The sequence below is a fragment of the Tetrao urogallus genome (assembly GCF_951394365.1).
Source record: "Tetrao urogallus genome assembly, chromosome: Z".
NCBI lineage: Eukaryota > Metazoa > Chordata > Aves > Galliformes > Phasianidae > Tetrao > Tetrao urogallus.
Genome location: NC_136816.1, coordinates 20244562 through 20388740, shown reverse-complemented (window position 1 = coordinate 20388740; position 144179 = coordinate 20244562). Strand labels below are relative to the sequence as shown.

At 41.3% G+C, this 144179-nt stretch overlaps 4 protein-coding genes across 4 annotated transcripts; all 4 read right to left on the bottom strand.

Moving 5' to 3' along the window:
* Positions 1 to 41270: 41270 nt before the first annotated feature.
* TMEM38B (transmembrane protein 38B) lies at positions 41271 to 53013 on the bottom strand (the record flags this gene model as incomplete). The annotated part of the gene is made up of 6 exons (XM_079548750.1): positions 41271 to 41480; positions 42502 to 42619; positions 43789 to 43876; positions 44917 to 45101; positions 48959 to 49115; positions 52908 to 53013. The coding sequence occupies 6 exons, from the start codon at positions 53011 to 53013 to the stop codon at positions 41271 to 41273; spliced, it is 864 nt and encodes a 287-aa protein (XP_079404876.1).
* A 15051-nt stretch (positions 53014 to 68064) lies between these two features.
* TAL2 (TAL bHLH transcription factor 2) lies at positions 68065 to 68418 on the bottom strand (the record flags this gene model as incomplete). The annotated part of the gene is made up of 1 exon (XM_079548109.1): positions 68065 to 68418. The coding sequence occupies one exon, from the start codon at positions 68416 to 68418 to the stop codon at positions 68065 to 68067; it is 354 nt and encodes a 117-aa protein (XP_079404235.1).
* Positions 68419 to 93695: 25277 nt separating this feature from the next.
* FKTN (fukutin) lies at positions 93696 to 110265 on the bottom strand (the record flags this gene model as incomplete). The annotated part of the gene is made up of 9 exons (XM_079548487.1): positions 93696 to 93909; positions 97328 to 97455; positions 99438 to 99571; positions 100659 to 100788; positions 101875 to 102007; positions 103302 to 103579; positions 105128 to 105331; positions 109631 to 109690; positions 110161 to 110265. 9 exons carry the CDS (start codon positions 110263 to 110265, stop codon positions 93696 to 93698), a joined length of 1386 nt encoding a protein of 461 aa, XP_079404613.1.
* A 4107-nt stretch (positions 110266 to 114372) lies between these two features.
* FSD1L (fibronectin type III and SPRY domain containing 1 like) lies at positions 114373 to 141787 on the bottom strand (the record flags this gene model as incomplete). The annotated part of the gene is made up of 14 exons (XM_079548833.1): positions 114373 to 114495; positions 116171 to 116259; positions 116607 to 116858; positions 117324 to 117418; positions 121415 to 121447; positions 122546 to 122672; positions 124232 to 124330; positions 124667 to 124876; positions 128228 to 128349; positions 130176 to 130198; positions 133218 to 133319; positions 136855 to 136986; positions 137909 to 138004; positions 141773 to 141787. 14 exons carry the CDS (start codon positions 141785 to 141787, stop codon positions 114373 to 114375), a joined length of 1518 nt encoding a protein of 505 aa, XP_079404959.1.
* Positions 141788 to 144179: the final 2392 nt, after the last annotated feature.

Below are 144179 nucleotides of genomic sequence, written 5' to 3'. Positions count from 1 at the left end.
GCAGCTTTGCAGTTACCATTTTACAGTCATACCTGCTAAAACTGAGGATTTTTCTTTCTCTGGTATGAGGACTAACAGTGCCAGCTCTCCATATAGACATTTTCTATAGGTTCCTGTACATTTACTGTAAGCTTCCTAGGAAACCTGGATGCTCTAGTCACTTTACAGTACCTCCATCCTGTACAGAAAAGTCAACAAAGGCTACCCTACACAGGAGCAACTCAGTATGCACAAATTCTATACATGGCGCACCCACTTGGCAGGATCCTACAGCAGTTTGAAATACCTTCAGACTAACAACACTGGCAGCTCCTCCAACAGCCGTGCACACAGATGTCCCTCAGCTCCAACTCTGCGCTATGACCCATAGCTTCCTGCTCTCCAGGTACAGGTTGCATTTGGCACGTCTCACTTCTTGCCCTGGCCAGGTTCAGAGTTAAATCATAGAATCACAGATTCATATAATTATTTTCGAGTTAGAAGGCCATCTAGCCCAACTCCCCTGCAATAAATAGGAATACCTACAGCTCCAGCAGGTGCTCAGAGCCCCACCCAGCCTGATGTTGGGTGTTTCTACATCTGGATGCAATACTTCAAGTGAGGCCTCACAAGCGCAGAGCAGACAGGCAGGATCACCTCCCTCACCCTTCTGACCACACTTCTTTTGATGCAGTCCAGGATACAGTTGGCTTTCCGGGCTGTGAGGGTAAACTGCTGGCTCATGTCCAGCTGCCATCCACCAGTACCCCCAGGTCCTTTTCAGCATGGCTGTGCTCCATCATTATATATATATAATGGGTGTTGCCACAACACAGGTGCAAGAACTTGCACTTGGATTTGCTGAACCTCATCCTCTGAATGTCTGCCTTCTGCAGAGCATCCCTCCTCTCTGGCAGCGTGCTGCCTGTAGCAAACTCGCTCCATGAGTCCCACTCTACCCTAAGCACTTGACATTCCTCAGAATAGCTAACCTTTTGCATTTGGAAGAATTACAGCATCTGAAACTTTCATTCTATCTGCCTAAGACATTCAAGGTACAAATATAAAACAAAACAAAACAAAACATTAAAACTAAGATCACCCACCCAACATTTAATAATTAACTGAAATCAGATAAAACCTTATCTGATATACAAGTTTAGATACAAAAAATACATTGATAGTATTTACAAACGTATACAAAATAATACAGTACTTATCTATAGCCTTTGTCCTGAAATGGAAGGAAAACAAAGGATTCTCAAGAGCAGAGAGGCAATTTCCCTTGGCAGGGTGAAGTGTGACTCAATGACCATTTACATTTTTCACAGTAGAAAAATACAAATGAATCCTCAGCCAGCTGCTCTCCTCCCATAAAGCACTTGTTTCTGGGATGTCATCTGCAAGTCTTTCTGATTAGAGCAAAGATTTCTACCAATTACAGCGGGCTTTGAAACCAGCTTAAGCCTCTCCTGAAGCACACTTTGGGAAAACCATCTCATGCACCTGAGCCAAGCTTTTGCCTCCTTTGTTTCTCTGTTTTGAAACAGCAGTTATCTTACATCCCTAGATGCATTACTGGGAACTCATTTTAGACTGATCTTATTTTAGAAGTGCTGAGCACTTTCAGGACTAGGGAGCACCTGGGGACAATTCAGCCAGCATCTGGCCTTGAAAACTATGGTTCCTCTTAGTGGATTCAACTGGTTCTGCATGTGCTGGGATCACACTATGAGCCCCCCAAACCCCTGGATGCTGCTAAGCAGGGCTGAGCTACAGTAGCTGTTGTCCACCAAAAAATGCTGTGCAGAGCAGCACTGCTCTTACAGTGACAAAGGGAGGCAATTTGATTTTCATTTGCCCCACTTCCACACAATGGGAATCCAGCCTGTTCAAGTGCACCATTCATGATTTTATGGTAACAGCCAACAGGAGAATCAAGACGAAAAGCTGCCCTGGACTTTGGCCTCAGAAAATAAAAGGCAAGTGTGGCAGGAATGTGAGCATATGTACAATTCCTTTCTGATTAGCAAAGTGATGTGTTTGCAGCATTTTCACAGATACACATCCTCACTCTTCAGACCTGTTCTAGCTGATCCATATAATGTATGCAGAAGACTCAGTTCTACCAAACAGAAACAGAAAGGAAGATTTGCTTTGGGAAAATATATTTTTTTTCCTTGAATATTAATCATTTCAGCTTTGATAGTGAAGTGATATGAGTAAAAAAAAGCCACAAATTGCTCCAGGGCTCTACACAGATGACTACTGTAGCAAAGACATTTGCTGGAGATAACACTGCTTAAGCTCAAAATCATTATACAGTACACAGTTAACTGAAATCAACCTGCTTGCTCCCCAAGTTTTAAACAGAATTAATGTGACAACCCAATTGAAGCTGGATCTCAGCAACTCAGAAAATAAAAGTGACAAATTAAAGCAAGTTCCATATGTGTTTTAATCTTAAATGGCAAAAAGAAAACTATTATGCCAGATGATAGGAGAGCAATATGGTCCCAGTACACTGTTCATCTCCTTTACAGCTTTAACTAACGTTTGGTATGTTTTGCAGCAAGAAAAGCATGAGCACTGCTTTAAAATATACTGCTTTAAACTTTAAAAAACTGCTTTAAAAATATGGGATACAATCAGTATATGCCACATGAATACATTGGTCATCTTTACAGATTACCATAACATGATAAAAATCTTCACATTTTAAACTGAATAAAAAATCTTCAATTAAAAATGAAATTAAAAAAAGTATTCTTATACTACAGTAATATTATGAAGCTTCACGAGGTCACAGCTCTTAAAGGGCTGGTCTACAGGGTAAGTAGACAAAGGAAATACCATCATTGCTTTTCAACAGATACAGACTGAGGCAGACTGAGCCGTAAGCATAACGCCCAAGGGCATCCAGAACATCTGTGGGAGAACCGGGAACCAGCAGCATGCATCACTCTTCTTCCACTGACTTCAGTGCACACTTACACCTCAGGCAGGTAGATGATGACTGCTTCAACAGGAAGAGATGAAAGACCACTGAAGTGCAACCAACAGAATGTGCATTAGCCATCGGTGCATGCCTTCTGTGCACCATGTGAGAAAGCATTACTGGATAATTGAGGATATGATGGTCAAAATGTGCACTAACAACTGATTATTGCACCTAGCTGGAAGAAATGACTGCTAATGGAACAAGAGCAAGATTTCTTAAGGAAACAGTGGATTGAAAAAAAAGAACCTTTGCTACAACTGATGCTAAACATTCTTCCACCATTAAAAAAGAAAAAAGGAAAAAAAAAAGCCACAAAAAACAAACAAACAATAAAACAGCTCCAAGTAGCATAAAGAAAGGCTTTTTTATTTAGACCAATTGTTAATATTTTCTCCTTCTACTCTTTCTTGTTCCATACCATCATCAGTTTTGCAGGTCATTTTCTCCTTCTCCTTTTTTTTCCCCCACCTTACCATGTTTCTTTCTTTTGCTAATTCAAGGTAACAGAAGCAGCAAGTGGTTTTCCTATTCATCAGTGAAGAGATCTGAGCTATGCACCTCTGGGAACTGATGCATTCTTACAAGATCATGAGGAAGGCTCAGTCACCATGTTGGATTGGACAGTTTGCACTCTGACAGCCACAAACTAATCAAACAGCACTGCTTGAAGCTTCAAAACACGAGAATTTTCCAAGTCATATCCATCCTGTAATTCCTAGGGAGGTTTTCAAAAAGGAGAGAAGTAATACTAAAAATGAAAAATGCTTTGAAAACTTTTAATAATCAGCATTTGTGTACTACAAGGAATAAATGCTAACAATATATAAGGTAGAGCACAAAGAAGGATCACACAAAGGCATAATGAGACTGATAAGAAAAATCACAAAAAGAGAGAGCAGTATCTTCTAACACATATATGAAACCTTTCACTTTGAAAAAAATTACAGCCTACAGGTAAAACTCCACTAGCTTGTGCTAGTATGAAATTAATTTTGACCTAGTTTTTTATTTGACATTATAATACATAATATGAAATTAAAAAGTCAAAACATATTTTTTTATCCTACCTTTTGAAGCACTGATACATTTCATTCTGACAACACAAGGATATTTTGATATTTGTCAGAAGTTTTTGGCTTGCTCTTCTTCTACCAACCTGGAATGAAACTGGATGAACCTACCATGACTTCAGGATAGATGAAAAATGCAACAGTATTAGGATAAGTTCTCCAGAAGTGATACAACACAGGCAGCTGATGAGGCAGTATGGGAAAGCAGAGGCAGGAACATGGCCAGTATACAAAGTTTGGATTTCTAAGCTCTGCTACGTATCACTTGGACAAGCCATTTGGACCTCAACATATATATCACACTGACTATGTTTATATGTACTGCCCAGAATCAGATTATTTTATCTGAAATATCAAAGAGAATCATAGGTAATTAAGATCCTTCCCCAGCTAAAGGAAGTCTTTTTAGGATAGCCCATAACCAATATCCACAACTCTAACAGCTGGCAGCAACACAGTCATGAAGCTCCATACTTGACATGTATATGCAACAGACAGATGCCATCCTTAATCTGCGAAACACAAGGTTAAACTACATAGGTAGGCTTAGCCTAAGGAGGAGCATCTTTTGACAACTGAATGGATAGGAAAGTATATGTAGCAGTAAGAACAGCACACAAAAAAAAGAGCGGAAACACAAATTACAGGGAGGAAAAAACTATAATTCCATCAATAAATGGTAGGTGGGCTGCAGGATTAATTATGTAGGTCCATTTTTTCACCAGTGACAGCAATTTCTCTAAGATTTTGCTATGGTAACTCTCTTTTGTGGGGGTAAGTAAATAACACAGTGAAAAATGCATTCCGGGGGCAAGAAAAAAAATTATTTAAAAGAACATTTTTCCATTAACACTCTACCAGACAAACAGAACTTGATAACAGTATCTTTAGAATCCAGCTCTTCACTTGGTAGCATTACAAATACAAAACAGTATATGCACACAGCACAACCAAATATATTCCTGGCCTGGTCCACATCACCATTACATCAGCCCTCCTCAGTCTCAAATGCATATTCGTATGACCTCAAGTAGGCCAACAGTTCCTTTCAGACAGGCTTTCCCTAGAGAGACAACTCATTTTACCTCCCAAATTGCTTCCAGTCCCTGAGAGTCTGGTGAGCCTTCCCTGTTCCAAGTCGAAATTCCTTTCCATCCCAGACAAATTCCTTTGCATCTCCCTAAAGTGGAGGTGACAGACAGTCCTTCTAGCAAAGGGCACGAATTCACCGCATCCCAGGTTTACAACCAGACATCTCTCTTCTCTGCTCTATTCTCTGCATCCCAGCTACACAGCGGGACCCATCTCTGGGCTTTGGCAGACTGAGATGCATGACTTCCACTTGCAGCAATTAACGATTAATGAAAAAACAGCAGCCACAACAACTCCATACCAAGATCTGAGACCATCTGTTACTTCCTTGTTAAGTGTACACATTCTAGAGTGACCAATCTACTTAATATGAACAGTGTGGTACATATCTCTTAAAGAAATTTTTACTGCATGGGCTCTGGATGGATTTCTGATGTGGGGAAAAGATGCAAGGAGAGCCAGAATAAACAGTGGCTTGATTATTTTAAGATGTATCTCTGACTTAAGTCATGTCAGTAAATCTCACCCAACATACAAGAAGGTAGAGTTACACTGGGGAAGGCTTTTGGCATGTCATGGGAAGGATGCTAGAAAAAAATTTGCATTTTTCAATTTAACTGTTTTTTAATGACCTATGCATTCACTCCACTTTTCAGTTTCCCTGAATGGTGTTGAGCTACAACATGCAGCACAGCAGTAGAGAAAGGAAGGATTTGTTTACAACACGTTTGGAAAAAAAAAGGCACTGGCATTGTTGTGTGTCAATACTCACCCGAATGTGCCCATTTGATATTTTACTGACAGAACTGAAAGTATGTTTGAATTTCAAACTTGTCGAGATGGCTGGGATGCAGGGATTATTTTCCCCTGAGGGCAGATAAACAAGACGGATGGGCTAAACTCCGAATCGCCTAATGATCAAAATGCAAGGTAAGCTGTCATAGAGAAGGCTCTTCTCATCCTTGCTGACAGCATGAATTCTGCTGAAATATTTCTAGTCCTTCTGATTAATGGGCCTGGTGACTAATTAGTTCATGAATCTTGCTCACAAACAGAGCTTTGAAGGCTGCCCAGTTCACTTAGAGAGGAAGACCCCACTGAAGTCAGACGGAGATGTGTTCTCCAACAAAACCAATCCGTGGATGATCCTGCTCCTGGCAGTGGGTGTGCAGATGCATCCTGGCCCTTCTGGTGGAGTTGCAGCTCCTACTCTCCCCCTCTGACTGCTGTCAGGCCACTAGTTTTGTGTTACTTCTGTGACTGCTGCAATGAGAAAACACATTTTCTCGTGTACAGGAATCAGCCAGGATTGTAACATCTTCTTTCACAGAAGGTGAGGTCACTGCATTTTGGAAGAGACAAGACATGGTGCTAGGAGCACCCTGAGCTGCATGGTGCTGCTCTGTATTTGTATTGCTCTTTCTAGAGGGAATTAGATCAACTAGTAGTCACCAACCAAAAGAGCAATGAGAACAACCAGGACCACCCCAGCCACCTCTCTTTTCCTTCAGAGAAGGAAGTACAGAAGTCAAGCCCAGACAAGTTTCTGCAAGACAGACCAGCCAAGACACACATTTACTTGTATCAGAAGTAAGGAGAGTTCTTTGGCTAATACTTCGGAAAATAGTTTGTTGAAAGAGAACTATTTTAATATCCAATTAGTTCCAGTTTCTGCTTTCTTTCTTTCCTTGAAGAGCACTAGAATCAGTCCACTTCATTACTACATCAGGAAGACTTTATGTGACCTTACGTGAGGTTTTAGTGACAACTGTTCTATACAAAGCTCCCTACCTATAAAGCTACCAAACGTGAGGTCAGAGCCTATGCCTACAGTAAAAGACACATAGACTTTGATTTTATAGTCCTTCTGAAGTACCAGTGGTGTGCTGGCATGTAAACCACAATATCTGGGGATTTTCTTTGCTTTTGTCCAGCTCCAAACCTGAACTGCAACACTGAGCAGAACTTCCTCTATCTACCCTGACTGGAAACATGCAGCGCCTTGTTTGCTGGTTTGATGATGAGCATTATTTCTCCTGCAAACAAAGAGAAGACAGCATAAAATCCTATGCAATTAATTGGCTTTCTCTGATTAACACTGAGTACACTGAAAATACTTATACAAAAAGGAAAGGCCAAACCCGTGTGGTTCAGGATCAGCATGTTTAATCCATCTGTAATTGAGGCCAAGCACCAATCTCCCTTCTTTAACAAGGAGGAAGACACCATTCTGTTTTGTTACTAGGTCACAGACCTCCCTTCTGTCTCGCCCTTGGTTAATATAAGAGCAGTTACAGTCTTAACCTGGGTGAGATTTGGATCCAAGAGTGATGCTTCTCCATCAGGTTCTCCATCTGAGGACCATGCAATGATAACTTCTGCCAAGAAAGACAGATGCATGTAGTGAGGACAGAGACTTGTCCTGAACCTGAACCTCATAGTCACACAAGCATCTGTAAGTCTGCTAAGCTATTGGAAGACTTTTCTTTATCACCTTACTTCAAGCTGAGTATTATCTATGCCAAGATTAGCACTACTGAGATCAGAAGTCCGTTCACCATTCCAAGTCTAAGCACAAATAATTCTCTCTCTGGCATACAACATGTTCTCTCTTCTTTTCTGATCAAAGAACAGAAGCACAGACCTACTCTCATCTGCAAAGACTGCTAGTAAGTACACAACTGGAAAATTCAGCCCCCACAACAGCCTATATGACTGAAGATAAAGATATGAAGCTATGAATAAACAGTCAGTCTTGAATGTTCTAGAATTCAAAAATCAGCTTTGCAAATCATAATAGTTGTTCAGTCTCTGCTACAACACCCCTACCAGGTGTTGTCTTCACTGTTTATTTTGTGGTGGTAGCCCAATTCAGCTGAGCAGCTGTTAGGTTTTTATATTTATCTCAGTTAACTTACAATCTGCGGTCAGCTAGTCCTCCTGGTTCCTACCTATGACAAGCAGATACTGTTGGAACCTTTCTGGTAGCCCAGAGAGAGCCCATCCACATAAACAACAAGGTATGTCAGTGGACTTATGATAAAGGCAGTTGTAGCAAAAAGACTGAAGTCCTTCTGTTAGCTAGCCACCAACATTCCAGCACTTACAAAATGTCAAAGCAAAACTTATACCAAAGATGCTTTCCAGCATTTGGATTTGTTTAGGCAACTCTGTAAGCATGCTAAAGAGGGGTTCTGGTGTGAAAGAACTCTTCTGAGCTGAGAGAATTAGAGGTTGGTAGGGACATGCATTATTCAGCTCAGTTCTGTTCTGATGACTTGTTCAGCTTGGTGGCTGTATTGCAAAGGTAAACAGGTTTCTAGCCATAATCTTGTTGTCTCTGAGCAGCAATCCATCTGTCTTTCATTTACAGTATCGTCTAGTGGTGTGTCTTCTTACCCAGGTGACACCCCCTTCAGATACTATTTTAATACCACTGAAGACAGACGAAACCCCAGATTTGCCTAAGCAAATTTAAAAGAGCTATTTAAAGATAAAGATGCAGCAAAGCTGAAGTTAATACAGTAAAGATTTCTCAGGAGGGCTCTTAAACGGAGAAATTACTGAGAAAGAAAATAATTCACCAGAAAGCTCTACCAAATAAATTGAAGTATTGCAGTTTCTAGATAGGACACTATGGTAAGGGATATATGCATATAAAGATCTCTCGGTATTGTAGATTTCAGTCCTGAGAGGCTTCCGTCTACTGAAGATAGATTTAAGTTTGACTCTAGTCTTTGATAAAAATATCTAATGCTCAATTTAGAAACTTCTCAGGAGCCTAAAGCTTGCCCTCTTTTTCAGACAGAGAAGTCCATACCTCAAGGGATAAAGATGCTGAGAAACAGGCAGCAGGTCAAAGGCTGGAAACTCGAAAGCCTGCAAATTTAAATGCTATGCAGGGATTTTGCATACTGCAGACTCTATTAAGAAAATGGGGTTTATTTGCCCTTTCTTTAAAGAGATAATTATCCATGCCATTGAGACAGAGTTCCTTGCAGAAAGAAATGGCTATTGTAGAGGTGAACCAGTTTTTCAAGTCTAACACACAGATCTCCTCCTGAGGCTACATGGATTGTCTTGTTAACTAACCAAGAGCCTCCTTGACAAAGAGGATCTATACCTATAAAAACAAGGTGGTGCTCACTAGCCACTTCAGAGTGAGAAGACAGATGCAAAAACTGACTTCGGGAATGTGAGGAGAGTCCCGACCCTGGAGAAGCACGCATGTGCAAGGATACTGACGGAGAGGAAAGACCCTGGACTGATTAAAAAGATCTGATCAAAGCCTAAAGAACACTCAGAGCCATGACAAAAGTGAAGCAAGGTTAAGCATACACAGATGTTTTGCTGTTCAGTTTCAACCTCTACGAGACTTCTTGGACTATGTGAAGTAGAGAGTAAGTGTGTCTAAAAGGCTTTATGATGCCTTCTTGTTACATACTTGGCAAAGTAAACAATAAATCAAAAATGCATGCAAAGTCAGAGCATTGGGAGGGGACTCGCTTAAAAGGCAAGTGTGTCTCTAGATGCCAACACTGGTCCAAATGCAGCTGGGGTCTGACCCTGTACGTGAGCACAGAGAGGATCAAATTGCCCATATGAAGAAGTAGAAAAAGAGTGTCTACAGCCTGGTGAAAATGAGGGAAACTTGATAACACAATGTATATAGCTGGTGTAACTTAAAGAAAGCACAGTCATTTTGTGCCTAGCAGACGGGAGTCCAGGAGGGCAACGAGGCAACAGTCTGACTTGAAAAGGACACCGTTATCTTCAGCAACTGCTGGATCCTGTCAACCCAGCACATCCAGCATAATATCTCAATAGAAAGAGGGGCACAGCATGCAGTGGAGCCACGATCTTCTGTCAAGTAGTTTCCCACTGACACAGCACTCCTACACTGCCCTATCTCGCAGAATCATAAAATTGTTTCAGTTGAAAGGGATCTTTAACAGCCAGCTAATCCAACTCCCCTGCAACAAACAGGATCATCAACAGCTAGATCAGGTTGCTGGTCACTGGTGAAACTTCTCTCAGAGCACAGCCAAGGTTATAATCAGACTCCAGAAACTGTATCTTTGGTCACAGCCCCAGTACCTAGCAGATTGCTTGATTCTCCAGATCTTTTACTCTCAGGTGATACATCCACATGCCCAGGGACTCTCCCCACCTGCAAGGCAGAAACACCTGCAGAGCAAGCATGTAGATAGCAAAATCCTGCCTCAGCCCTCAGCATTCCTTTGCCCAGAACCATCTTCTGACCGACCCACTGCTGGGACACATCGTGGAAGGATCAGTATGAAACCACATTCAAAAATAAGGCTAAATAACTGCACACAATGAGTACTAATCACATCACTCATGATACTTCTGGAAGATAGTGATGCGATAAAGGATGGCATGGAAAAAAAAACAAAAAACAAAAAACAAAAAACAAAAACAAAAAATTAAAAACAAAAACAAAAAAAACCCACAAAAAACAGAGCAAGACAAAACACTCCTAATTTCCTGTCCCTCATCTTTCTTGTTGTTGTTGAGTGCAAGCTCTAATGTACATAGGATATCCAACAGTTTCCATCTGTACTGCACATAGTGCAAGAAAGTGAAATTTCATTCAGAGCCACTAGTCCTTCAAGCAAGACAAGCAGTCCATACCAAATGATAAATACATGAAACAGCGATTATTTTTTCCACCAAAATCTCAAGGGAAGGAGACGCTTTTAAATGGCCTTACACATTCAGTCCTTCACATTAAGAACTCATCTACTGCTAACTTCTTTCACTTTAAAAACATCAAAATAAAACTGAAAAGGCGGGTTATGTTATGGTGCAGAGCTTGTGAGATAATAGTAATACAAAACTGGCCAAGACAATGAAAAAGACTATGTGAACTTGCGTCAAACCACCACAGAATCACTCAATTTTTGGAAGACAGGCACTCGGTATTCTTTCAAAAAGTAGGTCCCTTTAAAAGACATCAAGTATTTTTAGACCAAGATCTCTTCACATCAGTAGTCTCTGCAGTATTTCAGACCTCTTGTTTTTTGTTCTTCTATTGTACCAGAAGTAAGGAGAAGACCTGAAGCATCTTCTATTAATATATAACCTCAGGATTATTTTTACTTATACACAGCTATTTTTGGAAAGCTTCATGCAATACTTAGGAAAGATCATTACTTGTAAGCATTTTATCTGCAGTTTTGTTCTAAGTACACACCAAGGACAGAGAGATCTTAATATTTACTAACTAAAGAACTGACTTGCTATGAAAGGGACAAAGAGCTCCAGAAGATATGGCTGAGGATACAATCTCTGCTGAAATGTGGGTCAGGTAACATGCAGAGGTGTATTTTATCTTTTGGACAAATCAGTAGTGTAGAACTGGTGCACAGTAGAAATGTTTTATGGGAGCAGTAGACCAGAATCTCCCACGCGGGATATTCCACTACTTGGAGTCATTATGGGAAGCTACACACTCTAACAGCCATTTATGAATCAAACCTGAGTCAGGAAGCAGGAAGCAACACACTCTGACCATTCCTATGCAGGAGGGCAGACTAAATAACATTCAAGAGACTGCAAAAGGGGCACTTGGCGAAGCAAGTCTTTCTGTACATACAAAAAAAAAAAAAAAAGAGAAAATGAAAAATATTTGCAACAAAATTCTTTCTTCTAACTGCCTTAATACAAAACACATTTGTCTCTTAGGAGAGACAAGACACTACCGCAGCTTTTGGCCAAACCAAATACAGCCAGAGAAGCCACTGAGTTGGTCCACCCATCCAGCAGGAAGGAATAAAACTTATGCTGAGTATCTTTTGACCAGACACAAGTAAGTGAAGTTTAAAACCGTACCAATCTGGCAGCTAGACTTGAGACAGGAAAATCTCACATCTTCAGTCCTGGTTGTAGCCCAAACCAAAGTGCGGCTGGTGACGTAGCTGTACCACGTAGTTGGCAAAGCAGACTGGAGGCCTCCATCTCATTGCTTTTGCCTTGCTAGAGAAGAGGTTCCAGCACCAAGCCACAGCTGAACTGGCTGCTGGAAGGAGGCAGGATGGGATGAGGAGAAGGAACTGGCCGTATCTCTGTGTCTTCAGCAAACAGTTTACGTCTCCAGTACTGGCCAGCTAAAGCCTCTTAACAGGAGAAACATAATTGAAGGTTTTCTCGTTGTTTTATTGTTGGTGGTGCCATTTTGTGGTCTTGTTTTTCTTTTCATTAGGGTGTGGGGGTTTTTTTTCAGCTCAGAAAGAATTCTGGTTCCAAATTGCCATGATAAACACTTCACTGTCTTTTAATGTAGTTTGAAACAGGTTTTTGCAATTCAGCTGTGATCATATCCCCAGCCAAGTGCCTATTACAGAAAAAAATGCATGGGAGATTACTGTACAAGGAGAAAGAAAGTAAAAAAAAATCATCATGTATGTGTATAAAATACAGGACATATCATCCTCTTTTTACATATTTACATGCCACTAAGCATCAATGAGAAAAAAATAAAAATTAAATATTGAAAAGCAAATATCCTAAACCGCAGACAACCAAGGTTTTCCTCATGTCTAATTCTTAAATAAAGCATTTCAGAACACGACTGAGGTATATTATCTTCTCTCACAAAGACTGTGTATTAAATTCCTGACTGGCAAAGGAATTTTTATGGAAGGTTAATGCTTCCTGTAACATTTATCCTGGATACTGTGGCTTCTCAAATAATTTTGTGGGCTTTATTTCCTGCACTGTTATAAAGCTTTATCTTCACTGTAATAGCTTTACAAATACCATACCTTCTCCCAGTACAAAGGCAGCAGTTTTTTCTCAATCTCACCACACTGGTTAATTAAACACACAAAAAAAAGAAACCAAGTTAAAGTTATGTGTAGGGTGGACATACAATCCAGAACAAAAAGAAGCACCAAGTTGGTTGCCATACCCAGTGCTACATTAACTAGTCAAAGCCCTGCTTCTTGTTATGCCAGTTAAATCTAGAGCAATCGCATTTCAACCTGGAACCTGCTACCCTTTCACATTATACAGAACAGGCATTTGCTCACCTGCTCTAACACTGTCATAAAAAAAAATTCTGGTGGCTGGGACTCACTAGCCTCTGCTGAGTCACCAGACATATTCTTTAAGAAGTTCATTGCCAGAGAACAGGTGTAAATGGCAAAATAACATCAACTGCAATAACTGGGGATTCAGTTGTTGTATAAAATGAGTGCAGCTGGCATGTTGAAGTGTCAGACAGAGCTGTAGCAGAACAGCAACTAAGACTAGAGTGTAAAGCTTAGCAAGAAATGACACACACCTTCGTCTTCTACTTTCCTACTAGATGCTTTTTGGATGCATGCTGCCATTTTAGCAGGCAGAATTTGGGCCGGCTGATTTCTGCAACATCTGATGAGACACAGATCCTCACAAAGTCCTGCTCCACAACACAGCCACCCCAGTGCTGCACAACTTGCCCAACACCATGGAGTAATGCAGTGGGAAGAGCACGCATGCCATATGCAAGTAAGAAATGAACCCAGCCATACAGGCAGTTTCATCACGGATAGCAGAGCTTTGCAGGAACAAGTCTGGCATACCTTCTGTTAAAAAAAAAACTAAAAAAAAATTTTTAAAATCCTGAAATTCAAGTAAAATAGCAGATACGCATGCAAAAGTGTGTCTTAAAGCTGTCCTTGACTCTTTCCACGTACATTCAGCTTTAGCATCAGTATAAGCTGCAGCATCCCCTCCTCTGAAGTAGCCATCAGCCCCCCTAGGCCATCTTCATTCCTGTTAACAAGCGGAACCACAGCTCAAATCCATGGGGATTGATGCCATCCCTGGAGTTGTTCAAAAACAATGTAGATGTGGCACTGAGGGACATGGTTAGTGGGCATGGTGAAGATGTGCTGGTGGTTGGACTTGATGATCTTAATTCTCTTTCAGCCATAATGTTTCTATGATTCTAAGTCTAAATGTTTCCAGCAGGAAACATTTCCAGAAGGACGAGAGCTGTGTTATGGTATGGACTGTGGATGAGTCAGAGCAGTTCTGATTTAAGAGATGTGGGGAATCAGTCACACCTCACAAACTCAACAAACGCAAGCATGAATTTACGGATGGTATGGTTTAAACATGCTGGCTTATATGTCAGCACAAACACACCTTTTTAAAAACACAGTTTAGGCAAATATTTGTACATAAATAAAGGAAGTGGCCAACAAGGACACCATGCAATTGAAGTAGAAGCAGCAGGCAGCCTGCCCTAGCAGCTAGAGGCCCTTCTGTTCAACTCCCATCAGGGCCTCATCCAGGCCCTGCATCACATCTGGGGTGCCATAAGACAGAGACACTCAGTGAAGGCCCTTGGGATGGTATGGCTGGAGCACTCTTTCTATGAGGAGGGTCTGTGGGACTGGAATGGTTCAGCATGAGGCAGAGAGGGCTTGGGGCATCTAACAGTACACTCCACTCAACCATTCTGAAGCAAACAAAAGCTTCTGAAGATTAAACTAGCAGATAGTGCAGACCCAAACTACTCCCATCCTCCTTTTTTTCAGTTTAGATAACTGTGTTCTCATCTTGATACAAAGATACTCCTAGGGTCTGGAGAACTTCAAAAGATAGGCTGAAATTAAGTGAGCAGAGTACATGAAGGTGTATCAGTCCTTACTTCTAAGTCATGACTGAATACCGACACAGACCCATGAGATGTGCTGGACTCTCATGCATAGATCACTCTGAAAGTAATGCCTCCTGTTTATTTCCATGGAAACCACAACAGATAGAAACAGGACACTGACAGAATAAATTCTCAGCTAAAAAACACTGTTTCTCAACATAGTCACCACCATTTTCTAGCTATTTTGCTAGCAGCAAACAGGAGCCTGCATGCCACCCTCAACAATCTGCACCAACAGAGGTGACCCACTGTCACTGTCTCCACTGCTGAAATACACTACCCACTGCCTCATTGTGCTCACATCCACTGTTTGGTCTCCATACACATACACCAAGCATGGATGAATGTCAGTAGGTGCCATTTCCTCCACATGGAATTCAGTGGCACAATTATGTCAGACGCCATTCTGTCAGATTGCCCTTCTGCTGTTATCTGCAGTGCGATACTGGCAGGAAGGTTCAGCCTCTATTGTAAACCACCAACATCTGATGTTGAAGGCCAACATCATAAAACAGAAGGCATTACTTTCAGAGCAATCTATACATATAGCTGGAATGATAGGATATGCAGCAGTTACTATTATCTTCTCAGAAACATATATCAAATGCAATTTGAAATATATCGTTGAAGTCCTATATCAGAATAGAGCATCAGATGATTAGGGAAAAAATTAATCAGTTAAAATTTCTTTACAATTACTTCCTATTATAAGTAAAGGTAATAATAATAATAATAATAATAATAATAATAATAAATCACATCCAACAAAATACTGAGCCAAACAGCTCCTCAGTTATGCTGACACTGCAATAGAAGTCTTCACTCTGAGTTGAGTTAGCCCCACTCTATCACCTTTCATGAAAGTGGAATAATTCAATCTTCCATGCAATGATTTGATGACAAACCTCACAGTCGCTTCTCTTCTTTATTTTCCCAGCTGTTTGAGGCTTGTGAATAGCATCACTACAGTGCAGTTTAGAAGGTGACTCACTGGACCCTTGGCCAAGAAAAGAAACACTACTTCGTGTAAGTTGCTTTCCCAAAATTCACCACATTTCAAGCAGGTTTCCCTCATAGTTTCTGTTTTTTTGGTTTTTTTGTTTTGTATTTTTGTTTTGTTTTGTTTTGTTTTAATTAGACTTTTATTGGAAGGGGCTAAGGAAAAAAAATAAGTCTTCATAGAATCACAGAATCACAGAATTGTAGGGGTTGGAAGGGACCTCCAGAGATCATCGAGTCCAACCCCCCTGCCAAAGCAGGTTCCCTACACCAGGTCGCACAGGTAGGCATCCAGGCAGGTCTTGAACATCTCCAGAGAAGGAGACTCCACCACCTCCCTGGGCAGCCTGTTCCAGTGCTCCGTCACCCTCACTGTAAAGAAGTTCTTGCACACATTTGTGCGGAACTTCCTATGCTGCAGTTTCCAGCCGTTTCCCCTTGTCCTGTCTCCACTCACCACTGAAAACAGTCCGGCCTCGCCATTCTGCCCCCCACACCTTAGATATTTATAGACCTGGATCAGGTCCCCTCTCAGTCTTCTCTTCCCAAGGCTGAACAGACCCAGTTCACTCAGCCTTTCCTCATAGGAGAGATGCTCCAGGCCCTTCACCATCTTCGTGGCCCTCCGCTGGACTCTTTCCAAGAGATCCTTATCTTTTTTGTACTGGGGAGCCCAGAACTGGACGCAGTACTCCAGATGAGGCCTCACCAGGGCAGAGTAGAGGGGGAGGATCACCTCCCTCGACCTGCTGGACACGCTCTTTTTAATGCACCCCAGTAAGCCATTGGCCTTTTTGGCTACAAGGGCACACTGCTGGCTCATGGCCAACCTGTCATCCACCAGGACACCCAGGTCCCTCTCCGCCAAGCTCCCCTCCAGCAGCTCATCCCCCAACTTGTACCAGTGCATGCAATTATTCCTCCCCAGATGCAAGACTCTACACTTGCTTTTGTTAAACCTCATCCGGTTTTTTTCTGCCCAGCTCTCCAGCCTATCCAGGTCTTGCTGAATGGCAGCACAGCCTTCAGGCGTGTCAGCCAATCCTCCCAACTTCGTATCATCAGCAGTCTTCTCTATCCCACTGTAAAAATCTTCACTAGCTGAAGATGTGGACATTTGATTTAATCCTGAGTTTCTCTTAAATCAAGACGTCATCTTAGGAAGAACCTGGCTTTGACCCAGTTTCCACAAACAGTACAGCAACTTGGGCTGATCTAGATTAAATGTGAAGAGGGTCATTGCTTTAAACGTAAAATGACACAGTGCAGCCATGAGTAATGCCATGTGTAGCACCACAGAAGCAGTACAGATGAGCTAACAGTAGGACAAACAGGTGCTTGGTAATGGGTGTTGCAATCTGTCTCCTGCAGCAGTATCGAAGACCTGAGGTAAAGGAGGAGGGGGCACCTACCAGGGTTGCTACAAAGTCAGCTTTACTGCTACTGCCTTTATGACAACAATATAAAGTAACTCCCACAACACAGTGAAGATAAGCTCTTTAAAGAAAATATAAAAGCATTAGCTTGGCAATTCATCCGAACCTCATCATGCATCGTAGACATTTTTGAAGTTTAACAAAGAAAAGCACATCATTAAAGAATACTGCTCTACCACCATTCTTATGCAAATCCTTTCAGATAGTTGGGTGGAAAATTCCATCGAACACGCACTGAGAAATAAATGTTGCAGGGTGGAAATTTCAGCTATACCAAGTGCATCTATCACTTGTATAATCCAAGCTACCGTATGTGCCCTGACTACAGAATTAGTATTGATCCATTCACCATGTAAACATCAAGTACTTTCTATTATTACTTGAAATAGCATGCTATCACAATTTCTATTTCCTCCCTCTATCTTAAATAGAAGTATTGCACATTAGCTCTTCCCTTCATGTACTTTTTTGCACAGCTATCTAACTACAGAGTTCAAGGCTGTGCTGGGTTTCCTGCAGACATCTGCAGTATTACCATCAAAGTACTTTATTTTCAAGTCATCTCTGATGGAAGGCAATACAACTCTCATTTACACTGAAACCTGTTACTGTGGTTTCTCTTGGTAAAACACTGAGTCCTTTGTTTTAAGATCTCTGTTGTGACTACCATTATGAAGGACTACTGCAAACAGCTTCCCCAAATGTTACTCATACACCTCTCATGAGAACCACTAAGATATAAGTGGACTGCAAAATTCTAGATAGATATGTCATCTGAGCACACAGTAGCAAAAAAAAATAATCATGATTTCCATCTCATCTGTCTCAGCAAAGAAGCTGATGTTGCTAAGCATAGCCTTGCTGGAAGATGCTTGGAAGCATAATGCGCATCACTTGTTAGAATGCTTCTTTGTCTCCAAGCATGGTCAAAAATTTGAAATTGAAAGATAAAAGGCTTGCCTACATTAAAACTTTAAAATTTTAGACAAGAGGCAGTCCTAAAATCTGGAGACTTCACAAAGACAGCAATGCTGTTTGTTGGCTGCTCTTGCAGAACACCCATCCTATGCGCACCGCATGCTGCGTGCTGGGTCAGCAGTGTTTCACTTATTATCCTGTACATGAAGCATCTTCCAGCTATGCAGACAGAGAAAAAACGTGATTCAAAGGTTGTTTATGGATTGCAACTAAGACTCCTTCCCAAAAAAACGGATGAACTTTGGTGCCCACATCTTGCCGCTTCTTGGTGGAAGCTGAGTACTCTGTGCTCTTACTGGCTTGAAAATCCCCATCTGCAGCTTCTGAAAACATTCACACCTCCCTTCCTCTGATATGTATTGGTGTCCACAGGTATAAATAATGCATCCTACTGAAACTTCAGTCACAGCTCAAGCTGTTGTAAAAATAGAAGTGCTGTGACACTCGATCCAGGCAAAGCCTACAAGGACTACAGTCCTTCCAGGTAGCTGCAAAGAAAGCACGGTCTGTAGGCCAACAAGGAGGCATTACAGCTGAAAACATTTCATTGATAATGCCCCACTGCCTCCTTTCTGGAGCCATTGATTCGAGTCCCAGTCTGAACTCAAACACTGTGCGTCAGATGGCTGAGATCATGTCTCCATGGCAGCCAGACCCCAAGACATTTACAGCTTTAAATGTCAAAGGAGACTTTGTGGACTGCATCTGGGAGTTCTGCGGCCTCCAGGAGGAACAGCCACACACTGCTCAAAGCAAACCCCAACGCCTTTATTTTTCTCTCCAAAATGTGTGGTGATAAGCACGTTATGCAATATTTCCAAAAACGTCTGCTGAGGAAGGTGTTGCAGGAAGGGGAAAGTGGTATGTAAAAAAATCAGTGGTCTCCTCCGCTTGGTGGATTCAATAAATGGTATGATCTGCTGATGGTCAAAGGCACTCATAGAATCATAGAATCATTTGAATTGGAAGAGATAACAAAAGGTCACCTAGTCCAACTCTCCTGCAATGAACAGAGATGCCTACACTAGATCAGATTGCTCAGAGCCCCATCCAGCCTGACCTTGAGTGTCTCCACGGATGGGACATCCACCACCTATCTGGGCAACCTGTGCCAGCGCCTCACTAGCCTTACTGTAAAAAACTTCTCCCTTATGTCCACTCTAATCTCCCTTCTTTTAGTTTGAAACCATCTCCCCTTGTTCCCCAGACCATGTATTGGGCACTTTCTCTGACCACACAGACTTGTGTGAGGTGTGGCTTTGCATAACTTCTGCTTGGGCAATACTCTACCTCACTGCAGATAAAAGAAATGGCTCTCCTCGTTGCTCAGAACTGCTTTTTAGACAAGCACTGAGAGCAGAAATACTCATGTTTCTCTGCTCCCCATGACAGCAGCACAACTCCACAAAGTATCCATGAGAGATGAGTTTCCAACCTGTACCACACAGCCATGCAGTGGGCAATCAAAAAATGCACATTCTTTCATCTCCCTGTTTGCAGTAAGACCAGAAGGTCTAATAAGCACATCACTCACAAAGGCCATAATTCCTGAGAAGACACTGAGGATGCCAGGACTCTTTATTCTCAAAAGCACAACACCTCCAAGATTTCCCTCTGACAGGTCAACACAATAAGGCCTCTAGCCTCAAAGGTCACAGAAGAGCTTCTCACCACATTTCAGATGCAGGCTACCTGATGCCGCAGCACACCGACATGTCAGCTGCAATCAAAATTCCAGCAGCTCCAAGCCCAGAAACATCTGGACAATCTCAAGCCATGTAAAAGTGATGGAAGAAAGCAAAGGGCAAACAGGACAAACGAGGAGTACTCAAGCTGCCGGTACTCATGCACCTCCCATTACGAGCTCATTTCCCTCAGCAGGAGGGACTCACATGGAAAATAAAGGAATCAGACTGCACATGACCCTGGCTCAGGCATCCTTCTTCTCAAACCTAGCAGAATGGCAGTGATTTATGCCAGTTTATACTGGCATATGCTGGGTGTTGGTGTGCTGGGGGTTCATTCCACCAAAACAAGAAGTCAATAATAAAGTCTTCTTTCTGGGTAAAGTATGTAAACTTTAGAGTGAGACATGCTTCATACTGTTTATAAAGCATAATGTAGATCTGTGGTCCCAAGAAACAGTTGGTAGCCGTCTTCTCAGTACGATTCTTTTGATATGACCCAAGCAAGAAGAACATTCTCAGAAAAGCAAGTAAGCCAGATTCCTAGGGTGACCAGAGGCAAACCCAAAAGTCAGAAGACTGTTTCCAGCTTGTCAGACATAGAAACGTTCAGACATTGACAGAAGCAAAATCCAACATTCAGCTTCCCAACTGTATCCCAGGACCAACAGGAGGTCCTCCAGCAGTTTCACCAGACCCTGTCTGAGTTCTCTGCCTGATAGGAATATTACATATAAGCACAACGCCAGTGTCATCTGCTCTGTCGACCAGACATAGCTGCAGACTGCTGCAGCCATCTGTGACCAAAGTCAGAGATTGCTGAAAAGAAAACTGACGATCTAATAGTAGCAATGTGAGAAGACAAGGAGCTCGAATGCTCTAAAAATGTGAGGGTAAAATTTGGAGGCACATTGAAATGCACTGGCAGCTGGGCATGTAATTCCCTTTAGGCTTCCTGAAAATCCCAGTCTTTCGGGAAAAAAATCTATAAGCGCACCATTGAAGGAGGCAGAAATGAAGAGGCCACTGGTAGAAAAAAAAGAAAGAGAAAATGTGTATGGGAGATGCAGGGAGATCACAGCCCACATATATGAAAGCAGTTGTGCTTCACTGCCATTAGAAAAAGCTGACAGCAAGGATATATTGTAGTATGTTAGCCTACCATGACCAGTTTGGGTCTCTTACTTAACCTGGTGCCTCCCAAGCTACTCTAATAATCACCCTGAGATGTTCCTAAGTATCACTGCTCTGCCTTCTGCCCAATTCACTCTTTGCCAGACCATCAGCTTTCTTTAATTTCCCAGATACAGTTCAGATGCTGTGAATCTCAGTAACAGAGACCTCTAGACCATCCCTTGTAATTTAGGTTTGTCTGTTTGCTTTCTTAAAGATGTGTTACAAATCACGCCAAAGTGTTCTTTTTTAATTAAGCAGTGTAAAAAAGGAAACCATGTTATCAGAAATGCTTTAGTAAGTCTTACTGTTAATCTCACACAAATGCTAACTATAAGGTCATAAAACCATTCTCCTCCCACTTAGGCTAAAATAATCAAGTCTTACACATAACCAGACACCCAAGAAGCAATTAATGCTTCTTCACTTACTTGTAGCCCATCTTCACCAACAACTGCTGCTTGAACCTAGCATGCTCTGTAAAAAGGCTGGCAGAGGAACACCTGTACTGCACCACTTCTCCTAACATTACAGTTAGGATCTCTGAAGAATAGAGAGCAAAGGCTCAGTGCTCTCTGCTGCACTTAGGAATGTTGACTATAATGCCAGTTTTATTATTTAAAAAAAAAAAGGGGGAGGGGGGGAGGGGGGGGAGAGAGAGAAAGAAATAACAGCAGAAGCAGAGATGGAGGCCAAGTCCCTTCACCAGCTCAGCAACTTTTCGAAATCACATCCATAGCCTTTAGCCATCAGTGCAGCCCGCCACTCCTCATCAGTGCAGTCTTCACTCCTCAAAAGTGGCAGAGCATAGAATTGTAGAATCAGAGAATGGCTTAATTTGGAAGGGAACCCTAAAGCCCATCCAGTTTCAGACCTCAGCTGCCTCCCACCAGCTCAGCTGCCCAGAGCCCCATCCAACACGGCCTTGAAGGCTTCCAGGGATGGGCACCACATCTTCTCTGGGCAGCTGTGCCAGGGTCTTACCTCCCTATGAGTAAAGAATTTCCACCTATCTCTAACCCGAAATTCTTTATTCAAAATGATGCATCTTGCACACATAAGGTGAGCTGTTCTGACACCTTTAACACCATGGAAACTTGGGTTCTGGGGTGTCCCATTGCCTCTCCTCTATCTGCTGTTAAGAAGAGGGAGAATTCGAACAGCAACTTCTATTAGCACATCCACCCACTCACAAGGCTGGCACCTATCCTGGCTGTCAGGATAGAAGGGCCTTTTGTGTTCCCTGCATCGGTCTCTGAAGTGAAATGCAGGCCATTATCCTACTGAATGTAGGGCCCTGACCTGTGACACAGCAGCTTCCATCTCCTGATGCAGTACTCATTTCCAAAGGGTGTTCTCCGCTTGAACACTTCAAAACAACCACAAGCGTTCGTTCAGGGTGAGGCACTTGGATGCGCCTCTATAAAGACCTGGGTCCATCACCAGCATTGCAAAGAGGAGAGATCACAACAACCTCGTGCGTTTGCAGGTTTCCAGCTGGCTTCCTCTTGGGTGCTCCTCACTCAGTGTGCAGCTTCCTTCACCTCACTGAAGATAGGAGGCCTGACCCTAGATGACAGCCTCAAGTCATGCCTGGAGTAGGTACAGGTTGAATATGAGGAAAAAATTCTCAGAAAGAGTGGTGATGCAGTGGCACAGCCTGCCCAGGGAGGTGGTGGAGTCACCATCCCTGGAGGAGCTCAAGAACTGTGTGGATTTGGCACTGAGGGATGTAGTTGGTGGACATGGTGGACATTGGTGGACATTTGAAGATCTTGGAGGTCTTTTCCAACCTTAATGATTGCATGATATTCTATGATAATTTGGGCAGTCAGACAACTCAAAGTTTTGCTGACAAACCCAACACAGTTCTAATCCTACTCTACCCATTGCTAGGGTGCAGAGCACAGGGTGCTGGTAGAAAACAGCTAATTCTCTCCTTAGACCTGTACTTCTCCTTTGTTCCATTGTGCTGGAACCCCCATCTGTTTTCATTTCTCCTTCTGCTGATTTCATCTTAGAGTCTCTGCATCTGAGCTCTGCAGATGTGAATTCCAGCTGCACAGGCATCCCAAAATGCAGTTCAACTTCACCCACTATCCATCCTTTCCTGATCACTACTACAGCATCAACTCAAGTCATCTTGCTGTGGGGGTAGTTTCTGTCATGCAGATATATCATGGATGTGTGCCTACACAGTGGCTTTCCTCAGGAAAAAGACCACAGGATTATTCAGGAATGAACAGTCTGTGCTTGCTCTAAAAAATAGGAGTGGTGTCAAGTTGCACCAGGAGAGTTTGGGGTTGGACATAAGGAAAAATTTTTTCTCCAAAAGAGTGGCAATGCAGTGGCACAGGCTGGCCAGGGAAAGTCTGGGAAGTCACCGTCCCTGGAGTGTTCCATAACTGTGTGGATTTGGCACTGAGGGATAGGCATGGTGGGGATGGGCTGGTGGTTGCATGTGGTGACCCTAGAGGTCTTTTCCAACAGTAATGGTTCTGTGATTCTATGGTGGTATTTGGTTCTCAACAACCTGAAATAAGAAACAAAGGCATACCAGTTGAGAAGCATTCTTTTTTATGTGTAAAAGAAACAGGGTTTTTTTTTTGCGCGTTTTACTTTTTTTTTCCCTTTCTGTCTGTGCTACTGTTTAAATGAATCCTCTGTAGACAGTTAGTTGGATCTTATGAAACAAGAAGGCTACACTTGGCACCTGCTGCATTACAGACTGTGCCTGTGAAATTGAATTTACAAGGACAAGACCAGGGAGAACAGCAAACACTGAGGAGCTGCAGAAATTATGTATTTGCCTATGTTATATTAATAATTTGTCATAAAAAACAAGCAAAGACTGCCATGCAGTTAGCAGAGAACACCCTCTTCAGTAGTCTTCAGTGCTGGACCTGTGCTCTTTGCAAAACCAGCATTTTGGGAGAAGGGCTTTCTCTATCGCGTGTTGCCAACATGTAAGGAACAAAACCTGGTTAACTGCAAGAACCACCATCCAGCTCATGTGCCTTAGACAGCTCCTGTGAGAAAAGGTTATGTTGTAACTGACAGGTGGCACATCAATGCAGCTTCAATCCACAAGACTGGAATCCATCCATGGCGCTAATTTGTACGTACGGAAACATTACAGCCCTATGCAAAGAGTGAGGACAACTGGCTGTCTGCTGCTGGGCTCCTGGATGAGGGAAATAATCCCATTACTGACTGAACATTTGTTGGAAAGGAAGAACTCTGTGCAGCTTTGCAGAAAGCTCCTCCAGGACTCCAGGACTCCAGGGGAGTCAACTCTTTACAAGGGTGGATAATAGCAGAACAAAGGGAAATGATTTTAAGTTGAAGGAGGAAAGATGTAGGTTGGATATCAGTTCCTTGCTATGAGAGTGGTGAGGTGCTGGAACAGGCTGCCCAGAGAGGCTGTGGATGCCCCAACCATGGAAGTGCGCAAGGCCAGATTGGATGGGGCCTGTTCTAGTATTAAATGGGGAGGTTGGTGGCCTTGCATGCAGCAGAGGGTTGGAGATTCATGATCCTTGAGGTACCTTCCAACCCGAGCCATGCTATGATTCTATGATTTTATGACACACATAGCATCCATGCACATGCTAAGGTGTACGGAAAAATCCCTGGAGATGTTTAATAACCATGGCACTAAGGGACAATGGTTAGTGGGCATGGTGGGGATGAGCTGAGGGATGGATTTGGTGAAGCCAGAGGTCTTTTCCAACCTTAACAGTTCTGTGACTCTGTGAAAAAAGAACTGTGTGGTGCAAATGGTGCTTTTCCAAGAAGAAAGCTTAATTATCCACACTGAGTGAGTGGGCAATTGCACCAGGGGTTGGTGACAGAGAAATTTTCAGAAAATGCTGTATTATAACACAGCATAACACTGTGAAGAAGCACCAGTGACAACATAAGAAACGAGCGAGATGTACAGAAAATAATTATTAAAGAAGTATAAATAATTAAAAAAAATAAAAATAAAAAAAAAAATCAAAAGACTTGGAAACGATGACTTAGAAGCAAACAAAACCCAGACGAGTGGTCACAACGAGCCCGGCCACGCGGTCCATCGCATCCCCGCCGCCGCACCACGTGCCGCGGAGTTGGGCTCGCAGCGGCGCGGGCACCCGCCGAGGGACGGGACTCCCCGACCCACAGGCACACGGCCGCCGCCACGGGGCTCCCGCCCTCCGGACCGCGACCTGGTATGAGGCGGCGGCCGGGAGCCGCGCTTCCTGGCGCGACGGCAGCGGCACCCCCGTGCCAGGCGCCGCCCTCTCAATGCCCGCGTACTGCTGGGCCGTTCCGGGCCGGGCCGGGCGGCACCGGGAGGCCGCCGAGCGCCGGGGGCCGTCCGGGCGGTGGCAGCGGCGGGCGCGCGCCACCTGCCGGCGGGCGCGCGGCTGCGGCGCGGCCACGTGGCGCCGCCCGGCCGGGGGCGCGCCAGCGCGAGCGCGCTTTCCCGCGCCCGCCTTCCTGCGCCCCCATCCCCCGCTCCGTTCCCGCCCCCCGCCCCCCGCCCGCAGCCCTCCTCCCGGATCCCCGCGCTGCCGCCCCCCGGCCCGGCCCAGCGGGGAGGGGGCTGGGGCCGCTCCCGAGGCGTGGCCTCGCAGGGAGGCCGCGGGGGATGGAAAGTGCCCCCTTTTGCCCTTCCCGCCGCCCTCCACCGCCCCCAACGAAATCCCAATCTCAGAAGTTTTCCTGTCTTCCGTCCCAAAGTTCAAAACCGAGCGGTGGCCGCAGCACGCGGCGGGCTTCCACGCGCGCCGGACCTCATATTTCCCCGCCCCACCTCCGCCTCTCTTTGTCTCAGACACCACCGATTCACACAATATCCGTCCTCCTCAGGCTGTAGCCGCCCGGGCGCCCAACTCAGTGCATTTGTCCCGAAGAGTTCATCTGCACCCCACCCGGTGATGGTCGCGTTTGCTGCCAAGAGCGGCCTCGAACACGGGGTTCTGCAGCATCCGCAGCCCGGTCAGCGTGCCCAGGGCACCCCGGGCACCGCTCGGCCCCGCGCCTCTCCGCCTCGCTGCTGCCGGGCCTTCCAGATGGCATTTTTTAGGGGGAGGAGGGAGCACTCTATCAAAGCAAGTTCTGCAGAGGTCAGCCAAAGTAGACAAGGGATCAGCGTGGGGGACCTCAGCCAAGTAGGCTGTTTCCCACCAACACCATTCTTGCAGGATACTTAAACAAAGATAATTTTTAAGCTTTAATCCAGCACAACTGGAGAACCAGGGAATTAGCAGTGTCTGCGTTCAAGTGTCTGACTTGTTGGAAGTCTACAGGCAGTCAGTAGCCGTGTTCAAGCAGAGCCCTGGCATCAGGAACTACTGGGAAATACTTTCTCATTATATCCATCTTTTGAGATCCTTAATGCATGATTTCTTGTTTAAGTTCTGTTCTGTGTCACTACACAGCACAGGGTGCTGCTTACCCACCCACTGCAACTGCTGCAAAACTGACCTGGCCATTGGATTGCCTGCAGTCACTTCTGGCCTCATCATCAATCTGCTGCTGGATTGAGTCCTTCCACTGATTATATAATAGATTCATACAGCATTACGGTTGGGAAAGACCTCTAAAATCACCATGTCCAGCTTACAGCCCATCCCACTGTGCCCACTGTCCATGTCCCACCGTGCCACATCCACACGGTTCTTGAACACCTCCAGGGACGGTGACTGCACCACCTTCCTGAGCAGCCTGTGCCACTACAGCATCGCTCCTGAACAGAAACTCTTCCTGAGATCCAACCTGAATGCTGTTTCAGGCACTGGAAAACATTGAAAATAACCCAGTACATGCGTGGAATACAGTAATGATTCCAGTAATTAGGATTTGCCTTAGCTTAGTACAAAGGTGGAAGGTTAAAACTAAAATATATTGTGCATGTAGCCCATCTGGAATTCTAGCACGTGGTAATTTCCAAGAATTGAGAAGAATTGAGTGTCATATCCACAGGTATATTAAGGTGACTGTCTCCTATTTATCAATCAGTCAGTGGGAGTTTCAGGATCAAAAGAGACTTGCAGTCAAGTTCCTGTTCATATCCCCAAGGCATTGCTTGAAAAGGAGATTCAGCATGCACAAAAAAAAAAGAAAAAACAACCACTTGTCTTCTGCTCTAATAACTAAAGAACGTATGCCAGAGCCATCATCTGCAGAATGAAATATTGATGGAGAAGTCAAAGTTTCAGGCTTTCCAGAGAGATCTTCTGAGAAGAGACTGCACCGATGGCACCAATGGTGCTTGAGGTGTTAGCAGTGGGGCTGAAGAGAGAGGGTGGGTAGGAGGCATCGCTGCATTACCAACAAGTGCGGCAGTCCTTCGGTTCCTGAGACCCAGGGTGCTAGGGCCATGCTGGGATAACCAGAATGCCTTGGTTGGTGGGTAGAAAATAGGTTACAAATGCAACAGTGCTGTATATACTCTTTAAAAAATCACAGCAAAAAAAAATCTTAGCAAAAAAAAACCAGCATTTTCCTCAGGGGTCTTTGTTAGGTGAATAAGTTTAGGACTCGGACAGCACCATCACTCACTACACCAAGGACATGTGTGAAGGAGGAAGGACATCTGACTTGCACTGCTTGGGAAGTGCTGTCAGTGTTGTGTACAGCTCAGCCAAGTTTGTGGCAGACCTTGCAGCCTAACCAAGTGCCAGAATACATGACCTAATGGGTTTTGCAGTGTATATGGGCTCATATTTTATTTGGTGATGAATACTTGCCATAAAATGTTTGTGGAAACAAAGAGAATAAAGCAAGAGTGGTATTCATGCTGTTTGCCAAGAGTAATACCGCAATATTTGTTTATGTAGTTAGCCAAAAATACCAAGTATCACAATAAACAGGCATTAGGCCAAATTTATCTGTCACTGACACCGTCTGCTCAGCTGATACTTACTGAAAGCAGCATTTGGTCTTCTATTTTGAGTACTTAAAACAGTGTTGCAGGACAACACTTTGATTTTTACATCAAATAGCTGTTGTGCGCATACAGGTGATACATTACGCATACACACCCCACTCTTCCGGGATACCATTCCAGAGAGTGACACAGAACTAGAGCTGCCTCTAATTAAAGCGAACAAGGAAGCATAACCAGTACCTAAAGTGAGAGCATTCACCAACACATGGAAATCAAAGTGACATAACAGCAGTAGGAAGTCACTTTCATTGTTCTCCATCTTCTCTGGGATCAGCTAGCCCTGTCAGCCACATTATAAATGAGCCGTGTGATACAGACATATTTTAAGCTTGTTTACCATGATTTGCTCTTTCTTCTTTTTATTTATTTATATTTTTTTTCCTGGCAGACGGGAGGGATGACTTTGAGACAAAATGCTGAGCAACTTTGGAGCCACACAGAAATGTATTGACTAGACGTTGCCTACAGTGAGGTCTCGGGTAAAGTACTGCCACACTTTTGGGACAAGTAGTTTCACACCCTATTCAAAAATTACTAGGAGCAGGAGGAACGAGTAGTGTTAATGACTGTAAATAAAGCCAATGCATTTCAAATCAGATCCTGGTGGAATATGAGACAGTGAAGGTAAAATACCATTTGCAGAGAAAACCCGAATAGCAAGCAATGGAATAATCACGTCTGGCACATACACGTAGAGAGTGAAGTGATCCAAAGGGTCTTAGTTAAGCAGCAGTGATGTAAGGCCCACTGCTGCTGGAGTCAGTGGAAGCACTGCTCCTGACTATACTGAGATAATGTTCATGCAGCTCCAAGTTTGAAGGACAAGTGCCGGATATCTCCATGCTAATTACCTTGGAAAAACATTCTTGACTTCGAGGACTTTGAACCAACTTTGCCAGCCTGCTCCAGCTGGGGATCCAGCCATTTTACTTACAGCATGCAGTCATCAGTGGGCGAAATAATCATGGGAAAATGAGGGAGACAGTGGAACACAGCTTAGTTGTATTTATGTGAAATGAGTGTTTCTTGCTGATGCTGAGTAATATTTTCTCACGCTCTAAGTTCTGGCATCAACAGTGCTAATCAACGGGAGAAAGAGCACTCAATCTGGCCACAAACAAAGGCTGCTGAGTTTCATTATATCTGAAAAGGAATTTCAAGGGAGACTTCTGGAGTCCAGATGAACTCTTGAAGAGATGGGAATCCCTCTGCTTCTCCTGAAGATTTATTCCTGAAAGTAATCACTTTCCCTTTTCAGACGTGTACTTTACACACGGCACCCGCCTCCCTCTCCAGGCTTTGCTGTCAGCTTGTCCTTTTCACCAAGAACAACTCAGGTTTCCCTAGAAAATATTTGAGCTTGAAGCCTTAAAATCCATTCCTCTCCCAGTTTCTTGTCACATATTTTCCAATAGTCATAAGCTATAAATAATGACAGATGGAAAGAGAAAAATAAAGACACTCATTCCTTTGAAAACTTCAGGGCCAGAAGAACTTTCTGGCAGGAAGTAATGGAAGAATGATAACTATTTTGCTTCTAAAAACCTTTGAGTTGTTCCTCCTAAGTAGGGCCAGCTGATGTATAAGGCAGTCAGCTATTTTAATACTGACATGGAGTTGGCCAAGGAGTTGCTGAAATGCTAATTCCTTCTGACATTAGCCCTGTAAGTCAACTCTAGGCAGTTACCTCTGGAGCTTCTCAAAAGACAGACCTCAACCATGGCAAATTTTATGTGCATACAGCAAGACACAAAGAAGGTGACTGTAACTAGTATTTTGCCAACTCCAGGGATGCACAAGGGCTGCTGGAGACAAGTTTTCACAAGCTCATTTCTATATACTCACAGTCTGGAGGAGACTTGTTTTGAAAACATGCTGTAGGGATGGTTCTATGGAGCTGGCATTGTCCTCAAGAGCCATCTCCATCTCTGTCCTTCTGATAGTGCAGATTTCTGGTCTTCACCAAATTTCAGTCAAATTTTCTTCATCATCAAATTTCAAAACAGAACTTTTCCAAGCATGTATGGTTGGAGATAGGTTGACCATATTTTAAATATCAAAACAGCCATGTGAGAGAAATTAGTAGTTACAAGCAACTTAGATTATGTGTAGTTTGCACACAGTTTAAATCACATGCAACTCTCTATTCTGATGCTGACCTCCTCCTTAGAAGTAGCAGTTAAACACACATGCACATAAACCTCTAAGCCTACATTACCACTGATTGCTTTCTTTCACCTTACCTATTTTGTACTGATGTAACATGCAACTTAGGTGTGGAAGATAAAATGTAAGGTTTTTGTTCTGTCAGCCAGGACCACGGTACTGTTTAGTCATCATATCTTCCTAGCTTGGGAGAAGACAAAATTTGACAGCTTTAGAAATAGGTCATTTGCCAGAATGAGTTAGCACTGTATCTGTAAAGACAGTAAGTGTTGATGTAGTTGATTGTTTCTTCTTTGGAAAGGAAATAAGAAACAGTCCCTACTTTTACCAAAAGAAACAATAAATTCTATTGCTTACCTATGCTATAAGTCTTTCAGAGAGTAGCTTATAATTGCATAAGCGTGAGCCTGAACATGCTGTAGGCTGCATGCACCCAGCTCCGTCCAAATTAGAGCAGCAATTGTGTGTGCAAAATGTGCACTTACACAATTAAGGAGTTGGTTGAGCTGGAATGGGTGTCTATCTCTGTACCTACAAGTCTTCTGTTAACCTGAATTGCTTGACATGTGTGATGTGACTGCCATCTCTGTCATTACTGTCCAGGCTGGCTGTGTCTCATATCCTGTACTCATCAAAATGCTACAATGCCTTCCACCAGCAGATGTCTCTCAGGTTGTGCAGAAGTGCAGTCTGAAAGCATGTGTGGTAAGACAGAAAAGAAATGGAACAGCTACAAGCCGTGATACAATTCCAGGATGTGACATACTTAAATTTTAATGAATGTGCTTCAGCAGCCTGACTGCTCTATAGGAAAACTGTTAGGGCAAAGCCTCATTCCATGCATCTCACTCTCTACACTAAATGTTGAATACCTCTCACTGTTTAGCATAAGCGTTCCTTTGCTCCCTGAATAGCTGCCATCACTTCTTTGCGAGATGCTCCAGGATTGCTTTCGGCCATAAAAGATTAAAATTTAAACTGTTTTCAGGGCTGACAGGGATACCTCAGTGTTGCGCAGAGTGTACTGCTTTGTCAGTATGACTACCCACGTGCCAAAGAAGGTTGAAAATCCCAGCACTAATGCACTTTCGGATGCAATCTGGGAAGAGCTGAGATGGTGGCAGGAAATACAGAAACGGGGCAGAAAAGACAAGAGTCCGGAAACAATCCAGATTCTTTTTTTTTAATATGATATTTTCAAATAGAAAATTAAAAAATATAATCAAGGCTGCATGTGCAGAGAGAATGGTGATGCAAGAGGTTGCAAGGCAAAATGCTTCGCTCACACAACAGACCATACCAACTTTGAGGTATGGAAGCACTGACTTAAGCTACTGGAATTGTCGAGACCAGAATGGAGATTACCTCATAAAATGAAGAGGGTGGCTTAATGGTGTACTCCTCCACTTCAAGCTCAGCTTGTCTCCTATGCATGGCTCACACCGTTCAGAGGGCGCTGGTGCCACCTCTCCTTCTCAACAACATCAATAGACAACAGCCGTAAATTGAGTTTGTAGTGATGGACTGCTTGGCCATAAGGCTGAGCACTGTTAGGCAGGTGTTCGCCCTGCAAGTGAGCTGTCACTCCACAGATAACACTTTCCACTTTCTTGTCCTTGCTGTCACAATTAGGGATGAAGAGATACCTGCTAGTGCAACATCATGCCCTACTGGCAGGGTAATCAAGGTATTTGCTCTCCCTTATCCGTGTGTTAGCCGTGAAACGCAAAAACTATATGCTCCTGTACTCCTGTGATCTTCAGGTTCACATCTGCCTTAGCTGACATTAGGATGACTCCTCCCTTCTTAAATCAAGCATGTGGTGCATTTACAGGCTCATTACTTTCACATTCTTTCCGTACCTTTCTCCCTTACTTTGCAGGATGTCAGTGTTTCTTACATTGTATTCTATGTTGCTTGAGCCCCTGAGACAGGGTCTCACAGGCAAAGTCATTTCATTATTTTTAAAAATAATTGCCATATTGTTACCTTGTAATGTGAATGTCAAAGGGAAGTAAGAAAAGGTGGGAAAACAGATTAATTTAGCAGGCAATTAAAAATCTACCAGTCAGAGTATGGACAAAGGATTGCTATTGCTTAACAAGCTACAGTTCATCAGTTGAAACGTGTTTAACTAAGCAAGCCACAAATATAAAACAGAACAGGTTAATTTAATCTACTTTTTGGACAAAGGCTCTCTCAGATGATAATAGTGAGCAGAGAGAGGGAGCATAAAATGACAGCAGTGTGTTGTTGGAGTTTGCATGGCTTAATTACTAGCAGAGAAAATTTAGAGAATGCTCATTCCACAGGAAAAGGAAGACTTCAAAGGACATTCAGGCATCCAGCTTCTGTCCATGTCACTGGGAATTGTGGATGTCATTTCCCACTATGCTCTTGCTCTCTCCAAATCCCGATGAGAAACAAGATGTTCACAACAAAATAGGGCCAGGAACTGCTATGGCAGAGCCTATTCTCCAGCTGGATCCTCAGCACACCCATATGGGCTTGTAAATACATGTTGGAAAAGCCCTAAATGGAGCACTTACAAGTCAGAATGAAACCACTCGAAGAAGATTTCATGGCTGAGGAAATAAAGGCTTTAAAATGTGCCCAAACATGCACATAGAGAAAAGGCTGTAATGGCTCCAGAGAACTGTCCTTCTTTTCCTTGCCCAGATCACTTCTAAAAGCAGAGGCACATGCAAACCCAGAACACCTCTCACCTGACAGGGAGCCAAGGACACTGAGTGCCTCACTGCATATACTCAGCCAAGAATCTCTGAGCTGCCTTGCAAAATTGCACTCCCAAGGGGAATAAAACAAATGCTTTCAGCATCTTTCCAAGTATCCTCTCCTGTGTTCAGGCTTAATCTATAAATGAGCATGATGTATCTAGAGTCTTCAATTCATTGCCAGTGCCTAATCACATGGAGCTGGAAACAGAATTCGCTTTTTTTTTTTTTAAATTTTACTAATTGAGCAATATATTAAATGTTTCGGGACTTCTTTTTTTTTTTTCCTCCCCTCCCCCCCCCCCATGGAAGTGCCATCAGAGTTGGTGATCATCAAACCAAAGAAGATTTTGACTTAAACTTTTCCATGGTTTAACTCCTTTGGCAAAGAGGTTTGGTTATAATAGCAAAACTCTTCATGTCAAGCTCTCCAGACAATTCAACCACAGCATTCAGGCAGTTTCACAGGTTACATTACACTGAGGTCACCTGATCCATCCAATTCGTGCTGCATTTATTGGCTGTATGAAAGAGCATGCTTTTGTGTGAAAAAGAGCATACAAAACAGCAAAGCTTCTGCATACTCATCACAGCAGTATGACACAAAACAATCCAAGTAAAGGAGAGGCTTGTCATACTGTTGTAGTTCAGATTCACTAAACAATGTACCAAAGAGTAATACTCTGGATGCAAGAGAGCCATGTAGGGTGACTTCCACTTCTTTGTATCAAGGCCAGCCTTTGTGTTTAGCTAATGCTAAACATGATGGAGTGGCTTCCAGCCTTGACTCCACTGGGAGATGTCTCCCAGGTTTTATGGTCACACAAGTCGTTGTCCTGACACCCCTTGAGAAGGGCACCATGAATCACAGAATCACAGAATGGCCAGGGTTGGAAGGGACCCCAAGGATCATGAATCTCCAACCTCCTGCCACATGCAGGGCCACCAACCTCCACATTTAATACTAGACCAGGCTGCCCAGGGCCCCATCCAACCTGGCCTTGAACAGCTCTAGGGACGGGGCATCCACAACTCTCTGGGCAGCCTGTTCCAGCACCATGGTCTGAAGAAAAAGAGGACACACTTTCCTTCACTGAAGATGCAGCTCCTGGTTGTCAAGACTGTTGCTGAGACAGAAGCTTAGAACTGCATCCACATCTCTTCCAACACTAGTCTCATTTTGCTTTGTTCTTCAAGAGTGTTTGCATTTCCAAATCACCAAGCAGAAGGCAGGTAAGGAAAAGGTCTTTCCACTTGCTTAAGTTGCTGTGTTCTTATGAGAAGTAAAATGGCAAGAGTTTGTGTAAGTCAAGAAAATGAATACCTCTATCTGTTAATAAGACAATGCAATAGGCTAAAACAAGTACTCCTAATAACAGCTTAACATTTGAGAGAAAAATGGACAGGACTAATGTAAATAAAGCTCAACAATTCATTTTCCTTTACCTCATTTTTTGAGGCATTCCAACATGATAGTAACACATATTTTCATGTTGCTTACATCAGAAAATTAAATAAATGACTTTTATTACTGAACTATGGAAACACAAAATTCATTTGCAATCTGTCAAGGCAAGTAATCTTGCCACATGACCTAAACCTGAACAGATGAGGATCTTAGTCCCGGTATGTCAAAATACAGTATTATAGAAATTTTTCAGAAGTTTGATGATTGGTTCAGAAATATTTTTGAGCTGAAAAGAAGACAGATGTGTATTATGCACAAAGCAGATATTTACTGAAAGTCTCGGTTGGTCTGAAAGTGTGCTTTCTTGAAGAAAGGACAGCTTAAAATTTTCTGCTGATACCTAAGGAAATTGATAAACTGCAATTGAGGCAATTTACGAAAAATAAATAAACAAACAGAATCTTTGTTAAAGTCCAAAACTTAAACTTTGGAAAAATCAGTTTTCAAAAAACAAAATCCATTTTTTTTAGCAGAAAAATATTCATTGGTTTTCTATACTACCCAGAGTTAACAATAATTTCCACCAGTAAAGCTTTCTTGCAAAAGGAGATTTCCTTTCAGTCAAATCCATTTTCAGCTGGAAAAAAGCCTCAACAGAATAACCATGCCCAACAATAAAATTAATAATTCATGCATCTAGAATATGCTTTCATCTTAGCTCCTGAAAGCATTCTACAGATAACAGGCTGACTGCACAGAGGTGAAAGAATGACTTCTATTTTATAAGAGAGGAAGCACTAACAAGGCAAGGGCCCACTTTTCAGAAGCAAACTCAAGCATTGCTGCTGCAATGCAGGGTCAGCCCAAAGGTCTCTCTAACCTGTAGCCTTTTGTTGGCATGGTAGAGGAGACGCCATGGTCATGGAAGGTGGGTTGTCTAGGGTGAAGTTAATTCTTCATGCTCCAGATGTGCAGCTCTCTCTAAATTCTCAAATGGAAGAACCTCAGCTGTGTAATTTTTGCTAGCAGGAGTCTGTCTGCATCCATCCCTGGCTAGCTGGGGCTGCCAAGTGTGGATGCCAAGAGAAATAGCTGAGAATAGGTCAAGCATGCACTGTGTAATGCACCCATAATATTCTCCCTGACAGTACACGATGAGGCTTACCTGAATCAGAACCAATATTTAATTGATTCCCATTTCTGGCATGCACAACTACCTCTAGTTATGCAATCCACAGCTTAATTATGCATTGCACAAGAAAGCTATAGTCTTTTCCATTCGTTTGCTCCAAATGCATCGCCTGCAGTTCTGCTTACAGTTGCCTTGTTGCTGCACAAGGAGAAAACCCTTCCCTGTGCACCTGCTCACATAGGATTTTGCAGACCTTTGTGGTAGCCCATATTCTCTCTTCTCCAACACTCTTGATTTACTGAGTCAGGACTTTGTGCAGGTGACATTCAATAATTTTCTTGCTCTTTCAGCTGTCTGTCTTAATAACAGATCTGGTAGCTTCAGTGGTCTGATGCCTATGGAGAAGGTCCATATTGCCCACCGTAGGATTGCCTGACATGACTACTTTACTGCACGACAAGAAGCAAGGATGTATTTTACTAAGAGTATTTTGTTCAGTGCACTATTTCTCTGATGTTAATGAACTGCTCAAACATAATTCCACTCTCCTCCACATCATTTCAGACTGGTTCTTAACACTACAGGGCTAAAAAAATAATAAATCAGTACTGTTTAAACATATCAGAAGCACATCTCATTAGTAACTTGAAATGCCTGATCGTGTTCTTGTAGTTCATGCTGCGAACATATCCCCAGGGGATATCCCCAGCTTGACCTCCTTAATCATTGTTTTTCCTTACAGCATTGATGCTCTGGTTTCACAGATATCCATATACACCAGCCACAGGCTCAGAAATGTAGTCTCCGCTCTTGGGTCAGCAACTGTAAGGTTGTACTAGCACAAAGAACCATACTGTCAGTTCATGATAGCAGCCTGAGTTTTCTCTTCTTGCTGTGGTAACAGCATGCTGCATAGCATCTCTGGGAGTTATTCCGTGGTTTGGACTCCTGGTGTACTTTCAGCTTGTTTCAGTTTGCTCTGAAGCTGATTTCTGTTGTACTCTGGTCAGCTTGCATTTGAGGACAAAAACATATATACAGCAATATGTAATTTTGGAAACTTCTTTCTCCTGTCCATGGAAAACAACTTCTCTCTATACCAATAATGAGTTTCTTCTCTGTGTTTCTTAAGTGTGGGCTTTTAGCACTTAAGAAATTTTGTTGCTATTCGGTAAACACTTTAGCATTTGGCATCTGTGGGAGATACTTTTTTTTTTTTTTCTTAAAGATCCTGTATGTTTCAGTTTCTTCTGAACTTCTGAACTGATTATGATTCCTGCCAAATATACCCACGTTCAGTCTGAAATAAGCAAAAGCCTTAGGTAAAGATTAGGGAATGAAAAAGTGACTGATACATTTATTTCAGTGGAATTATTCTTTTGGCAAGACAATTCTAATCCAAAGCCAGCTACAAGAAATCTGAATTATGCTTGGAGAAGGCTCCATATGAATCTAATTGATCCTGAACTTTTTAATCCAGAACGTGAAGTATAAAAATAAAGCATATGTGTGTTAGCTAAAGGGGAAGGTACCCTAATTATAGGAATGAAATCTTAGGGAACATGAAGTCTAAATTATCAGACTGAAGTCTAAATTCACCATTGGTGAGGCCTGCAATGAGCTAAACATACCATGTGGAGTAACCCCCTTTTCAGCTGCTATACTGAATTATAGAGACCTAAAAATACATGGGGTAATTGGATTGAAGCAAAAGAACATGTCTCAACTAATGCAACAGCAGCTGCTTAGAAAAATAGGAAGCTTACTATGCTTCATATTTGTCTTTCACTTAATCTGGAAAAGCTCTAAGCCCATCTCCCGCTGCTTTAAGCATTTATAAACTAGAATGCAAACATCAAGGGAAAATCACCTTATTTGCTGGACAACTCACTGTGGGAGAGTCAGAACCAAGCACTGGTGCAAGATAGGTGACTCATAGGACAACAAATTTTCATACTAAAAAGGATAGAAATCCATACTGCGAGAGGGAGTTGCCATGAGAGTGTACTCTCTTGAATACAACACTAACGTTTTCACCTTGGATTTTTCTGATATTCTGCTATGACAACACAAGAACCATATAACCTCATGTCTTCAAGTTGTTCAGAACAATCTCCCTGTAAGTATCTTAAAGTCATACACAAATCTTACTGAAAGCATATCCCAGGACCATTTAATAATATAATTGTTAGAAAACAGAATGTTTACCAAGGAGATTTAGATCAAAAAATCTCTCAGTGATTTTATTCCACGTTTAGCCAGAAAATAAACCAAACCCAAGACTATCAAATCTAACCTCTGTATTCAACTCTTTGATGTAGTCACCTTTCACAGAAGGGAAACAATTGACAAACTGAAGGTGACACTGATTAAGTGGCTCTACCAATTTATATATAACCTGTAATGGTAAACAGTGTCAGAAAGCATGTCAAACTTTCACCCAGCGACAACAAAGTTGTCCTTTAAAGTCCACTCCTAGGTACTAGAGGCCACTGGCACTATCAGCTTACAGAGTCAGTAAGGCTCTCTCAATCACTTTGACAGCACGCTCCAACTCAAAGAAGTATTTATTTTATTAGCAAATGAATCTATTCATTCTCTGCAGTTAACATTGGATGTAAGCATGCACTAGTTTATCAGACTTGGCCCCAGCAGTTTTTTCTTTGGTATGGCATTTTGATCATTATATTCTCCTTGTTGACTGAAGGTAAAATCCCTTGCAGATCACTGTTCATCAGGCTGTTATTGCCTGAGAATTATTCTACGTAAGCATTCACTAATTTAACTGTTCTTTGATGGATGATTTCACACATTTCACAATGCGATGTTGAGTGCTTAATGGGGCAGTTTTATCTTAACAAATGTAAAGTACTATTTAGATGACATTTTCAATTGTCATTTTAAAGTCAAATGCTGTTTCTCAGTTGCTGTTTTTTATAAGACTTTGCTTAGTCCTTATAAACGAAGATTCCCCTGAAAAATGAAAAGCATTCATTGAGTAAAGCTTTCATTCACTGTCTAGCTTGTTGGAAGACATCCAGCACAGCCCTTAAGATAAGTGAATTTATATTCCTACAGAAGATAGAAGTTTGTAATTCTTCAGCAACTGTATCTTGCCTAATAGTATACTGAAGAATCAAGATGGAAATGAAGTAACTGTTTCAGCTCATCAATTACACTTCTTGTACTTCTTGTTATAGAAACTGGGCATATTTAGGAGAAATGAAGACCAAGAACAGCCACTGAATTAGCAGGCACAGGCCTTACCAGTGCAGAGTAAGCTGGTGGAAGAACTCTTTCAAGCCTGCCTTTATATAAGAATAAAGCAACTATTTCTAATTTTACCATACTAGTGCTAGAATTAGATACAGGCTACTAGTTCACATATGCAGTTCTTAAAAGCCTGACATTCTTTACCCAAAACAAAATGTTTGAAAGGATTTCTTACCAGTCTCACAATGGGACACTTAGCAGAGATACAGAAGCACCAGCAAGAAAGTCAGAAAATAGTTAAGTGTTTATTTAAGGCATCCCGGATACACAGTATTAAAACCTCCCATGGAATTCAGCTTAAACTATGTGCAACTACTTATCTTTTTATATTAAAAAAAACAACAAAAACACAACAATTATTGGACTAGAAAATAGCTTAATAATCCCCCATAGTGCCTGCATGTAACTCAGTGCGGAGTTCTTTTGAACACCCATTCTACAGAAAAGCCTCTGAGATCTTTAAACATGAAGGTTTGTTTTCAAGGCGCTTATCACAGAATTTCCTTCAGCATAACATAGGTTCCTTCTCCTAATAATACACAATACATTATGTTTCATATCTGCCTTGAAATATTCAGTAAAACAGAAGAAAACCTATTTTTGTAGTATTGTAGTTAAGTATAGAGAGAGTACAAAGTACAAAGCCACATATTTTTGTTCGAATTGCAAACTTGCTAAGAGAATTAGTCTAAGTGTATTTTCACATTTGTTTGGGATAAGAGTAGCTAGTTATCAGGCAGCACTTCACAGCTGTGTAATTTCTTATCACAATTCAATTAGATTAAAGAATCCATCCAGAAGTCTTAATAACTGTAGACAACAACTTTTACTGATATTATTAAATAAATAGTTGATTATTAAGCAGAAAGTTGGCTGCTCCAAGCTTACTTGTATATCCATGAGTCCTAACACCAAAAACCTAAGACACCCTGCAAGCATGACTCCAAGTGTTTTCAACTGGGTAGATTTTCACTGTAAAACAGTAAGAACATCATTACTACTTTGTCCACAGAGCAGGATTCTTTTTTATTCTGTGTTGAATACCTGACTTTGTTTTTGAGGTAGCATACATTTGCTATACAGTTGAATTCCAGGCTAAGGAGGTCAGTGTCTTTGGTCACTACCATGGAGATGTAGCTTGACAGGCATAAGAAATTTCATGGATTCTTTTTTAAGTATAGCACTGGCGATGGCTTTTTCTAAATTTAGATGTGTACCTGGAACTAGAACTTTGCCTTTTCAAATCACATCTTCCTCCACATTCTCCTTGGCATTCCTGCACAAAGATTAACCACTGTCCTTTTATTCAAAAGTTCTCTTCAAATCAGCACTCTCCAAAGACAAAGAGTCTCATTCTGTAAAAGTTGTTTAATGTGTACTAAAAATGGCACATCAAATTGAAGACTTCTGTGAAAACATCAGAATCGTACAAAATGCAAGATCTGTGAGACCTTGGTTCTGAAGTAAAAAACTGCTCCATACTGTCTGCAAAAAGATGCAATGAGCAGGATGCAGCAAATAGCAACAAACATTAATATAGACTTTCAGTGCTTTTGGCAGTAACTCAATAGCACCAGAGGTAACTGCTAGAAAATAGTATTTGTGTGTATTAACAGCATGTATAACAGGGCATAACTTGTGATAAACAAGGCATACGTACTGTCCAGTGTTCTTTCTTTTTTAAAAAAAAAGTTTGAATGTTTGACTTTGAAAAGATAAACTTATGCCTAGATAAAAGTGCAGGCAAAGAGATGTCTCATCCCAAATTGAAAGATGCTAGAAACAACATAAAAAAAAAAAAAAAAAAAAAAAAAAAAATCACACGTTGCACAAAAGATAGCTAAATATTCAAAAATTTACAAAAAACATCAAAATAAGCTCATAATACTGAAATGCTTCTAATTCCTAACTGTAAAGATTTTTAAAAGTGCCAGATAATTTTTATTTTGAAAAATACAAACAATGCAAAAAATATTGACTTAAGTAAATGATGGAAATCTAAACCAGAGTAGTGGGAATTAAAACAGAATTCCATTATTTTTGTTATTAAAGGCATTATGTGGTACTTTTTCATAGTTTTACAGTGCGACGTGATTAAGCCTTAATCAGGCTTTCCTACTTGGGACACTGTGCTGTGAACACTTGGCAGCGCAAGTCTGGGTATCCAAACGAAACGTGGGAATCAAGAAGTAAAAAGAGAGGTGAATCATGTGATATAACAGAAAAAAAAAGTAACTGTCACATTTTGAAAGTTATTTTAGCATCTAAGAATTTAAAGCTATTAATAAATACAAAAATTATCGAACTTAAAAGCATTATAAGAATGTGAACTTTTAGACTTAGAAATCCAACGTGTGCACCTAGACATCTGAATACATTCCAAAAGCATACCATACAGATTCTGAAGGCAAACAACAACATATCATACAGCCTTAATCTCATCTCACGTACATTAAAAAAAAAAATAAAATTCAATCAGCCTCATCTAAAATATAAACATTTTCACAGGTTGTCATGTATTGTAAGCTACTTATTCTGTTTTCTTTGCCTGTTTCTTCTTAACACCATCACGGGGCTGCTCTGAGGACGACTGGTCACAGACTGAAGAGCCATTGGAAGATGAAGCACCTTCACCCTTCACTTTGGGTGGTGGTTTTTGCAAGCCAAAGAACATATGGCTCAATGCAGACTCAATGGGAGCAAATGGAGAAGCTGTAGATCTTGTCAACATCATTGTTACCTATGAGAACAGTCAAGTTGCACTGTAAGTTTTAATGACTTCACAGTAGTTGAAAAAAAGTTCCGTGATAAACCAATGTATGGCACTTCCAACTTGCAAACTGAGCACTAAGAGTTCATGCCATTAAGAACAGAAACATGCCCACTATAGCTTGAAATCATCAGCAAATATTTCCCTTTCTGACCTACACTTTTTGTAGCTATCTAAAGCTATGTAAAGCTACATAGATTTACTAAAATCATCCTAAGAATAAACCTTTATTGGTGTCATACAACACGGCCTTCATTTGTTTAGGTGAAGAGTTGTGAGCATTAGTTTGAAGTCTTGTCTCCCTAAAGGAACTTCCTCAGAAATGAACTTGTCTACTACTTCACAAAAGTGAGACTGACAACAACAAACATTTTGCTCTCTAGTCTATTCAACAGCAGCTCGGAAGCTCTTAAAATTGCTAGACTTCTGCTAACACACAGGCTACACATTTCTTACTAGCTAATAATCCTGAAGACAAGCATCATCCTAGAAATGAACAATACTAAATGAGTCAAGGACCGAAATTAAGTGATGCTGTGTAAGAAAATATTATTATTTACCTTTAATGTATTAACTGCATTGTTTTTACAGCATTGTAATAATATGTGACATGCATATACAGACTAAAACCTATTTAGTTTCTTTTGCAAACCCATAGATGACTGCACATATAAGGCAAGCATTCAGCAGCTAGCAAAAGGCAGAGGAGTGTTTCTTTCCACAAACACCAACTTTGTTTGAGTTTGTGTTAATAAAAGGCTACCATGCCAACTCTTGGAAGCCAAAATTCATGATTCCACCTCACTCCATATGCTGAACAGTATGAGAATAGGTCTTCTGTTCATATAAGCAAGACTAAACAGCTTCAAGACTTCTGCAGAAGCCATCCACCCCTCCTAGAAGCAAGCTTTATAACTTGCAGCATAATGTTCAAGGACTGAAAAAAGGTATTTTTTAAAATCAGTTATTTGCAACACCTTCAGATTCTTACCTTGGAAACTACAAGAAAGATGGTGTATAGAAACATAAGGTTGTGTTTTGCGATTGGCAAGTACTGGCTGTGCTGCAGAGTGAAGAGAACTGCTCCTATCAAAGTTACCTTCACAGGACTGAAAATTAAACAAACAATGTTAATTTCTCTTTCCTACACTACTCTGACAAATTTCATGGCCTGGAAAACAAATATTCTCAGCATGCACAACAATTATTTCTAAATAAAAGAGACAAATACTTGCAGTGACAAAGTAAAAAACCACAATGTTATTAAACTATGACTTTCATTTCATACAATATTATTATGCTTGCTGCATTATAGACAAGCATCAAGTGCAACATTGATTTATACAGCCAATATATTCCTATTTCACAAATACTCCTCAAATTAAAATACATCCTAATGCTTCTATTTAGATTCTACATACTAAGTTGCTCCTTTTCCTCTTCTCAACATGTACTTTACTGAACAGATAAATTACAAATCTTTATTACTCAGATTTGACTTAAAAACATATTCCTCCCCTATATTAGAGGAGTTAGTTATTCCAAGCAGTTGTCACAGGTGTCAAAGAGTGACCTTATTCAAGTCTCATTCCACTGTGACACTCCACCAGTTCTACAGTTGTGATCAGCTGACAGTTGGCTTGATATAGGCCTTTGTTACCAAGTTTTGTCAACATAGCTGTGTTGACTTGCAACACAGAAAGATTTACATCTTTAATCTACCTTCCTCATGATGGTACTTGAGCTGACATGTATGCAGTCAGAAAACATGAGAACTTTCGGTCAAATGAAGTCATCCTACATTTTTGCTATAATGAATAACCAGTTTGCACCTTCTCAAATAATCAGAATCTTCAGTGGAAAAAGTGCTAGCAGAGAAAGTAAGAATGTTCAAAGGAAGCCATATTGCTGATGTTCAGAATGTGCACTAAAACCACAGACTTTACTCATGTATTTGTGGTACTTTTCATTTTGGACTGAAGGCCGTGCTCCTCCGTAATGTTTTCCAACAATTTCCAACCACTGTTTAGCCATCATATTGACTTCTTCCTATTTGGTATTCTTGCACTGCAAACCCCAAATGACCAAAAGATAGCTAAAATTACATAAGATCAACAACCAATCTTTCACAGGATAAATACCAACCATCTATTATAAACATTTCTGTTTGGGTTTCATTTTCTTTTTTTTCTTGTATTTTTAAATGTGAAGTGAGTGTCAATACAGGAAGTTATTAAAACAGCAGTTAACACATTGCATTTGTTTTTAAAAAACTTACTAGGACATCTTCAGTAGTTCATTGGTTTCAGGTTTCCACACTCCTCTCACCAACTGCTCGAAGTTGGAGATTAGACCACTACCAGCTCCTGAAATTCCAAAGATTAACAGTAAGCCTTCACTGGCATGCTACCGCTGCTGCACAGCCTACTGTTGCTCCAGCAAAACTTCTTAAACCAGGCGCCAAATATGGCACCCAAAGCTCAGACTTAAAGAGGTTAATCCAATCTTTCATATGTGCATGACTTGAGTGACCAAAAGGAAACTTCAGGGCTTCAGTTAGGAAGAACGCCAGGTTCACCTTTACACAGCAATAGGAAATGACACGCTGATCACTGCAAACAAGTGCCTAACCTGATAAAGTAAATCGTTACAGAAGCTTATGCTATTCCATTCTTGTTAGCAACTAAGTACAGAGAACGTGAGTACAAAATAGGAGAATCTTCCACAACAGAAGATGGATGTGTGTTTTATATTACAGAGAGGCAAAACATAACCAGGTATTAGAAATTCTGGCCAGTAAAACTGATCTGTATCATCAACTGAAAAAGTCATACAACTGACAGATCTTCATATGAACACATGTTGTTTCCCAAAGCCCAGCAGCATTAAGCAAATAGATTCAAGATCTGCAGCACTACAACCTGAAGCGGTTCTTACTTTGTCACTATAAATATAGCTGTTAGGAAGGTAGATTCCAGACAGCATGCAGGCTAGAAAGGTAATTCCTGTGTTTAAAATAAGCTCACGTTAGCAATAAAAAAGCTAAGAAGACAACCTGTCTTCTTCAGCCACGTGTAAGGAAAACATTTCGGAGGACACATGCTTTTGGAAAGGTTAGTGACAGCAGGAGATCTACTTCCTCATTGCCACCAACTGCCCATCCTAGAAGTCCTCACAAGACCTTCTGAAAGGATAAGATGAACTTGCCTCAAAGTCATTCAGTGTCACCCTTATCCAGGCAGAAAAGCTGCCGCACAGACTTCTCCCTTGGGGGATAACAGGCTGTATTAGGACTATCATATTCATCACAGCAAGGAACAGTGCTAGAGTTATGCTGAAGGGCTAGGCATTTAAATACCACTCCAAAATATCATAACTCATCAGAAGAAGATGTTATGCATGTTACCTCTGGCCCAGCCCACAGCTATCATGACAAGCCAGGCATCTTCAAAATGACTGTCTGCATGCGCAACGCCAGTCACTATTTTCCAAGTCCTAGTCACTTCTTTCATTCCTGCAACCAGAAGCCGAAGAGGCAGAAACGCAAAGCACTGGTAGAATTTGTCTTGTGGGCAATAAAACACAAGATACCTGAAAATCATATTGAGAAAATCTGTTACCAGTGTTCAAATATTTCTGCTAACAAATTCACTAGATACACTACTGACAGCTCAGTTTCTTATACTGCAGATATTAGAATGAATCTGAAATGCTTTTGAGCCTGTTTGAGCTCTTCTACCGAATCATGAAACATTACTATCATTGTTGCCTCACTATCCCAGCTGAGAATCCCTTAAAGTAATCAAAAGGAGCTTTAAATTTTCACAGAATATTCCAAGTTGGAAGGAACCCACATGAATCATCAAGTCCAGCTCCTGAAACTTCTTTCAGCAATGGTTCCGTAGTTTACATACCATATCTAGATTATTCAAATTATTAAATTGCTGTCTGACTTTGTTTTAGTTTTTTTACCCCCAGAAGTAAGACAAAGTGATAAATTAAGTGCTGACAGTATGCTTCCCTCTGAAAGTTGTATGGAATTACACAATTGCAGCAAGAATGCCTCCACTAGTTAGTATCACGCCAGACAAAATGCACAGCTATTTTCAAACCCATTTCACATCTTAGTAACCACTGATTCTAGTTTTCCCAGCTTTCCAGTCACAACTACATTTTCTTTCTTCAGAGTGTTAACAAAACAACTGAAGGTATACCTTAAATTTAATGTTTTTTTTTTTTTTTTAAATCAGGTTGTTTTCAAAATAAAATAAAGATACTTAACAATGAAATCCTAAGTTGACAGTAAATTGTGTTTAGATTATGTGATGTTTTACTTTATCTCCTCAATCATAACCAAATTTTAATTCTTAAGCAGTCAAGGTCTCCTCTAAATAAAAGTTAAAAAATAAAAACAACAAAAAACGTAAGCATCTATATTAGAATAGAAATAAAGCAGCAATAATGAAGTGAAAGCAGAGACAACCTGTAAAAGACAGAAGATTACATCTTCATTTTTCTGAAAGAAATACCTGCCTCTTGGTTTAGGCTTCTGAGCTCAATCTAGTCTACCAAGAAGTACAAAAGCTGTATTTTTTCCCAGTTTTCTCAGGCAGCAAGGTAGAGATGTGCCTCTCTTTCCCTAGTTCACTCCATCAAAACAACTATCACACACCAGAGCCAGGAAGAGTCAGTCATGTTTCTTGGTTTGAGATTAGAAAGTATGAGAACACTTAGGTGTTTTTCCAGAAATAATGCCTATCCTTAACAGCAGAATGCCATGACGCTCTATAGGAAAGCACAATTTATGCATTTCTTTTTGCTGCAGTGTACTAAGTATCTAGAGTTTTCAGTATCACATACTGCATACAATAGCCTTTTTCTCAAATATATGGAAGCTATTGGAATTTACAGTAACAGCTAACTATTGCTCCTACTCTATTAGTTCTAGCACTGTTTTCAATTGCTTAAATTTCTTCCTTTATCTTCTATGGCAAATTCAATTGCCTCTGCAGCAACCAAACTTCAGCTGGTATGTCATAGATGTATATAGAGCATGCATTTTGGCGGCTACTGCAAATAGCCATTTAAGCCATGTAATCAATACACAACACTAACCAGAATTAATTTACAATTGCAAAACGAGTGTTTATGACATCAAAGCATAGATAACTGGATTGAATTCAAATTGCACTACTACTCCACCACATTTCTGCCTCTAACTTCTGTTAGTAAAGTTTGCTAACAGTAGATGTCGCTGTCCTACAGTCTATTTAGGAGTATTTCTTGAGCCTAGCACAACCTCTTTCATTTTCCAGTTTTATGTGTGATCTGGGGAATTTTGCTTCATGTGTCTTGAGATCAAGAATTCAAGTTATTACACTAATGAAGAGAGAACTCAAAACTAGAAGCTTAAGAAGTTTCATAACATTCACAGGTTCTCATTAAAACCTCATTTTATTTCAGCATGTCACATTTGTCCACATTAAACGAAAGTTACGTTCTCTTTACCTGCCCTGTCCGAGTTTCAGCTGTGACAGAATTTTTTTCTAGAGAGTATGGTATGATGCTATGTTTTGGTTCTAGGAGAAAAATAATGTTAATAACACAGTGATGTTTAGAGATGCTACTAAGCAGTGTTGTACAGAGCCAAAGCCATTGACAGTGAAGGCCCCAAGGACACGGGAGGGAACTGAATCAGGATAGCTGACTTAAACTGACCAAAGGGATATTCTATACCATATGACATCAAGTTGTAGGAGTTTTGAAGGCCATGGGAGTTCATCTCACTCTCTTCCCCTGTTCAGGATCTAGCTGGATAGCAGTAAGGGGGTGGTAAGCAAATGCTTGCGCATCACCTGTTACCTATATTCATATATACATACATACTTTTTATTGTTGTTGTTATAATTATTACTCTTTTCCTTTTCTCTATCTTAGTAAACAGTTTTACCTCAACCCACAAGTTCTACTTTGTTTTTCTCTAGCCTTTCCCCCATCCCACTGGTAAGAAAGGGATTGAGTACGTGGTGCTGAGCCACCTGCCAGGTTAAACCACAACAGCTCATTTGGCACCCAACATGGGGCTTCTCACAGGGACTGGAGTGACTACAGGGCTGGCTGTGAGGATCACAACACCTGCAGGGCCTGTCAGAAGGGCTATAGTAACTGCAGAGTCTGTCACAAGGGAGTCAGAGCAACTGCAGGACCTGTTACAGGAGCTGGAGCGGCCACAGGGTCCGTTGTAACAGTGGGAGCAGCCACAGAGCTTGCTGGAGGAACTGGGACAACGCAGCTCCTTGGGACCTTTGCTGTGAAGATTCTTGGCTCTGTACAACACTGCTTAGCAGCAACTACAACCATCAGTGTATTATCAACATTGCTTTTCTCCTAGAACCGAGCCACAGCACCATACCAGACACTGAAGAAAACCATTTTGTCCCACCTGGGAATAAGACACCTCCTAACTCAAGTATTATTTGTTAAAAGTGTCTAATATAAACCAGAAGCTGATTCTGTAAATATTTTATCAATACACATTTAATTGTAGGCTATTCATCTCACTGATTTGCTTAAATTTGTCTGCATCTTCCACTACAAACCAGAAGACTAACACAGATACACTCATGTAGATGTAAATACTTATTTTCATTTCTGTGGTTTGCAATTGTAAAACTTAAGAGGCAACAAGGAAGGATTTCAAGCAGCTAATACTCCTGTAAAATAGGAATCCACTGCTGCTCACAAATTTTGTTAAATTTGAGGATTCCTTTCAAGATCAGAGCAACAAACTGATCTTTCAAACAACTGACTTCCGCTGCAGGGTACCTTCACATGAAAATAACTCCATTACTATTTACAAACTCCAAAATAGGCCAAATTACTGCCATGTTCACATACCTGACTTCCCATTCAGCTCCCTATTGGCTTTCACTATAACCCCATCCTTTTAGGAAAGCAATATGGGAAAGGGCAAAAGACAGAAAAAAAAAGTCAGAAAGAAGACACTGGAAGAGAAAAAAGAATATCCATGTCTTAGCTCCCCAGCTGAAAAAAGTTCAAGAACTTTATTTCAATCATGTTCTGGTCTTCAGAAGTTACCACTGAAAATACCAGATGGCATTTATGACCTCTCCGTATCCAGGAAAGCAATAACTGAAGTCTATTTTACTCTGGATAATCTGTTTGACAAGGAACACCATAAAAATATAAGGAAAATGTAGTGACTTAGTTATAAAGCAATTTGTAAGAGTTGCTCTTTTTGAACATTTCATTTCTACAGAAAGGGTTCAAACCAGCTGTTTTGCTGCAGTGACTTCTCTGGTGAAGAGAGAGCATCTAAATTAATGATATTTCTAAGTTAAGCTTGATGATATAATCTTACTATTTACAGTCCAAGTACAGCTTCCTCAGAATAAATACACTCACGTGACTCAATTGTGGCTGCTTACCAGACTGAAGATGCCAGTAGAATATTTGTGGTCTTTGCCAAAAATGCTACTGGAGGTTCTCCAAGCATCAAGGAAGACAAAACAGATCCACCAAAGCAGCAAAGCATAGCACTAAACCAGCAAGCAACTGGACTGCGGATTGACACTTCCACAGCTCCTAAAGCAAAGAGAAAAGATATGTAAACAGAAGCAAACACTTGAAAATCGTGTTACATTTTAAAAGACAGTATTTTTTAAGACACACAGTCTTGCACGGTTCCTTTGGATCACGAAAAACTACACAAATCTGCAAGCCTTCACAGGAGAAGTCTTTGCTAAATGCAAACTTTCTACAACATGAAGTGTACACTATCTATAAAAGTGAAAAAATGATGCAGTATTCTCTCAGCATTTTTTGTGGGCTGGTTCAGCCTAACTACTTTGCTACCAGTAACAGCTTTCAAAGTGTGGTCTGAGAGGGTTTGTTGTTTAAAATTTGTTGTAAAATTGCTTTTGAATTTTTATTAAGAATACGTAATTGCTTTGCTGACTGAACAGGACTGGTATTAATACAGCTACTTTCTGAAGATTGTTCTACAACTTCTATTTCTGCTATGAATTCAAGTTTTTTTCCTCTTAAAACCCTCCTAACAACGTTCACTGGGTAAAATAAAAGCACAACCCAAAGTAATTAAGCAACTATTGTTTTACCTGCAGTCCTGAACAGGCAAAAATGTTCGCCCAAAGACGTAGAATAAATTTAAGCTTCACTTGTTATTAAAAGCTTCACTGTTTCATCTTTAAAATCTTCAAAATTAATTGCTTTCTAAATTGCAATTCAACCATACCAGAAGAGTTTTCAATAGCAGATTATGCTGGAGTAAAGAAAAAAGGACTCTTTAACCATTTCTAAGGGGAAAAACACTTTATCAAAGCCAAAAATATCTTGAAATCATTGTTTTTATTTCCTTCCACTTCAGGAGCTCGCCACTTTCAAATCTCCCCCTTTATAAAGAGGTAGGGCTCAGTTTGCCTGAACTAACTGTATTATTCGTAGTCCAAATGCTAAAGGTCACAAAAGCAAAGATGAAAACTAGTGTCTGCCCCCAAAGTGAAATGTAGCATTTGGCTAATGATGCTGCAGGATTATTTTACAAGAATTCTATGGGAAAAGAAGGTTCTTATCAAAAATGGGATGTGTAAATGTATCAGAGAGAATCAGAGAGCACTCTCACTACAACTCACTTTAGACAAGACAATCAACAATACTGCTCCAGTTTTAAGTGTTAGTGCAGTATTACAGCACAAGGAGATCATGTATAGAAGAAGCATCCCAAATTTTACAGACTAACAAGAAAAACTTGGATGATGGCAGCAGCCACCATAAATCACAAATCACTCGGGATCATGCACCACAAGGGCACAACGCTGTTAGTAAATATATGTCAGCAGTTGTGCTATGCACTACTTTAACTCCTGGCCTGATGTAATACTAAATGTAATCTGCACAGTGATCTGTTTTTGGAGCAAGACTGGTAATCACGTTATCACAGGAGGTTCCACACACAAGAATTGCTATCCCCCAGACCAGGTGCAGAAGAAATCTTATATTTCATCCATCATCAGGTGGGCCTGCACCAACCTCTCCTTCATTAGCACAATGCTTCTCACCTGGCATTAGCAGAGAAGTAATCATCTTAACATCTTACTTGTGACCTCCTGGAAAATACTGAACTGCGCTCCTCCCTCCCCTAGGCACAGCACAGCTGAGAGCTAGTGAAAAGAAAGCCTCCTTCACCTCACCAGGTGTTTGGCAAGATTACTGACTGAAGGAAAGGAAACCATTGCAGGTGCTGTGTCTTCCTGAAAAAATAGGATTTTACTGATGATCAGTAGGAGAATTTTCTTAGTTAATATATCACTATACAAGTAAAAAGCAAAAAAAGTTTATCCCAATTTAAAGCCTATATTAGCACCTAAATTACAAATGGGATGTAATTTTCAGAAAATAAATGGAGTTTTAAGTAGGTCACGTATTTTTTAAACAAGGAGTCATTTATTTTTGTCCTCTAGTGCACCATGAAAAACTTATGAGGCATCACACAACCATGCAGGATATTATCTGCCAAAAGGCCACCAGTCCTGCAAATGGTGTATTTTAGAAAGCAGAGATAAGGTTTCAAAATACAAAGATTATCATTGAATGCAGTTTTAAATATTATTTCTAGATGATATTAATAAAAAGCTTTGCCAGCTTATTCTGTAAGTAGGTTAAGATCTGCTTTAGGCTTCCTAACATGTTCTAAACAGGCAAACAAAAATATATACCACAATACATCTAAAGATCAAACTACAAGCACTTCTAGAAAAGTTTTCCCAGCATTCCAGTTGAACTGTACATACTGTGAATTAGGCTAAAGCCAGACTTAAGCCAAATTTTTCTAAGATTTAGAAAAAGGGTGCCAAAAGCATTAGTTCTCCTCACATAACTTGGATCCCATATCAGAAGACTTTCAAGACCAAAACTAGCCCGTTCCTTCCAAACGCTGCATTTCCACAATCCTCAATTTCTGTTTTCTTCTGTTCCCCTTTCCTTCTACCTCCTCCAAGAAAATATGACCCCAAACTTACCATCTGGACTTACAAGCAGTTAGTTAAGCAACCCCAAATGTACTGAGCAAGAAATTTAACTTTATTGATGCACAAAGCAACATACTGGTTATCTCTGCTATAGTTCATCAGTACTCACAAGAGAGGAAGAAAATCTAGCTAGAAAGACTGGGAAAATTCCCAGTTAGTACGTGCACATCCATCATAAAAATACACCTAATCTGGTGTTTAGCAGTTAGTAATTTAATGAAATGCCAACTGAGATAAACAAACTTAGCTGTGACATGACTACATGCTTCCTGTGCCAACAGACACTTAATCGCTACCCAATTATCCATGTGTGGAAGAGAATAATTGAATTTCTGAGAACACACAGAACAGTGCTGCAGTGGCACAGGCTGCCCAGGGAGGTGATGGAGTCACCATCCCTGGACGTGTTCAAGAACCGTGTGGACACGGCACTGAGGGATATAGTTGATGGGCATGGTGGGAAGCGGTGGTGGTTGGATGTGAACATCTTGGAGGTCTTTTCTAATCTTAATCATTCTGTGGCATAATATTCAAACTGTCTGCAAGCAAGCGATAAACCAGCATGCAGTCACTGTAATTACTGTTATTAATTCTGAGTATTCGGGTATATTCAAAAGCTCTGAACTTTACAGCTACAAGGTTCAAAATTAAATTTAAAAAAAGCACAAACTATCACTTTTGCTGTCCTGAGGTTATGTCCCACTGAAGCTACACTACACTCAGCACAGCACTGCAGAGCAACTCCTACTGCTCAACTCCTCTCATGGGTGTTCATTCCAAAAGAAAGTCTAAAGGCAATGCATTTTAACCACCTTTAGATAGACAGCTCCTTAGATAGAAAGTTGCAGAAATGTACTGAAGTGTTGCGTGTCAGCACCCAGAAACAACTTCAGCCGACAAGCCGTGGTGAAGATGTCAGCACTTTAGGTTGGCCTTCACTGCCTGTTAAGTGCACTTATGCAGCAGGAAGTAAACTTTCACCTAGACACGCTTCATAAGTGACCTAAGAATCAGCTCTCAGTAAGCAAACAGAGCGCTGCAGCTCCCAGTCAGCTCCACAATCCACAACGCCGGATCCGTTTCCTGCACGGTTATCAGCCCGAAGTCACTCCACAGGTGGCTACGCTAACACAAGGCGGTCTCTATGCTTAGGACAAGGAGAAGGGGGATCTGGGGATAACAGTGACAGTGAAGGTGATGTGCTGGAAAAGAGCAAGCGGGGGCTGAAGCGTCGTCCCGACGTGCGCCACACAGACCGCCGTGGGACGCCTCTCCCATGCGGGGGCACAGCGCGACCCGCCCCGCTCCCCGCTAACCCCGCGCCGCTCACCCCGCTGCTCCTTCAGCGCCATGACGGAGGCCATGTAGTGCGCCAGGTCGAAGAAGGGGAACATGGGCAGGCGGGAGAAGAGCAGCGGCACCTGCTCCAGCTCCATGGCGGCGGGCGCTTGAGAGAAGCGTGGCCCTCGCCGGGAGCCGTCGGAGGGCGGAGCGGCGGTGCGCTGGGCCGGGTCTGATCCCAGCTAGGGGGCGGGGGGGAAACGTCCGTCTGTGAGCTCGCTGCTTTCCGATTGAACTTTATTTGCTCTCGGTTTCTTTCTTTCTGTGCTTGAGCGCAGGCATGAAAACCAGTTATTTTCTAGAGCAGCATATTGCTTTCCACAGCTGACAGGAGGTGATACATTAGTAGCTGCATCCTCTGGCGGAAAGCGGGTCGGTATGGTTTTGTCTCCCGCTGAGTGCTGACGTGTTCCTATGCAGCAGCAGAGGGTTTCCTGGCAGGGTGTTCTGCCCACAAGCTGTGGAAGTTGCCATACCATTTCTGCTCCTTGCAGTACTGCTTCATGCCACGGAGCGGCACCGGCCTCGTTACCAGCAGGTGGGATCAACGAGAGCCAAATGTTCGGCAACGACCGCAACAAAAATTGGGTGATGTGAAAGAAAATGTGGGCCAGCGACACGTGCGTGGTGGCAATGTTTACACCGCAGACATGCGTGCTGCTGTGCCTGCCCTTCACGTAAACAAACTCAGCTGTTCTGAAATGGTAGCACACCTACTCATCTTTTCAGCAGCAGCGCCTGAATTACTCAGGTCCTCACGTACCCTCTGCTGGGGGTTCTGCTGTCAGTATAACAAGATGGCATTAGTTTATAAGCTAGTTACACTTTGTGTATTAGTAAAACATTGGCTTAGTGTTTTTTTTATTTTAAACTAGGAGATCTCCCCTCATTTCTTGTGGGTGAGGTGATAAAAGGAATATTGTGTTTATAAGAAATTTTAAAATGGGCTGATGAGTATTCTACTGTGTTTATAGAATCATAGAATGGCTTGAGTTGGAAGGGACCCCAAGATGATCAATTTCCAACCCTCCTGCCACTGGAAGGGCTGCCAACCTCCAGATCTGGTACTAGACCAGGCTGCCCAGGGCCCCATCCAATCTGGCCTTGAACACCTCCATGGATGGAACATCCACAACCTCTCTGAGCAGCCTGTTCCAGCACCTCACCACTCTCTCTGTGAAGAACTATACCCTTGCATCCAATGTAAGGCTTCCTTCCTTGAGCTTAAAACCACTCACCCTTGTCGTATCAGTGTCTACCCTTGTAAAAAGTTGGTTCCCCTCCTTTTTATAATCCCCTTTTAAACACTGGAAGGCCACAGTGAGGTCTCCTCAAAGCCTTCTCTTCTCCAGGCTAAACAGGCTCAGCACCCTCTTTGCAGGGCAGGTGCTCCAGCCCTCTAATCATCTTAACAGTGCTCCTTTGCACCCTCTCCAACAGCTCCACGTCCTCTCTTGTACTGGAGGCCCCAGACCTGCACGCAATACTCCAGATGAGCTTCACAAGGGCAGAGTAGAGAGAGACAATCACCTCCCTGTCCCTGCTGGCCACCCCTCTTGTGATGGAGTCCAGGATACCATTGGGATTCCATGGTGCATGAGGTGTAAATCTCAACATAATAATAATAATAATAATAATAATAATAATAAAAAACAGCAACAACAAAGAAAAAAAAAAGCAGTAGCTCTGCATCCACATATGCCGAAGTTTTGTTTTTGTTTTTTTTTTTTGCAGAAGTACGTTGGCTTTTTTTTCCAGTACAATAATGATAAATTAATACAAATGTTTTCTGAATTTTCTTCAGAAAACATTCTAGCTATTTATGAAGTTGCCACATTTCTACTTACAAAACAGCTGTGAAAGTCTGAGGTGTCACATGCTTGTCTGCTGTTCTTGACAGCTGCCTTACTTCATGTTATAACTGATACTGGACAGACAGTTGTTATTAGTCCATTCCAATCAAAGCTAAAACCATTATGTAACACTGGGCAGTAGCAGAGTGAAGTGGCGAAGAAAACTGGTTTCAAAGTGAATTCAAATCCACATCTTTAGTCTTTGTAGAGCATGAGATTAGTTAGTTGTTATTCTGTACATCTTACAAAAGCCGTGGAGAATCTGAACTAGAGTATTCATACCCAATTAATAATGTTGTATTCATTTCCTTTGGCAATTAAGGTGGTATAATTTTTGAAGAGAAGGTCTGTGTTCCTAGCTTGGAAGCACGATCTGGTTTCCTGCTTCTGAAGTTAATGCTGTATATGGAATATGCTTATTTAGTGTTGTATTTCTTAATGTCTGGGATTCTACAGACACTGGCTTGGAACTGAAAGATGGTACCTTAGGAAAAGAGGAGAACTTATTTAAACATTAGATTGAAAACTTGCACCCCACTTTCCAAAACCAGGCAAATAGAAATGTTCATATTCTGTGGACTGCTATATTTAGTTTATTCACCTTTCTTAGATTTTTCAAACTCAAATCTATTAAGCAAAATCAATCCAGGTTAAAATCTGGATCTTTGCTACATACAAAAATGGACACTCCCACTGTCTGCCATCACTCTGCTTTGCTCATGATCTGTGGTCGTTTGCCCACAATGCTATCTATCTTTCATAGAGTCATAGAATCATAGAATGGCCTGGGTTGAAAAGAATCACAATGATCATCCAGTTTCAACCTCCCTGCTATGTGCAGGGTCGCCAACCGCCAGAGCAGGCTGCCCAGAGCCACATCCAGCCTGGCCTTGAGTGCCTCCAGGGATGGGGCATCCACAGCCTCCTTGGGCAACCTGTTCCAGTGTGTCACCACCCTCTGGGTGAAAAACTTCCTCCTAATATCTAACATAAACCTCCCCTGTCTCAGTTTAAAACCATTCCCCTTGTCCCATCACTATCCACCTTCATAAACAGCTGTTCCCCTAAGAGGATCTTTGTCCTCTTCCTGTTCAGTTCCCCATTTGCTCCATAGTTCTCTGCCTCACTTGTATTTCCCTCACTTTCCCAACAGTCACTTATCCCCCTCAGGCTTCTTACTTTGATTTTCTAGTACATTTTTGTCTCCTTCCTCTCTCTGGTGCACCCTATTTCTTTCATTATGATTCTTCACAGCTGTATCCCAGCTTTCCTTATTTTCTTGTTTGATCCATGCATTAGTTTAGTACAGGTCTCAGTCTCCCATTTCGCTCAGAACTTCATCTGTTCATCTGTGAGGTCTTTTTTACTTCTGTCTTCTGCAAGTTTTTAATGAATGCATGAATGCTCAGGCCATACCTTCTCTGTAGAGCCTCAACCTTCATAATAAGCTGTGCAATCACTCTCCTTCTTTTCCATACTCTTTCTCCACAGGTCACTTTCTCATGTCTCTCTTACGTTTTTGTTTGTTCAATGTTTGCTAAAGTGCTTTGATAAAAATACCTGCAAGGAGAAAGCTCAGGAAGTTAACACAGGCATTTATTCCCTAACATAACATCACTTTATTTTCCTGGAGTGCTGGTTGATGCAAATCTGTACTGCAAAGTGGAGGCACAAAAGTGTTTCTTATCTGAGTAACAGAGTTACTCAGTGCATGAGTGCTCAGGTTTTTCATCCCTGATTAGGTTTCAGCACTGGACTAAGTATCTGCATAGTCCATCGTGTGCTTTAATGAGCTGTGCTTATAGAACAGAGTTGATTTCTAGAGTGAGCTTGAACTCATACTCCAACTCCAGATGTATCACTGGATGTTTTCTTCACGGGACTTAAACAGGTTGCAACACTGCTCACAAAACTACAGGGTGGCTACGATTGGAAGGGAGCTCAGGAGAACATCTGGACCAATCTCTGCTCAACGGCCACGTAGAGTAGGTTAAGGGAAAGCTCTTGTGCTTTCAGAAAGGTGTCCTTAAAGATCTGTCAGTGCAATTCCTATATCCCTAAGAACAGCTTCCCAGGTGATCCCATCCAATAATTCCTTAAATAGTTTAAAGTTTGCTGTCCAGAAGTGCAGGTCCTGCCTCTGCTCTTTGCCAGGCCATGAACTCATTTCTGAAGGCCATGAACTCAACCTGCGTGTGGTCACGGCAGCCCAATCTTAGCTTCTTTAGTGCTCTCCTCCACACTGGTGAGCACCAGGTCCAGTAACACTTCACCTCTTGTTGCTCTGTCTGATGCCTGGACCAGGAAGTTATCCTGGAGTCTCTTGGCTTGCTTGCAACCATGTTGCTTTTCCAGCAGATATCCAGGGGTTGAAATCCCTCATCAGGATGAAAGCCTGTGAGCATTCTTGTAGCTAAAACAAGAAGGCCTCATCAACAGGCTCCCCTTGGTCAGGCATCCTGTGGTAGGCCCAATCACCAGATGTTCTTTCTTGGTCTGATCCCTATTTTTAACCCAAAGTTCTCAACTTAATCTTAGCTGCTTTTCAGAGGGAGCTCTTTGCTGTCTACCTACCTCTTGACATAGAGGGCACTCACCCCTCCTACCCAGCCTATCCTTTATAAAAAAGCTTGTTGCTTTCAGTCATCATTGTGTGATTCATTTTACCATGTTTCTGTGACAGAAATTAGGTCATAGTTATCTGTCATGGTTTTGTGATTTTTGGTTTTCGGTATTCCACATCATAACATCACGTGGGGCACTGGGAGTTTAACTGTCAATGCTCAAGTCCTGGGTACCTGCCCAGAAGAGAAGAAGAACTACATTCCCCAGGGGACCTTGCGCTCAGGGAGAGGAGATAGAAGTCCTGGCAAGGTCACCTGATGCGCTCTTTTTCGTCTGCTCTTCATGGTTGGCTCTCGTCCTGTCTCCCTGCTGCTCAGGTGGACTGTGCATCTCACCTCAGCGTTGTGGTGAGGCCTATCCACCTTTCGGACATTCTCTCTCTCATTATATTTGATTTATTAGCTTCAGTTCTGATTATATTGTATTATAGTGTGCTATCTTGCATTCCGATAGTGTATTTAGTAAATTAGTTTGTTTCTCCTCAGATCGTTGCCGCTGTTTTTAATTATTTTGGGGTCCCCTGTTCCCTTTTTCTGGAGGCTCGGATTTTGTGAAATCCCTCCGCCCCACTGGTCACGGAACTGGGCCGAACCAGCCCGTAAACCGTTGACATAATGTAACTGCACCATGGCTTCTTCTATTTCATACTGCTTATTTCCCATACTATGTACTTCCCAGGCACTTCTGCTGGGCTTCTTGGGGGGAGGTTTTCCCCTTTGCTTCCTAAAGCGACGGGGTTCCCTGCCTCTTCTCTGTCACTCAGAGAATTTACTTCCCCCATCAAATCTAGTTTAAAGCCCTGCTATATACATTGTATTTTTTGTGTTGGATGCATCAGCAGGGCAAAAACCCAGACCTTTAAAGTTGATTGGATATCAGAGGGTTTTAGATGTTCAGTACTTTCCAAAATCTGGCCTTGAAGAAGCAGAGGATCTGGGATTACTTTGTCTCAGATATCATGCTGTTTGTTTAATGGAATGTATTTATGTACAATGTAGCATAGGTTATAAAAACACTGGTTTGGCTTATGTCTTATAAGCTTCAGTATTTCCCAGGAAAACGAAAAACAAATGAGATTTCCATGTGAAATCCAATCAACATGTAGTAATTTCAGAAAGCGTATTTTTTCTATTTACACTTACTATGTTAATTTTGCCTTTCTGATTTTTTTTTTTTTTTTTTTTTGCTCCTTTGCTTAGTAATTCCACTCAATATTTTGTTTACTGCTAGATTTGCTAAATACTGATTTACATGTTGTAATGCATGACATGCTCAGCAAACAAGATCTCAAGATACAGAGGAGCACTGCTGGCAAGATAATAGATGTCTCCTGCCCTATCAAATATCTTAGATGTAATGCTTTCCCTGAAACATTGTACAAATACAGCTGAGCCCAAAATTGAACTGAGATGACAGCTTTAAGACAGTCATTTTTACTCCTCCATTTGTTTTCATAAAATGCTGCCCTAACACATTCCGTTTAGGGCTGTAGGACTGAACAGTCTGCTTTGCAGGAGAAATGAGAGCCATGCTACTTAAGGTGGAGTGCAGAACAAATATCTTCCTTAAATTTCCCGTTTTCTCTCCCAGCAACAAATAATTTATCTTTAGCAGAGGAAAGAATTGTCTCTCAGAAACCACCATTCTGAATTTCTGCCTGAAGTAGGTGCAGAAAAAAAGTAAACAACAACAGAGTACACTTTAATATTTTCAAGACGTTTCTGTTCAGTGTGTGAAAATGAGTATTGGGAAGCAATGATGTAGAAGGACCTAGAATCCTCATTGTTGACTGCTGACAGGATGGTAGGCAATGGGCATGAATTGAAAACTTAAAACACACCTGAGCACAAGAAAAGACTTTCTTACTGTGGGAGTGAATAAGCATGGAAACAGATTTCCTATAGACGTTACAGACCCAGTCTGTGGAGATTCAGAGTCCGACTGGCACAAGCTCTTGTGGGTAACCTGCTCTTGGTGGCATGGCTTGAGCAGGAGTGCTGAACCAGACAATCTCAGGAGGCCCCCGGCAATCTAAACAATTCTGTGATTTTATGATTGCCTAAACTCCACAATAAGGTTGCTTTTATCTTGGAAACAGATTTTCTCTATTCTTGAAGAACAGTTTCCTCAGCGATTTTAATTATAGCAAAGATAATGCTGGTAAAACAAGGCTAAAGCAAAGAGATGTGGCCAGCTTCTGCAGAGGTGACTCCTATTTGCAGTTGTGTGTGCATGCCTGAAAACGCATTGCCCATTATTCAATAATTTTTGAGTGCAGCCTTAGTCTAGTTGAACAGATGAGGTTGTATCAGAAGCTGTCTAGTGCCATAGCTACCACCTGACTAACAATCCATGGACCATACTTCAACTACTAGATTCTGGGAAGGATTAGTTAAGGAGAAAGAAAGGCAACGTTCAACAGGAAACAGACTTCCCATTGTGTGCCTTCATTGTATATTCTCCGTGCTCCCTTTTCTGCTCAGTAACGCAGGCCAGTTTGGAACACTCTAAGTTGTCAAGAGCAGCAAGGGGTTACCCAGAGTGTGCTTTGTCTGACAATACAGACAGCTTTTTTTGTTAACTGGCTTGAACCCGTTAGACAATGCTGTGTTTCCCCCTCCCACACCCTCAATCCTGTCCTCACCACCCTCATCCCCAGCCTGGCTCACCCTCCACAGATCCCTTACAGTGTTTGGGTTCATGAAGTACAAATTAGCATAATCAGATTAGCTTCATGGGGTAGTAGAGCTGAAAAGGAGGAAAAAGAAAAAGTGGTTCACAAAGAGAAGCCCTAAGGAGGGCAGAAGGGGGTGATATTGCTGTTGTGCTGTGGTGCTGAAAACTTGCACCTGCATAGCTAGCAGATCCTCTTCTCACTAAGGACTCTTAGATGGTATTAAAGCATAGGAATTAATTGGGGGGAGGAGAAGGAGAGGAGAGAGGAGGGGAGGGGAGGGGAGAATTCTGTAAATTGATTATCTGTTTTGGGAATGAAGGTTTGCTGACAGTAGAAAATATTGATTCCATTCATCATGGAGAGGAGATCAGTTTGGTAATCTGGACTATCAAGATAAGAGCTTTAGAATCTCTGCAAGAGACTGATAAGAGACATTGTAGGAAAAAAGCCTACTGAGTGGGGGTGGTGGAGTGTGGTGGGGATTTTTATTGCTTTGGTTTTTGTTGTTGTTTTTCTTGTAGTGAGCTTGCATTGCTAAAATTGGTAACTGACCTGCTTGATTGCCTTAGTGCCTGCCCTGTTTAGCACCTTCCTGCTCTTGCCGTGAAAAGAACCTTCCTACAGAACTGAAGACACAAATCCATAGTCACAGGTTTTAAAAGCAGCTAGAGACTATGCATTTTTATATACACAGAAAGCAATATGAAATCACTGACTTAGTAAAAGTCTTCACATGCCTTCCAGAGCTGCTTCTGCACAGCCAGCTCTTCCATGTGGATTCACATTCATCTTTCTGAGGTATCTTAAAAGCACACATGGTCAGAAATTACAAGGTAAACCATAAAAGCTCCCTACCAGAAAGCACCCCAAAAAGCACTCATGACAACCCTGAAATGTTTTAAGTTGAGCCCTCAAGATCAGGAGTTTTATTGTGAACCTCAGCCTTAGACTTCAGTACTTCAGAGGCAGGATAAAAGCAAACATAAATATCAGAGGAAGTCAAGCTTTCAGGCAGTATTTATGACAAGCGCATGGCTGATGCAAACCTGTAGATTTCAAGAAGAAATACTATTTGTGCTTCCATTTACCTTAACAGCACATGGTTGAGAACTGTTCAAAGTGTTTAAACGATGTAGTGAGAAGAAGTAAAGAAATGTAGTTTGTTTGTTTGGTTTTTTTTATCATTTTACCATCATTTTCACTTATTTACCTTTAGAAGTAGGCAATCAATATATCAAACATATAACAAAAACATAAAACGTATTAAGATATTAAAAATATATTTAATACTTTTATGTATTGTTTCAGCTGCCTGTGCTGCTGGAAAACACTCTGGAAATGTTTGAAATTAATAGGAGTCTCTGCATAGAGCTTTCTGAATTACCTGACAATTTGATTTATTTATTAAGTGTAGCAGAAATGAGATCATAGAGTTCTGTTTTGATGACATATATATAAGTAACACAGAGGAAGTCTATGCACCCACGAGACAAGTGTGCCAGACATATAAGATTCATCATACGTGCCTTCTCTCACTTTCAAAGGTATTTCCTTTTCATTTTTGTTATTTTTCTTTTCCCTTCATCTGAAAGAAGAATTAAAGACAAAATTTGCACATGACCGGAAGTGAGCTTTAGCAAACGTCCAATAGATGATGAGAGGAATATGTATACAAATGTTTTCTAATCTGCTCACCAGATCAAAGTAGATTGGTAAAATTTGTCTGCTAACACTGCCTGTAATGAGTGTTTCTCCTCATGCCCATATCCAGGTGTTGGGGAACACCCGTTTGCATTGTGTCAATGCAGAAACGTGTCCTTTGAGACTGGAATATCCTCTGCCAAATGCTTTGGCTGGGCATGTTCACCACACAACAGCTGGCAGCTCTTCTGTGTGTGAAAACACAGAGAAAAGAGGAGCCAGAAAGGGCAGCTCCCTTCAGCACCAAGTTATTTCTGCTGCCTTTGCAGCAAAGGGAACATTTCCCACCCAAAGCAGTGCCAGTGCTGAATGCTTTTGGCAAACACAGCCTGCCAGGCTCACTTGCTCTGGTGCGCCAGCAGCCATCCTCACATTTGGCAGTGGGCTTTTCCCATTCAGAGTGACAGAGATCACATCAGAAACTGTTACTCAGCTCTTAATAGGGCCAAATACTTTCTTCTGAAACATTTGTTACCCTACAGGCAGCAAAATACAGTCAGTTGGCCTGAATTTCTGAGCCTAGTTTACTAGGTCTAATAACCTCCTTCCAGTCTGAGTACTTTTAGCCATTGTAGATTCCTCTTTGAAGTCCTCACATCTTTCCAGTATGTGTAAACCCTTTTAAAGCTTGAATTTAACAATATACCCTTGAATCTGGGATTTCTGTAGATCATATTTTAGCTGGTTATATACCTACCTATCAGAACACAGTAATCCTCTTTGATTTGATGAAGATTTAATATTGATTGTTCCTAGCCTCTCTCAGATCCTGGACATCTAACGTTTGCCAAAACCAAGAAATGAATACTATAATCCAACTCCACCGTTAACAATGATCTGCATCCTGGGTTCACCTCTGTGCAGCATTGACAGGTTTCTTAAGCATCATACAGAGGTATTTCATGGCTAACCTTGAGCAGTGTGAAGGCTCTTCCCCAGGTCTGAGCTATTCAGTGTTGTTCAGAACTAGCCAGGTGTAATGGAACAGAAAAGTGGGGTCTTGGGAAACTTCTTCCCTCTACCTGTGAATACCTCCCTGCTTTGCTTGCCAACACAAAAGTTGGAAGACACATCTGAGGCCCAACGTAGTCCATACTGAGACCCACAACAAGGACTTCTACCCTTCATCCTGAGCCACCCCTATGCTCTTTTGTGACACTGACACTCAGCAGAAGAATTGCAGACACAGAATTTTAGAGTCATTAAGGTCGGAAAAAACTCTAAAATCATCTAGATCAACCACCCATCTACCACTAATATTGTCTGCTAAACCATGTCCCCAAATACTACATCTATACTTTGCTTAAAGACCTCCAGGGATGGTGACTCCATCACCTCCCTGGGCAGCCTGTTCCAGTTCTTCCTAATAACCTGAATCTTCCCAGCTTGAGACCATTCCCTCTCATCCTATCACTGTTATCTGGGAAACGAAGATAACCCCCACCTTGCCACAACTCTCTTTCAGGTGAGTGTAGAGATCAATAACGTCTTTCCTGTGCCTCCTCTTTACTCTGAACAATCCCAGTTCTCTCAGCTGCTCTTCGTAAGATTTGTGTTCCAGGCCTTTCACCCAAAAGATGGCTGCTCTTTGTCTGTGTTTTTGCCAGAGGGATCTCTTTCCAGAAGATGCTAAAGCTGGAACTTAGCAGAGGACCCTCATTTGTGCACTATTGGTTTTGCAATATGTGGCAGCAAAACAAACCATGGAGGGATGGGATATGCACTTGTTCACACACATAGGAAGGGGGCTGGTGGAGAATACAATGGGATGAGTCTGTTTCTCACAGAGAAGACCTGGACTGACCCAGAGTGTGTTGAAAACTCTAGGGTTAGCTTATCAACAGCACAATGATGATAAATCCAAGCAGATGCATTTCTTGATCAGATACAGAGTAACCTGTCTACTTTCTGTTACCTCTCCACTTGTTTGACCTTCTTCGCTTATCCACCTTCCCCCTTTCAATTCTCATAGCAGCTGCTGCACTAAAAACACAATTATATCCCTGAAAACTGATGGATTTCTATTCTGACACTTTGTCTTTGGCCTTTAGATTTAAGATTGGCTCTCAAGTGACCTCTGCCCCACAGGTCAGTAGTTAAGTCGCCTATTCTCTCCACCTCTTTTCATCACCCAGCCTTCAAAGGACAAAAGTCAGATCTGCCTTGCTCACACTAGCTATGGTCACTGCATATCATTCTCTAGCAGCAGATAAATTCATGGGAGACAGTTAGATATGAGAAGATAAGTTATGAAATGTTTCCTTAATTGTGCGTCTCTGGAACACCTTGGTGCTGCAGCTTCTACTTCAAGCTCAGAACAAGATGCTGAGATGTATCTTAGTGTCCTAAATAACACCTTTTTGCCATTTACGTTGGCTGACTCAGGAATCGTGTGGGTCTGCCTTAAGTCCACTGTAGCCTCATCCTCCCTGATTTAGGCTCACTATAACTAATAAGGCTGCTGAGTGCATGTCTTACCGCAAAATTGTCCCAATCTGAACAACAACACATCTAGGTTTAAAAAAAAAAAAAAGAAAAAAGAAAAAAAAGCACCATCCAGATCTGTGTATGCATTGCACAACATGCAGTGCTAGATGCAGTATGTTTCATGTCAGCTAGGATTTGAATCCACTGAATCCCAGGACAAAACCCTGACTTTATGCCTGGCCTCCCTCTGACCACAGGCTGGCCTCACTAGAATTCACACAACACTAGAGCCTTCTTGCAAGACATGGTCTCAGCACTTTTCTTCCTTTACTCAACACCAGTCTCTAAGGAGACTTCAGTTACGATCCATAGGCACGAAGCAGATGCTGAGAATGTGGAAGACCAAATGATGAACACAAGTCTGGACAACAGGCTTGTTCTTAGGGGTGCTGTGGTTAACTTAAACTTAAACTTTTCTGGCAACAGTTCCCCTAGGTTCTACAATAGCAGAAGAGTGCCACTTCTCTACTGGCAGCCCTGGCAGCCACCCTCTGTAAAAGGTAATCCTCATTCAGTCTGAAATGTGGAGATATATTCTTCTGTTGATCTTCATGGAAATTCTGAGTAAAGGAATGATTCATCAGGATTTCTGCTTCACAAAGGAATGTGAGGACGCCTCACTCCACTCAAGCTAGCGTGTACCATGAGTTGGAGAGAAACATAACTTATTTTTTAACCTTGCATCATACCATTTGCTATCTGGAGACACCAAAAATTCTTCTATAAGATGACCACCTTAATTAGTTTTCCATGCAGTATTAAGAGCCATGTTATCCCCCTTACACCTCTCCCTTCTCCCCCTGCCCCCCCCAAAAAAGGAAGAAAGTGCCACTCAATCCACTTTAGCACTACTAGATACCTGTAGGAGATACAGTAGGGATCTTACTATTAGGGACTATTACTATAAACCTTAGTATGTGACTATTATGTCATTTATACTAAGGTTTTGCCACTGCCAAGATATGTGAGAGATGTTTTCAGCCAGCTACAACTGATGTGGTAGATCTCCATGCCACAGGAGCCATTATCTTCCCAGAAAATTTTGAGTGTGCCAACCAGTGTGGCATTACCTGCAGCAAGCAGAAGATCCTCTCTGAGTTGACATAGCCTTGCATGGTATAAATACATATCTTCAAGTTCACATTTGCTGATTTCATTATTTTTATATAGAATCTCCTGGGAAATCTTTCTCAGGCATGTTTTGCACAAGCATGCCTCTCTTGCACATCATAAAGTACCACTGAATGTTTTGAGTTGGAAAATCACCAGAAAGTATTAGTGACAAAAACCAAAAAATTCCTAACGTTGTTTGTCATCTGATATTACTTCCAAGTTGTTTCTAAGATCAAGAATCTTGCATAAGATCTAAATAGAAGAATGAATATTTACTGGAAATTACATTGCAGTGAATCTGATATCCTCTGCCAAGTGGTATGCAACTGTAAAACAAAATTTTAGAGAAATTTATGGACAAAGAGAGATTCATTTCTTAAATAATTTATTTGGAATATATTAGATGTTAAATAACATAATGTAGCGCAAAACGTGATCAGGCACACCATATTTGTTCCTGATTGTACAGATAAGAAATCCCCAAAACACAAAGGAAAAAAAAAACAACCTGACAAAAAACTCTTTGGCCAATAGATTTAGTCAAATACACATGGGATGTGAAAGTAGGGGGCTCCTAAATGGAGAAGGAGAAGAAAGAAAACGCTGATGAGAACCAAAACAATACTGAGAAAGGAACTTGAAGGGATAGGGAATATTACAAGCACGTTACATTGCAGAACTGACAGGTTTCCTTTTGCCTTCCCCAGGCAATAATTCTGCTGATGAGATGCTTTGACTTGTCTTGGTGACACATGTTTCTTAGGACAGCAAGTGGCTGATAGAATAAAGAACACCATCACACTTCACCAATCAGTGCTCTGATTTATTTGGACTAATTCATTGAAAAGCTAGAAGAACGTCTTGTCTCATTACCTTGGATGCAGAGGTGGGGAGAAGGCAGTGCTAGTTGCACAGACCATGCAAAAGACTCCTATGTGTTTCCACTCAGCTGCTCTCCTGTACCATCTTTAGCCCTCAGAACTCAGTAATGCAGGAACAAGCAAGTGGAGATTCACAGTGTTCAGAAACAAAATGGTCATTAACCACTTAAACTTTTTTTTCTTTTGGTCAAAGGTTTCCACTGATATTCCTGCACCCCACAGCATCAACCCTGTACGGAGTGAGCAGTGTTGTTCTGTCAGTGCATTAAGCAGCACAGTATGCACTTCACAAGAACCAGACCTGGCTTTGTTTGTTTGTTTGTTTGTTTGTTTGTTTTTGTGCAGCCCTGAAAGATGCCAAGGAGGAAGGAGAAAAGTATGCCTGCTGTTTGGTGAAGCTTTAAATGCAGCTGAGCTGTGGGTGGCAAATACCCTCAGGTAGAAGGGCTGTATTTGTTACCTAAACAAGCCCTGTCTCCACTTCCTGAAGGCAGCTCCCTGTGTCACAAATAAGAAGAAACAGCCCAGGGAGATGCTTTGGCATGTGGATGATCTGTTTCTTTACCTGCCATAGAGTTTTTTCTAAACACTGACACGTACCTTGTTTTATTTGAAAATAGAAAGGACTTTTGTCAAAGGAAACGTGTTAACATTGAAGAAGGTCTACTTGAGCCCAACGTAATTTTTTCTCTTGCTCTCAGCAGCTTTGTACCTTTCATGAGCAGGACAAATCTTTTCTGATACAGGTTATAATTCAGGGAATTGATCTGTGTAACAACCCACAGTGATCACCCTCACAAAACTCTGCTCATCCTGCTTATTGCCTGAATACAGCACGGTGGTTGCCAAGACACCTGGCATGCAGCCTGTGCCAAACAGGCACTAGAGCACGTTGCTCATTACATCCCACCTGTGCACGAGAAGGGCAGTGATCGCTTGTGTTCCATAAAGGTTTTCTGAGAGTGTCATTCAGGCCTTTTTCCTGAGATCTCTTGCTCAGAACGAGGGCTTCCCCTATTTTTACAGCTGTTGAAGAACAAAGGCATTTAGCCAGCAATCTGCTTGATGGGTTTTGATAGCAGCTGGAGTGTAGTCAGCCAGCTTCCTTCATATACACATGCTGTGTACTGCTAGGTATAGGCTTCACAGATTTCTCTGAAATTCATCTTTGACTCTACCTTTATTTTAAAACAACACTTTTGTTTCAAGCTAATTTTAAATTTTGTTAAATAGCATTTTGCTGTAATATTAGGGATTCCTCCAGTCTGATAAAGATGTAGCCAGGTTCAAGGGTCAGGATTTGTATTTTCAAAGAAGTTCAAGTTGGAAATAAGATTTGCAGTGAATGCAGGTGGTTACTAGAACCAGCAGTGGAGGACTGGAGAAAATACGACATCCCTCAAAACCTTTCACTGCCATTGCCAGGCGTCTTTTTGGACACGTTTTGTGGCACATTCATCATTTCTTAAGCTCAGAGTGCTTCTTCAAAATGCCATGGGAGAATAATCTCTTCCCCTGACAGAACCACTGGGTGGATTTCTGTGGCCCCAACTGATAGAGGAGGTCAGGGCAGTGGCTTTTCTGGCTTAGAATTGTCTGTTACAGCAGTGAGTCTTTCCTAGTTCCCAGAGCGTGACCTCTTTCAATTGCTCTTTCAATTGCTAACTGACCAAGGAATTCCTTTGCCATTAAATGGAAACTTAAATAAAGCAGTAATAAATACAAATATATCATCGTTGTACATAGAGAGGCAACCCACAAAGATAGTGACTATCAGACTAACACCAAGACTGCATCTCTCGTTCTCTGCTAAGGAGATGAAGTCTCTGACCAGCATTCTGCAATGTTGCTGCTCATGCTAGGAGAAGAGGCACCACAGCTTTCAATGAGAGTTAGCTCCTCCATACTCTGCAAGCATGGGGCTTGCTGGAAGAATCCCAGGATGCTGCCTCGTGCTGCCACTGCTGTCTGCTGCAGGCCTGGCTCTCCCAGCACCTTGACAAGGAAGTTGATGTATCTCATAGCTAGCCGTAGTGTCTCATTCTTGCTCAGTTTTTTGTCTGGTGGATGGGTGGGAATAAGTTTCCTCAGCTTGGCAAAGGCGCTGTTGACATTTTGCTGCCTCCATCGCTCCCTGGTGTTGGTGAAGATCTTCCTGGTCATTTTCAAGGTGCTGTAAAGTAAAGGAGATGGATATTGAGTGCTAGATATCCCTGACTTTCCTGCAGGCCGATGCTCTGGACATGCTGTTACCTCTGTGGCAGCTGTGAACACTTGGTCATGATGCTAGGAATTCTTAATTGTTGCCCTCTGTGGCTGATATCCTTGCCCTGCACACACAGATTCACCCCACTCTTAAAAATTATGTCTCAGTATAAATCCACAATCATAGGCATAGCAGCTGCAGACACCAGAGTCCAATAAAAATTTCACAAAAGAGTAAATGAATGTAATTTCCTTGTACAGCCCCGCAACGCAGGGCTGTGTGGGGCACCTGAGCACTTCTTGCAGGGTAAGAAGGGAGGGGTGGTGGGCAGGACCATGACAAAACACCCATGTTTATCAAGGCCCATTTCACACCTTCTTAGGGGCTGTTCCCACCTGTCCCAAGTTTCAGAGTATAGCAGGAGATAAGCCATACAGAGGTGGACCTCCAGCAGGGGCCTTAGAAGGCAACAGCTGATGATAATGAACACATGGTTACTTTAGGATTACTTTAGGTTATTTTAGAAGATTTCTTCCAGGGAAGCAATGGTCTGGTTCCCTGCCCACATTGATGGCTCACTGCTGGTGACAGGGATTCCCCAGTTCAGTACATTTAGGCTTCTATTTTAGCCTCTGAGATCTGCTAAGACTAAGCCACAAATGCCACGAGTGCTCCTGGGCAGGGTTCACAGGCTGTGAAGGGACAGTGTGATGCCTACAAAATGTGCAGGCATTCCAAAAGTCCATGCAGATGTTACTGGCCATGCTGCTTCACAGTGCTGAGCAACAAAGGGGACCCAGTGCCCAGAACAGACCTGGAAACAGAACACTGCTGTGCTAGGTGCAATGGGTGGTTTTAAATGCCATTTATTAGAAACATTGTCAAAAACTTTTGGAATTCACCTAATCCTGCTCATTGATGTTTTCAGCCCATGGGAGACTGGTTGTCAGGCCACCCTGCTGTTCTTGCTCATTTCCATTTCCCAGGAAAGCCCTCAAGTTCTGTTCAGAAATATCTGATGGCTGTAGTTCCCTCTCAAAAGCCTTCCCTTCTGCCTCACAGCCCTGTGGGAGATATTCACTCTTCCATTTCTGAAGTTTTTTTTATGCCAATGGCATGCAGACAGCTGGAGCAGAGAAAACTATCGACAGCCAAGGGAGTAAAGGACAAATGCTTCCATCTTCTCTCTCATGAATGTGAAACCCTCAGCTCTTTATATTCATCGGCAAACTCACTCCCAGGGCAGTCCCAGAGGCTGCAAAGCAGGGGAGGCAGCGCTCCTCACGCTCAGAACGGAAAACACTGGAGATCCCTGCTACGAAGCCGTAGCCATGTGAAGAAGCCTCATGCTGTGCGAGGTGCTCACCTTCATCGAAGCATGTGGCAAAATTCTGGGTGAGTAAAGCAATCCCACTGTGACACAGAGATCAAGTGGGTCTTCCTTGGCAGGGAGGCAAGACACGCACAGCAGACGGGAAGTCCCCTCTCAGCACCTTCACTTCACAGTCTAACACTCCTTGCAAATCATCAGACAAACACAGCTGTAGGGCCGTAAATCATGTTGGAGCGACATTCAGACTCCTCCATCAGAGACACACTCATGTAGACTATATATGGCTGTGCTCCCAGGCTGGTCTCATCTGTAGCCTCTACACTGCTACCTCACTGCTATTTTAGTAGAAGCTTGGAACTACCGTCAGCCCAGTTGTCTACACCGCCTTAAGGGGACAAGAAAGTTGTCTGATCAGAATGTGCTTGTTTCATGAGCAGCTCCTGTTAAAAACTAGCTCTAGTATTTTAGGTGGCTGAAGGTTCTTCCTGTTTTTGTAAACTTGCATTGAGACCCATTTCTCAATCCAAATGGAGATTGTCTTTTTAAACAGAGTATTTTATTAAAAAAAAAAAAAAATTGCCTTCCTACTCTGAATGTTACTTTAAGTTTGTGCATTGTGGACAATCCTTCTTTGTCCCCTGCACTCACCTGGAAGAGCTAGCATGCACCTTTCAGGCAAAAATGCTGCCAAGTCAGGAAAATAGATTTCAAGCATTGTCCTCCAGTGCTTCTGTCAGCTGCAGCACGTTCATTCCCCAAGGCAAAATTTTTGCCATTACGATTTTATTCTTCCGAGCAGCTGCTTGGATTCATATGAAATTCAGAGCACCACCCACTTCTCTCCACCCTTTTCTGTTTTAGTTTGATTCAGTTTGTTTGTTTGCTTGTTTTAGAATAAATTTATCTGTGTGCAAAACAGTTGTTTTTTTATAAACTAGGGAAGATAATTTGGGCCTCCTTGTTTCTTCTAGTGGTCTGGGTGGACTGTGTTCCATTCCCATCCATGTACTATCATGTATCAGAGCAGGTACCCTGCTCTGTTTGTTTGCATCTCAGTCGTGAATGCCGGTGGAAGCTCGACTCCTTCCTCCTGCTGCATAGCACCCGGCACAGCACTCCGTGAGAACAGGTCAGTGCTGCAAACTGGAGCGTGGTCACCTCGTCATTTTAGCAGAGTTATGGTGGAGAAATAACCCCCAGCCTGCTCCTTCGCACCACGCTGCCTTTGTCTCTCTCCTCTTTCGCTTGGAAAGGACAATGCAATCTGTGGTCACAAGCCTCGTCAGCAAATAGATGCCTTTGTGAGACCAGTGCCTGCTTTACACTTCAAAAGTGTGTGCTTGTATTTCTGACATTTGTTCAAGATCAGCAAACAGCAGCTTCCCCCGCCCCCGCTACCTCCTCCTGCTCTAGTGCCTGTACAGGGAGGTCCCTGCAGCTGTAAATCACCTCCACAGCCTCTCCACCTTACATCTCAGTCCTCCCGCTCCTCACTGTCTTGGTGCTTCACATAATCTCATTGTTTCTCTGGGAGGTTCTGCTGGAAAGGTGAGAGAAGAATGTGCCTGGTCCACGACTGCCCAATGTTAACGTTTCAACACAGCTTAATTCCTCGCATCATCCCCAACACACCCTTCCAATTTTCTCTAACTATGGCACCTTCCAGTCAAGGAGCAGCGAGTTCACTGACAAAGCATCTGATTTCCATTCCTTTTGTCTCATTCCTTCCCTCCTCCTCCCTCCTTCTCTCCAGCCCTCCCCACCAGGCTTGGCTTTCAATATGGAATTGCGTGCAGCTTCAGATCTTCGCTAATGCTGCACGTCTGAGCAATATATTCTTTAGCTTTCCTGGTGCAATGCGTAAAATATGTATTGGCTGGTGGCTGCGTGCAATTTGTATTGCACCAGCCCATTTTAAATCTCTGCAGAAATCACCACTTTGTTTCCACATACTGCAGACAAATTGCTTTATCCTGCACACCTGGATTATTCAGTGCTTTCTGGTCATCTCTGCCAGCTACAGGCTAACAGCCCACATTTATGTGATGAAGGAGGAAAATGGGAAGGCAATCCTGCCTAGATCCAGGAGGATTAATTCTGCTCAGAAGAATGTAAATCTGGAGGGTTACACCATTTTTACTGGTGGAGTAACACTGCAGTTCAAAACGTTGCCATTGAGGACAGGATTTAACTGGGATCAGGGAGGCAAATCCAGAAACAGTAGTTAAGTGCATCTTCATGAGCTGAGATCCACATCTGCAGCATGTAAAGAGAATTGTGCAGAGCCATAACCACAGCCCAGCAGTGAATCTGCCCTGACAGCCAGCGAGAGAAAAACAAAACACTGCCACCCACCGAACAGATAACTGAAGCTCTTTCCACCTCCTGCCTACCTTTTTGAAAAGCACAAAAATAGGGGGAAAAAAAATCTGGCTGTGGCTAGTGCAGCCGCAAGTGTCACCAGACAAAAGAGTAAACAATAGCAGAGATGAAGATCTCTCCCTCGGTGGCAGCACCGTGCAAGAGCTGCTCAGGCAATTCCAGCAGCAGCTGCTCCAGCCTGGGGACAGAGCACCATCTCTGCAAGGACTTCCCTGGCAAACGGCCCCGAGCCAGCATTTAATGTCCAAGGGCTGGCAGGGGACTCCCCAGCAGCCCAGCACTCTATCATAATTAGCAGGTTGCTATTAAATAAAGATCTTGGAGGAGAAAGTTCCTCCCTCAGTTTATACCTTTGACCTCGCTGAAGTTAAATCCATGTTGAAACTAGCCACTGGAGACCTACTCCTGCAAATCTTAATCAGACAGCAGATGCCTGCTGCCAGCAAGAATTGGAGTGCTGCTAGTAAAACCTTAGTGCCATGCTGTTACTCCATAGGGGAAGAAGCCCCGTGCCTGCTAAAACTGGTTATTTAACACATCGATTTTGTGAAGTCCCTTCAGCTCTGAGGTAAATGACTGTAGAGCAGCGGGTGGTGCCTGGATCTGGCACCAGGCAGGTGCTGGCAGCCTGATCTGCCACAGGGAGCAGAGATCGCCGATAGAGCTGCCCACAGCCATGCTTTGTTCACTTTGCATCAATGCAACATGGAGAAGAGGAGAAAGAGGAAGCTCATTGTTTTCCTCTTCAGCTTCATGCCAGCCGTGGAGCGCAGGACTCAGTGCCATGCAAAGATTGAGCATGGATGTCACAGGACATTAAGCTGCCTATCAATAACACGTGTGACTTTTTTTTCTCCTCTCTGTAGGAGAAATAATCTTGAACTCTCTGCAGCTGAACCACACTCTGTTCGCACAGGTCTGAAGGACTTCCCTTGGGCCAAGAGGGGAAGGGAGAGAGGGGGGTGATGACATACCCCAGCTCAGTGGACTGCTGGAGGAGCAGCACGCCTCTAGGAACTTGTTCCCCTCAGCTATCCTGAGTACTCCCATATCCTTCTCACGTGCTACATCCCCCCCCCCATACCCCATCAGAACACTGGTGGACAAGTCATAGGTAGAGCACAGCACAGCTCAGTGAGACAAAGCCGTGCCGGCCATTAGGAGCTGTGCTGCTGTCCTCATTCCTGATAATTCTTTGCCCCTGCATGTCCCTCCTACCCATCATTAGTCTGTTTCAGCTAGTGATGGGTTGTTAGAGTAGTATGGTTTGGTTGCGGTTGGAGTTGATAATCTTTAAGGTCTTTTCCAACCTGAGCAATTCTATGATTCTATGTTTTTGGAGAGGAAGTTGTCTATGTGTTTGTATGACTCAGCTGGGGAAAAGCCCAGCTCACAGTGGTCCAACTATACCAGGCATTGGTAGTGCTGGGCCAGTGCGGTGAAGCTGAGTGCTTGCTCCCAGCTCTCACAGAGTGATTCCATACATCTGTAAGGGAACTTCATTTTGTTTTAAGCCAGGTGTAGGAAGAGAAGCTACTTCAGCATTAAACAAGGGCTCCTTTCACTGCCTCGTGCCTCTATCAGGAGTGTTTTCTGGCAATCATGCAGTACAAAGTGCAGCAGAGGAGCAAAAGCACCATAATGAATAGTCAGTACTGACAGGGTGGTTTACCTTTTGTATGATCTGTAAACATGGGACAAAATGCACACAGTGAAATCGCTTACTCCTCTGCTAGAAATGTGCACCTTCTAGGTGAGCAACCAGGCTAACAGTGGCAAGGCTGGCTGTGGAGAAACCTGCCTTCTGAGACTGCAATCACATGTAGTTTGGGCAAGTACCCTTCAATGCAGAGGCTGCCTTAAGCTTGTGACCATTACAGTGCTCTGTTGAAGATAACTCCAGTGATGTGCATTTTTGAAAAGGTCTGACAAGAGGACAGTGTAGCTGGGAGTAAGCTCACTGCTCTCCATCAGTCACCAGTGAAATTTCAGTGAAATCAGCCTTCCCTGCTGGCCTTTGAGCTTGGGCACCTTCCTGTTGTGTTGCCTAAGACTGCCTTGGGAAAGGTAGATTGGGAAAGCAGAGGGCTGTCACCCAACAGACATTTGGCAGGGAGCAAAATACGAGGTTGAGACCATGCCATAAATGTTGTGCACATACATACATACAGGATTATTTTTCCTGTAGATTCTCACTTGTCAAGCTTTTTATGTTCCTTTGCAGTAAAACTGAACTACACCACAGCCCTATGCAAAGCAAAAATGCCACTCATGTGCTGTAGCAGTTTTGTTAAATCGATGTCTACTGTGTTGACTTGGACACAATAGCTTGCTATGCACAACAAAATAGAAAGGGACATTTGACCAGGAACTCTAGCTACCCTTTATTTTTATTATTATTGTTTTTTGAGGCTAAACTCGCACAAATGTTACTGTCTATTCAAGAAGATCTGGGAGACATTTTGTAATAAATCTTCTCTGTCTTCCTCATCCCATCGCTAGTATGGCTGCCTTGAGACAAAGCCTCAATTACAGCTCCACTGGGTTTCATTTAAAAACAGTGTCTGTTGAGTTAATTTCCCAAATGTTACGTGTGGACGCTATTGTGGTGCCACAGTATTAACACAGAAGGAAAAAAACAGATAAGTCTTCTTCCAGGAGCTCTTCAGGGACTCCGTTCTTTGCCAGACTTGTGTGCAGAGCCCTGCTGTACACAGACATCATCTACTAGCTCCTTACATAGGGTAATCCTCACTGGAGGTCTGCCACATGAAGATGGGGGATGATAAGATACCACCTGTCTCTCAGCTCGGCAAAGACAAGTCTGCAGCAGCTGGCTCTGTCAGAGGGAGCTGTGAGGAGCAGAGGGAGAAAGACAATGCCATAAGGGACATTTGCCTCAGGAGAATGTGGATGTGATGGTATTTTAGGACACAAACGAGATGAAGTTTGGCTTTTGCGTTCTATCCAAGTGTGCTCTGAGGTTGGTAGCAAATCTGTCTCTGGCTTCAGTAGGAGCAAAAGTTTGAAAAGTTATTTGCAATGTATCACCTTCCTACCAAAAATGACTTAAAACAGGCTACCATGGCATCATACCAGGAACTAATTGAGTCAGCAGAAGTGTGGAGAAACATACCCACCACAGCAAAGCTTCACTTCCAGAGGTGTGACACAAACCAACACAAAACAAGGACTGTGGTTTCCCACAGGTGTCACACTGCTAACCTGCATGGGACAGTGCCTTACAGAAAGGTCAGTATTCAGGTCTGCAGGCCACAGCCCTCTCTTCTGGGCACCTTTGTTTCAGTCCCAGATCATGCTCCAAGATTGCTAGCACTGGGAGCTGCTCATTTCTTCAATTGTCTGCTCATGCTATGACCACTGTAATAATCAGAATCATAGAATCACTTAGGTTGGAAAAGATGATTGAGTCCAACCACAGCCTAACCATAGTACCCTAATTGTAACAACCTTCTGCTAAATCATGTCCCTGAGCACCACATCCAAATGGTTTTTAAACACATCCAGGGATGGTGACTCAACCACCTCCCTGGGGAGCCTATTCCAGTGCTTAACAACTCTTTCTGTAAAGAAGTGTTTCCTGATACCCAACCTAAACTTATATATTCAAACAGGCAGTAAGAGCAAGCTGTGTTTATTTTGGCCCTGTTTTGCTTTTTCTATTGTGGTGTTTTGTGTGTGTGTGTGTCTGAAATGATAGGCACAGAGTGGAGATGGGTTCTACAAACCATGTATCATCCTTTACTGTTTCATGGAAAGCAAGAAAAATAGGGACGACTACCTTAGAAAAAATGCTCTTATTATTTATTGACAATCTCAGGCAAATATAGCTCTATTAGCCCTGGAAATATTAACCCATTCTGCATTGGGCAGCTTCAATTTTTTATTTTTATTTTTTATGTTTTTAAGTCTGAGAGTTGTTTATGTTTTACAGCTGAACTTAAATGAATAATGATGTCCTTAAACTTTTCCTGCTAAGTAAACTACTAAACTGGAACAAATTTGGAATGTAATGTATAGTGCAGACTCATCAGCTGTAAGACATATGACCGGTAAAGTAATAGGTTGTTGTTAAGTACATGAGGCTTGAAGTTTGAAGATCTTTCTTTGCATCCTTATTTATTTACACATTCATAGGATTTCCACACTATCTAGTTCGTAAACATATAGCAAATTCTGGCAAATGTATGCTTCTCTGTGTTTTCACAAATAATTTGTTACAAATATCAAACACTGTAGAATTCATTTATTTCTCAGGGAGCTTGTGGTGCTCTATATAATCATTTCACCCAAATGCAACGACTGATTACAGCACTTTCTGGTAGTATAAATGAGTTTGCCTAATGTGTAATTGCAAGGTCATAATGTAAGGACATTTCTTCCCAAAACAGTAAAAACAAAAACTAATTTCTCCTGGTGTGAAGCTGATTAACTGAGTCTTCTTAGCAGATGCTAAGAACTGGAAATTCTTGGCACAAAATTAGGGGAATACAGTTACTTTGTTTGATTAAACGCAACTGTTTCTGTAACTGTTCTGTCAGATAAGGTGCCTTACTTTTAGCTTTTTGATGACAAGATTCTGAAGTACCATGACGATAAAGAAGAATCTAGGGAATGGTAAAAGGTAATTGCAGAAATTCCTTCCTGGAAGATATTCCCCGCTGTGTGTTTCAGAAAGGAAACATCGGCATTCCTAAGAAAATTGCAAGGTAAGCCCAGGAGATGGGATGAAGTTCTGCACAGAGGCAAGTAAATTGTCACTTACGTTTCTGGTCACAGGTGCTTGAGGCTCAGCAAACCAGGACAGCAGATGAAGGGACAGCAAAATCAGACGCGTCCTTTTCCCGCTCCCTAGCAGCTCTTGCCGTGCCTGGCCACAGAGCTCGCTCTCGCTGGATGGAGTCAGCCTGGTGCTGGTCCTGGCTGCCTCATTTATAGAATAGCAGGTCCTTTGTCTGGCGCGTGTCACCACTGGTCCTAGCAATCCAGGAGCTTGCTTTGCATCTCCCGGGAGATTTTCTCTGTCCTGCCTTTTCTCTCCTAGACACCACTCCCTGCCTCTTTCTGTAGGGACAGAGGGAACTGTACCCACTAGCCCAGGCACAGCTCTGGCTGGGTCAGATGTCGAAGTACATCTGGGGAAAAAAAAGGAAAGTGCTTGTAGCAAGAATCAAAATTTTTCCTTAAAAATATTTGTTTATTTATTTAATTATCTCTGAGCCTGTAAATGTTTCTGGACACCCTCTGAGCTCGGTGACAGCAGCCAACAAGCTCAAATATGACTGCAAGAAACAGAACACAGACTGCCAATGCAGGAAGGAGGCACTGAGGAGTGAGCCTTATGTGCAAGGGTGCCCCTCAGCACGGGGCCGGCAGAGGGGATGCTGTAGGGTCCTGATGTAGCCCAGAACACCTCTTTGTCAGGCTTACTCTCCAGGGAGAAGGTCAGAAGGTGTGGGGATGTCTGAGATGACCTCTGAACACCACGGTTATGTTGGTAACGCAGACTGATTTGTCCCGTGCCCCGGGAAAACGGTTCTCTTTGTAGGAAAATAGTCACAGAATTTCCCCAGACCCAAACCAACTGCCTCTGCACAGCCTTGGTACAAACGCACGGTGTGCTGTTAAAAGCGCTGCACATCTCTGCTGAGGGCTGCCCCAGCAATCGGAGCGTCCCAGCGGTGGAAAGACGCGGCTGCTCTCAGTCCCGGCAGGGCAGCTCCTCCCCCGCGGAGCTCAACCGGAGCTTTAGCGCTTTCATGCGGTGAATTAACAGTGGCACTACAGCCTGAAAGCTTTGTCAACTGCTTCATTTAGCACAAGTGTTATGTTAACTAAAGGTCCTATTCCAGAGGGGCCTTTGGCTTCACGCTGCCTAATTTCCATGTAATTTACATTGGAAAGTTGCAGAGTGCTCCTTTTCTGTGCTGCGTCCTCAGCCTGTCGCTTACCACAGCCTGCCAGGCATCCCCTGGTCAGCACGCTGCCTGCAGCAGCGGGACTGGCCAGCTCAGAAAAGGGCAAGACTAAAATTGCTAATCCCTGAGTGCTTGGACAACCCCTACTGCTCAGGGTTTTCGAGCCCTGGCCAAACACGGAGTACCCAGCCAGAAAAGTGGCTGTTCTTGTAGTGAGACGGGCTGCATGGGCTGTTTTATGTTCACGTTTACGTGTAAGCGCAGAGAGCTGGATCTTGCTCTGGCTGCTGTCTGACATGGGTTTCACTCATGACCTCCACAGGGCCAGGTTCATCCTTACAAGGGGGGCCACAACCCATCCTCTTCCTGCAAGGTCTAAGTAAGCCCCAGCTGTCTCTGCATGGCACCCCTGCAGCTAAGACCAGGACACTGGGACAGCTGGCAGGCAGGGAGAAGGGAACCAGGATAGTGAAAGCAGTAAAGGCTATATTGTGTTTTGGGCTCTTTCTCACAAAGATTTCTGCAGGGATCCATCCATCCTGAAATCTTCCTTGCAATCTGAGGCAATTCTTCACTGAAAGAAATCTAGGTTTTTAGCAGCCACTCATAATCAGCTCTTGAAAAGTCGAAGAGAAACAGAGTACTATTGTGAACTTGCATTCTGCCTCTATATTCTGCCTCTCTTGCTTATGCTGTGGCCAGTTTCTCTCCTCAGACATACATGTGAGAGCAGTCCTGGTGCTGATGCACAGAGAAGGCTGAGAAGCACTTGTGCAGTTGTTGGAGTTGGGGACATCGGGCTGCTGTACGTGCCCCATCCCTGGAGGCACTCAAGGCCATTCAAGGCCCTGGACAGCCCGAGCTGGTGGGGCAGCCCACCGTCCCATGGCACAGCAATGGGACTGAGGGGGTTTAAGGTCCCTTCCAACCCAAAACATTCTGTGATTCTGTCCACTTGAAGGAAGCCGAGAGCATGTTTGTGGGTGATTGCAAAGAATGAACATCCTCACTACTATGTTTCATGTACCAGTTTTGGAAATTCGCCATGCTAACCTTTAAATTTTAGCCCCTAAAACATTCTAGGAGAGTAATTCCAGTTATTTTTCTTCCTAAAAGGTAGAAAATCTGCTCCTGGCACATGTGACTGCACAGTACACAAGCTGGTGCAAAAGGCTCTGCCCTGTTGTGACACAGCTTCTGAGGCCAACAGAAGCAGCTCCTGTGCACAGCCATGGTCACATAGGAAAAAGAAAGTGTTTGTTACATGCTGGGCCAGGCCTCAAACGCTGTATTTCCCCGACAAAGCTCTTGCAGATGAGCAGGAAATCCCTGTCATAGTATGGACAACAATTTCAGGAGGTGGGCCTGGGTTCATATTGTTTTGAGGGTGACCTCTTTCAGTTCGATGAAAGCAGCACACAGTGATGGATAGAGAAAGGGCAGCAAGGAGCTGTAAACACACAGTAACATCATTGCTGTGAGTTCAGAGCCGCTTTTTACAGATGGGAGCAATAAGAAGCAATTACACACATCTGGGTGTCTGCCCTTCGAAATTAAAATTTAGATCAATAGATTTTGAGTACAGCAAGCTGGAGGAGTCTGCGTGGGGCTCAGAACAGCAGCTGCATGCAGACTGCTGAAATATTAAACTTACATCATATGCAGCTTTATGTAACCTTTTGAATCTCTTATTAGTGCTAACAAAACACTCCCATCAGGGGGCGATTTAAATTCTGGCCACACTTTTCAGCTTAATTCCAGAAGCTAAAAATCTTTTCCTTTTTACTGCTGAAACTCACTATAGTCTCAAGGAAAATGTTTTAGCCACACAAGAGAGGAGCTGCAGACCCCTCTAAACCACACACTGGCAGCAAGGAGGAAGAGGCAAGCATCTTGTTTTCCTCTTGACACAGAAATATCCAGACATTAAAAGTTCTCTGGAATTCACCTAAAAGTGAGAAGAGCAAGACACTCATCTCAGCGAATCTCCACTGGCAACATGGAGCTTGACCAGCTGGTGTGCAGCCATATGAAGCCATCCCATTAACATTACTCAAAAGAGTGATTCAAACGAATGAGGAGCTGAGAGTCAAGAGAGCTCCTGACCATCTTTTAGGTCCAGGAAGGTGCCTGCCATAGAAGTGTTTGTGCCTCCTGCAGCAGCACTGTAACCAGTGGCAAAAACTAGGGACCAAGAGATTCAATTCCAGTAATGTCCAGCAAATTCCTCACTGCATTTGAGGTGCAGGGAGTGACCAGGCTTTTGTGCTGTCTAGCAAGTTCTCTTCCCTCATGTGCAAGTCTGTGAAACCATGTGGCTTGCTCTTTAATGGAGGAAGATTAGTTCTGAGTCTCCCCAGCATCTCTTCCGAGTGCACATTGCTGCACTAAGGGAGTGGGTGAGGTTGGAAAACTCAAAGGAGAGGTCCCATAGTTGGTGCTTGGCCCTGCTTCTCTGCAGGACCAGAAATGCATCTTTGTTGTTTGTTGGGGGGTTGGACTCGATGATCTCTGGAGGTCCCTTCCAACCCCTACAATTCTGTGATTCTGTGATTCTGTTTGCAAAGAGAGATGGCAACAACCCCAGCCTCTCAGAAGTACTTTATGATCTTGCTGTCCATTTCACATAGAAAGCTTGGACATGCTCACTATTCTCACCCATAAATACAGCTTTCTTCCTTTACTTTTAAAGATTTTACTATCCTATTTTTTAGTCAGCAATAAATGCATGTCCTTACTGCTGCCTTGATAACTGTACCATCTGTTTCGAATTTCAATTGCAGTTTTTCTACTGGTTTTACACACATCTCTATAGCTGAGGTCAACTGATGCAACTTCACTGGCTGCTGTGAAGCAGCAGTGGTGTACGGCATGCAGAAATCACTCCTCACTCTTTCTACTCTGCTGATCTGTAGTACAACTGCTCTACATCTCTTTCTGCTTTCCACAGGGAAGATAGATTTTTGTCAAGGTGAGAATTATAAGGACTGGGTAGCAAGCTCTCCTGACCATCTGTGAGTACTGCAGAACTAGTGGAAATCCTCATCTGAGTGGAAAAGCTCATATCCAGTGTGTTGCATCTGCCATGGAGAGGAGCTTCCATCTTTGTCGCAAACAAAAGGGGCTGCTTTCAGCCAGGACTGTTATACAGCAAATGTAGGTCAGCTTAGCTTCCTGGGTGATTTCCAGTGGCCTCACAAAGAATAAATAAGCTCCTCTTTGCCAGTTGTAGCTGACCTCTATTGCCTTTCTCAGCTTTCCACTCTAATTTGTGAAAAAATAGCAGTCCTGCGGCAATGAAAAAGTGACAGGCTCAGAGACCAGATGAGGACTGTAAGCTAGAGTTTGAGGCTGGTGCTCATTACGTTTGTAAGACACTGTTGTGATTGCTGGAGCTCTGGACAAGCGTTTCAGGGAAACACCATCCCATGTGAATCCCAGGGCTGGAGGATGTCATTACCTTGCATGCACTCAGCCAAAATGCAGGTTCAGGTGATGCAGTGCTACGTGTTCAGGCTCAATGGGCAGGTTGCCAACAATCATATTTTATTATCTTAATAATAATATTTTATTATTATTTATTAGCTTTCATTTGGTTTGGTCACCAAAAGCATCATCCCAGCTGTTAGTCCTGCAGCACAGGGGGGTGAGCACATGGACAATGCCTGCTCTGGCCCGTGCTTTGGTGGTGTCTCTGGTGCTTGCCCAAACAGCAGCACCCGCCTGCTCAGAAACAAAGCCCTGCTCTGCTGCTCCACATCTCAGCACCCTCTGCCCACCCCTTTCAGCAGTGCTGCCTTTTTTGTGGTTTAAATGTTCCTTTTTAGAGTGCCTTTTATTTCCAGCTTGGAGAGCAGGGATAGAGATGGGATAGGGATGCTGAAGTAGGAATTTACATAATCTGATTAACGGGGGATTATCCAATGGCTGCTGAACAGCCTTAGTGTGCTTGAGCTAAAAACCTTAGTATTCATTGCTCTCACCACCCTGCAAGACGACTGCACCTGCAGCAGCAGCTAATTCTCTCCTGGGGTCTTCAAGGAAGGAGAAAAGCGAGGGCATCTTTTTATTATTGTCTGGGGGAGGACTGAGGAGCTGCAGCTTTCTATGGTGTGGTCTTTAATTGATCTGGCTGCATTCGTCTTGAGGATGCTAAAATGCAACCAAGCCCATTGGCATTACTAGACGCAGACACTGTCTTTGAACATCGCCAGCTTCTCCATGTCCCCCATGTGTCTGCATAGGGATCCATCAAGGTCTGTACAGAAAGCAGCTGGGCAGAAGGGTCCTCTGCGTGCCAGAACCTCATGTCAGCTTTCTGCTGTGCTCACCCAGACGCAAACCAAACTCTGTCCTGCTCTAACAGCACCAATCAGCCTGTCAGGCTGTATTGCTCACACCTCTCCTCAAGGAAAAATGCCATACCATGACATGGGGACAAGCACAGTTGTGAAGACTCATGCCACTCATCACAGATACCACCTCCACAGATTTGCAATGCAATGTATCTTTCTCACTCCGATCAACGGCAGCGTGAACGTCTGATGCAGTACAGTTGTCTGGTTAAATAAGGATGTTGCAGAGCATCAGGAAGCCATCCTGCTCATTTGTTTCTACAATTTGTGCTCTCCTTCTGAAGGAAGTCACTTCTGATTTCTGGGGAAGAAACACAAGAGCAAAATCTGGAAAAGGGCACCAGAGGCATGCTGCAGGTGCTATCCTCACATGCAAAGTCATCTCCACTTTCTTGGAGGCATTTTCTTGGAGGGACTGGATGCAGAGAGACTCAGGCTCTCATCTGGGGCTGCCTGGAGGCATGAGCTCCTTCTGGCCGCTGGCTGTCCTGCTTTGTGCAAAACTGGGTTCTTTTGGGAGGCAGCTAATCATAGAAGGTGCCAATGTATCACCTAGCATCAGTGTCACTGTGTTTCATAGTAGAATTATCTCCAAGACACTTCTGTGCTTTGGTGTAATTCTACACCAAATATGCATTCCTGGCCTTAGTAGCTAACTATAATCATACAGGGGGATAAACAGCATCCTGGGTTACAAGAGCTCTCTTGCTTTGAGGAAGTTCATCTCTGCTGATAAACTAATCCTTCATACTGGCATCTGCCCAGGTGTCAGGAGGGACTGACAACAGCTCTGCTAGCATTCATCTCATGTTATTCTAGGCAGGGAGAACATCACTGCTGATCAAAAATATGTGCAGATAACAGCAGCTTCTCTTTGTTCCATCAGGTGCTCCCAGATGTGGACTTTTATATGTTTATTTCTTGGAGTTCAACAGCCAGAACAGTAAAACTTTCCCTCAGGTGTTACTAGTTGCTGTAACACCTGGATTTTAGGAAGCAGGATTTTAGGAAACATTTCTTCTCAGAAACGTGATGCAGTGGCACAGGCTGCCCAGAGAGGTGGTGGAGTCACCATCCCTGGAGGTGTTCAGGAACTGTGTGGATGTGGCACTGAGGGATGTAGTTGGTGGGCATGGTGGGGGTGGGCTGCTGGTTGGAGTTGGTGATCCCAGAGGTCTTTTCCAGCCCTTGAATGATTCTATCATTCTTATTGTCCTATTACTTTTGTACATGCGGAACTGTCTTAGCTGCCATTCAATCCCAGGTATACACAAACCTGACTCTTAAGAGCAACAGGAAATCTATATACACAATGAGCAAATTAAGAAATATCGCAGTACAAAAATCCAGACCATGCTTCTCTAAAGCCTATAGCAAACCAGTGGCCACCTCCTCCCCTTCAGCTCTGCCCCTCGCACTCTGGCACCCCATGCAATGGATCTACTACTCTGCAATACAGGGCAGCTCTGCTCCAAAGCCCCTGTGTTATTTATGAGTTTGGAAATCAGAGCTACTTGGTTCACTGCCAGTAAATGGCAATGATTGGAAGGAGGGAGGGGAGGGCTTGTGTTCAGCTCTTCATTCTCTATTCATTGTGAAAAGGGGATCACTCCAGCTAACTGGCCCATGGAGATAAGGATTTCAGACAATCTGCATTAGCCTGATAAGCCAGGTTTGCATTGCAGAAAGATTATTTGTTAAGAACCTCAGTAAAACAAAATACAGTCAGAAAGCTTATCAGCGCAGCTCATTTCCACTCGCAGCTCTCTGACATCTCTCCCCCATAAATAAAAGCCCCAGTCTGTGCCTCAGCTCTTTGGTACAGAGCAGGGACTGAGGACAAGGAGCAGTGGGGAGGGCTGGGGGAGGAAGAACAGGCTGAACTCCACTGCAGGAGGGCAGCCATGTCTGGCTGATGCGGAGCTGTCAGCTGGGAGCCAGGCGTCAGGGCTGGCCAAAACAGCCTGTCCTCTATGTCAGCCAAGGGTCAGGTCAGGAAGGAGGAGTTCCTGCATAGAATCATAGAATCATCAAGGTTAGAAAAGACCTCTAAAATCACCAAGTAATTCCAACTGTCAGTGCATCCCCACCATGCCCACTGACCACATCCCTCAGTGCCGCATCAACACAGTTCTGGAACACCTCCAGGGATGGTGACTCCAACACCTCTCTGGGCAGCCTGTGCCACTGCAGCACCAGTGGAGATGAAATTGTTTCTTTCGGAGACGAAATTGTTCCTAATAATCAACCTGAGCTTTTCCCAGTACAACTTGAGGCCGCTACCTCCCATGCAAAGCCATTATGTCTTCTCCTAAAATGGTTTCTGTCCTGTGCAGAAATGATCTTTTGCTCTACTGTCTTTTTCCTTTTTCTCACACAGAAAACACTGGCCTCTAGTGTACTAATTCCTGGGAACTCCCACCTCCTTGGTAGTCCCTTCTCTTCCCCGACAAGCTGGCTGTGTCAGAAGGCTCCTCTTTAGCCAGTGGCTCTCCTATGAACCAGCCCTGCTAAGCAATGCAAAGCTATGGGAGGAGCGCCATGTTCTCAGTGACAAAGCCCCAGGGTTCTTCAATGCAAGTTGTGCTGAAACATTTTAAGAAGTGGTACAGGAGATATGTCTGTCTGGTCATCACTCTGACCAAAATGGAAAGCATCCAGCTCCAAATTTCCCCGTGTCAGCCTTCAGGAGGAGTAAAGACTGGGTAACATCTAGAGGAACTCAGAAATGGCATTGGGGAAGATGTGGGAGATGGGGCCATGCTGTGGTGTGGGCCATTCCTTGGTTTGCTCACAAGAGATACTGTGGACCGTTGCCTGTAGGTTTGAACAGCTTCACTTGTACAACAGGAAAAAGCAGCCAAGATTTGGGCCAAGGGGCAGAATGATGGATTGGCTGACTTCAATAGCTTCTTGCAATTAAATGGCTGTAATCATTTGCTCCTAACAACAAAACAACAGGTACCTTTTAATGAAGAAATGCAGTGGCATTTGCTAATGAAGAGAAGTGGCTGCAGCAAGCATCCTCTGACTGCTGAAGGCATCAGTGGTGTAAAGACCACCAAAGATGCCGCAGACAGCACATTGTGAGCTCTGTGCTGGAGATAGGCCCAGTCCCTCACTATAGTACTCCTGTATTCCTGAGGTTGCTGCATGTCTCTGTCAAGCTCACAGAGCAAAACACCAGTGCCCAAGCACACCACAAAGTCATCTCTGACTGACAGCCAAAAATCCTGCTGACTTCCTTTTCCCACTTATTTCTGGGACTATAAGACCCATAGCTGTGGATTGGAAACTGACGTCCTATGGCAGCAGAAGCATCCAGGCTGCAGAATAAGGGTGCTTGGGGCTCTGTTTCTCCACAATGATCTGTTTGCACCTACTACGTCTGTTTGAACCCACTGCATTCCCTTACATGGGGGGATACAGGAGCATGAGCTGTACTGTTCTCATGCCTCCGTGGACCAGAATGTGAGCTAACATCGCTTATGTGTGCATGGTTTTCTTCTTTCCTGCTAAGGTGTATCTGCTCTGTAGTCACTGCCCGTAATACACTCATAATTGCCAACATCATCACTGGTGTGCAGGGGAACACCATAGCTTATCTCAAGCAGTGTCTTTTCTGGCATAAAGGATTCCCTGGGGTTTCTGTGCGTTTCTCTCTGAACATGGGCTGGAAAGGAATACGTGAAAATAAGTTTGTGTGGCATCCATATTTATAAATGTAGACAAAACGTTTTGCTGGGCAATAAGGTATGACGTGTTGGGTCAGTCATGGAGCTGGGCACAGGGCCATCCTTCTTGCTATGAATGTGTTATGGCTTCACAAAATAAAGTAGTTGGGAATAAATACTTCTGGCCTAGCTCCTGTCTTTACCGGCTGTCACCCATTTAATCTTCTCTCCCTTTCCATGTTTGTTCAGAAGTCTCTCTCTTTCAGTGCAGCTGGAAATGTTGTTACTAATGGGTGACCAAGCCTGAATGCTGACAATGTCAGATGATTACAACTATCCAAAGAGCAAACACATCAGCTTTTCAACAGGAGATGCTCTTGCTGCTCTGATGAGCTTCTGAGATACAGCTCCAGGGAGCGCTGGTGATAAATGGAGGATAGTGCCAACTCAAGATGAGAGGCCACGGGGTTCAACAGTAGCTCTATGAGAAAGCTGCTGTACTTAAGAGTTTTGACTTTTCTGACTGGGGGTGACTGGCTAACAAGGTCTGTGATTGCTTTATTGATGTCAAGGAGGGTCTCTTACATTATTCTTGAAGTGGCAGGAACAGCAATGGCTGAGCTGGTGAAAAGAAAAGAGTAAAGTGCCAGAACTGCTTGGCATGTGTTTGTCGCATGCTGAGATAGCAGATCAAATCCAAACTGCAACAAAGTAATCATAAAAAAGAATCAGAATTCATGGGACACAATCTGTCATGTGTGAGTCCTTGCCTGAATTTAGAGTTTGCAGATGACAGAAAACTGAGAGGAGTGTCTGGGGGTTGTGCTGCTATCCAGAGGGACATCCGTGGACTGGAGATGGGGTCAACCTCGTGGAGCTCAGCAGGGAGAAGTGAGAAATCCCATTTGTGGGGAGGAACAATACCAGACACAAGGACCGGAAAGAAAACAGCTCTGCAGAAAGGGGCCTGGGAGGCCTGGTGCACACTAGAGTGTGCCATTGTCACAAAGGCCTCTTGGCTCCTTTAGGCAAAGTGTCACCAAGCAAGTTAAGGGAGGTGATCCTTCCCCTCTGTTCATAGTGAGGCTGCACCCAGGTTGCACTGTTCAGTTCTGGACTTCTCACTGTAAGTGAGATCGCCCAAGAAATGGCCACTAAGACGATGAAGGTGATGTTCATCCTGGCATGTTCAACCCAGCAAAGAGGAGGCTCAGAGGGAACACATCAGTGTCTATGTCGATGTAGGACAAGAGAGAATGAACACAAACTGGGACAGACATTCACTTGAACTTTAATGAAACGACCTGTGTCCTCCTTCAGGCAGGTGCCTGCAGTAATTTCACTCCACCTAAAGACAGCCATCTGCTTGCATGGAGATGGGGCCATTTTAAAAATAGCATGGAAACACAGTCATAGAATCACAGAATGGTTTGGGTTGGAAGGGACCTCAGCACCCACCCAGCCCCAAACCGTGCCATGAGCAGGGCTGCCCCCCCCCAGCTCAGCTGCCCAGGGCCCCATCCAACCTGGGCTTGAGTGCTTCCAGGGATGGGGCACCACAGCTTCTCTGGGCAGCTGTGCCAGGGCTTCACTGCCCTCTGAGTAAATAAAAGCAAAATCTTTGGATGTAGAAGCCTTCCAAGAAGCTGTGTTTCCTAACTTATTTGACTGAGCTCCACAGAGCTCTGGAGAGGGTCTGCTTGCACTCAAGCAGTCTCTGCTCTTGGCATTTCAGACTGGGGCTGTTTCTAATACATATTTGTAAAATCCAGCCTGAGATTTTGCAGGCCTCTCGCTTTACATGGTGCAAAGCACACAGCTTTCCCTCAGTAGCAGTGCCTTGGGCTGGCACTCAATCATGAGATTATTTGCAGCATCTCTTCATGAACTACCGCAACTTGAGAAGCATCATCTGCAGCACATTCCTAAATCATTCGTCTGGGTGTTTATTTTAAATGATGCAGTAACTGCTTTCTAATGATTCAAAAAATAACTTCAGTAATGAGAGCAAGTGTGCAAGAGAGCTTTCTGCTCAGCCTTGCCTAGCTTTCATACAGACTTGTAAAGGTTTCATTTTGGAGTGTCAAGATTTCTGCTTCAGAGACACAAGAAGAAAAAAAATCCATCACAGACCTTTAAAACAGTCATTCAGCTACCGGCCAGGCTGTTCTAGAATCCCAAGCACATTTCCTTTGCATTGTACACACTGACATTCACGCTGATGGTTAAAGAAGGTATTCATAAATGTTCAGGCCAGAGGGGGAACGCTGTGAGCACGCAGCATGATCTGCAATGCACCAGGCATGAAATTTCACGCAGTTATTTCTGCATAGAATATTTGACTACTCTTTTAGAAAGATTTATTTCGGGAAAGCAGGTACTACCACGAGTGTTCGTTTCCCTCTGTTCAGAACAAAACTGCCAACATCCCTTCATTTTTTCAAGGAGAGGGGTTTTACCCACACTCCTTAATTACAACTGTGACTTGGATTTGGTAATATGGATTCAGTGCTTACGTTGTACTCTGTTGCAGGCTAGATCAATAGGACATTTGTGTATAAAACTAAGCCTCCACAGAGAACTCTGTGAACTATTAGGCTAACTAATGCCATTAGGGAAAACCATCAACAGATGGAAATCAGATGCTGGTGCCTATTTACCAAAGCTGAGGATCTAGGCCTTTATATGCAAGTGGAGGATATCTTTCTTTTACGTGCTTGTACACTGACCTCCAGTTTCTGTATTTTATTCAGCAATACATTGTGATATAACTACATGTCTATAAAGAAAATAACCTCAAAAGTAAGGCTTGCACCAGAGTTTCTTGAGTTGCTGTGTGAACTTGGAGAGTTCTGCAAACATACAATAAAGGACAGATCTGTTAGTGGAAGACTGGCTGGTATGAAGAAAGGTTTCTCTTATAACACTGATGCCACCCCTTCAACATCGCATTCATCTGTGCAAAATAAACAATTCCTAGTGATAGCAAAAAGCAGAGACTGTTGTTGTCTTGGGCTGGCAGACTTCACAACATATGACAAGGGAGAGAATTTTAAAGCAGCAAAGGATACAAACTGTTTTTAACACCAGAAGCCAACATCTCCCAGAGTCTGTTTCAAGGGAAAGGGCGTAAGAAAACCAGCAATTTATTTTTCATTCGGACAGCAGAGAAAGACTTGGGGCATATTTTCACAACTCTTTCATATCTGTATCATTACACAGTTTTGTTTGCCTTCCATTCCTTGCTTTAAAAGAAGTCTGGGATGAATCATACACAGATCATTCTGCTATCTGAACATTCCTTCCGGATGGCATCTCCCTCCAACGCTTATTGCCCTGCTCAGCAAGGCATCGTCTGTTCTGTGCAGGAATAGAAGCATTGTTCAACAGCCTCCGTCTGCCTTAGACATGTCCTTCCAAAGAGCTGTGCTGCACTCTTGTAGTAAAGGGTCTAATTTTCACATGTTTAAGACTGTGCACTTTCTTATCATTTCCACAGTGGTATTGGGACTGGCTTCACCATCATTCCCACTGAGCTATTTAGGTGCTCAGCTCCACTATCAGATTCCAGAAATACCAACTTTTTAGACTCATGCACAATGATTTCAACTGCAATTTTGTAGAAGTGAAAAATCATGGAAAACAGTTAACTCACTCCCACTGGAAAACAGGATTAGCTACAATTAATCTTTGAGTCTAAGCCGGCACATCTGATGACCTGGTCTTAGTGACCACCAAAATCAAAAGCTTTGTGCATTTCCATGCGTAATATACCCCAGAATTCTCTGCAGGCAATCTTGCTGTGCATTTCTCTCATTTACTTTTCTCTTCTGCCAGTTGCGAAGAAAGTAAATGCCTCCCTTCCTTTTTTGCAGCACCCTGTTATGGATTTTGGAAATGTGCTACAGTTCTTGTCCTACAGGCCTTCTCTTAAGCAACACAGTTTCTACAAACTTTCCTCGCAGAGCTTTAAACTTCTTGTTATCCTCCACTTCTAGGCTTTCCCGAGCGGGCACTGCAATCTTTAACAAATGAACAAATGTAGCGTGCTTTGTTTGCCACATGAAAATGAAAGTGCTTCATGTATTGTTGGTTAAGACCTTAAATACATGCAGTGGAGAGAACTCTGAAGTTGCCCCCTGCTCATAACATTTTCAAAATGAAGGTTGTAAATTAGGAAGGTAAAACAGCACTCGAATTAGGAATGTGCCTGGGATTGGGCAATTCAGGGGAATATAGCAGGAAACGAATGCTTAATTCTGTGTATTTCTTTGGCATTGCATCACAGTATGCCTCCTAACAGAACAGGTTTCTGCTGCGTTTACACCACTCCTTGGACACAACCCTACAAGTAGGAAACCTGCAGTTGGGTGCACAAAGCATGTCAGGAGACATGCAGAAGTGTAATGTGCTTGTGTAATTGCAAGATCCTTTTTTCTACCTTATTCCAACCATTTTTGTTGTGGATTCCTATTACTTGCAACATACACAAGCTTGGGCTCCCTTATAGGTCAGTCTGACAGTCTTTCAAGACACAGTATGCATCACCTTGACCACCACAGCACTCTTAACTGCCTGAGGAATCTGATTCCAGCACCAGTCAATATGCTGGCAGACTGGCTTTGCTGCTGTTGAGAATTAACTGCAGAGTTATGCATAACACACTGCTGGACTGAGAACAGCAACATAACTTTGTAGTTCTCTGCTTCATCATGTGCTCTGTTACGGAAACAATCCGGTATATCATTTTGGAATCATATGAGGTCAAAAATGTGTTCTGGTTTAATGAGAACCAACAAATGTTGTGGAACAGGTGCAAGCAATCCTTCTCAGTTCAACTTTCTACTCTCTGCCTGCTGACTTGTTTTGCTCCTGGTTTTCCAAATTCTACTTCTGAACTCAGAGGAAGTTCTTCCTCTGCTGACAAGCAAGGCAAATACACAAAGTATTTTCAGTAGGCAAAACAAAGTCCACAGGGTTCTGGTAAGCACCAACACCTGATGCTATATTTCATTCTTTTTTAAGCAAAATATCTATTTGATGAAGAGGACACTGGAAAGGGAACACGAAAGGAGAATATATTAAATACTCCAGTGTTTTGACAAACAGCTTTGCAATAGGAGCTGCAAGTATAGATAAATGCTGATGAAGAATTAAAGTGCTCCTCTGTGAAGAGCTTTCACTGTGAAGAAACCAGGGAGCATTCCATTGCAAGTGGCATGATAATGTAATGATAAAACACCATTGCTAGAACACAGAAAATCAATCAGAATGCCAAATCAGATTTGGCATAGCTGAATTCTCATCAAGTTTATTAAAAATTAACAGCTCAAAATAAACAGTAAGTAAGCTGTGTAAGAAACAGCTCAAAATTTTTACTTTTCCAATATTTCACAGTAATTACAATGACTGTGTTAGAAATGTTGTCCGAGATGACAAAATAAAGCATGAAACCACAACTTGAGCAGTAAATTAGAATCTCATTCTTCTAATCAGTGTTAAATATTTATTTGCATCTTCTGAAAATATTTTAACTTGAATAACTTATATACAGTTATCATCAAATATTTCAGAGATCTGCTCTCAGGGACATGCATTTTTTCCATTACAAATTCTTTCCATCTGTGAAGTCAAAAATTTGACAGGATTACAATTTTCTGATAGAATCTGTCCTTTGACTCTTAAAAGATCGTAGTTGTAAAACTTGCAGGTTAATTGTACACCGTTTAGTATAGAAGTCAGTGAAAACAGAGTTCTGGGCACTAAAATCATGAGGAATTGGCTTTTTCCATTTTAAAGAACAAAATACAAAAAAAAAATATACCTGAGAAATTATCCCTTATGATGCAACGTTTATGTTTGCAAGTAAATGGCAAGAGTAGGATTTCACATCTTGTTCTTCTTAATTAGGCAAAGTTACAGTACCACTTCAGAACAACATGACAAGTTTTTGTCGGAAGCTGTATAATTCACTCCAGTGCCTCAGTGGCAGGAGAACTCTGGAACACAGAGAGCTAGCAGGGAAATGTATGCCACATCTCCAGGATGAAAACTGCAAGGAAGACCCAGAGTGCACCTAGAACGATGCAGTGCTGGAACAGCCCCATGGCAGCGGCCTTTTCATCTCTTCAGAACTGTACGTATCTGAATACAGAGCTGAACACTGCACACCAACAGAATGCAAACCACACACTCAGTCTTGCCATGTGGAAGAGCTGCAGATCAATGATAGCCCTTCTACTTTCATAAGAAAAGAGGGAATCTAGATCTGTTGCAAGAAAACAAGACAAATGTTTAGTACCTTGATACTAGTTCATAAGTAACCCTGGGTCTGTATCACATACATATCACCAGTAACACTAATGGTCTCATCTTCCCTGCACAGCAGGACTGGAACAATCCTGCTCATTTCATATGAGCACAAGTTCATATGAAAGTTATTATCCCTCTCCAAAACAGAAAACAAAAAAGCTTATTTTGCTGACCAAAAACGTGACCAGAAATGAGAGCTGTCAGGCCTGCACCTTTCCCAGTCACAGCCTAGCATACACTTGCACTTCATTTGCAATTATGCTGTTGCAAATTCAATGGAGCAGTCGGTATTTGTACACACTTCTGTTCACACTTACGAAAAGAGCTATGATTCATACCAACCTTCCGTGAGCCCGTTTAACAGAAAAGTATCAATTCCCTCATTTCTAAAGAGCAGCGATAGATATGATCCTTTAAAGTCTGCTCAGCTCCTACAGAGGGAACACCCATTGGGACATCAAAACCAGGTGGTGTATTTTAATGGGAAATACTTTCCTGCAACATACGCCCCCAAGTTTTTAAAAAAGAGAGAAATGAACAACTAACATTCCCCGTTGTTAATACATGTAGTTAGTTCCTGAAAAAAAAAAAACAACTGTTACTGGAAGATCTCTGATGCAGATTGTGCTTTTGATTCTTCCTTCACTTAATATTACATCAGAACACAACACTTGCAGAGCAGGGGGGTCACACAGGTTCTGAATTAAAACATTTCATTCCAAGAGGCAACCCCCTCACATACTGTAGCAATACATCAATCTCAAATTAAATGCATTTATGGGACTCACAGATTGCATGTTTAAGAACTGTAAATCCATGTGAGCTCCTCAGAAAAAAAAAAAAAAAAAAAAAAAAAAGAAAGAAAACAAAAAAAAAACCAGAATATCTTAAGGATTTTCCGTCCTATCTTTCTTGAGAAGTGAATGGTCCCAAGGTTTTGATGATCCCCAGATCAAGCGGCTTGGCCATGGGTTTTGCTTTTATAGTCAACTGCCCATACACTTACTGAAAGATTTTGTACACTTTTACTTTCGGCTTTTCTTCTCCTTAGCTTCCACAATCTGCCTTTAATCTTTAACTATGTGGACAACTCACAGTGAACGTGTAAAATTATCTGCAAAAAATGGAAACTGTCTCTTCAGGAAACAGATGAGGAGATACAAAAGTAGCAGTTGGGAGACAGGAAATTACAGACTGACAATTTCAAGGATACCAGACACTTTGTGGGAGCAGAGACCTTCAGTAGATTTGAATGACTTCATCCCATTCATCGACAGGCCAGACACCGTTGTACTGCACGTTGGATGGCGAGTTCTTCCAGTCCCACGTCTTGACAGGAACCTTCCAGTCTGGGCCATAGTTGGCTTCAACATACTGCAGGGTCTCACAGGGTACATGGACCTTGAGTTCTACAAATTCAGTCCAGCACAGAGTAAACTTCGGGAAGAGATACCTGCACCACAGAAGGACATGGTCACCAGCAGAAGACATGCTTAGCACATGTAAGTCAGTCCATGGAGAAAGCAAGCAACTGCAATGAGTGGCCAAGTTACATTTGCAGATTTTTTTCTTATTTCATAGTTTCCTACCTATGATGCATCATTTACCAACTGGGTGGGGTTTTTATCAACAGTAGCTGGTTAGTATTTGCCACATGTTCTCAAGGAGGAGCATTTCTAATTCTACTGCTGTTTACTCCCTTGCTGTTCTCCCTTGTAAAAGAAATTAGTCCCTGTCCCTACCTTTCCACTTACAAACTGAAATTAAGCTACCTTGTTTGAAGGATATCAAGATATTTGACATGTTTTTTGGGAAGGAAGATTTCAAATACAGCATGAAAGACTTTTCTGTGTGTCAGGCGTGGAAATCAAGGGTATAATTTTTTATAAACAAGTTTTTACCTTTCTTCAATGGCATGAAACAAAGCATTCCATTTGCCTTCAGTGCCTGCTTAAACACAGTGCCAGACTTGGAGCAGCTGCAAAGAATTAAGATACAGCTGCCACTCTGCACTTTCTGAAACCCCCGTGGCCCATTTAAATTAATATATATTATACCAAACCCACCTTGTTTTTTGCCTGTTCTTTTCAGCAGAGGGCTCAGTGTAGGCCCCACCTACAGATAAGCTGATACTACTGGAAATTGACAGCTTGGTCAGAATGACATCTGATAGGAACCCTATATGTTAAACCAAAGTGTATGCACCATTCCTGCAGAGGATCATTCCCGCTTCTTAAGTCTTCCGCAGAACAAAAAAAAAAGGTGTTCTCAACATTATTTTTCACAGGTCAAAAATTGGAATTAGAAGTAGTTAGCACTTCTGAGAAAAGAGTTAAAAGATTTGTGCATTTGCATGAATTAAAAATCTAGCAAGTTCCTCCAACTACAAAGCCAGTATTTTATCAAAGAGCTGAGCAAACAATCTCAGAAAATAAAACAACCTTGCTTTCATGCTTTAAACGGAGGTGAAAAAGAGTGATCAAGCACTTTTTAATTTATATCTAGGGACTGACAATTAGCTTTAAACTGAAATAAAAAGAGGAAAAAAAAAGCCAGCTACCAAGGGGGAAACAAGATAAATAAACTTTATTAGTGGGTCTATAATCATCAAGAAGATACTTACTTCTTATTTACCCAGGAAATCATTCATCTATCTGAAGTGGGCATGCATGCATAAGCAAAAGCTATCAGCACACAGCTGAAATAATACATCCTCCAAAGAATGAACTCTAAATAATCAATTTTAAGGAAAATGAACAGATAATTTAAACTAAACTACCTAATCTGCAAATTCAAAGCCAGTTAGAAACTCTATCAAATTATTTAACTAATTCTGAAATAAAATGCTTATATTCCCTAATGAAAAGTATTACTTTCGTTGAGGTTTTCACCTCTGGGATCCTTGTTCACTGTTCAGGCATTACAAGTGGCTTGGCCAGGGCTGGGTGCTTTTGTGCACATACACCAATCACCATTCCTTCTTCCAATTTCAGTCTCATGAATCAGAAAAGATTTTATGCTTACAAAAAAGCCTCTATATTAAGCAATTACAGAATTAACTCATTTGAAGGATTAATGCATACAGCATAGATTTGATTATTGGGATACGTTTTTGTAAAGATATATTCTGTGCTAAGAATGAAACCATCAAGTATAAATCTTCTAAACAAAGAAAGTTTCAGTTCTTGTTACCTCAAAAACAAAATTACGTGGGATTTATGAGTTTGCCTGCCTCTGCAGTGTTGTGAGAGTATTTCTATACATAAACATGTAAACCACATGGCAAGATTTGTATGGCTTGGAAACCCACTTGCCAAGGAAGTAAAAAGAAAAATAGCTACTGAAAAATATTTTCTAGACTAAATGAGAAATAATTCCATTCTTCATACTTTTATTTAGTAAGATATGTAGAAAATACATTGGCAAAAATATTTAGCTTTTTTGAAAAAAAAAAAAAAATTTACCCTCCATTTATTAAAAACATAAATATCTCTGCATAGAGCCACCTTCCAGATCTGTGATGATCCAGCAGCAATCGGTCTCTCTTCTGATACAAATGAACAGCAGGTGAGATTTAGGATTTAACATGACCAAACAGTCACTTCACTTTTGATTGACCTCTCTACTTCAGCTAGTCAAAATTTTGAAAGTGTGATGGCTAAGAAAAATGGAGGGTCCCAAAGTCTGCTACTGAAATGCAATTTTGAAAGAGGATGTCAACTTTACTGGAATGAAAACAGGTATGAAACACAAGTACATTTCTGGTCAGCTGCCTGAAAAATACATTAAAAAAAAAAAATCCTCCATGATCTTGTACAGAAAGAAAAGAAGAAAAGACATTACACTTGCTCTAGATAACCATAAAACTGTTGTATTCTACAAAACATATTACATTTCCTATGCAGGAATATTCCAGTAATTCTTCTCCTGGTCTATTTTTAAGTGTACTTTTTGTCTCTGCTTGTCAAAGTATCTTCCCCAATCTTTGTTTATCATTTCAGAACAAATAAATCTACAGCAAGGAGTCACACACTATCACTGTCCGGATGACAGTGCACAGCTCCTGTTAGCTAACAGTAAGCAAATGCAGTTCAGGCAAAATGTGAAAGATAATGATATCCTATGTAAGTCAACAGGGCTTTCAACCAGTCTACAAGAGTCTCTGGGAGAAGATGGGTGATGGAAAGAAACAAATCTAATTATCAAAACCTCTATTCAGCAAGCTGAATAGATTAAGAAGCTGTTGTACTTATTTGCTGTTTTAGCTCTGAAAAGAATGAAGCAAGAAATGTGGTATTCTATTTAAAATCCCATTCTCAGAACTTGAACAACAAGAAGGTCTGCAATAATTATCTGCACTGCTGTCACATCATTATAGTCAATGAAGTATTCCAGATCATTACCACAACATCCAAAACTATGGAGTTTACTTTGGAAGGACAGCTGAGGCTTTCTGGCATAACACTTGTCAAGACAGATGCCTAAGGATTTGTTTTTCACTTAGCATGTTTGTAAAACAGAAAAAGGTTTAAGAGACTTCTTTCTCATCTTAAACCTTTAACTTAGCCCTTGCACACTCCAGATATCATCTGGCTCATACATGACATGACAAAGTGACCTCGCAATAAAACATGCATGACCTCGCAAGAAAACTAGCATTCGACAGGCCCAGCACCTCTCTAGCAAGGCATGGTATTGTTCTCTTTTTACTTCTGAAGTCTCAAAGTACAAAAAACTCCTCTGATTCTCCCTGATACGTACCACAAAAAGCACAGACTTTGCCAAACGAAAAAGACACAATACAGAATGCTAACACTAAAACCTAACTCGTTCAGTTTCTTTCCAATTAGAGGTATAAATCCAGTTCATACTTAAATTTCTTGCCCGACTTTGCCTGAGTTCCGCCATTCCATATGTAGTCATCTTCTTCATAGAAGAAAAAAATGTCAAGTTTCACATCATCATCTCCCTGGAAAGAGAGTTCCAAACTGTCTTCTACCTGCAAGACAGAAATACAGACTATATGCACTCATAAAAACACAAGGCTACTGAAGCCAGCAGGTTTCAGGGAACAAATTTATTTTCAATAATGCAGTGAAAGGGTAGAAAATAAACCACCACAGCAATTTCTTTATTTTTGGTACCTTGAGAAAACCACAAATTTTCTGCACCTCAGTGAGACTGACTTCTCTTTACCACCCCAAAGCTCTGGCACTATCTCCTTGCTTTCTGCCACAAAGTGAACACAGAGCTATCTATTCAATGACCAACTGTAATGTCATTCTGCCTAGGCAAGTAAGCCAGAACTCCAGCAGTTTTCCAGGAGAACACAAAAGAGCTGTGTGCAGAAAGGCAGAAATCTAAAACAAACCATTTTCCATTTAGATGCTTTTGGTAAAACAGACGAAAGCAGAGAACGATGATCTTTCATTGCCATGAAGTCTGCTACTCTGTTTGGAAAGCACCTAAACATAGCCCCTTCAGAAGAAAAGGTATTATGGTATGGGTTTAAGATAAGAATTTTAAAAGTGCCTGTGTTGTGTGTTAACCCCAGTATGCTGATAAGCACTGCACAGCTACTCACTCATTTTCCTTCTCACTTCCAGGAGGATAATGGAGCAGGAAAAGATGAGTGAAAAGAAAAGCAAGAAAACTTGTGGTCAAGATAAGGACAGTAACTGGTAAGGCAGAAGCTGCACACACAGGCACATCAAAATAAGGGACTAGTTTGTTACTTCCCATTGGCAGCCAGATGTTCTGGAAATTCCAGGTAATCATAGCTTTCTTATGCATAACAGATACTTGAGAAGACAGATGCCATAATTCCAAATACTCTTCCCTTCTTCCTTCATTATCCCAGCTTTCTTTATGTCATATCCCTTTGATCAGTTTATCTGCATTTGCCTCTGTCCTCTTCCAATTTTTGTGTAATAACACCATGCTAGAAGGGAGCATGATAAACAGAAAGGGCTTGATGCTGTAGAAGCGCTGATGAGCAACAGATAAAAACACTGGGATGTCCTTAACACTGTCTTGGTTGCAAATCCAAAACGTAGCACCATACCAGATACTAAGAATAAAATCAACTGTACTGCGGCACAAACCAATATGGTTTGCCACGCAAAACTCAAGTTAGCTCTAGCAATACTGTCCACTTGACACCACAACAAATTAATTTTTACAGCTGCATGTGCTCTGTATCAGGAATAGAAAATGGCTTGCTTAAGGCTCCCAGCTACCCTCACACAGGTCACAAACAGCCTACTGCAATCCATACAGAAATTGCCACCACCTGAGAATGCCATTTGCTAAAAAGGCTCACATAAAAGAGCAGAGTAATATCAGTGAATAAGCAAGTGATTAGTAAGTCTTTTCATTTAACACCTACAATAGCACTGTCTTTGACAATAAAATGCTCACTAGCACCAGCAATGATAACTTTAATTGTGGCTACACCCTCACATCCCTGTGCTTTTGTTTGTCTTCTACCTTCACATTCCACTCTGCAGCTTACCCTCCAGAAAAAGATAGTAAGGGTCCACATAAGCTGATAATGGACTAGCCCAGTATCTACCTCAAGCAATCCTTTACTTTCTGCTATCTTTGCACACAAGACGCAGATAATCTCAGAGCTGTTACCAATCCACTCCTACAATCAGCCACATCCAATATAAAATTCTATCTTAAGTTTCTCCAGCAGCACTCACACAAATTAGACCCCTCTAGAATTTTATAAAATTTCTTCTATGTAAAATTCAGACTCCCCAATCAAGATTGAAGCCAGAATGAAGTAAGAATGGTGTCTTCTCATACAGTGTCCCAGAGAACATGAAAAATCAGAAAGTCTACATGTTTAGGTAAAACATTAGACTGCAGGAGGAGATTTCAGATATCCAACTCCACGTAAAAGAACTGTAGCAGTACTCAAACTTACTAACCTACAAAAAGACATATTAAGTGAATTCTTCCTTATCTGTGTACCTTGCCAAATTTGTGCTTTAATGGTAATCCTGCTTTCTGAAAGGCCGGGATGATATCAGCTTTGTAGTCCCTTATAAAGATCCCCAGGTCCACATCTTTGCTGTAAGGAATGACACTGCACTGTCTATACCATCCTGAGAAGTGGAAAAAAGAAGAAAAAAAAGGAATTAGTTAACTTTGGAGCATGAGAAATATATCACAAAACAAAGGCAGTACAAAAATGACCTATCAAAGGGTAACCAGCCCAAAATCCTCAAATGAGGTCATAAATAAGACTCCTGCTTTCTCTGGTAACAAATGAATCACACTGAAGAAAACAGAAGGACTAACAGTGGCACTTACAGCCACCTCCTTTCTCTATGAAGCCAGGAATGAAAAAGTACTAACTCCTAATATGAAAATATCTTCATCTTTCTATTCTAAATGTCTTCAGGAAAGTATATTCTTTATCTGGGTCCAAATCTAACGAGAAACAAACAGCTGTAGGGCTGTAGCCATGCTTATAATTTTCAACAATTACTTTAAATAGATTTGAAGCACTACCATAGAACACTAAGACAAGAACTGAGACATTCTTTAGTTTGTTTTATTAATGCAGTTTCAGTAACTGTTCATTCAGAAAATTATATTCTCTAGGCCAAAAAATGTAAAGGTGACTTGCTCATATGTGACATAACCTATTTCAGAACCTTTTTCAGTAAGGAAAGGAAAGATACTTCTTTCAACTTTCAACAGAATTAAAAGCTTATAGTGCCTATTCTACTAGGTTTTTTATTAAAAGACCTGTGTTTAAAAATATATAAATAGATATCAAATTTGCATAAAAGCTCAATGATAAACATGGGAAGAAAATCAGGTGACAGCCTATAAGAACATCAGAAAAATATGATCATCATTGTATCTTCCAACCAGCACTTAACAAATTGTAAGCCACACAACTTAGAGAACTTATAATTACTTTCCAGGCAGAGAAACACAGAAACTGCTGGCAATCCTTAATGCTTTACTTGGAATACACTCACAATCTCCAAGGCACAAGTTTCTCAAGAGAAATCAGGAAATCAGGTTAAGAGAAAAAGGCCTTATTTTAATAAAGCTAAAACAGAACATCTGCTTCACACTTCACAGATAACCACCTTCCAGCTGCTAACCTCAGGTGACATCACAAATGCAGCAGGGGATAAAATGTTTAAGATTTCAGATAAATTAAAAATGTTTTACCAAGGCACGTTCCACTGCTCAGCCAGAACTTTACTCCCAAGTTATTCAGTGTCAGGGCAGCTAAATGCAGCAAGGATTTTGCTCTTTTTCTGAATTCCACTGCATCAACAGAGGCATCATCAGGATACACCTGGAAAGCAAAAGTAAGCTGCTATGAGAGAGCAAATTTCTCCATCCATTTTTCTGCACCTTAGGAAAAAAGAATGACCTCTGAAAATTTATTTAATATCTGGGCATTATCTTTTCTCACACACATAGTTCAGTTTGAGAACATGCTGGAACTGGAATCGCAGGTCAGATTTCAACTCTGAAATGTCAATATTTGTCTTTTCCAAAGTACTGTAATGTAAAGTCACAGTAAAACAGAATAAGACTACATATATTAGACAAAGATAGTGGTAACAACACACAACTCTTAACTCTGCTCACAGAGAAGCCAATACCCACAGCCTAGGGGAAAGCAGGGATGCAGTCACATTTGAGCATATTACAGGTTTATTTGGCGCCACCAAGTGTTACAACTGGATGTTCAGAACTTCTGCTACAAAACTGCAGAAACGCGAATGAAAAACTTGAAAAGAAAAGCCAAAACCATGGAGGCAGTCTGGGCAAACATTGCCAAATCAAACACGTAAACAATGCACTGACCACTCAACTTCAGAACCGATGTTACTAAGAGCTCCAGGGTGACAAGCACCTCGATAAGTTTCAAAATAGAAGCCAGCTGCTTATTTCAGTATTGAAGTTCAATATGCTTTCCCAAGCACACTTTCTCTATCTGTGGCAATTACTGCCTGGAGGCTTCAGAGAATCTGAAATCAGAACTAGGAACACAGCATTGCAATACATTGCTCAAATGAATGTAAAAGTAAGGATTGTTCAGAACTTTGAGAAATGCATAAGTAACATTTTAGACTACAAGATGCAAAAGATCTCATTAAATCCGTTTAACAATGAGATCATGAGAAAACTGTGCACAGGTTAGTTACCCCTGGGAAAAAAAACACACAAGTCAAAAAGAAAGACCGTGATTCTTCAGTTAAAGTTTTTGTTTATTACTATTTACTGAATCATGTTGAGTCCCAGATCCTGTGGGTTAGCTTTATGCACATGAAAGGTTGCATTTAAACAGAAAAGTGATGAACTGTTTGTAGGTTTGGGTCAACTGGTGAAAATGTGCATTATATCTCAGAGACACTACTTGATTACCACTAACCTGAAAGAAAGCCCGAGCTTCTCTGTACCTACATTCAAGAAATCTAGAGTGTGACATCTCTTCTAGAAAACTGGATGGATTTTTTGGAATTTGAACTTTTAAGTCATCAATAGAAACAAGCAGAAGTTCAGGCCTGCACGGAAAGAAAGATAATAGGTTACTCGACTCAACTCCTTTACAAACTACAAGCCATTTTGTGCTCTAGCACTGCTCGAAATCTTAAAACACATCTCTCTCAGTGACTCCTCTGTCCAAACTTACTCAAAATGAATTAAGAAACAAGAGGAACAAAAGCTTCAATACATCCTCATACCCTTCCAAATTTCATTTAAAAAGAAATTCTGTGCCTGTAAGCCCATACTTACCTTTTCAGATCAGCATTTCCTTTATAACTTTCATAACTTACACTAAATTTGTTCAGACCTGCTGCTCAATGCATTGAAAATTCAGGTTATTTGGCTGTCTAAATACGAGATAGACTTTTAGAATCAAATTTCAACCTGTCCACAGAGGCTGTTTGCCCTTGAAGTTTAGAAGCCATTAAGTCTTCACAATGAGTGAAAAGAGGTATTTAACATCATACACAGTCATTTTTAAATGTTTAGGAACACAGTCCATATAGCTTCCTTGTTTTAAACGGAAGAAAAAGTGGTCTCAGCTTTAAGGAAAAAACCATAAATAGATTTATTTTGACCTGTGAAATGTCTGGCTGTTTTAGCATGACATAAACACATGCCATACAAGAATACTGCTCTCAAAGCATAGTGGTACGTGCTAGGCTTTGAAAACAGTGACAAGATTTGCCACCATCTGTATTTCCTGAAACGATTGAAAATTGAAAAGTTGCTATTGAGAGTGCTTTAACAAAAGGCAGATATTTACAGTAACTTCACCAATGGGATGCAACGTTTAAGCATAAGACTAGGGACAAATAATTTCAAACATTTGTGCAAATAAGGAGTTGGAGCAGCACTTTACAAATCTAGATTACAAAGTATTTGTTGCTGCTTTTCTGCATGATACAAATGTCACTTCTCTTTATTCACATTCTTTAATACCAGTCATTTATTACATTATTACTAAGCAAATTTGTGTTGCCTCCCATTTTTAACTATGTTCTATATCTGCATTAAAATTTTGGATGCACGTGACTGCAGGAAGAACACCAAATACGCACCAGTTATTACTGTATCTCCTGCCACTTAGCTTTATCTTTCTCATTTCTCATTTACAAATGATGAGAAACTCTCATTTTCAATAACCAATATTCGATTTACCTTCATAAGTTTACCTTCCAGGCACTCCGAGAGCTAAAATATTCATGATTCATTTTAAAATTTATAGAAAAGGCCAACTTAATATACAAGAGAAAGAAATTATTTTGGAAATGATGCTACAGCTTTTTGCCTCCTTTGTTGTGAACTCACCTTTCATACGCTCCAGGGTAGCGACCAAAGTGGAGCTTCCGGAAAGACACGAATTTTCTGTCCATATGTTGCTTGAGCCTTAGGGGGCCATGCCAGAGGAAATTACCACTCCTCTCATAGAACACCACCAGGTGAATGGCATGAGACGCCAGCTTAAAAATGTAGTGCAAGGGAATTTCAGTGCCAGACAGGTCATCCATCCCATCCAAGCGAGGGTCCTTGTTTAGAACCTTTAGCCACTGGAACCCCATCCTCTCAGCAGTTCTAAAAAGTCCCACCTAAAAATGGGAGAGGCAGAAAGGCAGAAAGAGGGAGAGAAGCTAAACAGAAGAGAAACCAAAACTGAATGCTAATCTTATTAACTGACATTATTCCCTTTTTTCATTTTCTAATCAGATTTGAGCATCAATCACTCAACAATTTGTTACAACCTAAAGATTAGCAACCATAACCAACTGCTGTATTTCCTTTTCTTAGATTTTGACCAGCAAATTGTCAGTAAAACAACACAGTGAACACTGTCTTTCCTCAGCCACTACATTGTGCATTTTGTAGCATCAACAAAAAAACTCTTCGTTGAAACTCTACGTAAATACATAAATAATATGAAGTGTAATCTATGATCTTTACCATAATTAAAAGCCATTTTCATTACTGCAATAAAAGCACTCACACAGTTATCAACAGATTTTAAAATTCTAAATATATTTATGTTAAGCCACTGACTTTCCTATTTTCACAGACACACACACACACAAAAAAAAAAAAAAAAAAAAAAAGAGTATGAAGTTCTGCCTGGTAAGAACTAATCAATCAGCACCTGACAACGCTTTCAGTTACTCCTCTGCATTATACAAATAGCAAAAACAAGCTACAAAGGAATGTGGAGATGGAGTTCTATTACTGTTCTGCTACACGATCTTATTCTCAGTTCCTTTAATTTCTTTACAATAGTAAAACCATTGTCTGATCAGCTATGGAGCATCAGCACTCTTTGCTTGTTTAGGACTGCTTCAGTAAAATGGCTACAGATCATTTTAATATTTCTTGATGGGGTTGTGGAGAGGGACATGAATGAAAAAAGGAAAAGAAAAAAGCTGTTTATCACTGGCATCTGTAGTTTGTATAATTTAACCCCGTATGTATTTCCAGATACCACAGCTGAGGAAATTATCTTGGATTTAATTTTGTCCTTCATCCCCTACTATATCTCCACTTTTAAATGCATCCACTTAAAAATCTCATGCTACTGAAGAAAAGCACCAGGTGCTACTATACTAGGTGACAAAACAAAATGGTGCGAATACACAGATGTACTAAAATAAATGTAAATGAGCGGATTATCATAATCTTTCCAGCCCTGTCACATTAATACTTGCATTTTATCAACAGATCTCCAGATTCAACATTTATTATGGCTCTATCTACATAACAGGCTTAAAGATTTCCCCTTCCATTTCAAAATATCAATCTCTTTTTCTTTCTGGGGGATGCCACCTTAATACAATTGCTTCCAAATACTGCAGATAGCCTCTTAAGAACCTTTTGTTATCTCAATAGGCTCTCAATACCTATTTTCAAATCAACTGTGTGACTTTCTTCAAAGCCAGGGTTACCATTCTCTTTCAACAATTCATGTGTTTCTAAAACTTCAAAGGCTAGTACGTGAATACCTTTTAATTTAAAAGAGTTTCATCTACCATCATTCTTTGGAGATTTACAGCAAATTGTGTCCTTAAAGCAAACACGGAAGCATGATGACCGAAAATCCTAGAACAGTTAAATGCATTAAAATACACTCTGTGAACTGAAGAAAAGAAACTCACTTCATGTTTCCACGCTTTGTCCAGTAGTGCAAATGTAGTGAAGTCTCTTGGAGCACAGAAGTACTTGCATTCTGGACTAGGACCATCGGAAGAACTTCTGATCTGTTCAATGTCTTTATCAATAAGTCCCAGAATTAAAGGATCAATCAAATACACTGGTATGTTGTGACTGGATATTAAGCCTAGGAACTTCCTAACCACATGCTGTTTAACAGAGGAGAAAACTAGAATTAGAAACATCATTTGTAAGTGTATATGAATCAGTACATTAACTCTTGACCAACTGATAAAAGGAAATCTTATCTCCCAATGTGCCTTATCTTATCTGAGTGTGCCTTTACTTCCATAAAAAACTGCAGAAATTGAAATTTCTTCTTTCAGATGAGCAGCCTGCTCTCAAGCACTCCCTATCTCTAAGACTAGAGGAAAAATCTTTCATATTCACTGAAAAATTTCCAGAAATTAAAGCGCTTCAGAGTGCTGTAATCTAGAATAGCCTCTAAATTAAGCTATAGATTTTTCCCAGTTCCAGATCAAGTTGGAAAGCGCTTAAATAAACTAACAGGTGACAGATGTAGATGGAACATATGGGCGCTGAGGGAACTGGCTGATGTCCTTCTGAGGTTCCTCTGACACATTTTGAGTCTAGAAAGAGCTAAATTCCGTACCAACTCCAGAAAGAAGGCTCTAGGGAACTCTGGTCAGTTTTATCTCAATCCCCAAAAAGCTTCTGCAGCAAAAGCCCCTGTAACGTTACACGTAAGCACACAGATGTCAAAAGTGAGACTGCGAAAGTCAGCCAAGTGCAAACTGCACCTAATGACCTCAGCTGCCGTGGAAGAAATAATTAGCTCTGTGAGCAAGGGGAGAGCAATGGATGCTGTTCACATTCTGATTTTAGCAAGTCTGTTGACCTACTCCCACACAGTATCCCTGAACCTCAAGTGGAGAGATATGTACCGGGTAAGTACAACAGAAGCTGCATGGAGAACCAGCTGACCAGCAGGCACAGGCCTGGTACCATGTCCTACCAAGCACTGGTTACTACTGCATCTCAGCAGGGTTCAGTCCTAGTCAACACTGCTTTGTAACTTTATTAATAATCTCTACAATAGCAAGGAGTGCTTTCTCAGAAATCTGGTAGACTACACTGAACTAGAAGATCATTCAGTATGCTGTAGGGCAGGACTGCCATTCACAGAGACCAAGAAAAGGTCCAGTGACTCATACTGATGGTGACAGGAAGCATAACAAGGACAATCTGGGCAAAGGTAAAGCCTGGCATGTGGGATGGGTGAAATTCACCTAATAGGAAAGGCTGGGGCAACTGAACATGAGAAACTGCAGAAAAGTACCTAAGTGTTCTAGGTTAAAACAAGGGCAGTCTACAGAGTGCCAAAGACCGGAATTAGGAAAACACAACCTGGAGATCTAGTTCTGCCTTTAATACCAGCATAACTAGGAGGTACAGAGAGGATGAAGCCAAGTTTTTCTCAGAGGTGTACTCCTGCAGGTTGACAGGCACGTGGTTAGAAAACAGGAAAATGCAATCAGATGTTAGCAGAATTTTTTCCCAGTATATGATCAGATGCCCAGAAAGGTTGCAGTATTTCTATTCTTAGAGCTATTGAAAGCTTAGCTGGCAAAAGGCTGAAGCAACCAGATCTAGTTGGCTCAACTCTGCAGAAAGTGCTGAACTTGCATCCGCTTCTGTGGATCTAACAGAATGATCATACGGTTAATAGTTAAAAGCAAGTACACACAGGTTGCCTGGCCTTTATTGCAACAAATAGGTTGTGGCAGATTTTCCACACAGAACAGATCTCTCCTATCTCACCATTTTCAACTGAGTTTATGCTTAACACCTTAGGTTCAACAGAGACCTCTGCTGGAAAGAAGGAGGCTAAGCCTGTTGGAAAAAAAAGGCAACCACCCAGCAACCATAACAAAGAATGGCAAATGAGAGAAAGAAGGAAACTTTACAGTCCTTACAGAATCATTAAAAAGACCCAGACAATCACATTTTCAGCTCATAAGTATAGCACTAATCCTTCATGGAATGCTCTCAAACAGTAATGTTTCATGCAAACACAGACTGCATGATGCAGTCACTCTAAACCAAAAACAGGAAGGGCTTTAGCAAGTAACAAGTAATAAAAAATAAAATAAAAAATCAAGACTTGTATGAATCCTGAAAGTTAAATCTGTACACAATTACAAATCAATCACTGTGACAGTCTTAGCTTAGTCTGCCAGTAAGTGGAGAGAATGAACTTACTCTAATCACAAAACATCCTAAGGAAATGAAGTTCTTTCTTCCATGATTTTTCCTGAGAGACAAAGTCAGCTATGATTTACTTTAACACTACTAGGAATTGTGGAAATAGAAGATAAATTTTAGAACAGTGTTGAGCACCTGCTGTCATTTACACCACTAATAAGAAAGAACGCTGCCCACTGTCTATCAGTAACACTAACTATCCTTGATGCACCTTTGGTGCACAAAGCGTGATTTGGCAAGGAGGCAGGAAGAACACAGGGCATTCAGCTGTGGCCACACTGCCTAAAGAATAAAATATGTACCAAGAAGGCCCTGTGCGTGGGGAGAGGACTTACTGACTTGACTCAGAGGAGAACTCTGATCAAGTGCATTTAAATGTCCATAGCACAGGGACAATTTACACCAATAACAACTGCAACTGCTATTAAAATTGTAGCTGAGATGTTTAACTGCAAGAATTAAATTTCATGATGGAAAACACAGTTCAAATAAGGAAAAAAAAATGTTTATAACAGCACTGCTAGGCTTTATGTCTGCTATATCTCAAGGTTTCTAGATGAGGCACAAAAAGGAAAAACAAAAAGGCCTGCTGTCCAAGCTACTAGTCCACCAAAATGACCCTGGCCTTCCAACTCAAGCTCTCATACTCTTACAATGAAATTGCTGAATCCATCCAAACAGATTTCATTTTCCAACTTCCAATACTGGTACAGGATTCTGACTTCAGAGAGATGAAAAAACACGAGTGAAGGCAGAACATGGATCAACAGATATAATTGGGAGAGCAGCACACTGCATGTGCTTTACAAGCAGAGGCAAGCCCACACCTTTAGTGATTTCCACTATGCTCAGCCAAAAGGTAAGCAATATGCTAGCCTTATTTCTGTAATTACAACAAGCAGATCAGACTGATGAACAGGAAACTAACCTGTATAAAGATGTCTACTTTTTTTCTTGTTACTTTTCCAGGAAAACAGGTGTTTCTACTTGGAACTTAAATCAGCAGGAAGAAATGATCATATTATCAAGCAGACACTCATTCACATAGAGTAGTTTGGACTCATCACGCAGGGACTCAAAAGGAAGGAGCTCTAAAGTAAACAAAATGGGACCATGGACCATTCTGCTCAATTACAGATAACCCTGTTAGATCAAGTTAGAGCTAAAGAGAATTCTGCCTACAGAATGGCAGGATGGAAGCTCCACTGTGACTTTATCACCTAACGCCACATTAGTGGTTCCAAAGAGGATGCCAACTCCAAGAACTGCAAGAGCCTTTGTGCCAGCAAGCAGTCCACAGAACAGCTGGTTTGGATTTTTTCCAAGTACTGTTCTTAATACAAACACCATTCGTTCTGCTCAGCAGAAACAAGGCACTTAAATGGCTATTTTGCTAACTAGCAGCATTATTATCATCATACTGCATCCAAAGCAAAGGGCAATCAGCTCCCAGCACAGCTTCTCCTTAATCACCTTTGCTGTTCTTGCAGGAGGAGATCTGTCAGTGAAAGACTTCTCTAAATAAATACTAACTACAAGTACCTGAGTATCTGTACTTAGGTACACCACATACAAATTTGTATTCAACTGACTTTTCCTTTCCCAGGACCAGTGTGATGTTCTAGCTGCAACGAATCCAGCACATCTTCAGTAAAACATAAACTAAAGCATGCAATTTTGAGTATGTAAGGGCACTCTTAACATTTGTCCTGAATGCTGGAATGCAGCAAGTAGCAAATGCTGAAATGCATAATTTTCCTGCTTGTGAAGAGCTTTATGATCCATCATAACCACGTAACAAGGACCACTTAGCAGCTGGCTAAGTGCATGCAGCAAGAAAGAAGTACTACCCTGTGACCTGCTGACTCTTCTATCATGATACTATCAAACAAGCTACAGACCAAAAGGCCAATCTTCTCAATACTTTGTCTGAAAGCACATGAAAGCCTAGATCAAAACTTCAGTCAGGAGACTTGATCCTAAGAGTGTAACGCAGCAAAGGACTGCACACGGAATAGCTGTTAGGCTGCAACTCTGTCTCAACTCCACAGCGAACAGTTTTGAAACATGTAACCACCCACACTCAGTGAAAGAAGCATCTTTCAGTTCTTAACACTAACACACCCCCAGTGAAGAGGCAAGAGCTCTAGGCTTTGCACGTGCAATTCTGTGTAAGTTCTCTGAGAAACGCAATGGAACCATGCAGTCAGTGACGTACGTACCCATCTAGTGTTGTCTTGGCCGGACTGGCCTCCTCTGGCTTTTGAAAAAACCGCTCCATTCTATTAAAAAAAAAAAAAAAAAGTTTCAGCTGAATACCTGCTTATGACCTCTTAACAATATTTTCAGGGGCATTTATCCAGTTAGCCCTTTATGATTATGCCTACCGTTACCCACCTACAGCACTAGAAGCCTACTAGAAACCGAAGCCTACTGCTGTATTTATTATTTAGATAGGCTGACACGAGCTGTGTGGACAGGATCAGGTCTCGGGTTTGTGCACTGAGGTCAACAGCAGGGTGACAAACAGCGGCACGTTAGGCAAGCACCACGGGGGCAAAGCAGCAGGACAGAGCTCTCTCTTCCCAGACGCAAAGCAACTTCGCGTTGCTGGCGCTTATTGACGCCGTGAAGTCACGGCAGCTAGCGGCTCAGCTTTCAGCCTTCACAGACCATGAGGAACGCATCACCACGGCCTCGTTCACCATCACAGACTGCGGGAAAGCGGCCAAAGGCGGGCGCCTGGTTTTACCTTCTGCGACAGGTAGAACTTGTAGTAGTAGAGCTGGAAGAGGAGGAACACCAGGCTGGTCAGGCTCAGCACAGCCAGCACCGCGTTCTTGTTGACCTTCTGCATCAGTCCCGGGGCTGCACGACAACGCCGCCCCACAGCAGCTCCGCGCCTCTCATCTTCCCCACTGCGCAACGCCCCGCCGTCGGCCTGCGGGGAAACGCGGGGGGGAGGTGTCGCACGGCCCTGAGGCGCCACTCGGGCCGCGGCAGCTGCGCTCAGGCGGACATCGCAGCGCAGAGCTCCCAGCCCCCGCGCCGGGCCCCACGCGGCACGGAAGGGCCGCCCTTACCTGCGCCTCCACCACCCGCTCCGCGCCGCCCGCTGCGCGCATGCGCGCCCGCCCTGGCGCTGAGGCGCAACGCAGCCCCCGCCCGCCCTTCCTCCCCCCGTTCTCTCCCCGCCACGCCCCCATCCCCGGGACGCCGGCGCGGCAATGAAGGCAGCGTGCTACAGGTTGAGGTGTACGCATCAGCTCTCAGCTTTATTCAGTAATACAAAACGCTGGCAACACACGCGTCAGAGACAGCGGAAGGCGCCCTGCCTCCAGCGGGCGGCGACGGGTCTGCGGGCAGGGGGCTGCCGAGGGACGGGCCGAAGCGTGATGGCAGATGAGATGAGATCCGGCAGAGCGGCCCGGCCCGTAGGAGTGAACTGGGGAGAACGTCTGCCTCTGTCTGAATACGAGAAGCAGCGAAGGAGGTTTGTGCCATAGCTTCGTGCCGTTCTTTGAGGAGAAAAAGCAATGAGGGAAGAAAGACAAGTCCCCTTCTGCCTTCTCAATTTGGTACTTAAAGGAACACCTCTCAGCTGGATGCTTTTACATCATCCTTTCTGCAATCCGCGTTCCTAAATTCGTGCACCTCACAGAAATGAATATAACCTTCTGCTATATTCATTCGAGGGAAACCTCCAGTTCCTTACAGGTTGTGCTGAAGATATTTTAACGCTGAAATATTACCAGTAACTGCTCAAGTAAGTAGTAGTAAAATCTCATTTTGGTCATTTAGAAGATCTCCCCTGACTTGCCAACCAAACAGTCTGTCTCCAGAGCAGGGAGGCTCAGTATTGAAGTCACCAGCTGTATTACTGCATCGGACAGAAGATAATCCCCGCCAAAGAACCATCCCTCCTATCCCTGAAGCTTCCTCTGGGAAAAGCAGCTCCAAAGGCTGCATGCATCTCTCTTTACCCTCAGAGCAAGTTCTTAACAAATATCATTAATATACTTTGTACAAACAGTGTATCAACTGTATCACTAATATATTGGTACTCAAGTCAAAACAGACACTAGCTCAAAAAAAAAAAGTCTAAAAAAATCTAAAGTGCTTAAGGCAATTCTTCATATCCCCATTTACTGGAAACAAAACAAAACAAACACAACACCAACAATGGAACTAGCTGTTAGCAGCAAAGATCTGAAATCTGTGCAAACTATTGTAACAAATTTATCTTTCAAGAGTACAAAGTCACACGTTAAGTTAATTTAGGACATTGGTTAGACTAAAACTTGCAAGTCAAAAGAATCACAGTATGAAACACTTCATGCTGCCTTCAAACTAAGCGTTAAAGAAAAAAATTACATAGGTTGCTCTGAAAGCAACGCCTCTTATTTCCATGGAAACTACAATAGATACAAAGATAATACTATTTGATAGAGCTCGTTCTCAGCTACAAAACACTTTTTCAATACAATCACCACCATTAGCTATGCATTTTTTTTCTAGCTGGGAGCAAGAGTGCAGCAAGCAGGCCTGTAAAAATCTGCTCCAGCAGAAGTGACCCTCTATGGCCACTATTGAAACACACCACTCATTGCTTCATCTTTACTCACATCCACTGTTTGATCTCCATACACATTCAGCAAGTGTCGATGAATGTCAGTGCGTGCCACTATTTCCACATGGAGGAATTCAATGACACACCTTTGCTTCACTCCCACTTCCAAGCCAGACACCATTCTGTCAGGCTGCCTGTCTGCTGCCATTTTTTCATACAACAACAACTTTGGACCTGCTCCAGCACCTCAATGTCCTTTCTGTACTGAGATGCCCAAAACTCAACACAGTACTCGAGGTGAGGCCTCACCAATGATGAATACAGGTGCAGGATGACATCCCTAGTCCTGCTCACCACACCATCCTAATATAACCCAGGATGCCATTGGCCTTCTTGGCCACCTGGGCACAGTGCTGGCTCATACTCAACCGACTGTCTGTCCATCAGTACACCAAGGTCCCTTTCCACCAGGCCTCTTTCCAGCCACTCCTCCTGAAGCCTGTAGGGTTGCCTGGGGTTGCTGTGACCAAAATGCAGGACCTGACACTTGGCCCCATTGAAACTCATACAGTTAAACTCAGCCCATCAATCCAGTCTATCCATGTCCCCCTGTAGAGCCTTTCTCCCCTCAAATAGATCAACACTCCCTCCCAGCTTGGTGTCGTCTGCAAACTTACTGAGGATGCACTCAATCCCTTCATCAAGATCATTAATAAAGACGTTAAATAGAAGCAGTCCCAGTACTGAGCCCTGGGGAACACCTTGTGACCTCTCTTATTACACTCTCATTACAGAGTTAGATTACTCATGGTTGCTTCTCATTACACACTTTCTGCTCCAGAAAGAAAAATTAATGTTTATAGTAGGGTAAATTTAAACAGAAACTGTAGCTGGACATCCAAAACCAAGCAGATGACCAGGTAGTAGGAACAGGCACTTGGCTATTTAAGAGTCTATTAACCACAGCCTAAAGAATAAGTCCCAAAATAAGAAGCAAACATCATAATCCTTCTCTCTAAACACCATCAGGGCCCAGGCATGCAAATCTCACATGACAATGACATCTTTGCAGTTGAGCTCTACTCAGATGTTCACTGCAACTAAAAAAAAAAAAAAAACAACTAAAGAAATAAGGAAGAAATACTTGAGATTTGGATAGTAACAACTGTCTATGTGATAGCTTCAGATGCTGTTCATTTAAGGATTATTTCACAATCACAGAACAACAGGGGTTGGAAGGGACCTTCTGCAGACCATTGATTCCAACTTGCTGAAAAGGCAGGTTCACTACAGCAGGTTGCACAGGAAAGCATCCAGGTAGGTTTTGAAAATCTCCAGGGGAGGCTCCACAACCTCTCTGGGCAGCTTGTTCCAGTGCTGGAACCTCTCTTGAGTTGATGACCACATTCTTTTTATTGCAGCCTTCTTGGCCACAAAAGCACACCGCTATTTCATGGCAAACCTGTTGTCCACCAGGACACCTGGAGCGTTCTCTGCAGAGCTTCTTTCTCCTTTCTAGCAGGCCAGTCCCAAATCTATACTGATGCATGTGGTTATTCCTTCCCAGGCTTAACTTCTACTTCCATACCACCTCCTCTGACACTGTGAGCCAAAATAATAAACTAGGAGGCATTACTTTCAAAGCAGTTCTAATATGTAGCTGAAAAAATTATTTCTAAGCTCTTGGACTTGATTAGAGGGAAGCAAGCAGATTTTTTTTTAAACAGTCAATGATTTACAAATAATTCTCACTGAAATGTTAACTCTTTCCACAAAGAATATAACATGCCTTTTTTGTTGCTGCTGTTTTTTGGTCTGTTTGGGGTTTTTGTTGTTTTTTTGTTTTTTGTTTTTTTTTTTTTTTGTTTTTTTTAAGCTCTCCCACTAATAAATCATTTCACTACTACTAAACTTCCAGGTAAGAATTGAGATTAAAAAAATATTTTATGGGATTTGTAGGAGAAAATATATGACTACCAATCCAAAAGTAAATTAGGTGTTAGTTTTTGATTTTTTTTTTTTAAATCAGAAAAAAAGCACAGATTGCTCTATTTCTTTATATCTACCCCATAATCTCTTACATGAATAGATATTCTTTTGAGATGCCTGCTTGTTATCTCATGTTTGTATGGGAAGACCAGTAGTATTAATCTGTAGTCAAATAATTCTTGATAGGAGAGCTAAAAAAAAAAAAAACTGTTATATTCTTCATAGAAAAATATTTGTAACAAAATTAATATTCAAGTCCATAACAAAATGCTTAAGTACAGTAATAGAAAAGTACATAGCTACAGCTCTTGATTTTCCCACCCATTTTTCAAACCAATTCTCAAGTTTTATCGCATAGCAGCCACACTGAAAAAAACATTCAACAGTACAAGTGTTCAACAGACATTACTGAGCAATATTATTTAGATTACTAGTTGATCTGCTTAATCCATTTTCATTTTCCTGGAGTGCAGTGAAAACACTTGGCACCTGCAAACCAGTACTTACTGCAAGACCACCACACCAGATCTGAAAGAGAAAGGAAAAAAAAATATTCACAAAAAATCTTAACATTATGAAGCAGTTATACTTTGCTCTCCCTTCCCATAGTGGAACTGACACAAAACTTAACCTACAGCTGCATTTGTTTTCTCTTTCTCTTTAGTCATCACATACAGAAACATTTTAAATCAGAAGCCAATTCTGAATAATCATCAAAAAGCTTGGGTTGGAAAGGACCTTAAAGCTCATTTATTTCCAACCCCCTTCCATTGCCAGGGTTGCCACCCACTAGATTAGGTTGCCCAGGGCCCTAGCATTACACCATAAAATCTGAGATGCTTCACATTCTGTACTTTCCAAATAAGTTTATAACAACAACAACAAAAAATTCTATATTTAAGACTGATATCCTAACAGCAATATCCTAACTTAATGACAGTTACAACCAATACACAAGAGTTGTCCAGTGTCTGAAAGCAGTACATAGTTCTGTCATGTCACACTGGAACAATGTGAATGCAAACGCTGACAAAGGTCAATGTGAAAAACAGTTTTGAGGAGATTCAGGGCTGCCATTGTAAGGGACATCTATTCTCCAACTGAATGATATTAAAGAACGTGTGTCTAATTGCACAAATAAATCTCAGTACAACAGCTGTAATTAAGCAGTTTGCCTTTTTTACTTTAACTATATTCAAGTTAACATCAATACTGCAATAGAGACTGCAGCCAGTAACTTAAACTCTGTTAAACTCTGTGTGAGATGAAAACAAATAGGCTGAGTTGTACAAGCAAGTGTCCCCTTGCACGTCTTCAGAACTGATTTATGAGTTAGCTGTAGCAACGCATAATCAACTTGCAGTGGTATGTCTGACAGTAAAGTATGATGAGAAGTAAAGTTGCCTGGGAAATCTTCATTAATCAGCCTAATTACACAATAGAACTACAGTGCCATGTTTTCTGTGGGCTGGATTACAAGAGGTAGAAGGTCAGTGTCCAGACACCTGAGTTGTTACTATGAACTAAAGCGACAGCCTCCTCAGATGCCTAAGTCCTCCCAGGCCTATATCCTGCTCCCCACATATGATGTGCTTGGTAGGCAGCTTATAATGCAGCTGAGGCCTCCAACTCCATTTGTTCAAAGCCCTTAAAGGAAAAACAAGTATGCAGTAACTTATTCTCTTCTCTTGCATTTTTGCAGATTTGAATTTTCACAGTTAAAGCAAGTTTTCATTGATTAGCTTATAGGCAGAAAAAAGGCATGCAGACCAGAGCAATGACCAGCAAGAAAATCTCATTGCTTTTAAAACACTCTATCTTTCAAATGTTTATTTCAGAGGGATGCATTTAATCTAGCCTTATCTCATGATATCTGCTCTGGCAGCTTTTAGCATACTGGGCTTTCATCTGCATCACTTTGGATCAATTATTGTAGCAGGATCATCAGGTAACAGAACACAATGAATTTACAAGGACTTTTATAAAGATGAAGTGCCTTATAGTTGAGACATCTGTAATCAAGAGTTTGCCCCAGTGAAGTGTCAGGGTATAGTGTAAGCACTGTGTGAAATAAAAAAGGGAACAAACATTTAAGTACTCATCATAAGCAGTAATCCACATTTCCACCCTTAAAACACAACTGTTAGTCTTCAGCAAAGTGAATATTCAGTATTAGAAATGGGTCAAAGTTTTGGATACTGACCATGAAGGCTGGTAACAACGGCTGTGTAAATTTCATTCTGAAGGTATGTAGTGGCACCTTTGAGATTGCATTGTAAAACGTGAGCTGACCTGAAAGAGGCAAAAAGCAAGCTGAAAAACATGCTTAATGCTGCTGCTGTCTAACTTTCTGCAAGTTTGGTACTTTTCCAGGAAAACACCTAATTATTCCAGGAATAATTTTCCTGGAACAGAATTAGTTTATTCTACGACTGACGATTTCTCAGCGGCTGTGTCTTCACAGATGAACTCAGGCCATTTGACATTATAAGCATTATTGCACAGACAGCTCTGTCTCTTTTTGTAAGAGACTGTCAATCAGAAGCATCAGGAATGTACAACTTTGCCTTGCATTGCTTCAGCTAGACACCATTATTCAAATAAGCTTTTTAGCTCAATTTAATAGAATTGTAGCTTACCTCCATCAAAGTTGCAGTATACTCCTAATCTGTCTGGAGCAGGTATATCCAGTGTCTTGGTCTTATTATTATGTTTTGCTGCAAATGTGTTTTGCATCCAGTTGTTGACATGGACGCACCAGCTTACGTTAGTCTTTCCCAGCTGATCGTACTTCCCCAGAGTTTTATATGCCACACCCACACTGTAGGATTTGCAGTCCTTCTGTGCTCTCACTTCCCAGTAGTGCTGCCCACTTTCAATAGCATTGTTTCCTATATAAAAAAAAAAAAAAAAACAACAAACATTTAGTTGCTATATTTGTATCTTATTTTTACTTCCTTACAGGCATCAGTTAGGTTTCCCCTATTTTAGCTTCTTTACAGCAAAAACTTTGAAACAGAAAAATCTGAACTACTAATAACAAAAAAAAAAAATAAAAAATGTATAAGTAGATAAGAAATATAAAGCAGAAAAAGGAGACTTACATCCACTGAGACAAGATACATTTAACATTAACTGATGTTGAAAAGCTGTGAATGCCAGTCACTAAGAGTTTTGCAACAGAGGACTTCAAAAGACCTGAGGTCACTCGGTATAGCTCAAAATTCTGGTGCTAACCAGGCAAGACTACCCCTGTGTGGGGCAGCATCAAGTACACAGCTTTGAATGAACTCAGATTTATCCTCAGATTCTTATCTAAACTGACTCCAAAGTCGTTAAAAAAAAGTTCACTTTACCTAACACGGTGTACGATTCACCAGCAAAACGATCTCTGCTGCCCTTCACCATGGCCTTTCCACCAATAGATGTCTTCTTTGGAGATGCACCACTTCTAAGAAAAGAACCGTTCAAGATTTGCACACTACTACAGCAATACACATCAAAACAAGTCTTCCAAGGCAAGAGCCAATTATGTTACAAAAAACATACACAAGCTACTGAAATGGCAGAGTCACATTCAGCCACTAGCAACACAAATCTAATAGTCAGCTAGTACACATGCACAAAAGCTGAGATGGAAAACATGACAAGAAAAAAAAAAAATCAAGATGTAACAAGTTTAGAGAAAGGAAACAAATGGAAAAAAGTAGATGTGTGGCACATAGACTTCTACATACACCAGTATTTTGCCTGGAATACTCAGAACTTTGGACTGCTTATTTTTTGCATAAGACTTCTAATAAACCACATAAATCAGCTACAACAGTTGAGTATGAATGCACTACTGATACTTGACGCAGAGATACCTAAATTTTGGTATCAGTGAACGGAGAAAATAACCAGTCTTATCTTAAAGACAGGTTTTTCAGTATACATATTGCTTGGATAAATTGTGAAAGAAATCCCAAGAAAGAGTGTAACCCAATGAAGAGCCACAAAAGGAATAAAACAATAACTGTCATTTCAAAAAACACACACTAAAGATGATACAAAACCCAGGAATATCAAATCTAAGCAGAATTAAAAGAGATTAAGCAAGGCTTCCGGAGTTTAATGTAGCACAACTCTCCTCAAAAAATTAAATATCAAAAATATATATAGAACAAGGGGGAATTTTGTTTATTTACTAAGTCTTTCAAAGCACACACAAAATTAAGCTGTGCCGTAACACACTGTGCTGAGGAGCACGCAGCAACACCATAAGAATCTTTATAAAATTTAAGAGTCTAATCCTAATCAAGAAAGGCTTTGCTTTTGATCAAGTATGATCAGAAAATCTCCCTTAGGAATTAATAACAAAATAAATGCAGAAAACTGTGTACTGGAGAACATATTAGTGAGCAACCAGTTGTTTTAGAGAATAATTTTTAACCCATGAGGTTTCCTAATGTTTCCAAACATTTTCTTTTACCTTTGTTATCCTTTCAAAAACATAATTCCTAAAAATTTAATCGTTAAACAAAATGAAAGCTATTAGTGAACTACAGTGAACATTAAACCTTGGTAATCAGACAATCATGTTGGGTCTTATTTTAAAAGTAATTAGCAGCAAAAACGTTTAACTTCTCAGAAGCAGCTATGTAGCTTACAGCTTTAACTTCACTGACAAAACTTGAACAATACAGAAAGCATGTTACTTCTGACACATTTCAGGGAGATTTCCAAATCCACAACCCCCAGAGTCTAGTGTGCATGAGCTTATGTACAAAAAAGGATGTTTTCCCTTTAACTTTCAAGTTCAGCTACAGTTTGGTAATGCTAACTCTTGCTCAAATATCTAGGACAAGTACAGTGAAATTGAGCTTGTTACTGTTCTGACTCATTCTACACTATTTTCTACTTTCTGGAATTGTTCTCAAACACCATTTCATTAGGGGTAGGAAAATTCCCCTTTTGCCTAGTATCACAGTTAAAATAAAATCAGGTGGCATTGAAAAGCTGATTGGCATTAAACTATCATATAAAAACATGTAAGAATATCTTGTTTATCTTCACTTATTTTGATCTAGTCAAGGAAGCCTTCAAGAAATCACTGCTCTCAAACTGATGATTATTTTTAGCATCACAACCTAGCATATAAATTAGTAATACTGATCAGAAACTAGCCAACCTTCTAACTTGCTTGCAAGAACTACATGAACCAGGTGAGTAGCATGCAGTAATCCAAACCACATCAAAAGCTTTTCAATGTTATTAATGTGAAAACTTGTCGTTTACTTACCAAAGAAAAAAAGAAACAAGCAGTTGCATAAAAACAAAACAAAACAAAGCAAAACCAAGAATTAAAGCATAATTTCAGGGAAAACACTGCAGAATCCATCCTGCTTTAGATAGACCATTCATTTGCATATCCAACACAAGCCACTGCAATTTCTCTGTAAGATTAGGTATAACTGAGTTAGGCAGAAAGCAAGTGTGGCCACTTAGAGAATGACTCCAAGAAAAGCAGGTACTTTGCTAGAATTTTGAGAAAGTCAGGAATGCATTAAAAAGTCTTCAGCATAATTTCTTTCAGATTTTCTTTAAATGGCCACCTGCACAGGCATTCTCAACTAAGACTAACAGCCTTTACCAGTTCAGACAATGGCATTCAGTATTAAGCATGAAAGTTTTAAAAAAATATTGAAAGTTGTTTTTAAGTGCTTACCTCTCCCTTCAGAAATGGAAAGGCAGGAAATTTTATAGCAGTAAGCCAGTTTGGTGACCTCTTTCTAACGCAGCACAGATTTTATTAGCTAATAGAGTAACCAATGTATTTCTTCCACTCTTCTATAACAAAATCATAGTCTTATGACTATGATTGTTATCCGTAGTACAGCAGTTAGCCTTAGTTTTTGTTTTCTTTGGTGAAAAAATATGACTTTGAGCAACATTCATTCTCTTTTGGAGAAGACTAAGGATAGATATCAGAAGTTACAGAATGGCTTAAGTTTGAAGGGACCTAAAGACCACCTATTTCCAACTCCATCATAAGCGAGGATGCCTTTCTCTAGATCAGATTGCACAAAACCCCTTCCAGTCTGGTCCAAGACATTAATACAGTCTTACAGATGTGTTACAGAGCATTAAGAACCTTATGGCCATCATGTCCTTCCAACCCTTAGAAGATGTCTGTTTGCCATGTGAAACAATTATTACCACAGCCTTTTCACCAACCATGGAGTTAGCTTCAAATTTTATACCCTCTAATACAGACTAATTTTGCACTGGTACTTTTAGACAGGGAAGAAAAACCTCCTGTATGAATCAAAGATCCTAAATCTCCTGCAAGAAAAGGTGAGCTTGAGACATAGTTGAACATGACCATATCCTACCAAATTGAAAGCAAGAACTAGGGAAGCCCTTCACTGATAGCTACAAAAACAAGAGACGAGACTTCCAAAGTTCATAGAGCAAGAAGTCAATCCCTGAAGCAGGCTTAAGACCTAGTTCAGCAGAAATTGATAGTTTCCTGTTGCAGAACTATAGGCAGAGCTTGTTTTACCTACACAAATTTTTCAGTACTGCTCATGTCAAACAAAAACATATCCTCCTGATGGATAGCACAGAAGAGTAATATCTATGAGAAATTAAGACGTGGGCATTTGCTTTGATCCCACAACTACTAAACCAGTGAAAAAGTGCAAGAGAGCAAAAAAAGTAATTTCTCAAATAGGAGTTCTAATAGACAATCATAACAGAAGTTCTAACTGAAAACACAGTTATACAAGGAATAACGGAATATTTTGACAGCCTTTTCATAACAAAAATGATGCTTTCTCATTTAAAAAGTTTATTCAGTAGGTAGAACTGCCATTAATTTTTTTTTTATTTATTTTATTTTATTTTTATTTTTTTTTTTTTTTACACATAACATCAGGTTAATCTCTGTGATCTTGGAAGACATGAAAACATGTTTTTCCTGATGCAAAATAAGTATTATACAAGTTCAGAAGAAAAAATAGCTGGATTCAAAAATAAGAACTAAAAATATCAAGTTACTTTAAAATTCTCAGAAATGATCAGTAAGTGCAGTTGGAAGAATCACCATTAAGCCACCAAGCGGCAGAAGCTTGAAAATATATATTATGGATATATACAGGTTACGTATAGATGAAATATCTATCTGTAAATAACAGGGGTCTTTGTATAAACTCTAGAAGGCACAATTCTACTGCAAATCACACATCCTGCACACCAGGAGGTACTCTTATAGGACTATTTTCCAGTCACTAGAAAACATACACAATCCGTAAATACACAGTCAAATTCTTAAGAATTTTATGAAGCACACATAAGCTGTTTCTGATAAAGGCTATTAGATTGCTCACTACATCAAGCAAAGGGATTTAGCAAAGATTCACAACAAAACTAGATGTTAGATCCTAGGAATGAGGTATATTATCACCTTTTACTGCTCTTCAGCACAGTATTCTGGCCACTGTCAGACAGAAGTATTCATTAAACAACTGTTCCATTATTATAATAAATTGTCCACATTTTTAAAATAGAACTATTATCATACTTCTGGCAGTATATGCCTATAGGGAACATATTGGTTCATGTATTATTTCAAGCAGTGTTAACTATGCTTTGAAGTTCCAGTTGAAAAATTTGAGGAAAATTTAACCAGCTCTATGGGCAACAGAAAACTGATGGACACCATTCACACCTTTATTTTAGCAAGACTACTAACCTACTCTCACTTTTCATATATTCAATGGTGGGATATAGGATATGGACTGCAAAGTGGGCTAAAAGCTATGGAGAGTATCACTTGACCACCATGCTCACTGCTGGGGATGTGGTTTTCCAGGTGGAAGAATCCCACACAATAGGAAAGATTGGGGGACTGCTGAATGAAGAGCAATTCTGCAGAAAAACAGGTAGGAGTCCTGGTGGACAAGTCTGCAACATGCCCTTATGGCAGATTTGGCCAACCACATCTGTGCATGTAACAACAAGCCAACCTCCAGGAGGCCAAAACATTTTAAGAAAAGGTATGTTCTATTATCTTCCACTATCTGGTTTGTTTTATTGGTACCTTTTCCTCACCAGTAAGAGTTAAGATAAATTCAAACAACATTTATAGTACCAATTTCATTCTTAACTTCAGCTTCCCAAAAGGACACAGCAGCCAGATATTTCCTTCATTATTTTTATAGCAGAAAACCTGTCTGTTTACAAGTATTGATCTGCAAAATTACTGGACACAATTTTAGAGCTGAATACCAGTTACCTCCCAACATTTACTTCATCTTATTTTAGAACTTCGATTGATGCCTTGGCAAATTTATTTTGCCAAGACTTGCATTCAACTTAATATTTTATACATTTATGACTGATTCCAGAAATAGCCTCTACATCTGTTACAGGAGAGGAGAAACAAAGAATGAACATTCCTTGCAGAGAAAAAATTCTGAGTGAAGATTCTTTTCACGTTCCACTGTTGTACCATCAATTTAATTTCTCCCCACTCTCCCTTTTTAATTGCCAGATAACGCATTTCAGACAATAAATATATTTACAGAGTTCTTACCTGCTTTTATTTTCTTTCCCTTTTACTTTTTCTTGGCCTTTACCTCCAGTAGGTTCCCATTCAACATAGGAATCTTCAACTTTTAAGTTCAGATGAGATGAAGTATTGTCCAAATCAAACACAAATGCTAGTCAAGACAAAATGTGAAACAGTGAAGAAGCACCTTAAAGAACAATAATCTACCTTTAGCGTATAAGTTACATCGAAATATTTTTTCATCTTCATAATGCTGCAGTGTTACTAATTAAATTCAACTGGCTCTTTCTGCTACTTACAGCCTACTTAGACTCTTACAGTTACGATTGGTTTAAAAAGCCATTCTCATTCTTATGCACCACAGCACTGATTCTCCAACGAGGTATTTGCGATTAATAAGGACTACAATCACGTAGGATAAAACATAAGAGTTGAAATGCAAAGTCCATTACAGATATGAAAACAGAGGATGCATGAAACTAGAAGAGACCTGGCATTTGCTGCAGTCAACTTCTCCATCCCAAGAAAAGGAAATGAATACAGCATGCTGAATCCCCTAGAGATAGTTATAAATAAACTGTTCTGTGAGTCCTATACAATCAGCTATTATAGACTGATGCTGGAAGTATACTCGAGATTTTATGATTTTATGTGTGCTCAACAGCACACATCTTAAAAAAAAAAAACCAAGAAGCATGTGCATGCAGAAATTGAGTTTCTGTAGGCTGATTACTGAAGAAAGTAAATTAGATGCAGTGTTAAGGTAGAAAAATACCATAGATAGTCTAAAAACCAGAATTCTGTTTCTGGTATTGGATTAAGGAATGTAAGTAACTAAAGTATTTAAATATTAAAAATATGAACACCCTGCAACAACCGTTGCTTAGAAGCATTGAAGTGGTTATAAAAAAGTATGCACACTGCTTCATTCAAGTTGCATATAACTTTGTTTTTATTTAGTGCTTACAAGTAACATAATTTATATTTTAATGGTCTATGAACAATTGTCTATATATTGTTTGTATCAGCAATTTTGTCCATTATAATACAGAACTTGCACTAGTTTGAGCATCAGAATCATTATTTCCACCAGAACAACTAAGAATTGCATTTTGTTACAGAACATCACTGCCAGGGAATTATTCTTCTAGTTTATTGGAAAACATTGTCAAGGATTCATCAGTTTCAGATTACCTCAATTTAGATCTGCTTGTTTTTTTGAATAATTACCACGATTAGAATCTAGAGCTACAAAACTAAAATATCCATAAAGACTATCAGAGGCCAGGAGCACCCCTTCTGCTAAGACAGGCTGAGTAAGTGGACTTGTTCAATCTGGAGAAGTTTCCAGCAAGATCTCATTGCATTACTTAAAGGGAGCTTACAAACAGGAGGGAGACTGACTTTTTCACAGGCAAACTGGGGGAATGACTTTAAACTAAAAGAGGAGAGATTTGAGTTAGATGCTGACAAATAAATTATTTACTAAGAGGATGGTGAGGCCTTGGCATAGCTGCCCAGAGAAGCTGTGGGTGCTTCATCCATGTAGCCACTCAAGGCCAGGCTGGATGGGGCCCTGGGCAGCCTCTTCTGATAAGGGGCAATCCTGATCTTTGCAAGGAATTTGGAACTGGGTGCATTTTAAGGTCCCTTCCAACCATTCAATGCTTCTTACAATATAAGACAAGGTTATAGTCTTCCATATTTTACCTTTTGTTTCCAGAGTCACAGGATCTGAGTATTCCCCTGCCACAGCTTTGTTGCAAGCTCGTACTCTAATGTTGATATATTTTGTATCAAACTTTAGACCTAAAAAAGTAGATGTTCAGAAAACGCAACTGAGATTAACCATTGACTACTTCACAAGACTAAGATCTATTTTATAATGCAGTCTTTCACTTATTTGAATTTGAAGAAAAAAAAAAAACAAATTTATGTATCACCATGAACTCAGTTTAAAAGGTGAATTTTTATAAAACGTCATACTCCAAATATGAGAAAGAGCTGTCACTGTTCAAAGCACCCAAGACCACAATAAAACAAATGACAGACACTTCATTACATACAGACAAATGGATACCCTGCTAAGCTTCAAAGCAAAAGTTACATCAATATTCTTAGGTCTTAAGTATAAACAGCCTTTACCTGATAATATATATTCAGTAGCTTTAATATAGTCTATCAGTTGCCAAGACTGTTCATCTTTTACACGAGCAAGCCCATCAAAGTTGGTTTTCCTATATTCCAGTACAAAGTGATTAACTTTGTTGTCTTCTTCAGGCATTCTCCATGATACTGTTATACAGTTATCAATGACTAGACATGCTGCCAAATCAATCACTGGAGCTTTAGGAACTGCAGGAAAACAAATACACAAATCAGCTCAAAGGAGAGAACAGAGTCAACATAGTATGTTCTCCTTGTACTTATTAGAATTCAGAAACTACCTACAGCCCACTAACACTCATTTCTTCTAGGGGATAAATTCCATCATCAAAGCACAATGCGTTACTATGCGTAACTTTCATTTAATATGCACAAATGAATAAACGCTGACATCAGAATTAACATTTGCATCATATTTTACACAGATTTGGATTTTGTTAATAAGTTAGGTTAATCCTATTCTGCAAGCAATAAGCATATGTAAAAGCAGAGAGGAACCGAGCCCAAAGTTATGATCATATGTTTTGGGTAACATTAAAAAGCTTTATAGCTTTATTTTTCTGAGTCTTTTGATTAATACCAATTGCATCCCTCAAACATTATCACTTACTTTGCTTCCATCACCACAGACAACAGTAAAATAGTTCCCACTAGCCAGCTCCCAGTTATCTAGTTCTTCCCTCTTTATCTTTTGTCTTAAAAGAAGGGGAGAGAATTCTGAAGATCTACTGAAGAAGATGCAGTAGCTTTGTTTATAAACAAAAGTCTGTCTTCATGAAATTGAAAAGCACTTAGGTCACTTGTTTGAAGTGACTTAAAGTACTTTGAAGTGTTTGAATCACTTCTTGCTCAAAGCTTTTGGAAATGGGATCTGCAAAAGATTTTTGTTGTTTCAGCATTCACAAAAGCTTCAAAGAGGCCTGAAGTCAACATATCAAGCAGGAACATTTGAGAGAAGTACAATGCTGATGTATCCACAGGACTTGCAGAACTACAGATGTTGTAAAAAAAAAAATACCACACCACTTTTCATATTACTCAAAGACTTGTGCATTTTTTTCCACAGTTATGACCAATTAACCCAGTTTCTAATTATATTTAGGTTGTCTTTGCGCTATTGAATCTATTATTTCTTGAAGAGATTCTTAGCAGTGATTCCTCCCAATAACAACTGATGACAAGCAGAATCACTTTAATTATACTGAAGTCACATTCAGGGATGTGAATGATGAATTTTACTGCCTACATACAATCAGCTTCTAGATAGAGCATCCCCACTAGAAGGAGGTCTAGTCTGTTTTATGCACATCACACCTTTCCATGTTTACTTGTTCAAATATTAAGATGCACTGCTGGTCTGTACTCTTTTCCCTTTGGTTAAGGGAAGTACACTCAACCAAGCACAGGTTTGAAATGCTTGAGAACAGCTAAGCTGCTCAGAAGAAAAAGCAAAAGTTTAAGTCTTGCTTCACCACAACACCAAGATTGTTTTCAACTTCCCACATCAGGTCACATCAGGAAACACCACCAGGTCAATTTTGCTTATAAATTTGAGCTATCAGGTTTCAGTGCCAGAGTTACTTGATAGTTACTTGATAGCTTAGCACTACAGAAAGTAGAAAGCTATATCCAGAAAACTTTCCAGCTTACAAATGAACAGCCCAAACAATATCAACTCTTTTGCACTTAAAAAGAAAAAGAAAAATTCATGCATATAAGGAGGGTCATACTAAATTGTATCTTTGTCCAGATTTAAGATTATGAATGTTTGGAGTCAGATTTTAACACTTTCATCCTTTTCAAGTATGTACAATATGATCAGATTATCTAGATTGTTCCCTTATATGTAGAATACAAGGCAATGAGTAACAGAGTCTAAGAATACAAATGGGAATTTCTGACTGGACAGTGCTAGATAAGTATGAAAAATATTGATAATTATGCCTGTTACTATGTACTGTATCTGCAGCATAAAATATAGATGTGCAAAATGTAAACTGATGCTGCCAAGTCCTTCACGGATTTGGAATAGTGACATATAGCCCTGCCAGCAGTATTCTTGTTGATGTATTCTTAGTATGAGTCAAGGGCAAAGTGGAAAGAAAGTAGGAAAGAAATGAGTAAAATATGAAACATACACTGGAATATATCATCTAAATTTACCACCGAACAGTTGTGATAGCATTCTGTCTCAGATGCGACAATGTTCATGCTGGCTGCTATTCATACTACCTAGAATGGTGCTTGTGTCTTGGATTTAAGATGAGAATAACACTGATAACACATCAGTTGAGCAGTGTTTATACTACAAAATTTCATTCTTATGCTGCTTTGACAGTGAGGAAGCTGCACAAGATAGTAGGAGGGGACACGGCCAGAAGAGCTGGCTTAAACTGATCAGAGGAACATTCCACACCATATGATGAAGTCTTCAGAACAGCTCCTGTTGTTCATCACATTTTAAGGTTTCTCCATCACCATCTGTGGAGTTTGGCCTCTGCTCCCATGTAACTAGCATTAACTAGAGGAAATGGCTGCAAGTTGTGCCAGGGCATTCAGGTTGGATATCAGGAAAAATTTCCTCTCACAAAGAATTGTCAGGCACTGGAAAAGGCTGCCCAGGGAGGTGGTTGAGTCACTGTCCCTGAAGGCATTCAAGAGACATTCAGATGTGGTACTAACAGACATGGGTTAGTAGGGAAGTACTGGTGGTACGTAGATGTTTGGAGTAGATGATCTTGGAAGCCTTCTCCAACCTTCGTGATTCTATGACTCTGTGTCAGTGTGAACAAAAAAAGCTAGAAGGAGTTGTCTTTGTTAGGGTACTGGCACAGCATCAGCCAGCTGGTGACAAGGAAATACACCATGCACCATTTGTTTTTGTATTAATTCTTGTAGGGTTTTCTTTGTTTTCTACCCCATTCATTTTAAACTGTTCTTACTTCACAACTTCTTGCTCTTTTACATTTTTTTCAATTCTCTATCCCATACTGTTGCAGGCAAGCATAGCAAATGGCTTTATGGTGCTGAGGTACAGGCCAGTTTAAAACACAACAGAAGATTCAAAAGTTCCACTATCATAGTAGATAACCATTACCATGTATTTTATATCATATCATATGATGTGGTATCATATCATATTCACATAAGTAACTTAATAGCTTGCAGTTCCATGCACAATTTACTACAGGTTATTAGGACTTCAGTGCATCACCAAGCATCAAGCTACCAGGTATAGCCTTCAGAAACTTCAAGTAGCTTCATAATGTACAGAAGAACATACAACTCAAGAAAAAAAACAAACCACAAAACCATGTGACCTGGAAGACGTATTCCCACTTCAGAAAAAAACATAAATATCATTCTCAGAAGTGCCATGTTATGCAGAAATGAACAAAAAACTGGAAAACTTTTACCATCAAGATACTCTGCTTAACATCCAATTAAACATTGCTCATTAGGATGCATGAAGATTTTCTTTTTTTAATATAGTCATTTACTGAATTAGTAACAAATTAAACTCACTGCAGACAGTTTTACCTGGCAAAAACCGAACAGCCTGGAGTGCATGCCTCTCGCGAGTGAAGTCCACCATCAAGTGAGTCATACTGTCACTGACCTCTGGTTTCAGAGAGATGCGAAATGCTGAAGCCATTGTGACTCTAAAGTCAGGGAAGCAGTATTAGCAAAACATGTTTTGCATTGTTTAAGACCTATAGTCAGTTTCAGAAACAGCAATCAGATCACTTGTATTTTTAATTTCAAACTGTTAGCCAAAAAATGTTTTAAACTACTACAAAATGTTCTAGTTTCTCATAACTGCTTAGCACAGATTCCAAAATAGTCTTGATGTCTAAGACATATCAAAGCACTTCTCCATTTCCCCTTCTGGAATCTTAGTTTAGACCTTATTATGAATATTCTTAGGACACCTCAGTACTACTTGGACTAGACCAAAATAAAAGAGTAAGTCTGTTTTCTGGTTCTTTAATACAGAAGTCATTCAAATTCTGCCGCATGGCCTGATGACACTGATTTGAGATGGCACAAGGGTCTGTCCCTGCTGTAAAAAAAAGTTTAATAACAAAATAGACATCATTAGCAGATAGTCACCCAATCTACACTCACAGGTCTGATACATCTTTAGAACACCTAATGCATATCACTTCCCATGAAGTACTATGTTCTTCACTGGCATATAATAGAGATTGTGTGCTAACTGCAGTTACATTAAAGAATGATAAAAAAAACATTTAAATGTTAGGCAGTGAAGAAAGAAGAATAAATATGGGAGGTGCATATTAAACATACAAGCATGAGAAGATTATAGTTTGGGGAAACAGAAGGCAATTATGACAATGAAATGAGCACAGTAAAACAGACAATATCCCAAGGCACAGTTAACTTCCTGAAATTCAGTATGGGCAGGTAACAGCCAGATTCCACTACCTGACCTGACTGTTAGACTAAATCTCCTCTTAAGAAAAAGAAGCGTTCTGATTAGCTATAACAGAACATTAACTTAGTTTCAGACATTATAAACTTCTCTTGAAGTGCCAATACTATAGAGACAACCTGTCACAATCGGTTTAAAGGCAAGACTGCAGAGCATTTCAAGAAAACAGAAATGATAAGAGGATACCTTCTAAGTATTAATGGTGAAGTATTAATTAACTTTTGAAGAGCTAAGATACCTATCATTGCCACCATCCATCTGATTTGTTAACTACTTCAGTTCTTTACCCTTGGAAAAGTGAAAATTTCTCAATCAATTATTCATTTTACATTAACATCAAGACGATTTAGACAAGCAGATTCTCCCTTGAAAATACATAAGCTGAAAGCAAACCAATTTGGTCAGCAGGAGTAACATACATAGGTAAGACCCTGTGAGCGGTCTTACAAATCGTTACCCACAACATAGGAAACTTTCTGAACCAGGATGTCAGACTCTCAGAGTACAATCAGCACTTTCAGCTTAAGAAAACCTTAGTATTTATTTTGAAACAGAAACATTCCATTTCTAAACAGTAGTTTCAAGACACGGCACAATGAAAATCCAGTAGAAATAGCAAATTTAAAACAGTTCAATGATATCATCAGAAATACTTGAAGTTAGCTAGCAAAAGTCTCTAAGAGGTAATTAATCAAGACTTAATCACAATTTAAAGGAGCAGAGTCAGCTTGAAATATTATTCAATCTCACCCACCAGCTACTAAAACAAACAGAAGTTTTGCAGTAGAGACATGTTTCCCTGTGTTAAAAACATCTCTTTTTATCATGGGATGAAAGGTCTGGAACCAGCAAGAAACACTGAAGAGGAAAAAAAGTTTTAGTTCTCTTTCATAAGTCGTGACGTCATGAGGAACACGTAAGAAAGCAGAATCCATGAATTTTATTCAAGCTGACTATGTTCCTTAAAAATAAATGCATTTTCAAGGACAAAACTAATTCAAAGAGACAAAAAGTGTAGGCTTTGTACTGTACCTATCTTTGATCTGTCTGGCAGCCTTGGGGCACATCAGGGAGAAGAGAGAGAAGGTAGTTAGCATTTTCATGCAAGTCTCAAAGGCAGTACCATGCAAGAAGACAGAACAGTCTCAGTTCTATGCTCAGGTTTGAGAATCAAAACAGGTTCAACATTTGCATTAAAAAAATTTCCATAAAGCATGTTAATAGTGTTAGTTAGAATTGCAACAATGTATATTACCTGGAAACAAATCAGTCTCAAAAAACACAGAAAACCAGCTCCAATTTCCTGTCCATAATTTTGTCTCTGCAGATTTCTCTGCATCAGTTAAGTTACTCTCCATCATATTTCAAAAGAGCCCCATGAATAAGTTGGTAAAACTTAATGACTGTTATTCTCATTTAAATTGCAAAGTGTTTAGTGGCATTCAGCCATATTTGACTTATCTATGTTGTACAGTCACACAAAAAAATAGGACTAACATGTTTCCTTTGAAAGTCACTGCTCTACTCCAATACCACTTCCTAAAAGACAGTCACTGTATGTTAAAACCCCAAAATACAAAACAGTTTTTCCTCAGTATTTAAGCAATAACAATGAAGAAGGTGCAGAACCAATGTCATATTTCAAAGACAAATCTTAACCAGCATTTGGAAAAAAATCCCAGTCCCCCACCAGGAGGAACTGAAAACTGAAAACATTATTGTAGAAGTCTTAGTGATGGCTTAGTGAGAATTGCTGAATCACTATTTGGAGTTAACACTGCTACTAAGGTAGTATTCATCTTTACTACCATCCTTCCCAAAGACTATACATAAACTTGCAAGCCAAAGAAATGAGGGACCTACAGTTTTTTTCTAAGTATAAATGAGTGGGGAAAAAAAAAAAAAGATCTCCCTCCTATATAAAAATAATCTTATGTTTCCAAAGCAGGAAGTAGAAAGAACAAATATTCATAAATAATTTAGCTTAAGAGATAGCTTTGTTTTATATCAAACCAAAGTTCTCATTGGAACTATTACTGATTATGTGACAGCTGTAGACAAGTCACTGTTACTTACAAACCCTTCCTCGTATTCTCTGCAACCGGTGGAATATGTGGCATTCAGGATTCAGTGAACACATTTCTCTGCAAGACAGCCCTGTCTTAACTCCTTTGAATTTAGTTTCCAGACCACTGACAAAAAAGGATTCTCAGCCAATTTCATGTTGGCTGCACAGCAGTGTCAAATCACATCCTATCCAACCACTGCACTCTTGCATGTGTTTGGTATTCATGCTCTGACCTCCATGTTACCTAATTCATTAAAAGTATAAAAAAAATCTACACTAAAAAATACAACCTAGTCTTGAGCTAGTTTCTCTTGAATGGATTTATTGCAGGATCTGAAAAAACACCAGTTAAAAAGGGTATTCCAGTTAATAGTCCAGTAGATTTAACTAGCTAATAGTCAATTCAGTATTACTATGCCTGAAACACCTGAGACATTTTTAAGTTCAAGCTACTGTAAAAAGATTCTGAATGTTGAGAGCTCAGTGAACTGGACTCCTGTTAAGCCTCTTAAGCCTCAAACTCCAAATTTAAAGACCTTTTCTCCTAAACATCCAATAACTTGCCTTTGCATATTTGATTGGAAAAAAAAAACAACAGTACAGATTATCTGTAAACAAACAACCTGGAGAGAATACAAAGCTACATTCTACATGCTGATCAAGAGTTAACAATCTCTGTACATCACTACAAGTCAGAAAAGACAACCCAAATTGAAGGGCTAGGAAAAACATTTAGTTTAGGAATTGTTACTTTTCAAGGCAAATGAATCAAAACTGACATTCAAAGCGAGACAGCACACATGTTGCCAAGAGGTCTAAAAGGCAATGTAAGACAGCTTTCCTGTCCAATCCTTTGTTCCTGTTCCCATTGAAAGACAGAAAGACAAAGTAATTTGGTCATGGATTCGGTGGGGCTGAGCCTGCTATTATTGTGAGAATTATTAAAGCAAGTTGTGTTACAGAACCTATTGTACTGGATCAGTGTATACCTAGAACAGTTTAACTCGTTTGTAAACTTTTCCTTCTTCCAGCTAGGCATATGTTGGCTCTCATTTGTAAGTGTGCTGAGATAAAGCTTGCATTTTTTGTATTAGAATCGCAGTGCAAGGCCCAGATCTGGCTCCAGCCTTCACAGCGTACAAATACATTAGCAAGTTCTGGGAAATATAGGAAAAGCTGTCCTGAATTCAGTTTCATGAGATCTTTCAGAAAAGCCGAAGGGTTCAGATCATAAATATGAGTTCCATGGTCTTAAGGGCTGATTACCACAAGGTTTCCTCAGTACAGATTTGCTGAACTTGTTAGCTATCTACAAAAAGACTTTCCTTTTCCTTCCTCCTCACACTAAATAAGACAGCATCTATTTTAGTAGAGATTGCATGTTGTAGCAGTTCTGATGGACCAATTTAGAAAGGCCTCACAGCTGTGTGCATAAGGTCTCAAACTCTTTTAATACTTAAGTATCATTAAGTGATACTGATACTAGAATAATATGAAGACAACTGTGACAGGTTAACTGTACTTATGTAGGAACTAAGTGGAGGCTCTGCAACTTCTTTTTGCCCAATCATCAGCATCACACATCTGCAATAGAGCAACAAAAGTCCCAAAGTTGAGTCCACCATGGCCCATGTTAAAAGCTTTACTACAGATGTTCAGGTTTACCCTGTACTTTCAATGTAGATACTAAAGCTCCAAAGAACTGCCTGAAGATTTGCAGTTGTATTGCAAGCCCCTACTAATTAATCTGGAAAAGTTACTGGACTTTATTCATATAGCTCTGTGAGCACTCTCAGATGATCACATTTGAGCTTGACCACAAGCTATATTTCTTTGAACACCACATCTCAAAAGGCCAGCTTGACAAAAGCAAGTTAAAACTCAATACTACAGGCTAAACAACACAGTTAGTACTCTGCTGAGTCCACTACCACAACACAGAAGCTACTAGAAATTAATCCAAACACCAGCACCTGCCTAACATACATCCATTTAACATTTTCTACCTCTGAGAATTTCACAGGGTCCTTTATGTCCAGCGACTGCGCAGCAAGTTCCAGCAGCTCTTCAGAACTCTCCAGGGCACTACTACACTGGCTAAGCTGATTCTGAAGAAAAAAGAATATCTTTATGCATTTGTACTTAAAAAGTTATTTGCTATTTGTTACAGCTACATGGCTTTGCTATGCCTCTTTAATTACTTATAAGGTTACTTTAGTTAGTCAGTTGACATACAGTGAGTTTTAACTAGAACTTCACTGTGCTTAACACATGCACAGTGGTATAGAGCACATTCCACAAACCCAAAAGGGGAATAGAGCTGAACTGGTTTATAAAAGGCAGATTTGACTTTTAAGACGTGTTTCTCACAACACTAGGTTTACAAAAGCTATGAAATGCCAAAGTCCATGTACGCTCTTATTTCTACCTTGAAAATTGTCCTTCATCAATGAACTTGTAGCTGTAAGGCATTTTATTCCTATCCTGCTCTAATTGGCATAAGTATCTTAAAAAGAAGCACTACAGTATAATGAATGATGGCAAGGAAAGAGGAACCGAGAAAGAAGAGCAATAAGAAACTTTTTTGAGGATCAATTGACAATTAGCCATTAATAAACTACCATTTCCAGTAAATTAAGTAGTCCATAAGGAACCTCTAACATAACTATGGATATACCCTCCAAGCAGATTAATTACAGACACTCCACAGGACTGTAAACAAAACGCAGGTCAAACAACATTCACATTTTACACCTGGCAGCAACTTTTCTACAGCCATTCAACATGTCTTTCTATCCATGTAATAATACACTGTAATAAAACAATTTAATAGCAAGTAGCATTTTCATAGAACAGCTTGGGATGGAAGTAACATTAAAACCTACCCAGTCCCAATTCCTGCTGTGAGTAGGGTTGCCACCCACTGGATTAGGCTGCCAAGGCTGCACCCAACCTGGTCTTAAACACATCCAGGAACAGGGCATCCACAGTTTCTCTGGGCAGCACGTTGCAGTGCTTTACCACTCCGAGTACAGAATTTCCCCCTGACAACTAAGCCAAACCTGCCCTCTTTCAGTTTAAAACTATTTCCTTTGTCCTATCACTAACAAACTTTGTATAAAGTCAGTCTCCTTTTGAGTGCCCCTCAAGTACTAGAAAGCGTTCTCTTCTCCAGGCTGAACAAGCCCAGCTCCCTCAGCCTGTCTTTGTAGGAGAGGTGCTCCAGCCCTTTCAGCATCTTTGTTACCCTTCTCTGGACCCACACCAACAGCTTCACATCTTTCTTGTGCAGAGGGCTCCAGACCTGGACATGGTACTGCAGACGGGGCTTCACAAGAGCAGAGCAGAGGGTGACAATTACTTCTCACCCTGCTAGCTGTCCATCTTTTGATGCAGCCCAGAGTAAAATCAGCCATCCAGGCTGCAAGCATACACTGCTGGCTAGTGTCCAGCCTTCCATCCACCAGAATGTGCAGATCCTTTTCCCCAGGGCTGCTCTCAAGGAGTTCTTCTTCAGTCTGTATATATAACTGGGATTGTCCTGACGCAAATACAACTTGCACTTGGCCTTGTTGAACCTCATTAGGTTCACATGGATCCACTTTTCAATGTCCCTTTGGATGGCATCCCTTCCTTCTGTCCTATCAATTGCACCACTTGGCTTGGTGTCATCTGCAAATCTGCTGAAGGTGCAGTAATCCCACCATCTCTGTCCTTAATGTTGATGATGTTGAAGAGCACTGCTCCCAGGACAAACTTCTGGAGGACACCACTCAACACTGGCCTCAACTTGGACACAGAGCCATTGACTCTGTCTGTAATCGTCCAACACTTTAGCATTAATAAAGTACACCGCCCTAAAAAAAAAGTTATCTTTAAAGCAAGGAATAAGAGTAATTTCTGGACTTTCAGCACTAACATCCAAGAAAATTTGTGAAACCAGCTTAAAAATGAAATAGTCAGCCTTTTAAACTACTGTGCAAGTCCAATATAAATGTTTCAGGACAAATTAACAAAGTCCCTTAAGTTCTCTTAAACATTAAATTTAGACCACACTGAAAGCTTTTGATTTCCTCATACAAAGTTTAATCCCAATCAACGGTAATGGTTTAGATTGATGCATTCAACACAACAGTTTTTGTCAGTTTGGTTTAAAAGGTTCATTGTTAGGAAAAAGCACTCTTGCTGTGCACCTTAGAGGAATTTTGATCTGTCATCAAGAGAATATCCTTTAGACCAAAAAGTTAGATAACAGCCAAAGCTGAAAGATAAATAAGTGATTTAACGACCTGCAACACTGTATTTGTTTTCATCCTCATCCAATGCAAATAGTAGCTCCCCTGTTCAACACATACCAGGCAAGCTTTTAGAATGCATTTAAATCATACCATTCAATCAAATTAGATTAAGCTCCAGAAAATTAACAGATATTAACAGAAAGTTTCTCAGTAAAGTCAGACAGCTTGCCGACTACCATCTGACTACCAAAATAGCTTTCCCCTCCAGAAGTGTTACAAGATGAACCTCAGCTTTCACTAACTATATATATGGTAGAATAAACTATGTAAGCAGCAGCTGAATTCCTCCTAGAAGTTATTCACTGAGAAGTACTAAATACTTAAAGTTTGAGTAAATTAGAAGCACGTGACCACCATCTGTTGAGGATGTTCAGAAGGTCTTAAAGCAGACATGAAGAGAAAAATAAAACTGGACATGGGAAAGCAAAACTTGAGATATATACCCAAAAATTCTGAAATGCTTTATCCTCCTACTTCAAGACTGGTGTAAAGCAGACATAGTAAGGAGGTCTGTGGAATTTGCATTAAACAATTCCTTGAGCTTCTTTAAAGTTATTAAGTAAAGGCTCTTTTTTTTCCTTAATGCCATGTATAAGCAAATAAGGAAAAAGATTTAAGGGGCAAAAGAAGGATACAAGTTAGATCATGTAAAAAAAAAAAAAAAAAAAAAAAAAAAAAAAAAAAAAAAAAGCTAAAAAACCAGCTTCTGTTTATAGGATTACTTATCCTACATATCCCCATGTAGCTACACTTTCTGACAGCTAGTGCTAACTGGCTACTCTCTACTGTAAATACATGGATTTTATGCCTATTTCAAGAAGCTGCATTTTCACTTCTGTATCTCTGAAGTTCATTGCAAAGATTCTCCTGCACTAAATCATACAATCATAAAACTGTGAAATGTACTTAACAAATTAAACTGGTGCCCTCCACTAAACATGTTCCTATGCAACTCTCATACGTTTTCCATACAAATTGAAAAAAAAAAAAAAGGTCAAAAAATCACATCAGGCATTAAACAGATTCATATTCCTATATGGAGAAACAAAGCAATCTCTGTCCAGAAGCTGTTCATTAGCTCGAAAATAGAAAGTATATGTCCTGCTCCTATGGAGCCTTTCTTCACATGTAAGTTACACGTTATACCACTTCCTTGATATACAATCATACCCAGAACATAGACTGGAGATCAGAAGAGGCCAGAGAGACACAAAGACATTTACCTTGCAGTTACTCCATTTCTTGCAACACTGTCAAAAATCTCATTTTCAGGTAAGGCTTTAAATAACAGTTTAAAATTTCTTGTACCCAGTTGCAAAGAATCTCAGATATGTTTTACACTTACCTGAAGAGCTTGAATTTTACGAGCCTGTTCCTGCTGAATAGTGCTAGCCATACTTCCCTTCATCTCATCCAATACAGAATACAGAGCATCAAATTCATCATCCAATTCACTAATCACATTAGAAGAATTTATCTGAGAAGAGAATTGAAAACAGCTGCAATCTCTAATGGAAGCAATGCTGATTTCCTTGTCTTCTAGACTGAAAATCATGTGGTTTGCCTAACCATACTTTGCCATGACTACAATATACCTTCTTATCATTCCTCACTTTATCACTAAATATTAAAGGAGGGCCCCCTTTCAGACAGACGTAACATCACCAAGCTGAAGACTAAAATTCACAAAAACTCTAATACTCAAACTTGCACAGAACCAACATTTGGAAACTGTATTCTGTGCCTAAAAGCATAGAATTCACCCCCCTCTCACCATTATGTATGAGCTCTCAGACGTTTGTAAACAGGATATTAGACAGTTCCATTTCATTTGACACTAAACTGCACTCAGAAAGCCATCTTAAAGATTTGCTGGAAAACTTCATTTTCTGAATTCAATTTGGCTCAGTTTTAGCAAGAAACAGCCACTTACTGACAGATAAGAGAAACCATAACCTCAGCTGAGAGGTAAATGGTTTAAAAGTTAGGTTTAACAGTTAACTTTAACCCAACAATTTGCAAATACTAACTATGGAAAGAGCAAAGAATTCTCAAGTGTTTTAGATGGTCTCATTTTTCAGTCTGCCAACAGAAGTCTAAAATAACAGACAACTTGCAACTAACATGAATCCGAGGTCACACATCAAAATCAGACACTCTCTTCCAAACAAATCAAAACCCCAGACTGCTTTCTGCAAGAAAACCAAAACCACTACACCTTCCAAGCGGAGGCAGAACTTTGGAAATGAAATGTTTTCCTACTTGGTTCCAACATGAATATTTTACACTTAAATTTTTATTGCCCACCCCTTACACACTGCACAACCAGTCTAAGGCTGACAAAACCTGATAAGCAGCTGCTCCCACCACATACAGGCTACAAATCCTAACAAACATACCTGAACATTTTGTATTGTTTGGTTCAGCATGCCAATGAAGTTGTGAATTTCATCATTTTTGTTTGCGAGAGTAGAGATGATCCTCTGCAGAGTCTCCTGGAATTACAAAGACAAGTAAGAAATGATCACAAGGTCATTTTGCAGCTTAGCATTTCAACACATGAATTAATAAGAATTCACCATGCATGTTCTAACTGTAAATTCAACTCTTCTGATACAAGACCACAATAAATGTTTTGTAATGAAAAAAAGATTAATGACCTAAGAGGCATTTTATTAAATTAAATAACTTTAATTATACTGAAGATCCCAAATCATCTGAACAGCCAGGCCACTTACTGTTACCACACTGCCCTGCGTAACTTCTCTAGAAGACTTTGCAAAGCAAATGAGAGAGAAGCAATAAAGAAAAGAAAGCAGTTGAAAAGAAAAATTAACATTATCTGCTATAAAAAAAATAAATAACTAAGCTAACAGCTTATCCTATGTGATCAGCAGAGTAAAGTTAGTAGCTATTCGTAAGCTTATTTCTGCAGTTAGTGAAATATTTTGGTAAATACTTTGTGTACTCTGATTAAGAGCAACCTCAAAGACAAAAGGTCGGTGACAACTGGGAAGGTTCTCTGCGATATACTGCTGTCAGCCATTAAAAAGCAGAAGATTAAATTTGCAAAATATGTACTCAGTATGAAAAATTGCTGAGCACGTGGGTTGTTTTTTTTTTTTTTTAAATTAAAACAGACTACAAGCTTAATTTTAACAAGTCACCCTCGTATCTGAAGACTTTTATTAGTCATCAAGAATCGGTACTTAAAACTCAGCCTTATTGTAAAGTTCGAGTTCTGAACAAATCAGAATACCAAATAAATCAGTTCTTGAAACACATCTGAATCTACAAAGCTCGTTTATGCCACTGGTTAAAGAAGTGAAAGCTGTAATTAGGATTTATTTATTTATTTATTTAGACTCAGTTTCGAGTTGCTATGCTTAACATTGCTACTTGACAACACAGGAAATCAAGGCAGATGGAGGAGCTTGTAAGCCAGTTTTTGAGGTGTGCAACCTAAAAGATGTCACAGAGGTCATTATCTCATGTTCCACTTCCATCCCCACAAGCAAGTTCTTAGCTCTTTACTAAAGACCTCATGTCTGCTAAAAAGTAGAAGTTTTACCCTTTGACAGCATCTACTTCTACAGTGAACCCTGCTGTCACCTTGCCTTTAAGAAACCTTTCCAATATTCCCAAGCCCATTTTTTCCCCCGATCCTTTTCCTTACAAGTTTAATTTAAAGAATCCTCTATGATGCATTTACTGGGACTGTGGCCCACTGCCTGTTCACACAATGTCATGCTTTATCAGAGGAAAGTAAGAATTCTGCTGCCTTACACAACACTATCACAGTGCAAGCTGTAAAAGACATAATGCAACTGCAAGCAATGCCTGGAATTCAGACTGTCAGGTGCAAAACAAAGCCAGGTTGGTTTCTTGCAGAAACAGTGAGTGCAGAAAGTCTTCATCACTTCATTACAGAATTGCTCATTACTGGGTTAAAGTCTAACATATTTAAGACACCTTTGTGCGCAGACTGCCAGATAAATGCAATCATCCAACCAGCTGCTACTACATTCATTACCAACCAGAAGCAATTGTTTTTGCATGTCAGCCCACAGTTAAGCCTTAGATCCTATAAACATAACTGTCAATTTGGATGAACAAGAAAACTCCCAATCCTCTTTCAGCTGGGATTTTAGGGCTTACTCAGTCCTACCATGCAGAAAAAAATTACTCTTCTTGTACACAGTTCTGAACAATGCTTTTGGCTTTTGTAGATGTGTGTGACTAGAAGAGAAGATCTACTCTTGAAGAAAGCCTAGTAATCCTTTAAACAATTGATCTAAAGTACAGCAGCAAATCTAAGCAAACTAGCAAACAAGGTTTTCCATACCTGAAGTTACAGCAACCAATCAATCAGTACATAACTTTTTAAATAAACCACAAATTTCTCCAAAAAATTCCACCCAGTATGATGAAAGTATTGAAGAGTAACACACCTTCTGCAAACACAGATGTAAGAGGCCTAAAAATACATTACAGTGTACTTTTCTTAACCACCTGAGGCAGGTTAACCTTGACAAGTGGTTAGGTGCTCGCCAAGACACTCATCCACTCCCTTTCCTTAGCAGGGCACAGTGACAAAATGAGGTGAAGAAGCATGTGGGTTAAATCATGGACAAAGAGATCATTTACCAGTTGCCACCACGGGCAAAACAGACTCAGCTTGAGAAAGTATAATTTAACTTATTGCCAATCTGGATAACAGATTAGGAGAGGGAAACATTCCTTCCCACAGGCTGCTCCACCATGGGCTCTCCCATAGGTTGCAGGGAACTCCTGTCTCTGGCACCTGGAACACCTCCTGACCTCCTTCTGCACTGATCTTGGTGGCTGCAGGGCTGCTTTTCTCCCATTTTTCTCACTTCTTTCACAAGAGAACCTGAACAGTGAATTTTTTTTTAATTTTTATTTTTTTTTATTTTCTTATGTGCTGTTATCACAAAAGCACCATCTGCGCTGATGATGATGATCTCCACACAGCCAGCAGTGGGCACATTTTGGAGCCAACTGGAACTGCCCTTGTTTGACACAAGGACAGCCCTGGTCACTTCTCAAAGGCCACCCCTACAGCCTCTCTGCTACCAAAACTTTACCACCACATTGATCCAATATACCACCAATGCATAAGCCACTAGAACAAAGTCAGCTTTTAATCACTGCTAGTATCCTTTTTTTTTTCAACATGTATTAGATCTTGTGCCATGTGCTCATGTACGAAGGATGAAAACATAAAAGGGCATGAAAGAGGAGATGAAGCTGTGCAACATGTAGTATCTTGTAGTTCTGATGGCAGTATAAAACAACATATCCTCTGAATAACCAGTAACTGACACCGCATGACACCTGTTGAAGCAGATGCAAACCTGGCTGAAGCTGAAAAGTAAACTTCAATAAAATTACATCAGTTCTGTTTAAATAGCATCAGTTCTGTTTAAATAGCAAGTTGTCAGCTTGCTCAAGATCACACTGAAGTTTTGTGACATGGCTGGATGCAAAATGGAGTTTTTAAAGCAGCCTAAATTCAGTCTCATACCGACCACGCTTCAAACAGGACACACTTCCATTGCCTCCTAACCTGCTACACTTCTTCACACTGAAGTTGCCAGAGTTTGAAGACAGCAACAAATTAGCCGACAAAGTGCTGTGAAATCCGAGATGAGCTGCAACTGTACTACTGTATCCAGAGCTCTGAAATCCAAACAGGGCGGAAGGTACCAGGCACACATCCTGCAACATCCAGAACAGCCGTAGCCCCCTCAGCAGCCTCAGACTCAAACAGAGGCACTGCTTGGCAATCTCACCTTCAGAAGCACCGGTGAGCATGAAGCATCAGCACAAAACGCTTACAGATCAGAAAGATAACACAGATCCCTAATCCGAATGATGTAAGCCACGAGTAACACAACGCTGCTCGCGAGGCAGCTTCCAAACAGGGGAAAGCAGAGCAGCCCAAAGGCCCGCGAGCCGAAGGGCTGAGTCAGAACTTTCTGCAGAGCTCCGCATTTAGACACCCAGCTCCGGGCCAGGCACATCGCCCTGCTCCCCACTGACTCCGCCCGGCCGGCAATGCACGGCACGGCCCCAGCCCCGGACAGCGGCATCGGGCGGCAACGGCACCAGCGGGCGGCAACGCCCGCCTCCCCATCCCCTCGCACAGGCCGCCCGGGCATCCCGAGCCCTCCGCCAGGCCCAGAGTCAGCCGGAGCCCCTCGGGACCTGGGGACGGCCGGCCCGGCAGCATCACTCACTTTTTGCTCCTCCATGGCAGGCGATCGCGGCAGCGCCGCACCGCGCCCCGCGGCCGGCACAAGTAGCGCGGCTCGAACCGCCCACGGGCCGCCTGCCACTCCCGCCCTCACGTCAGAATGGATGCGCGCATGCAAACGCTTACTCATGCGCGTTTCCCCCTGCTCCCTCCCACTCCCCGCACGCCAACTGCACGTGTGCCTCGCCAACCCGAGCATGCGCAGTTGGAGCCGGCGGCCGCGGAGCCGGGTCTTATTGCACCACTAACGCGGGTTCGAATCCCGGACACGGACGGAGGGCGCTGAGCGGGGTTGGAAGGTACTGAGATTTCCCCTCTCAGACTACTGCGAAGAGTGAGGTCTGCCCACCTCGGGGAGGTCAGAGCCGCCAGCGGCAGCCCCCGCAGCACCGAGGGGTGTGGGTTCTGCTTGCCTTTGTGCCCCAGCATTATTTAGGAAGCTGGGTGTTCTGGCAGGCAGCCTTGCTTCATCTCAGAGACTGCTAATCCAATCTGAAAAAGAAAAATAGTTCCAGCAGAGTGCTCGCGGGGGAATCGTAATTTCATAATGGTGATGTTTCACAGAGCTGCTGCCTCAGAACAGCTGCTGAGTTGGAGAGCAGCTTTGCTGCGCCAGTGCAATGGAAATCCCTCACTGCTGGGAATGCTTGCTGCCTAACAGTGCAGGAATCATTTCATTCAGGTTTCCACTCTGTAATCGTGTCTGTGGTTCTTCCATCTGCCTCAAAAGGCCCACAGGGCTGCAGCCCTTGGGCAGCCAAAAAGGCTGGCATTCCATGATGCCTTTCACTGTGCGTGAGCCAGGACCAGGCTTCAATTAGGAAAACATGAGCAAAGTGAGGCGGTGTGATGCACCAAGAGTGCAGCTCCAGCCCCTTGGAATCATCCACAGACCTCTTGCAGCCACCTCACCTCATGCAGGCTGGGCCTTGGCTGACATTGTAGGGTTTATTGTAGGGCTTATTGGTTTTACTCCAGCTGTATGATATCTCCTTTGTTCCACATAATACCCACAATCGATGCTAGCATATTTCCAGGTTGGCATGTTCTGGTGGACAGGAGTTAGCTGTTTTCCAGTTCCGAACTGTTAATTTTGCAAGCATTTCTATGTTAACACTTCCCCCACTGTTTTGAAGCATTGTCATCTTTGCTAACAGCTCACAGGCCTAAAGACTCCACATAGAAATTCTAGGAAATAGCCCTCAGTTTGCAGTTTGTGTTTTCACTTTATGTGCTCATAAAACTCACAGGTAGAATCCACATGTAAAGGAAGAGGTAGAAAAATCTTGTCAGTCACTGAAGACTTCCTGATGAGAAGCAAGCAGTCATACACCCATAGGGAAAGCACTTACTGGTGGAACTAAGACCTCCCCACTCGCTACCCATTTCAGAGCAGCCAGCTCTGTCATTCACACTTGCTGATTTTGCTAGCCCTGAACAGAAAAAGGAATCAAACAACAGGCTTTGGTTTGAGGACACCCCAGAAATCTCTTGAATTGTTTCAGACCACCACTAGGAAGTCAGCAGCCTGCAGCTGCTAGGCTACATGGCTGGTGATGGTGAATGAGCAAGCAGAACTGAATGATGACTGAAACTGCTCAAATACAAGCCATCTGGTCATTCATTCATACATACGTATATACATACATACCTTTCCATACTGAACTAGTAACAAGCAGTTTCGAAGTCCAGAGATATTTCATCTTCTAGGTGACGGCATGCTTTCAGGATAGGAGTATTTCTTTAAAACTGCACATTCTTTCTACAGATTAAAAATCAATAAATAAATCAATCAATAACTAGAATCAGTGCTGGAGTTTGTTTGTTGTTTTTTTTTTTTTTCGTTTTTTTTTTTTTCTTAAAAAGCAGCTGTCAGTTTTAAAATAAATGCCTACAATTTCAGGCACAGCTTCTCAAGAAGACTGCAGACTTAGCATGACCAATACTCCATGAATCAAAAACAAGAGTCTTCAATGCCATTTTCCTTGAAGAGTCCAGAAACAAAACTAAGAATTTTCAGTGTCTTGGCCTGGGAGAGAAGTGGAGAGATCCAACAACACATCTTCTTACATTCTCTCTTATTACCAAACTGCAAATTCAGAGGAAGGTTCACATTTGGAAAATAACTCTATGTTTTTATAGGTTCCTTTATCATCTCCACAAGCACAAACTGACCAAATGGAACAACAGAATATCTGCTAAGATGTTCTGCAAAGTTGTTTGTAATCTTTGTGTGTGTGTGTGATCTGAGATTTTGGAAATATTTGTGAGAAAAAATGTTTCATGTTATTAGAATTGCTGTTAAGGGAACAATAATGAGATATTTGTGATTTGCACAGTAGCACTAATGTATGTTATTGTATGTATATTCATCAAGGAATCATCATAGA